The 135,415-nt window shown below is 40.8% G+C and overlaps 6 protein-coding genes across 15 annotated transcripts in view; 4 read left to right on the forward strand and 2 right to left on the reverse strand.

The window, feature by feature from the left end:
• Positions 1-298: 298 nt before the first annotated feature.
• myo3a (myosin IIIA) lies at positions 299-53,152 on the forward strand. 3 transcript variants are annotated; one of them, XM_017406827.3, is made up of 37 exons: positions 299-419; positions 1,245-1,428; positions 4,047-4,181; positions 12,973-13,077; positions 13,214-13,313; positions 17,657-17,733; positions 19,958-20,103; positions 23,553-23,618; positions 23,743-23,898; positions 24,206-24,247; positions 25,728-25,824; positions 26,617-26,733; positions 26,952-27,056; positions 28,088-28,171; positions 28,815-29,017; positions 30,140-30,238; positions 31,479-31,593; positions 32,237-32,363; positions 32,761-32,971; positions 34,286-34,433; positions 36,883-37,036; positions 37,116-37,204; positions 37,308-37,437; positions 38,657-38,739; positions 38,942-38,983; positions 41,630-41,710; positions 42,125-42,330; positions 42,460-42,571; positions 42,848-43,010; positions 43,095-43,181; positions 43,268-43,391; positions 43,482-44,736; positions 45,722-45,863; positions 49,159-49,250; positions 49,804-49,844; positions 51,392-51,640; positions 52,701-53,152. In XM_017406827.3, coding segments are annotated over exons 1-37 (5,484 nt in total). In that variant the 5' UTR covers positions 299-417; the 3' UTR covers positions 52,816-53,152. The 3 variants fall into 3 exon arrangements, with proteins under 3 accessions (XP_017262316.1, XP_037828977.1, XP_037828976.1); XM_037973049.1 differs by lacking the exon at positions 38,942-38,983; XM_037973048.1 differs by lacking the exon at positions 24,206-24,247.
• A 2,071-nt stretch (positions 53,153-55,223) lies between these two features.
• gad2 (glutamate decarboxylase 2) lies at positions 55,224-74,997 on the forward strand. Its single transcript, XM_017406557.2, has 16 exons — positions 55,224-55,912; positions 56,082-56,144; positions 56,340-56,483; positions 57,092-57,325; positions 58,205-58,295; positions 58,903-59,015; positions 59,325-59,440; positions 60,773-60,852; positions 62,216-62,270; positions 62,465-62,581; positions 64,426-64,490; positions 64,583-64,661; positions 64,750-64,899; positions 65,517-65,624; positions 67,074-67,163; positions 68,733-74,997. The coding sequence occupies exons 1-16, from the start codon at positions 55,834-55,836 to the stop codon at positions 68,904-68,906; spliced, it is 1,758 nt and encodes a 585-aa protein (XP_017262046.1). The 5' UTR covers positions 55,224-55,833; the 3' UTR covers positions 68,907-74,997.
• A 6,667-nt stretch (positions 74,998-81,664) lies between these two features.
• Positions 81,665-87,025, reverse strand: si:ch211-37e10.2. Its single transcript, XM_017406397.3, has 4 exons — positions 86,649-87,025; positions 84,510-85,069; positions 84,322-84,388; positions 81,665-84,176 (listed from the first exon to the last, which is right to left on the reverse strand). The coding sequence occupies exons 2-4, from the start codon at positions 84,882-84,884 to the stop codon at positions 82,645-82,647; spliced, it is 1,974 nt and encodes a 657-aa protein (XP_017261886.1). The 5' UTR covers positions 84,885-85,069; positions 86,649-87,025; the 3' UTR covers positions 81,665-82,644.
• Positions 87,026-92,428: 5,403 nt separating this feature from the next.
• On the forward strand, positions 92,429-116,163 carry LOC108230518 (amyloid beta (A4) precursor protein-binding, family B, member 1 interacting protein). Its single transcript, XM_017406820.3, has 14 exons — positions 92,429-92,793; positions 97,668-97,727; positions 98,503-98,590; positions 99,553-99,839; positions 101,823-101,900; positions 104,643-104,802; positions 107,524-107,645; positions 108,352-108,426; positions 108,527-108,670; positions 108,888-108,998; positions 111,414-111,512; positions 111,619-111,742; positions 111,869-111,930; positions 113,529-116,163. The coding sequence occupies exons 2-14, from the start codon at positions 97,668-97,670 to the stop codon at positions 114,138-114,140; spliced, it is 2,022 nt and encodes a 673-aa protein (XP_017262309.1). The 5' UTR covers positions 92,429-92,793; the 3' UTR covers positions 114,141-116,163.
• Positions 116,164-117,597: 1,434 nt separating this feature from the next.
• On the forward strand, positions 117,598-122,513 carry pdss1 (prenyl (decaprenyl) diphosphate synthase, subunit 1). The gene is made up of 11 exons (XM_017406568.3): positions 117,598-117,792; positions 118,451-118,515; positions 118,603-118,711; positions 118,813-118,943; positions 119,081-119,222; positions 119,798-119,909; positions 120,007-120,116; positions 120,226-120,306; positions 120,429-120,542; positions 120,628-120,708; positions 121,821-122,513. Exons 1-11 carry the CDS (start codon positions 117,637-117,639, stop codon positions 121,959-121,961), a joined length of 1,242 nt encoding a protein of 413 aa, XP_017262057.1. The 5' UTR covers positions 117,598-117,636; the 3' UTR covers positions 121,962-122,513.
• abi1a (abl-interactor 1a) overlaps positions 122,512-135,415 on the reverse strand; it is a 42,372-nt gene continuing 29,468 nt past the window's right edge. For 2 of the 8 annotated variants that reach the window (XM_017406559.3, XM_017406560.3), the window contains 8 exons: positions 134,868-134,971; positions 134,539-134,691; positions 129,940-130,040; positions 129,260-129,400; positions 127,477-127,719; positions 126,415-126,507; positions 125,191-125,379; positions 122,512-125,091 (listed from right to left, as the gene is read on the reverse strand). In XM_017406559.3, coding sequence (XP_017262048.1) covers positions 124,916-125,091; positions 125,191-125,379; positions 126,415-126,507; positions 127,477-127,719; positions 129,260-129,400; positions 129,940-130,040; positions 134,539-134,691; positions 134,868-134,971 — 1,200 coding nt within the window. In that variant the 3' untranslated portion in view covers positions 122,512-124,915. The remainder of the gene's footprint in view (positions 125,092-125,190; positions 125,380-126,414; positions 126,508-127,476; positions 127,720-129,259; positions 129,401-129,939; positions 130,041-134,538; positions 134,692-134,867; positions 134,972-135,415) is intronic. The other 6 variants (XM_017406562.3, XM_017406563.3, XM_017406564.3 and 3 more) reach the window with 4 other exon arrangements.

Genomic DNA, 135,415 nt, shown 5'->3' on the forward strand with positions numbered 1-135,415 from the left:
ACAAATTATTTAAATCATCATGACGATAATTAGTTTTGATACAACAATAGCCAGAGAGTAGGTCTGCGCAGAACGCTGATGATAAAAGGAGGAAAAGTCTTTTGCACCAGTGCTTGCTCAGAGCGAGTAAACAGCTTTTCTTTTCATATGAATGGGCATCTATATGGGGAAAGGCTCACGCAGCAACACAAGCTAATTCCTATTAATCCCAATGCGGCTTCTACGACTTAGGGATGGTTTCCAATGGCAGCCCTCGAGCGGGGGAATTTCTATTGAGATTAGCTTGTGTTAGCTCCTCCTCTGTGGTTCCCACTCACGGCCAGGCTAGGCCTGCCTGCCTCTGCTTCGATACTGAACTTTCCCTCAGAGATGGATTAACTGGTTTTTGAAAATGTCCTGTGGTAAATTGGTAAAATAATGTAAGTTTTGTTCACCTTTTACTTTTTGGCTTGAATAGTATTTTATTAGCTAAGTATTTGAGTGCAAAACAAAAACCAAAATGAGAATATCCTTGAAGGATATGTAAAATGTGTATTTGTTTAAAAGTTTTAGCTTTATTTCATGCTTTGATTTTGTTTTGGTGTGCTCTTCTGAGCTCATTTATGTGTACATATTTTGTATTTTTGCAACCATTCTGCTCTGTATATGACATTTAACAAAAGCTTGTTTAAACTGTTGACTTGTCATTTTAGATTTTTTAATAAATGTTAAACCTCTGACATGCAAATTTAGAAACTGAGAGTCTGTCATCAATGAAGAGACAGATACCCTTTATGTGCCATAGAAATCCTTGAAATTTGCTACCTTTGCATTGTTTGTTAGTTCAGTTTTACTGTTAAAACACCCACCATAGCAGAAAAACAGTTAGCGTGTTGTGCAAAAGTTCATTTTGCCTTAAGGAAGGATTTTCTTGTAAACTTTAGAAGTGGTCTTAATTGTTTTCAGTGGACCTTTCATCCACTTTACCTCCCATACAAACCACCAAAATCACTAAGCTCTAGACAAAGCAGTTTTACACTCAAAAATGAAAATTTGATTTTAAAGCAAGACTTGTGTGTTAACCATGGTTCAATATCCACTTATACTTTGGGAACAAAGTCTTCAAATGAGATTGTCCCTGATATTTGTACTAAATTACAGATTAAGACCAGTATTGGCTCAGCAATCTGTAACTTGTACCAGTTCTTCCTGCCCATAAACTTCCCTCTTTTCTATTTGCAACCCATTTTTCTGCCTTTGTGCAGGAGATCTCTCCTGAAGATGTTTCCACAATCAGGAAAATCGATCGTCTTTGACAACTTTCCGGATCCTACCGACACCTGGGAAATTATTGAGACAATTGGCAAAGGGACCTACGGGAAAGTCTACAAAGTTCTACACAAACCAGATGGAAGTAAGGCAGCAGTGAAGATACTGGATCCCATCCATGTGAGTTGTGTTAGAAAATCTACCATGGGTCAACTGCAGGTCAAAGCTGAAAACAGTGATAGAAAGTCTGCTGGGAGCTTTCCCTGTCCAATTCATAGGTTATAGTCAGTTCTCGTTCTGTTTATACTTTTGGTAAGGGAATAAAAAGTAATGCTACTGTATTTTCTGCACTATAGGGTGCACTGTCAATGAATGGTCCATTTTCAAACTTTTGTCATATATAAAGTGCACTGGACTGTAAGGCGCATCGTTGCCTCCCAATTTTTGTAACTTCGCGCACACCGTGTGCACTGCCCTCCTTTCCATTTATGATTTTGCTGCTCTAGTGGAGCTGGTTATCCTGTATCAGCATTTATATGATCCTTCTTTGAGAGATCACAAATAATCAAACAGCTCCAAACTCACAGAAGAATACTGCACTGATGTAAGCGTCAGGTATAAATGCCTCCACCACTCACTCAGGTCTGCATGCCGTGCGCGAAGCCCTAAGCGACTATAACAGAGCCTTAAAGCTGCAAGCAGTGCGGCTTTGTAGTTTACCAAAGTCGTACTAAAACATTATGATTTACTACATATATAAGGCTCTCCGGATTATAAGGCGCACTGTTGTTTTTTTTTTAAAAATTGAAGGCTTTTAAATGAGCCTTATAGTCTGGAAAATACAGTACTTAACTTCTGGTTCTAAACATAACATCTCTTTAATTAAAACCAGGTATTTACCCTTTTTTAATATATTCAAAAAACAGATAATATCGTAGAAATCAAACAGTCGTCGACATAAATGAGCACCAAAATCACTAAAATCAGTTGACAAATCACCACTCAAATATCCGAAACTTTATATAAAACAAATCAAGTCTGTCGTCTAACATTTGACAACTGAAACAACTGAAAAATCAGCTATATTACCTTCTGTTGTTTCTTCCTAAATGCTAAGAAAACAACCAGAATCCAACAACACTCACACCAAGCTTTGTGTATTTTGCTTCTGCAACACTGAAACAACAGACTTTGAGCACAAGAAGAGTTTTAAATTATTTCTCTAATTTAATAATGTTCCAGTGCTTCATGAAAATAAATAATCTTAATCACATTTCCTATGAAATTATTGTACAAAGTCTTACTTAGTCGATCAAAGTTGATCATTCAGACAACAAAAGAAATAGAAGCAAAAGTAAACAGTGTTGTTACAGACTGTTTACACACTCCCTGCCTTCGTCATATTTATTTACATGAAAATCAGTTAGTGGCCTCGACTGTATGAAAATAATTTAGAGTTGCTTTGAATGTTGTGGCTGCAGAAAATAGGGTGACAGAATTATCCTGCTTTGTTTCATAAAAGATCGCCTAGCGTTACTGCGCTGAGAAAAAAGCTAAGAATAGAAGCTTTTATCTTAAAAAAAAAGTAAAAATATCAAATTCTGCTCAATTAACACTCAGAAAGCTCATACAGAAGCAAATATGTATCATTTTTGCTTATGTTTGTTATTTTTAACTTTAAAATGTATTATATTTACTATCTGTTCAGCTGCTCAGTCCGTGACTATAAAACCAAATATATCTCAGTTTTTATAAACATGTTGTCTCTTTTATTCACAATTTTCTTTATTTTACATCATGTTACAGGTTTATAGATAATTTTCTTAAGTTTTCAAAAAAAAAACAATGAGGTGTAAAATGATTGAGTATTAAAGAGTAAATGACTAACTCGCTTAAAGGTGATCAGTACAGGAGTTAAAACTGCTCTGAAAAAAGTGAATTTATGAACCCATTTTTATATTAATCATAAAGAAAAATCAGCCGTTGCAAAAGTAAACATGATTATTTTCTGTTTTATGTTTTTCCCATGAAAGGCATCAAATCTTTTTCCACTTGCATTCATCAATGAATCATCTCTGCAAATCACTTTTGATGATATTATTCAGCTGTCTAATTATTTTGAGCTTCTTTGTTCATGTTGAGTTTCAGCATTGAGCCAAAACACATTTAGTTCTGAATCAGAGGTGTGTGAAGCAAAACATGGCCTAAAACAAACTAAATACATTCCTACATGGTAGAGGAATACAAAATTTTTGAAATCTTTCACATTTTTTAGCTGTATTCCACTATAAAGCGTCCTCTCAGTAGTTTTTGATAAGTTGTTTTTGCTTTCTATCAGAAATGGACAAAATGTTGTTCTGTTTACACAAATTTCCTTTCTATTGTCTGTACACTGAGTAGCTTTTTAGTGAATAAACAAAGATTTCAAGTCTCATTACTCTTTTTAATTTTTCCTATTATCTAGAAGTAATTATCCACAGACTATTAGCTTTTGAAGGCCGTAAATGCCATCAATTTAATCACAGAATTGACAATTTCTTATATGGAGTCATTACATTTAAAAGTCCCCACTGGAGACGTTTTTATTTCAGGTTATGACTTTGTGGGAATTTTATCAGCAGATTGTTGAGGAATCTGGCCTGTAAATGTGTTTTCAGGCAACAACTTCTATGTAAACAGAAAGAACAACACAAGAAAGATTAAACAAAGTGGTCAAGACATAACGAACGTGACCCTGGGTGTAACAGAACAACTCTGTTTTGTGTATTTCTAACTCGTGTGCGCTTTCTGCTCGGCAGGACATTGATGAGGAGATTGAAGCAGAATACAACATCCTCAAAGCCCTTTCTGACCACTCCAATGTTGTCAAGTTTTATGGGATGTACTACAAGAAGGATCTGAAGTGCGGGGATCAGCTGTGGCTTGTGCTGGAGGTAAAGTCACGAGCTTAGTGTGTTAGTGTGATGTGGTTGTTTTGTGCAGACAGAGTGTGTAGGGGCAGTCAGATCTTCAGTAGTGGAAAAGTTAGAAACAATTATTATCTTACCTTAGCGTTAGTTTTATGTTGAATGTCCTGACAGGTATTTGCAGCATTGCCTCTTTCTGACCGGGGATTATGTAAGAGTTTTAGCCACCGCAGGCATCCCAGGTGTTTATTTACTGGCTACCTGGGGGATTTGGTTGAATGCCAGTTGTCATCACGGGGGGTGGGGGTTAGACTGTGTAGGCGCCTTGCTGTGAGTGGCAGAACAGGGATCTCTATTCACCGAAGCTGTTTCAGCAGATTACTTTATACGATTAAAAGCCTAAAATGCCGCAGTCGCTGTTGATTTCTGATGTTTAGGCCCGTCGTGCATTAAACACTTGATTTTCATACACCTGCTGAGGTATGGGTAAATTCCACCGGACTGGATTTTCATTAAACTTCAAGGAGCCCTCTGATGCTGCTGCTGCTTTCTGCACATGTGGAGGAAAAAAAAAAAATTCCTTGCCTCCTGTGCCCTGTTTCTCCAGCTTTCATCAGTCATTGCTTGTTGTAGCTCTTTTGAAATGTCAAACTCCAGACAAACATGTAATAGAGGTCAACCTGTGGTGAGAGACACGGTTTGTGAGGTTCAGCACAATGTCAAATAGCAGCTTTTGCTCCCGTTCTGATGGCCTGACCATGTGATTTTTGTTTGTGCTTTGATAGAAAGCAAGACAAACCTGAACATATTTGATAAACTACATGAGAACAGACTCTAATAGCTTTCACCCATAAGGTCTTTGATTAAGTGGTTTTACTTTATCCCGCTACTAAATTTAATAGAGGGTTTCACCTGTATTTGGATGGCACAGTGGAAAGGAAACAGTGGAGGCTGGATGTTAAATTTTAATTTTGATCATCTGAATATAAACATATAATTCTAGGCATGTACAGCTGAGTGGCGTCTGCATGGAAACAGTACATCAATCTCTTTAAACCCCAACTTCTTCATGAAGCAAAATACAGAACTATACGGAAGTGCTGTATCCTCAATGCACTCAAAGATGTGTGCACCTAATAAAACTCACACTAAAAACTAGTTTCAGGTCAATGAGACAAGAAAAGAGCTGTATAAATGCTATTCATTGGTGTTGTTATGAAAGAATCCTTGCAGAAATGTTAATTGTAGGGAGGAATCATGTTTGATCACTTGCAGACAGTATTGTGGACAGTCTGCCTTGAAGATCTAATTTGAGAAACAAATTTAAATCACAGGACAGCCTATCTTCTCCTAAAGCTCACAGTTTGTGCCGTAGAAACTATTTCAGCATTTGCATTCTCGCCCAATTTGACCTTGAAATAACGTGAAATTGAATTCCATTACTTTTTTTTTTTTTTTTTTGCAGTTTAAATGGATTTTTAGTTCTCGTTATGGCTTTTGGCTGCAACATATTATCCATTTCCTAATGACATCTTGAAAGCAACATGTGCACTGTTCATCTTTCCGCTGCAGGAGCAGAGCTTCTATATTTATGTAATCCAAGCACAGCAGTAATGCTATGCAAAGCCAGAAGATAGTTTTCACCTCTCCATCTTGTGTTTCTTTCCTTTCATCTCTGTCCTTCCTCGTGACCTTTGCAGAGGTCCTTGCAGTTACTTCACTTCGATGTCAAGATGTTAAATGAATACTAAGGGAAAAGAGAGTTTAGCAAATGGAGGTGTATTTGCTTTATAGCTTTAGCGTCCATTATTGTGGTTGACTTTAGCTGAAAGGGATCATTTTCTTTGGTTATAGATGCAAATGGGGTATGTGCTGTGTACTCTGTGGCTGCAAATTTCCCTTGCAAAAATCTGCAACCAGCAGTCTAAATCTGGTGGCTAATCCTGAGGCTGAGATGTCTGCCTGACAGTTTACTAAGTGGCTGCATTGTGTGTACGTGCGCGCGCCCTCCGAACCAAGTGCACGCGGAGTAGTTGGGAGGTAAAGGAGGAGAAAACATGAAGAGAGGTGGTCATTCACCATGGTTACTGTCCCTCCTTTTGAAACTGTAATTTTCCGTCCTTTTGCCGCGCTGAGAGGAGCCTTTCCACTGACAGCAGACTGCTCATTATGAGCAGAATTCATACAAATTGCATCCCCTTCTTTGTTCGCCTTTTATTGAGGTCCAGGAGCTTTTGGCTTCGCCTCTGCGGCGCGTTCCTTTATGATTGCAGATGTGGGCAGAAATGAGCAATCTTTCATGCATGAGGACTTGCTGAGAGAGGTTAAAAATACTTCCAAGGCATCAATGACGGAGCAACTTTTGTTCTCTAATTGGAAAAAGGAAACTGATTTGGGTGTGCATTTCATCTGTGAGAGCCACGTTTCATCAAAGGAAACTTTAAGTGAAGGTCAAAGAAGCAGCGTTTTAAACCTCTTCTTTAAAAAACAACATCTTTTTCATTCTGAACTGCATCACCTGACATATAAAGCTCAGCATTTAGTGTATAGTTTGTATAAATTTAAACAGAAATACACAGAACTGTTTTTTGCTTCATGTGGACAACAGTGATTTGACACAATGTTCATTCTGATATCTTTAACAATATAGATAACAGTCTGATTGTTGATTTTTGTCACAAATCCAGTTATAATATTGCTAGAAAATTCTTTGTAGAAAATAATTTATCTGAGTCACCATTTGGGACCTTTAGCATTTTCCTTCTGTGCAGAAGGAACTGATCTAAAGTTTCTGACTAAATGTTTAAGTTATAAGCCGGTGTTGTTAATTAGTCATCTGACTTTAAAACAAGAAATCTGAGCTTGAGACCGTTCTTAAATACCCATTGTTAATATATTTTATAACTGTTATACTTAAGTTTTCTGTTGCTGTTCATTTGGGCAAAAACCCTTATAGGTTAGGTTTGGGAGGACATACTGAATTAAGGATTTAAAGGGACAGTTTGGTAATTTTTAAGTGATGTTTTCAAATAGTTGTTCATACCTTATCAGCCAGAGAACAGAGCTTGGACAAAGAGGAAGAAGTTCTTCTACAAAAGTCAGATAGTGCCTTTTCTATTGCATCATTTTAGGCATAAAAAACAGTTCAAAAATATCATACTGGTGTGGAGGAGGACTATGAATTCAACCTCAACATTTTTGCATGAGGCAGCTTGATTTCTCAACCTAACACGAGAAAAAACAACTGAGAAACTTGAAGATGCTGCTATTCTCAGTGCTCCCTTGGTTACATGATATAGGAAAGACTTTCGCTTTATCAATAATACATGAGCAGGACAAAAAGGAATTCAGTGTTATGAGTTTTGATTGGGTTGATATGCAAGTAAGCCTTTAGTTCAGATAATCCTTTTTGTTAAATTATAAAATGAATCCAACATTTGCTTCTTTTCTGCTTGTCTCCTACTGACTCAGCTGTAAACTTTTTGTTCCTCCTGCTTCTGTGGACATCAATTATCAATGAGGCATAAAATTTTAATCCCTGCTTGGACTTTTAATAAACGGTGCCAGAGAGTAGATACCTCAGCCAGTGTAAATGATAAAGCCTCAGTAACAATGGAAGTGTTTATCTCTGGACATGATCCAACATGTCAAACATGAACACACTTTCTTACTCCATTCGTTCACAAACACGGCATTTATATATATACATATATACTGGAAAAAAATGACTAAAGCACCTGCATGTTCTGTTTGTTTCATCTTTATGACTGTTTTATCTACTTCGTTTGCTCGTCTTTGATGGACTGCGTTCATTTACATGACTAAACAAGCACCTGACCTCATTTAAAATGGAGACTATGCCACTTAATATTCAGTGTATTCATCTTCGTCTTTGAAACAAACAGCTTTGTGACAACTGTCATTAAAGGAGGTTGAAAAATGTGGATCTTACAGAACATCTGAAATCATTTTTCTTATTTCAAAATCTATAAACATTCATAACTAGGAGAGATACGACTGTTTGGTGTTGGTATTATTAGAGTTTATTGTTTAAACAATGATTTACTGCACCATAAATGCATAATATGATATGGAAATTAAATGTCAGAATTATTTGTTTTAATTTATCATGGTTATCATAATCACAGCAATTTAAAATTGGTGAAGTGTGCAACAATTTGTACAGATTGCCCAGCTTTCATGGTGGCAGGTTATCAATAGTAGAATCATAGGTAGTTATAGTAATCATAGTAGTATTTTTCAGTGTTCACAGATTCACTTCCTCGCCAACACACAGTCAGGCATTAGAAGAACAACAGAACAACTTCTTGACTAACAGAATTTACATAAAACACAATTTTGGCTTAAAAAGGCAGTGACAGTGAACGCAACAAAACAAACATTAGTTAAAAGATGAGTTGATCTTTGAGAAGGAGTTTGTTGTAAATTAACAAGTATGTGACGGGCTAATTATAGCCTGCTGCTGTAAAACCATTTTTTTTTTTAATAAGTTGAGATGATATGGATAGTCCCAACATGACAAGTTGATAACAAGTTAAACAAAGCAGCTCATTGCGTTAACCTCATTTACTTTGTCTGTGAAGTAGTGGGTGGCAGGTGGCTATGTTAGATTTGTGCTTACCCCTTTTTTCCCCGCACACCTTTATGAAATCCATAATACAACCACAGTTTAGACTTTGTCTTCTTAAGAGGCTTAAAACTCTCTGGTGAACTTTGGCTGGTTTCTGCTTGCGATCCGTTGAACTTCAAACACAAGTTTTTCAAAAACCAATGATGAAACAGAAACTTCTCTAGAGAGTCTTATCATAAAATCGATTTAAGAAAACAGGAGGATTTGATACTTTTAGTGTGCAACCTTTAAAAACTAGTTTAGACCTGATTTACACTACTCCAGATGTTTGTGAAAACGGATATTTTTATCGAAATCTTATTCTAACAAAAACCCTGAAGGTCCCATGCTGTCAAGCAAAGTGTAATGGTGACAGCCTTGTGATACAATGAAACAGGCGTAAACAAAAAAACTTTGAAACTCAGTTATTGTTTTGGTGTCTATGGCACAAAGTTTTAGTGGGCATTTGCAAAATCGAGTTCTGTTTCTGAACAATTCTGCATTTCAGTTTTTTTTCTATATTTCTAAACTTTCACTTTGGAAGATGTGTTAAAAATTATTTCTTTTTCTCACCAAGAATCCTCGGAGGTGCAAACACAGCAAAAGATGTTTTAGATGTTTGCCTAAAACTGCACAAACTAATTTACCTGATATCTAATCTTATGCCCAGATTGATCAGATTGTGAATATTTACAAATTGAACGTCTCAATCATGCACAAAAACAAGATCTATTCGAATGAGAATGATTGATTTTTTCAAGCGCTTGTCATGACTATTGGGTTTTTACAGATCTCTACGAACTGGTGATTACGTCCAGCACTGCTTTGTGAGATCATTAACGTTTAGCTCCACTGAATTCAGGACACCAGAACTCTAATTAATATGGGTTTGAGTGTCTGTCCTGTTTAATTTAATGATGACAGGTGATATGGCAGCAGTGATTTGGACTGACGTCGGGCTCTGCTCATTGTTAGAGCACTGCCTCTGAAAACCCTCTGCGGTATTCTATGCTTGACTGCAGTTTGTCTGCATGTCTGATGGAGGAAAGTAGAAGTGATTAAGCTCCCCATGTGGCAGCTGAGATACATACCATCCATCCTGCAAAGCCCCTCTGGCCTGCTGATAGACAGCTGGATTGATAGACGGATAGAAAATAGACATTAAGCACAGCATAAAGAACTTCTGCCAGCAGTCAGTCAAGGCCAAAAGCAGTGTTGAAGTTTTACTGAACAGGTCGTCTGGATTGTTTCAGGGGTCGCAGTTTCTGTTTGAACTCGCTGTGAACGTTTCTGCAAGGAAATTTAAATAATTATGATGTCAGAAGTGACAAAAGATCAAATGGGAAAAAAAAAGTTTTGTCTTTTATGAGAAGACATAAGAGGAAAGAGACAAAACCGTTTCAAAGTGAGACACTTTTACAACCATGGATGCAAATTAAATCAAATTCAAGACCACAAACTGTTTTGTTCTATTTGGCTTTTTCGTTATTTTGTTCGGGGGTAAGCACGGTCAAATCATAATTAAAGGGTGTTTCTCTAAGAACTGTTAAATCTTTTTAGTATTGCCTTCTCATTAAAACATTAATATGTTGATTTGTTGCTTTTTATTTAATCTGTTGATCTTGTGTATTTTTATCAGTTGTTTTATGGCAAATGAAGCATGTTAAGTTGATCCAAAAAAAACTTTGTTTTAGGTACATTTTAAAATTTTTGTAACTTTTATTAGCAGTCACAGTCTTAAAATATAAATGTGTTTACTATAGGTTTTACTGGTAGAAGCTTGACTTTCTTTCGAAGCACTGTGGGTTGAATTGTACTGGTGTGGTAAAATGACTTCCTGTTCAGAAATGTTGTCATAAATCTGCAAATGTTGTGATTATGTGACGGTAACCTACGTTTCATCACGTTTAATGAGACTGTAAAGAAGCTATTTTTAGAGTAAATATAGAAGACATCTGAATCACTTCTCATATTGAAGATAAACATGTCCTTTCCTAACCATCACGCAGATAAATATTGAATTGTAAGCCCCATGATTTGCCTTTGTGTGCAATTTCAGTCATTTTGAATGTGCATTGAAATATGTTGGCGTTGTATTGGCTCTGTGCTATATGGAAGTTATTCATTAATGACATTTTCTGGTAAGTGCTGCACAGTCTTTGTACAGTTGCCGCAGGGAACTAATTTATATCCTGAGCAACCACACACCCTGTATAATTATAGACTAATTAGCCTTTCATTTTACCGAGGAAGAAATTAGTGTTCCTATGGTGAGTTCCAGCAGCCGAAGTTCAGACTTTCAAGGGCTCAACCTTAGACTACTATTCAGTCTACTATGCATAATACCCTTATGGTGTCTCCTTCAGGGACCACATGCAGTTCATATGGCCTGTAGCTGGCTGGACCGGTAAAAGGTCTGACATTCAGGCACTTGCAACGAGCACCTCACCTGGCTTCAGGATGAAGGCCAAAGATACCAAATCTGCAGAAATTATCCAGGCTTTCTGATTTGTCCATGATGAGTCACTGACTTTCTGGCTTCGTACCCTGGAACAATTGACCTTGGGAGACCCTACAAGGGACAAACTATCAACGGCAAAATACTCATCTCTTGAGATGCCGCTGTCTCTCAAACCCCACTCCAATATCTTGATGTTTTTATGTTTTACTCAGCTAAGAATGTGAGACAACAATTTTGCATGAAATATAGCAAGTGTAATCAAATACAAAATGTACTACCCAAAATTAGTTCTGTGCTATAATGCAAAACTTGCCCAAATTCACACAAAAAAAGAGGAAGCAGGGATTAAATTAGGTTGGTAAAATAAAATAAAATAAACTCTTTCAAATGACAAATTTTATACACAAATTTTATACACAAAGTACAGATGTTACCCAAGGCCCATTTGATGATAAAAATGCGGTTTCATATTCTGCTCAGTTGCCATCTCTGCAGAACAAAGTATGAAACCAAAGACTGGTACAAAGGGTGACCAAGGAATCCTATTATGAATTCTTGTTTTTCAGTTCCTTTCTTCGGGCCACTACCAGTAGCTCGCAGTCATAGATAAGGGTTGAACATGGATTAGTAAATCAACAAATTCACCTTCCTGAGGTAGTACATAGGAAGTTGAGCCATCAGCCTGTTGTACCAAAGACTGGAGGAGATCAGTCATCTCAGAGTTTCCTATTTTACATGAGAAGTTGACAATTGATTTAGGATCTGATCTGGGTACCTTCAAGAGGTTTTTTCAAGGGTAATTTTTGAATTTCTCCGGCTGCTGCTCTTACAACCTGATAAAGTGTATGTATGTATGCATGTATGTATGTATGTATGTATGTATGTATGTATGTATGTATGGATGGATGGATGGATGGATGGATGGTGCCATTCCATAAGTTGTCCCAGTGGAAACACAATGGACACAAATGATTTTTTGTGTGCACTTAGAAGTAAAAAAAATACATTAAACCTGAAACGTTTTCTTTACAAATAGGATCTGTTTTAAAGGTTTGTGTGTACAAATAGCATTTAAACATAAAACCAACAGTTTTCGTTCACATTTTAGAGGTTTCCATTTTTCTAATACCCCTGGCATCTCCTGAAGACAGGCCCAAATTAGGGGTTATTATTGTTGCCAAGGCAACCTACAGGGTAATTTTCTGTAATTTTCCCAGAGAGATATATATTGACAGTGGAGTCTATATTGTGACGCCGTAGACCGCAAGAAAACAGCTACAAAACACAGAAAAACAAGATGTTTCTCACTCTGAAAAGTAGAAGGTGTTGCAGCCTGTTTGGTACATTCTGTTGCAGTAAAAATATGCTGCAAATAGTTTGTAATTTCTACTATAAATTCTGCTATTGTCCAAAAACCTTAGATTTTACACTCTGTGTTTGAGGACAACTTGTGTGTTAGTCATGAAGGCTTAGTTTAAACCTTGCAAAGAAAAATGCACATTCTTTCCCACTAAGCTGGCTAAGAAAGATAAACCTTTAATGACTGACAGAATTATTTTCAGCTTCCTTTTTCTGACTGTGAAATCTTCTGATTTCATCCTCTGCTGGTTCTCTGTATGAACAGTCTGCATATATATTATACCCTGAATTGGATACATTTTATAAACTGAGCTCGTGCTAAATTTTTGCCAGCTGCTTTATCGTCTTTGTGAATTTTTCTGTTGCAGCTCTGCAACGGTGGCTCTGTGACAGATCTGGCCAAAGGCATGCTGAAGAGAGGAGACAGAATGGATGAAGCCATTATCGCCTATATTTTGCATGAAGCTCTCATGGTAAGCCTGGTGGTTTCAGCCTGCATGAGGGAGACGGTGGTGGGGAATGAACTGGGTCAATGAAAACAGCTTAAATAGTGTAATTATACAGGCAGGTGCTTGACAAAAAATGTCTGTTAACCTCTTCTTTTCACAGGGCCTGCAGCACCTGCACATCAACAAGACCATCCACCGGGATGTTAAAGGCAATAACATCCTATTGACGACACAAGGAGGGATCAAACTCGTGGACTTTGGTATGTGACGTGCCCCTTTTTGGAAAGAGCTTCTATGACGCCACTACTTTTCTTGGCGCCATTCCTCTCTAATCAACAAAAACCATGTTATGGCTCCATTTAACACAAGAGGGTCAAATCCATTACCTTGAGCTGCCTGCCAAGCGAATTCTGCCCCCAATTAGTTTCATTCAGAGGCTGAAACAAAATGACACAACTCAAAAACGTAGCAGATAATTATTCTTTTCATTACACCCCATCTTGCCTGAGACAGCAAAGGGTCGTGGCTGCTATTCTTCCCCTGCTTCCACTCATTTGCTTTTTTAGTTTTCTTAACCAAATGAGGCGCTCTGAGCAGCACACTACCGCTCCTGGACCGAGGGCTCATGATAGGCAAAGTGATTCTGACTATTTACAGGAGATGACTCACCCCTGTTTTCTTCAGGCACTGAAAAAAACAGCTGCCTGTTTTCATTACAAATAAAATCCCCACTCAGCCTATGTGTAGGTTTGCATTTTGCCTGCTAATTGTGGGCTTCTCTTAAAAGCCTTTTCTTAACCACGAAGCACAGAGTGCAGCTCTTATATGAAGAGGAGGAGATGGGGGGGGGGGCTTAATGGAATCACTAACATGCAGCATGTCCACCTTTCACTTTCAGTGCCACTTTTTCCTCCTTTCAGTTTTATAATACATTGTCACCATTTATTGTACAAAGTTTGAAGAATTTGAGATGTTTATGAGCAAAATAGGATTTAATTGTTGATCCCAAATTCATTGGTAGAGAATGAAAGATCCAACAAACAGAAAAACTCTGTTATAATCTGTTATAAATCTATTCTAGACTAGTGTCACTTCCGACCAACCATATACGTACTGAACCTGAGAGCATGAAACCTGAAAGCATGTCCAGTATGACTTCGTATGTATGTTTGATTCACCAGTTACATTCATATTTTCAAAAATGCGCTACAGGCAGAATAACCTTTGGTTTAAAAGCCAAACGGCGGCGGCGTCCAATCAGTGATGTCTTATGTTTCCTACTGGTACCTACCTCTTCCAGTAGGTTAATGTAATTGTGTTTTTTAATTTGTTATTATGTTTAGTGATTTGTTGATGTGGGTTTGCCCTTCTGAACCATCGTAGATTTGCTTTAAAAACTGTTTATTGTCTATGAGAGTAAACTACTGTCCCATTTTAACTACTATTCTGCCTAGAATTCAACCTGCAGACCTTTGTGCCCTCAGACGACATTAGTTGTAAATTATTCTTGTAGTAATGAACCGAACCAAACTGCATTAAATTTGGTTGCCCTGTTACTCTTCATCTACAGTCAAATTATTCCATGAACATTATCATCAGCTGTGGCCTTCGTGATGAAGGGCAAACTTGAGTTTTGTGCACAATAAGGCTTCACAGTACATTAAAGAAATGATCGTCATTGCAATGTTGTCAGTTGAGATGATGACAGAAAAATGGAGTTTATAGAAACTGATATCACAGTATTTATTAGACATGTTTTGTTTTGGAACATGAGTTTTATATTAATTATAATTTGTAAAAAAACCCCAAACAAACAAAAATAAAAAACATTGATAACCAAATATCTTCATGTCAATAAGCATGTAATACAAAAGTGACAGCTCTGACAAGCCATTAGCTTGGCTTCCCCAAGCCAATTTCTGCCTGATAGTCCAAAACGATTATGCTTTGAGTGACTTCTGCTGCAGGTACGACAAATAATTGCTAATAATTATCCCATATAATGTCACTTTAACCCTCGGGTGGCCTTTTGGATAAATTGACCCAAAGTTACAAGGGCTAATCTTCCTCTCTTCAGTTATGAGGACTTCAGGAGGGTAAAAATACAAAATTTCCTTGAAATTAGAACAACTGAACTATGTGTCCACTCTGTATTTGGGCTGCATGTAACTTTAAAAAAATGCATGTGTGTAATGAACATTTAAATGCAATAATCTGATTTTCTCCCCTTTCCATGACTCTGAGTAAATGCCTCCTCTTTCAATTGAAACAAAGCATGCACACTGAATGAATGTTACAATCTGCCACTGAAGACATTTTAACAAGAAACCCACAGCGGTCTGAATGTTTCCTACAAAAGCCGCGTCTATTGTTACTGCTGGTTTGCTGACAGCTACAGTTCGTATCAGGTCTTTGACGTCACACGATAAAGAAAAGGAGGAGCACTGTGGAAAATAAGCCTGATGTGTAGCAACTTGCAAAATGATGAAAACTGCGATCAGAAGCAACCGACTCGAGCATCCTCCGCGCTACTTGCGTCGTGCTGGGATTAATGGTTTTTCATGGGGGGNGGGGGGGCATGCTACACTAAGCAGCCGAAGAGATAAAGCCCCTGCTGTGACTCATTGCCAATGGAGACACACACAAAAACAGCAAAGAGATGGACCAAAAAGAGCAGAGGAGGAGTGAGGAGAGCCGTTCATTCGATCTCTCATGAATATTCTAATTGACAACGTTATCTCGGTGATGATTATTAAGTGTGCCCCACCAGGCTTCACTCCTGGCTAATGTTGTGAGAAAATACAGGGCTGCAGGAGCTTTAATAAAGACTCTTTGTGGTTTTATATTTTCACCCACAGATACTGTACACCTCACATATGTATCACAATAATCGCATGTTTCATTTTCAGATTATTAACAAAATTTTGTGTTTTGTTTGCATATACTCCTGTAAAAGGAAAGGTTTGTCCCCACTAATGTTGGATGAGGTTTGTCTAGTAGTGTTTTGATTTGATGACAAAATAAGACTGTCCTTGTACATGTCAAGCTTACTCATATATCCCCTCCTGCACATGATATAATCCTCTTTGATATTTGCCACAGAGCCATTTTTCTCTGGTATTTTATTCCACCCTAGACACAAACAGCGCTGAGGTTTATCACTATTCTGCTCCTATAGTAATTCAAAAGGTGCGCAGAATGGGTTTTTAGATTATGTAGATGCCGAAGCGGCTGGAAACATATTTATGATTTTATTTTGTCCTTGTTTCAGGATTAGGATTGCACACATTTCTGCACATGATTCATGGTTTAATCTCATTTATACATTTCATCATCTGGGAAAATGTATTAGAACATCTTCTCAGACATCACGTTTTTTTCCTTGTAGTTGTTTTATCTGACAACCAACAAACTGTCAAAGGGGCGTGTGTGACGTTGGTAAAATATAATAAGAAGGAAAATACCAGCTACATTTTTGTATAGTATGAAAATAAAAGTACTTCTTGCACAGAATATTATATCGTCTGTGCTATTTCCTTCTTTGTAAAGTAACTTTGTGTGTTATTCTTTCAATCATGATCCACACCTCATGAGCATAGGTGAGGTCTGGAACGTGGACAGACCAGGAAATTGAGAGCTTTACTTTGCTTAGCTTTCAGCTCATCTTCTTTTTGACCATGACAGCCCGGACCAACGCCCTCATTACTGTAGACGAAGCCCAAATCTATATACAACAAGACTCCCAGATTCATGAATTCCTCTTCACCCCCAACCTAAAGGGAGCATTCAACCTTTTTCTGGTTAAAATCTATGGTCTCAGACTTAGAGGAGCTAAATCTGGCAGCCATGAGTATCTGTTTTTGCCATCAGAGGAAATTTCCAAATGCTTCCTTATCTTTAGTTTGTCAGTGTCTGCTTTTGTCTGGAAGCTTTTGCTCTGGGTGCAGCTCCCCTACTGGCTGGCTGCCTCAGCAGGAGCCAGCTCTGGGAGTGTGTGATGCTAACACTGATTTGTCTGGATTGGACCAAAGTCACAATTGTGGGTCAGCATGTTCTATATGTCAGGCTTTTCACTACACACATGTCAGCTTTATCTCTCTCCAGAATTTATTTCACTCCAATGCAACCCCGGTTTATAGCCTGAACTTATAAATCTCTGAAAGACGGGGAAGTGTCTCCAGCTGCTAAAGCCTGTTTACATTTGAATTATATTCAAATGTTGTTCTTGAAATGTCCAACAAAGTTACTTGCAGTCACAAAATAATTTGTAATTCAAAGTAATCTATCCTTTTGAGAGGGAAAAACCAGCAGATTGATGTTTCTGTCTGCATGTACAGTATATATTTATTCTTGTCAGTACAATGACAAGTCTATCAGTGGGCTACAAGGAAGTTCTGAAATCCATTTGGGCTTGTATCAGCGTCCTGCTGTTTTTCCTCTTCACTGTTTCACTTTTCACAGATCATCACCCTTACCTGCAACTCTGATCCTTGTATAAAAATAAAAACACATCAGCGATGTTGTTGAGATGCAGTGAATTGACTCCGCTGAGCCTTAAGAGTGAGGCTCCAAAAGACTGAAGTGTGTATTCTCCTCCCTGCAGGTGTTTCGGCCCAGCTGACAAATACCCGTCTGAGGAGGAACACCTCTGTGGGAACTCCCTTCTGGATGGCTCCAGAGGTACACCAAAATAACGGCTCATAAATGAGCTCTCATCCCCCTCTTTTTCCACTACATTAGCCAGGAGCAGATCCCAGTGGGCAGTTCAGTCCATAATCATCAAAGAGGTAACACCGTCAAACACGTAGGGAGGCAGGGAGGAATGGGACGGGCAGCCTCCATCATTCATCTCCTGTCTGATCACAGCTCAGTGCACCTACACTATATAAATATATATAGATATACCCTTTAAATCGAAATGGATACATTACGAAATGACCATTTTATGGGATTTCATTGTCATGAAAATTTGTTCTGTTTTATAGTAAGTCCTTTGAGGACATTTCATGCTTTGACTCATCCCATTTTGTTTTCTCAATATTGATTATGTTAGTACTATTTGCTTTAGATGTACAAAAAAGGAAGTATTTTAATTTTTTCAGGGTTCATATTTTCTGTTTAAAAGCATTTTCATATATAAGAAATGTAATTTGTTTTTACCTTTTAACCTAACATAAATTCAAGTTTAGGGATTTCTATACAATGCTTTTGAATTTTTTGTGCTAACATTTTACAGACAATGCGACCTTTTTTAAGTTTCACATTAAAGTTATATTTTTTTGAGGTTTGACTTGTTTTAGGCTCTGTTCACAATAACCTGGACATTTGGCAAAACAAACATTTTCAGATTGGTATTTAAGCATTTTTGTGAGAATTCCCACTGTTGTATGGACTTTTTAAACAGAAAAATAAAACCTTATTTATAACAAACGGGGACTTAAATGGCTGAAATCCACTTTAGGACTGGCTCCCAGTCAGACTAGCTGTTAGCTTGATGCTTTAATGAGAATTTGCCCCATATTCTTCAAACTGAGATCACTCTGACTGCTGTCTACTCCAGGAAACATACTGACCAATGATAACTATTCCACCTAACCCCACATCAAAATATATGAACCATTCCTCCGTTTAAAGCCTCTGTTGAGTAAAAATATATTTTCATGTATAGCAGCTACACTCTGTAATCACTGCACTCAAACCTTCCCTCCATTTCTCTCATCCACTTTCTTTACCCACTTTTCTGTGCAGGATCACAGGGAACACTTATCTTTTTCTACAGTTATTGTACAATAGTCACAGTATAACCTGGACGCGCCATCACAGTCTTCTGAAAATCACAAAACAAAACAAATATTTTTTTTTACATCTGGTTTGCATGCTTTGCAAATTTAGCATTAATCTCATTTGCATAGTTAAGTAACAAAGGTCTGGGAAAGAGAGTTGCTTCAGGCTTTAGCTGAAAGGTCTGTCAGTATCAGGAGAGCAATTTATAAACAGGGATCAGCGCTCGAATCAGGAAAAGAAAACTTCTGATTTGTTTGTTTTGGGGTTTATATTTTTTCCTTCCTGGAATTTGTGGATATTAAACAGTACTTTACTGACACAGACAATGTGACTTAGTTCAGAGAAGATTTGGTTGGGGAATCTTTAGTTTTCAGGTGAGTTGCATATTTCTTATTAGCTTTATCGATGAAATGTGTGCATTAAGTTGCAGTCAGCCTATTTTAAATAAGCTTGTCTTTCCATTTAGGGTAAACCTTTCGATATATATATATATATATATATATATATTAAATAAGTTTGTTTTTATCCAAATCAGTCTCCCTGAAACTGGATTCAGTGCCGACTTTGTTGTTGTTTTTACAGTTCTTAGAACGAAACGTGAGCGTACATGTTTCTGCTGAAATGCATCCGTTCTTGTGCATTTTGTCTGTGATTTCTCTGCTCATCTTTCCTGTGTGTTCAAATAATTGCCCCTTGAGAACAGCGAACACAAACTGTATTGATGTCCGACATTTTACAATAATGGCAAGCTGGTGTGTGTGTGTGTATGTGTGTTAGCGTACGTTTGGTTGTGTGAACACATGCCTCACACTCAGATGATTCATATTTTAGATTGGGTACCATGTTGCCCTCAGGATAACTATGATAGACTGACTCTGAGCGTGTGGGGTGTATTGCTCACACGCTATGATATTAAGTATTTGGTTTTGGCTGAGCTGCTAGCGTCAATTTTCTGTTCTAATGATATTGTTCTTTTAAAAAAGAAGACATGTTTGAGGTTTAACAACATTTAAAGAACTCACTTGATGATAAAGTAGTCAGATTATGCTCTGAATGTTCAGAGCTATGTGTTATTCGAATGTAGAGCTTCTGTTTCCATTTAGCGAACTCCTCTTTGCAGGTCATTGCATGTGAGCAGCAGCTGGACTCGACCTACGACGCCCGCTGTGATGTCTGGTCCCTGGGCATCACTGCCATCGAGCTAGGAGATGGAGACCCACCTCTTTCTGACCTCCATCCAATGAGAGCCCTTTTTAAAATACCCAGGTAAAATTCTATCATCCCCCCTTTGCAAGAATTACTCATAAATATCATCTGTTTTTGATGTTGATCGCCCACTCGAGAGATGACTCTGCTAACCAATTAGCCTCAAGCTTATAGTCAATTTAAATAAACTTTATAGGCTTGAAAATAGAAAATCAACTAGAAAAAGATAAATATTGTGTGCACTCTGGAAGGTTATTACTAGACTCCTTAAAAAGGACTTTGTGAAGGTTTTTCCCTATCTTTCTACTTTTCAGTGAACTGATTTCTATGTAAAAGATTCAAGATAGGTTTTTCAGAAAAATACAAAGGATTTTCACGTCTATTCTTTCTCCTGTGTGCGTTTCCTCTTTATCTCTCCTATGGCCTCATGCAGCAACAGCAACGTGCAAACTGAGTCTGCTATTGTCCAGATTGTTCTACTTTTTTTATTCCAGCAGAAGACAAAGAAATCAAAATGACTTTCTTGGCTAACTCATGCACATCAGCTTTTAGCTTGTTTTAATATTGATTCGAAGAGTGCTAAAAAAATAAAAATACACAATCAATACAGTATAACACGACTGAAATATCGTTCTGTTCAGTTAGGAAGCTGAGCAACTGTGAATTGGTTTAATCTGTTTTGGTAAAAATGGACTTGATAAAAGTCTGACAGCTAAAACAATCCCTGTTAAGATAATTGTTTTGCAGGTTGCTGGTTATTCTTCTTGTTCAGATCTTGTCCAGAACCCAGATTTTGCACTGGGTTTGCATTCAGCCATTGGTGTTGTAGGTCAGCTGTGTGGTTTAGTTAGAACTGGGTCTGATGACGGCTGAAAGGTCCAAGTAATCCTGGCAACCCTGCGGGTGTAAAAGCAGGTACAGAAAATAAATAGATATTGGATATGTCACTTTGGGTACCATGAGGCAGTACCTGCAGCCCATACGTGTTGCAAAGTTGGGCAGTCTTGCTCCTCCAAGATGGCACACGTGTATGATCTTTTTTTTAAGTAGGTTTAACCTGCCTCTTAGCATAGTCTCAAGAGCTTTAAGGGAGAACTATGAAATGACAGGGTCATGAAGAGGCAGCAATGTGGCAGCAGGACGAGGACCCCTTTGCTTCTTTCTTCAAAGAGGTAGAAGAGGGAAAACTGCCTCTACCATAAACTCATGTACATGTTTCAGAAACTGCCTGGGAACAGACTAAAGAAATCCAAGAAACAAAAGTTACTAAACCAAAATGATCTTAACAGAATCAGACACAGAACCACTAAATAGAAAGTCATGGAAAGAAGTTCAACAAGCTAACCGAACATCTAAAACCAAGATACAACAAAATAAAATCCATTAACACGAACACTGACGTCCTTTCCCAATCAACCACCTGACGTACTCAGCAATCAAATAATATTTATAGCTGGTTCTTACTTGAACATAAGAAGTTGATAATTTGCAGAAAAAAATATACAATTTCACAGCTAAATTGGTGCAGGTTCACTGACTGTTACTTGTAATTAATTCAATAATTAATATAGAGCTGTTAAACCAAAGACTCTATTGACATTTAGTGTTAAATCAATTAAGTTCTTGTTGACATTTGTTTCACAGAAGACACACATTTTAATGTTGGGGCCATCATATAGTGAAGCAAACAAGCAAGATCTTCCTTTTCACTTTCAGTGCTCTGATACAGCCCATCACACACACAAGTGTGTTTTTATTAGGTGACTGACAGAGTGGACTATAAAGACACGGTGATGTGTAGTGTTTGGCCTATAATCCAGGAAAGTCCATCTCCGTATTTCTGTACAATGTCACCGGACGACATATAGTGTTCTCATTTTAAATAGCTTGTTTTTCCTGTGTGCAGGAGCTTATCCATCTCCCGAAGCCTCCCAGGCACTGATCACATCCTCCTGGTGGGGGGTGGGGGGGAGACTGAGTGCACAGCCACACCTTTTCTCATCTGTTTTTTCTTATTATTATTATCATTATTGTTGACTGAAGGTGATAACTAATTGTTTTTTTTGTCTCTTGATTGCAGTCCCACTCATAGTCACTGTCATCCTAACAGCACAGCACTTTGTCCTGATGTGCACACACACACACACACACACACACTGCTGCTGCTGTGTCAGAGCTGTCCTGAGTGTTTGCCGTGGGGGTCGTGCTCCACCGGAGCCATCACACAGATCTCTCTGAATCTGTGTGACTGCTGCAGCCAGAGCTCCAGGCTCTCTGTTCGCACTCCTTACTTCCCTCGTCTCTCACAACAAGAGGGTTCATTCTGCTGGCAGTCTGAGAAAAAGAAATGCTGAGGGCATTGATGCCACCCCTCCCTGTCTGGTTTTATTTAGATAGAAACACTGAGGAGAGACGGCAAGATGGTAGAGGCCTCAATTCCAGCTACATTACAACAAATGAGACTTCTGTTGCTTTACAAGAAAGACAAAAGGTAGTTTAAAAAGCTAGTTTGGTCATCACGAGTTAGCTAAAGGTAGCCTTTAATAGTTTGTTTAGATTTGATGTCATCATTTAGGATTGATTCAGTTAAAACTAACAAAATGATATGACATTTATCTGCTGTATGTTTGTATCAAAGTCAAATTCCTAACGAAAAATTCTTGAGCCTGCAGGCAAAAGATTAAATGTGCTAATTATGCTTGCGTTGTATTCTTTTAAGCAACAAAACATTCACTTTCCATATACTGCACAGTTAACTTTGGCAAGATTAAAATGACCATTTCTCATCAGCGAAGGCTTTTGTACAACATATCCTAATTTAACCGCACCCGCCGTACTTGTATCCTCTTTAAGGCGTTAAAAACACAAACAAGCCGTATAATTAAGTAGCACGACTCTTTCTCTCACAGTCATCTTTTCAGAGTCCTGCTTGTCTTGCGGATAGAAAAAAAAGCACTTTAATAGTCACAACATCAGCTAAACAGGCTCCAAATAAACGCCTGATGCATTTGCTGTCTATATTTGCTGTGTTGTGTGATAAACAGGAGATGTATGTCCTCTCATTAGAGTAATTTATTGCTGTCAGAGCTGTTGTGTGAAAGGCCGGATGCATTAGCAGGCAGCAGTGACTTCTCCCCCGTGTGCCAGAAACCGTCTTGTAAAAAGGTACTTAAAGCAGAGCGAGGAATTATAGTGAGTCATTTGACTGCCTTTTTAAGCTAAACACTCGATATGTCTATTTAAGAAGGACTTTTTTTTAGCTTTTATAGAAATCTGTTGAACAAAACTTCACTGTTTTCGCATAAAAAAAAAAAAATCCACAGTGACAATCCCACCCAGCCGTTTGTTATTGCCTTTTTCCACCTGAAAAACGCCCCTGGATGTCCTCAGTGACAAATTGTTCCAGCGGTGAAAATTCACTCCATCATTCCTCTGTGTGCCTTTGTTCTCCGCCCGCATAAATCCCATCTTATCTTTCTATTAATCTTTTCCATTTCTTCCTTTAACAGAAACCCTCCGCCTACTCTCCACCAGCCGGAGCTTTGGTCAGATGACTTTAATGACTTTATCTCTAAGTGAGTGTGTCTGCAAGTGTCACTTTGCCTGTGAAAAATAAACACTGGCGCCGGTGGTTTGAATGTAAATATGATAAATTCATTGTACCTCTGCTTCTACTCTCCCCGCCACCCTACCTTGCAGATGTCTGATTAAGGACTTTGAGCTGAGACCGAATGTATTAGACCTGCTCCAGCATGTGTTCATCAAACAGACCGTTGGCAGAGAGAAAATCCTGCAGAAACAATTGATTGAGCTCATTGATCTCAACCAGCAAATGGGAGTGATTGAAAAAACAAGGTATCGCGTTAAAGTCCACACACCTCCACCTTAAAGTGTGTAATAGATTAGCTCCAAGAAAAAGGATCTAACCTCTCCTCGTGTCAGTTAGTTGTTGTTTTTTCATGCTGCTCTGCAGCTCAGTCTTTGCTGGCAGTATAATCCAAATCACCCTCTTTCCTGGATGTTTTATAAGCCCTGTTAGGCTCCCGTACACAACACCTCAATCCTGTATGAACGCTATAGAAGTCGTAGGCTGTACTGTGGTCCGGAGGATGTGTTTTACCTGTACGATCATACAGTGTTAATCCTGTTTCTGTCATTCAAGCCATCATGGAAAGACAGACAGAAGTACAGAGAGTAATGACAGGTAATGAGTATATTTATGGCCTCTAAGGCCACAGTAGGAGCTTTTTAATACAGTCACCAGTTCTTTTGGTTGTGATAGCACAGTTGTGATTTTTTTACCATCACCTATATGGGCTGATATATGATGCTTCCTTTTGTTGTTGAATTAGTCTATATTATTATATTATTGTTTGAACGTTTCTGGCGTTAATATTATATATTGCTATGATGAGCAATGATTACGGTCTGTTAGCAAAATACCTCATGAAGTACAGGACAGATTTTTATTCAACCTTACTGACAAAAAAATGCTTATCACTTAGTCATATAACTTATAACATTTTACAAATACTGAGCTACACTTTGGCATGGTAGTAGCTATCCCCCACACCTACTCTGATTACAAGCAGATCATGAAACATCTTTGTTTACAACTCACCGTGCAAGGAAGCAAATAATGTTCATTTCTAAACTATATGTTTATATAAAGTCTTAGGATTTTATTCTGTTGTTGGAGATACCTGGTAGCATCAATAACAAAAGGAGAATAGCTTTAAAATCCAACCAAAGGTACTCATTATTCCTCAGATAAATGGTGTTTTCACAGAAATCAGTTTTAATCATGATGGGAAATTAACCATCAGCTAATCAGATGTGATGTGCGGAAATCAAATGCAGAAAATTGTAATTCACAGACTCAATTAACAGGGTTTTACCAGTAAAGCTTGAAGCCTCGTGTACTAAAACATAAACAGCTCATAATTACAATGGCACTGGCTTTTGTTATACATTTTCAAATTTATTAATCCAAGCAATTAAAATGATCTGTTGTCACTATCAGAGAGAAAATAGAGGTATGTTTGAGTGACGATAAGTTTTAGATGAAATCACAATGTTTGAATTGAGTTCTAAATAATACAATAAATAAATATTTTCTCAAGAACAGCATGATCCAAAACAACAGAAATAAGGAGATTTACTGGAGGTAATATGTTTTAGTTTATTTTAGTTAACTTTATGCTCTCCTAAGAAACTGTCACTGACAAGAAAGAACTGGAACTGAGGGGTTAGCATACTGTTCTTACTGTAAATTAAATTTACACGGACATGTTTATTCAGCTTAAAATTTGATTATGTTTGCATTGTTTAAAGATTGAACATGCCTGTTTTAAAATACTACATCTGACAGCATTGCTCAGTTCTTTAGCTGTGCTCAAAATAGACTGAATTTGCATTTAGATTGTTTATTGTTCATATGCAAGTGTGTTTGGCATACATTAAAAAATGTGCACAAAAATGGTTAAACACAAAATGCAATGATGTCCAAGTAATTTAAATACAAATATTTAATAGACAATAATATGATATATAATATATTATTGTACATGTTGTCTTTCTGCTATTTTCAGTTTATTACAGGTTTTAAACAGACTCCGATTAATGCATTCTGATTTTCAATTACATTTTATACAATATTTGATAATTTATTCTGTTATTTCCAGGCATGAACGTATCCACACAAAAAAAGGAAGCCACATGAAGTCCCAAAACGACTCAGATGAGGTTGACGACCTCGCCATCCTTGAAATCCTAGATGAGGTAAATAAAAGTGAAAGAATACAGCACAATTTTCATGAATGAGATTATATCAAAATGTTCCTCATTAACTGACTTGTTTGTCCTCTGACCAACATTATAAGAAAATATTTCAGATCCTTTTAATTTGTTTTTGTATTTTAACTCAAAAGTATTGGAAGATTTTATCGTTGATACAACTGTTTGACATCTTGTTATGTTTATTTAAATGAGCTATAACCCTTATATATATATATATCTTTGTTTGAGAAAAACACTAAAATTCTAAAATCTTAGCCACTTTGGTTACAAAAGTCATTCTGTTTCACCAAACATGAATAAAAAGTCAAAAAACCTTTGCTAGATCACTCCTGAACACAGTTTAGGTGTTAAACTAACTCACTGGTTTATTAATAAGCATAAGTTAACAATTCCAAACCTTCTCTGGGGCAAATCTATTCCTTTTGGATGGATCAATGCACCATTGTTAATATTATTTCATTTTACTTTCCCTGAAACAATTTATCAAATCTGAGCGCTGCATTGATGTATTGAATGATACATTCAGCCTCAGCTGCCAGCGGATATTTCTCTCCATTTGTCAAACTGTTGTTGATGAAGCTGGCAGTGAGCAGACAGCAGAATTGATCCCCACTCTTTGAAACTAATATCTTGACAAAGCAGAAGTCACAAGCTTTGACTGGAGACAGGACATAAGACGAAGCGGCGGGTTTTTCATGAGGGATCTTTTTTCATAATGCTGCTCTGATGGTCATCTAGAGAAAAATTTGTTTTGTTTTTTGTTTTTGTTGCCAGAACACGGTCACAGACCAGCTTCAGAGTCGATACGGTACAGGTCAAATTTACACATATGTTGGAGACATCCTGATCGCAGTCAATCCTTTCCATCAAATGGAGATTTACACTCCTGAGGTCAGTGGAGATACTGCAGACCTTCATACATAATTTTGCAGAATATATAAGCCTCTTGTATATCTTTTTTATTCCTTTAATATGTTTTTTTGTACTTATCCTCACAACTGAAATATAAAGTATAAAGAACTACAATAAAAATGAACCTGTCACAGCCATTATTTACATTTTTTATCCAATTTATGCTTTTGTCTTTTGTTAATCTCATCTTTTTATAGTACACTAAGATATACATCGGAGCTAAGCGTACAGCAAACCCGCCACACATCTTTGCAGTGGCTGACATTGCTTACCAGTCTATGGTTTCATACAACACAGATCAGGTAACAGACTTGTTATGACACAACAGCCACATGTTCACACTGTTTTATTGTCTCAAGGGGCCAAATAATTAGCACTAACTTGTTTTATTGCCATTCCACATTGTCAGTACAGGCATAGTGAAAATACAGAAGCAATGCAGCGCAGTTTGTGGCGCACTTCTCCCTTTTCAAGTGCTTTGAGATTTAGAAGGATGTGCAAAATCCTAATTTGTGTCCGCAAAAGATGTGCAACCCCTTGCTGAACTGTGTAAAGGTTTCTGAGTTTTCAGTTTACCACTTGGGTTCTTGATGAATACTGAAAGTCATTGTGTTACACTGAAACAGGCCCTTAAAACATTCATGTTTGATGTGTTTTATGTCCTTATTAAATAAGGGACTTGAAGACTGACATCTTGGAGATTTATTTAAACAATCAAGATAGTTTTAAATAGTTTAAACAGATTTGTAATCTGGATCTTTCTTTCTCTGAGAGTAGCAATGATGATATTTATATTTCATAGTTCACTTTAAGGCAGCTGAAACAAAATATATAGATTGTTATTCTGACTCCAAGCAGGGTAATCTGGGGCACTGTGGCATTGACTAACTACAACATTAATAATCATGGCACTTCAGTTTCATTTGCAATTTTCACCCTTTATTATCCTGCTCCTTCTGTTCGTCATCAACTCCAACGGTTGCATAAGTCACCATGGCAACGAGCTAATCGCATTCATGTTTATGACGTTTTAGTTTAGTTTAGTTTTTGCATGTTTCAGTATTTGTTTGCATTTTCCTTTTGTTCTAAATACTCTACTATCAAATCAAATTTTAAGTTACAGAACGATGAGCTTTCTAGGCCACCATACATTTTGGCAACAATGTTATTAGTTGCACTATAAGTATGAGCTACATTATATTTCGTTAGTTACTCCTACTATAACATCTCTTATCTGTTTTTTTATTTGTGTTTATGACTTTTTAGACTCCTGCCTTTTCGACTCGTGACCTTTTTAGATTTAATTTGTATCCGTGTGACTTCCTGTGTGCAGTGTGTTGTGATCAGCGGAGAAAGTGGAGCAGGGAAAACAGAGAGCGCTCATCTGCTGGTGCAGCAGCTGACAGTACTCGGGAAGGTGAGTCAGTCGACACAACATCAATGTGTCATTTCCTTTCTTCCTCATTATTCTCAGTGTCCTCCAAAGGGTCTTTTATTGATTAAAGACCAGTTATATATCACTTATAATATCATTTAAGCAGCATTAATATCAGAAAATAAGTAATTATCCTATAGGACATTAAAAACATTCATTGGATTAAAAAGGAATTTAGGAGTGTATGAAGTTATTTTCTTCTTATATTACTCATGTTTTATTATCTCCTATTATTTATTTGTTCCCTATGGTGTGTTGTATTTTTCTTTGTCTATGCTGTTTTATCTAAATTCTACACTACCAACCATCTTTTTGTATTATAAATAAACTTACCATTTGCATTTATATGGAAACATTTCAGGCTAACAGAACTACAAAATGGCTCCTGCTGAATTAAAATATTTAGTGGATTCAGAATTTAAAAATGCTCAGTTCAGGCAATTTGATTATCCTGTGATGAGTCGGTCGATGCTGCACCTGGTGCCACTTTTGATTTGCAACTTAACTGAAAGGGAAAATTTTACCTCTATCCGCTTTAATTCAGTGCCAACAGACGGCGGGAGTGTGCAGAAATGACTGTGTCGTGATTTCCGCTGCACTGATTCAGAATCGTGTTTTCATTCAGGCCAACAACCGAACACTCCAGGAGAAAATCCTGCTGGTCAACAGCCTGGTGGAGGCATTCGGAAACGCCGGCACCGCCATCAACGACAACTCCAGCCGCTTTGGCAAATACCTGGAGATGAAGTTCACCCATGGAGGAACGGTGGTCGGAGCACAGATATCTGAGTATCTGCTGGAGAAATCCAGAGTCATCCACCAGGCGATGTAAATATCACTTCCTTTGTTTTTGGTTTTCACCTTTAAAACCTTCATCTGCTCTGACATTCATAGAAATTTAAAGCATCTCTGCTCTGTGAGCGAACAAGGACACAGAGGTTACATTTCCTCCCACCGGCTGAGATCGGCGTGTAATGGACTGTCTCTTTCTTTCACCTTTACTTATCCATTTGAAACTGGTGACATTTGGCTTCAGTCTGCACTTCAGTCACTCCGTCTTTTCCTCTTATCAGGTGTCTGGGGATCAGACCGGGTCAAGTGCAGGGGAAGGCCTATTTCTTGTTTGATCAAAGATTGTTTTCCAGCAAGTGGAACTTCAAAGACAGACTCAAGTATTTCATTAGGAGAGAGACCCACAGGTCAGACAGGGTTTGAATCGGCAGGAAACATTGTCTGCAGCCACTTCTCTCTGGCTTGTTATTGGACTCGGCTTATTAGAGGCATAGTGAACAAGGTGAATCCACATCTTGTGTTGGGTTACATGTTGAATACTTCATGACTTCTGTGAAGTAGGCACTTTGGATTGTTTGTCCGTGTGAATTATTTCTGTTAATCCAATATCTAAAAAGCTTGTTAAGACATCTCAGTGTCATTTGGTGAAACTATAAGCCAGGTTTCTTATATTCAGTTAGTTAAACAAGATAAGAACAAGATTTTTTTTAATCCAAATTATTAGAAAATGGTATAAAGCTTTAAAATTCAACTAAATGCATACCTCAGTGGTCTTGTTGGTTTGGTTTGGCAAAAACAAAATTATATAGAAAACCCTGTGTTTACCTCATGGTTTAAAGCCCTGCAAAAAATCAATGTCAAGGTAGAAAATATATTTGTTGGTCAACTTTAAATTACACTTGTTTTTTTTAAATACACCACAAAGAATTCAACTTTTATTCTGTCCTATTCGAGGTGAAAAAATACCCAATTGTCTTACTATTTGTTTTGTTGTTGTTTGTTTGTTTTTTGTTTTTTTACATCCAGGTAATCAGAGATAAGGAACCTTTTAAGGAGACAGGATCTAAAATGACTTCTGTTAAACAAAGAGCTACAGTGCACCACATGTCTGATTTGTAAGGCTTTGAATTTCTGAACTATATTTGTGTGTTTCCACAGAGGAGAGAAGAACTTCCACATCTTCTATTACATTTATGCTGGTCTCGCTGACAGGAAGAAACTTGCCCACTACAAGCTCTCTGACAGCAAAACACCAAAGTAGGTAGAAGGTACTAGATACTTTAGTGGTAGTACCTTCACTACCCTTTTGTGGTCTATCTTTTGTGTTTGTATGTTTTGTATTTGTACCTTAATGAGGTGCAAACACAAAACCTTAGGCCCGCTTCACACCGGATGATGACCATACTACAATCGCCACAACCTACATGACTTACTGAAAAATAGCTGATTAATATAAATTTAGAAAACCTCCTTCAGAGTGAAAGCTATCATGACATTAATACTCTGTTACTACTCACCAAGTAGGTTTTTCTCTGCTACTTTCCACACTCCCAAGATAAACTCCTGTGCATTTACCATGATCTATATTTCGTGCCACGTTCCTATGATGATCCAACCATGTATGCCCATGATCCTGGCATGACTCCTTCATACCGCATCAAGATGCTGCTATGTGCTAGAAGATCATGCTACTCTAGCATGTTACTACCTCCACGAGTCCTACGTCTGCCCTAGGTTGCTTCCATGACCTTGTCCTATATCTATTGAAGGTTCTGAACCTCCACTATCAGTTTCAGCCTTGCTGTGAAGGAGGATTTTGATTACATCTACCCTTCTTCCCTCCTCATCCATCAGGTCGGACTATGATGCAAACAAAGCGTCTTGCTTTCCCTCCAAAAGGCAAACGAAGGACGGCTGAGTGTTGCGCAGTAATCATTGGTTCGTGGAGAATGTGGATTGGTCATGGCAGCCACGTGGTGAGAGCATCATGAGACCGTCTATTATTTGAAGAGAAAGCGGCAGTGGCATGCAGTGAATGCAGCAGAATCAAGCGTGTTGCAATAACCTGTAAGGAGAGCATGGTGTTGGCATGATTTGATCAGGTTTAGGCATGAGGACAGCATGGGCAGTCTTGCTTTAAATTCTTATTGAGCAAACCACATCGGTAAGCGGAAAACACCCATTTTGGATGTTTTGGTGTGTCTGTCACCATGATGATAAAGTCCCTCAACCTTGATACAGAAGTTCTGGGTTTGCTCAACACTTTTCACAACCTATTGTGCAATGGAGATCCCACTGAGTTCTTAATACTTACCTGAAGACCTCAGCAAGTCCCTGCAAAATCCCATCCAGGTTCTGGCTGATTGTAGCAAAGTTCATCCAGTGTGAAGGGGGGCCTAGTATTTCTGTTAAGCCCTGCTTTTTACTACATCCACAGCCCAGTCTCTACGTCTTGAGAGCCAAGTCCTGAACTTTATGTTTCCTTTTTGTTCTGCAGGTATTTGTATAACGAGTCCATTAAATTAGGCCCTGACATTGTGAGCAACGCCTCCTACAAAGAGCAGTTCGATGCAGTGGAGCAGTGTTTCAAAGTTATTGGATTCACCCTGGAGGTAAAAAGTGCTGCACTGAATACAGAGCAAAAAGCTAAAGGATGCCTGCCCACAGGACTGAACAGCATTTATGCAGACTCCCACCCACTCGTTGTATTGTACGTCGTGTATAGAAATCAGTGTAGCTTAAAATAATCAGAGAATATCGTGTGGCACATAACATAATCATCAAATGTAGCACACATGCAGTTTCTGGGGCTATCTTTGTAGCTTGTGGCATAAAGCTGCAGAGATGTGTAGGCAGCAAGCTGTTGACATTGTAAGGGCTAATGAGCCTCAAAGTACTGACTTCTCTTGGGATCTGCACATCAATATCACTTATTCTGTAATCACTCGGCAGAGCTGGGGAAGACACGCCTTATCCTGCAGTAGGTTTTGTCTCATATCTGAGAGTGCAATACAATCCGTATGACAGGCAACCTAAAGGCAGACAAGTTGTATTTTAATTTAAAGGGTGTCAACCATCAAATTGCGACAGAAGATTCATTTAGAGGGTGCAAATTTATCCTTCATGTTGCAAAATTAATTTAATGTGCACAGACTTTGGAAAATATAACAAAATTCTTATCCAGACTGGCCATTTCTAAACATCTGAGAACATAGTTGATGCTATTTTTGAAAACATCATCTGTCATTTTTGCAGGAGCTAGGCGCTGTTTACAGTATTCTGGCTGCCATCCTCAACTCTGGTGACATTGAGTTTTCTGCAGTTGCCTCAGAGCACCAAACAGACAAGAGCAACATCACCAACATTTCTGTCCTGGAGAACGGTGAGACAAGAGGCGGAGGTGCACGATGACATAAAGCCCAGCAAAACTGCGAATTTCCTCATTTGCTACCCTCCCATGCCACCACTTTCTTCTTTTTGTGTTCAGCATCAGCTCTGCAGCTAGCTCCATTTGGAGCAGAGATAAAAATAGCACATAATTGCAAAGTAAATTATACACAGAGACACAGAAAATCATTAGCAAACATACATTTTCAGATAATTAGACTGCACACAACATGGTTTACAAAATCCTTTCCATGTAATCACATGTTTCGGTTGGTAATTCGATGCGATGTTGTCTAGCTGCACATTTGCACACATTACATGTATTACTTCTTACCATTTTATTATGGAATGATTAATATTAACTCTGGTCCCTTGTGTGTTCTTCCCATCAGTGGCGTCTCTGTTACGTATCCGCTCAGACGAGCTCCAGGAAGCCCTGACGTCTCACTGTGTTGTGGCCCGGGGAGAAACAATCGTCAGGCCCAACACGGTGGAAAAAGCGGTGGAGGTGAGGGACGCCATGGGCAAGGCTCTCTACGCTCGCCTCTTCAGTTGGATCGTGAACCGGATCAACACGCTGCTGCGGCCTGACAGTCAACTAGGGTGAGATGGTTTGTGCTTGGCTGTCATAAATAAAGCCAAAGATCCTGCTCCTTTGTTATTATGGACATATTACAGTGTTAATAAGTGATGTTGTTAGAGAAGCAACAGTCTAACATAGTTCCTGCAGCAGATCTGAAGGGTAAACTTTAAATACTCAGTTAGTTTGCAGCAATGTTGTTATATAAAGTGCAGGGTAAGTCATGCAGAGGACGTTTAAGATGGAATTCATACCTTCCAGTCCACTCAACCACAAGGTCTGTGTGATGTACATTTCATGATCCGGACTTGTCTGCTAGGGTCCAGCAGGCCCTTCTGCAGACAAGTAACTCAGGTTTTTGTAACTGTGCTGGCTGTGCTTTCCAACAGCTACGATAAAACTCGACAGACAAAGAAGACCGTAAATTAAATGTCAAGCTGGGGACACAACCTATGAAAGGACAAAATTCCTGATGAGAAATCGCGTATTTCCTTTTTTCTTTCCTTTTCAGTAAACGGTTGATAAACCCGTGTATCATCGCCGCCTACGAGTCCGGAGAGTAAATTTGTAAATCCATGAGTCAAACGGTGTGGTGCAGCCGATTCACAAATAATGTGAACCCGAGCAAGTCAGCAAGTTTCCAACAGTTTGTTTCTGCAGATATAAGGCAGTATGTTGAGCACTTTAACAGGCACTGCAATAGGCCTAAAGTTACTTATTTCTCATTTCACCAATTTAAACATTTCACTGATTTCACATGATCAGCAGCTAGAGTAGGTCATGACTGTAATGCCACATTGTTACAAATGAAACATCACAATTTTGTAAAAACCTAGTGGATCTTTAGAGTATTTGATGTCAAATAAAATAAAATTAAAAGGACCAAGCATTAAAGAGGCATAGGAACAAGAATAAAAAGTACTGGATTAAATCAAATGCTAAAAAAGCCACTAAAGCAGATTTTATGAATTAGAAATACTCATCAGTGAAAAACAGTCAGTGTTCTGAGCAAATAAATTACAAAGCAAAAAAAAAAAAAAAGAAAAGAAGCACAAAATGGCTGCTGTAAACTGTAAACCACAAATTAGCTGGATTCTGGTTCAAATATAAAATAAAGTAAAATAACCTTAGAAACACAGGATATTCTAATATGAACTGTATTTGAAAAACATAATTTTTACTACTGGAAAAAAAAAATCTAATCAAAAATTTATCATAATCTCATAGTGACATTGTCACTCCAATAAAATTTGAGTATTTCTCCCATGTGGAGCAGCGCTGCTAACAAGGCTCAGTTTGCATCGATAAAAAAAAGACTTCCTTTTTTTGTTTTCCAGAGAGGAGGACAAGGGCCTGAACATCGGCATCCTGGACATTTTTGGCTTTGAGAACTTCAAGAAGAACTCCTTCGAGCAGCTTTGCATCAACATCGCCAACGAGCAGATGCAGTTTTACTTCAACCAGCACATATTTGCTTGGGAACAGGTAGAGTCCAGCAGCTCCCTTATCACTGAAATCAAAGATTGCCTTCTGAGTACTTTATTCCCCCCTGAAAAGCACCGCGTGTGCAGTTTTCACCTTGGTACCTCTTCATTTCCATCTAAATTGTGATAACACGCCGTTTGTCATTATAAGAGAGATGGCGAGGGTAAAATATGCTGCTGTCTTTATTTATGGCAGAATGAGGTTCACAATTCTCCCGCTGTGGAGTCTCGTGGGAGGGTTTTTGCCTTGGGGGGGTTCAGAGAGTGGTTTGCTAATGTTAAACGATTTGGACTCACCCATGAAGAGGGGCTATAAATCATCCCAAATGAGGGTCAATTAGGACTTGGAGACACATAATGTTGGACTTAAATTCACTCTTGGGAATTGTTGGAACGGGGCCCAGAAATACATTGTCCTATACTAGCAGCACATACACTCAGAGCATATGGGAAATGTCCGGTGCTTCGACATGAATAAGGTGGGAACTTGCTTTTGATAAGCTTTCTCCACTTCAAAACATCCAAAATATTGCTTCAAGGTTTTATCAGGAATTGACATTTACTCCTTAACTCATATGTTTCTTTTCCAGTTTACAGATGCAGTTTCATGTCCAAATCGATCAGCATTGCTGCTCACTTTTTGATGTGCTTAATTTATTTAGCAGCATTACTTCATGCTAAAATAAGCACACTGGCTTGATGTTATTAGTTTTCATATTTGTCCTTTACTGAAGTTCCATCTAATATTTTGCTGAGTCATAGCAGCTCTGAGTCAGCCTGATGTGATCAGTGTAGCTGAATCTAAGCTCGCTTTACCATCTGCACCATATTTTATTTAGATAGGAAATATTAGGACATATCACAGATTCTCAACTTATTTCCTTTATTTGCTGAACTTTTTGAATGGTTGTTAACGTGCTACTTAAGATACTTAATTTAAACTTTTATTGCACTGAAAGAAAGGTCTTGAAGTCAAAACAAAGTCAGAAGAATCATCATAATTTGTCAAATTGTAGCCTACAAAAATAACCCACAGGGCAGTCAGAAGGATGATTAATACCATTTATCATTTTCCCAGCCCTCAGTAACGTTTGTTAAGATAATTTAGCATTATGCTGGTAAACTTTCTGTTCATTAATCAGTTTTGCTTTATGAGTGGAAGCATATCTTTCACTACCAACAAGAGGACTGAGAATGAGTGATTTGGGAAATTCGAAAAGGTGTCAAATTCTGTCATATGAATGGAATACTGGGACGTATGACTCAACGGCTTTTTTGTGATTAGTAAATCTGAGGCATAAAATATGAAAATAAGACAAGTAAAACTCCAAATCTTTTATTCCATTTTAGGGGTTCTGTACATGGGAGCAAACACTGACTTATTCAAACAAGAAATGGAAGAAAAGAACCACGAAATGCCGGATTAAACACCAAATAAACTGTTTAATAATCATATGTTGCTTAAAGCCATAGTAGCTGTCAAAATATGCAAATTTTCAATGTTTATGATTTGAATTTTTTGCATATGTGTATCAACTATGATAAAAATAACCACTAAATACACATACTTCATTACTAAAAGTCTACCGCTTAGTTTGTAATAAATGAAATCAGTCAAGTTATGTTGCCAACAATTACCAGTCGTTTGTTTACATTGGAAGATTGATGAGTTCACTCCGGATGGATATCGAGTTGGTAAAATAATCCCCAAATGTAAATGGAGTCAGAGGGAGAACAGTGGATGGGAGAACAGTGGATCAGAGATCAGCGACTCCGGGTGGAAAGTGAAAAGTTCTCCTTTTTCTTCTGAAAAGAAACACGGCAACTAAAAGCTGTGAGGACGAGAGGCGACAGAAGTGGCGTCATTTTGGGGGAGGAAATCAAGCGGTGAAGAGCGTTAAAGCTAAAGTTGGAGCTAAGATTTAACGCAAATGAGCTGTGCCGAGGTATTCTGAACTCGAATGGGAACTGATAGCTGGATTTAGCTGTAAACAAAGGTGAGGGACGTTTGATGTTTGCAAAAGCAATTTTTACGAAAACCCTGAGGCGTTTTAGATACAATAACCCGAAAATAGTCATTTAATGTAGGTAAAAATAATGAAAATTTAAATTAAAAACGTTGAAAAATCACATATTCTGACTGCTATTAAACCTTTAAGAAAAGGTAAGAAAGACAAAATCTTAACTGTAATGAATTATTAATAATCTGACATGCAAAAGGAAACCAGGAGGTACACATATTAGACTAAAATAAGGCATAAAGAGTTTTTTATAAAGCAAAAGAACTGAGTACACTAAACTGAGATAAACAGGAGCAAAACATTTGTAAATAAAACCAGACAGTATTAAGATCCACTGAAAAACCTGAAAGGATTTATTTACATCAAGAACATTTCTTTGCAAACTCAGCAGAGTTCAAGTGTCTAATAAAATGATTCGATATCTCTCAGGATGAGTACCTGAATGAAGAGGTCGACGCTCGGATGATCGAGTACGAGGACAACCGGCCCCTTCTGGACCTGTTCCTGCAGAAACCCATGGGCTTGCTGTCACTGCTGGATGAAGAGAGCCGCTTCCCGCAGGCCACTGATCAGACACTCGTAGGTGAGTCCAGCATCACAAAATCCCAAAAAGAGCAGGGAAGTGTCAAAATCATTCTAACTGATGCGTTTTGGCATTTTAGCTAAATTTGAAGATAACCTCAAGACAAAAACGTTCTGGAGGCCAAAGAGGGTGGACCTTGGCTTTGGGATTCACCACTATGCTGGGAAGGTAATTTAATTAGATTATTCTATTTTTTTAACATTTTCAAATGGCCCCTAATGTTCTCGTCACAGTCTCTTATTCACACTTATGTTTCCTCGTGAACTCCAAGGTGATTTACAACGCTGCAGGCTTTCTGGCCAAGAACAGAGAGACGCTGCCTGCAGACATCATCCTGCTGCTGAGGTCATCGGAGAACGAGCTCATCCGCAAACTCGTCACTCACCCTCTCACCAAAACAGGTCCAACTAACCCCAGCTCTGCAGAAATAACACGCTAAGTTGAAGTAAACAACCACGTGGTGAAACAAGTTTAAAACCAGCATGTACAGTCTTACACAGTCCCAACAGGCTAATATTATTAGCCGTTCTAACAAGGCTTTCCTCTGTTGTTTGCAAAATATTTGTTGTAATAAATAAGCCAGCTTTGGCAGAGTGATTTGTCTTTGTTGACAGGGTAGGCTGCCTGCTCTGTCAAAATGAAATCATAAAGCCAATAATCTCCTAATTGCCTCGTAAAAGCAGCCTTACAGCTTTGTTGTTTCACAACACTGTGAGCAAATCAGCTCACAAGAGCTTCAGGTTTTGACCCGCCAAGTTTTAAAAATGCAAAAAACTTTGCTTTTTCCCATTGTTATACACAACATACTACTTTTTTTTTCTTCTTGATCTGAGTCGGATGTATTCAATCTGTGTTTTTGTTTACACTGTTCAAAGTGTATATGGAAATAAATCATTTCCAACTTTTAATCGCCATATTTTAAATTTAATTGTGCGATGATGTCACACTTTTGAGCTGTCTAAACTTTTCAGAATTTTCTCACAGTGTCTTTATTGTTCTTATACAGTTTATACATCATAGTAGGCATTCACACAGTGTGTCTCTCACTGCTGTAGGACTTAGTTTTCTCTCAAAACTCCCCACATCCAAACTCTCATATGCATTACCTCCATTGTGTCTGAGCTCTTTAAAACTGGAAATGAAGCGTCTTTTTGACTTGGCATATCGTCTACATAAAACACTGTAGACAAATAAGAACTTACATGTGAAACAACCAGACACTTCTGCCAGGTGCTGTTTGGAAACTTTTTCAATCCAACTTGTAGTTGTTGCACAAATGGTTCACGTGAGGCCGAATTTCCTGTCTTATTAAGAGCGCTGTCAGGAAGTAAAAGACAGATGTGGCGTTACCATCGTGACGTAATGAGCCTCTGGCTGCAGCTTTGTGATTTAATTTAAACCATTAATAAACTGCATTAATACATTGATTATAGGACTGTTTAATTCAACTAATTTATATTATTTATCTAACAACCTACCATGCAAAAACTCTTGGAGCAAACTGGTGCTATAGAAACAAACTTTCCCTGACTGTAGGCAGATTCTGCCTGTTATAAACTCACGTCCTGTTTGATCTGTGTCTGAACTGATGTATTTTCTAACCTTCTGTTTATTTCACAGGTAACCTTGCCCACACTAAGGGTAAAGGAGCAAACACAATGCGAACCCCGCGGACTCCGACTCGGACTATGACTTTGGCCAAGGTACAAGACAAACCCACTGTCTGCATCATGATTGTAATACTTTTTACTTCAAAAGTATCCCCTCTAAAGAAGTTCAGCCACTTGCGTCTCTGCAGTGCCTTCTATTTTTACTCGCTGTTTCAGCTATAATTACAGCTTTCTTGGTCACTCTGTTCTCATCTTCTCCTATCTTTTCTTTTTTCCACGTTTTCCTTGATGAAAGATGGGAGTGCTAACCTTATACAGTTCTTTTTCTTTTAGTGAGGTAATCAGCACATTCAACACATGTATTGTGCTTTTATTCCAGAAACTTGTTCTACCTCTAGATACCCCACAAATGAATGGATAAATCCAGATTTAACACGTAGATCAGCTAAATCTTGTGTAGATCTTTCATATTTGTAGCTATTGTTCCTCCATGCAGTCTGAGTGCCTGTTGCTGATATGTTATTAGAGATATTACAGTCCCTATGTTGTTATTAATTGTTGTTTACTTCTCTGTTTTTGGTAGATTTGAGTTTATAGCACAATGCTTTATTTTTGCAAAATACTTTGATTAAATAGCTTCTATCAAAGTAATAAATACCTTTAAATATATCAGAATTTTGCAATCCAAAGCTTAAGTAACCAACCTGGCTCTCTATCCTTTTGGTAACATTCAAATAAAACTCCTCCTGGCAACTTAATTATGGTATTTACTTGTGTGATTTACTTTAGATTGCAGCAGAACACGACTGAAGTGTTTGCTAAATGTAAGCCTCAAGGCGATTCGCTAACCTCAAAGCAATTGACAGAAGCTATCTACATAAACTGTTTGATGAGTTCTTGAATTTATTTCCATTCATTTGCATATCTTAGAACAAGAAAAGCACATCAAAAGCTTTGCCCTTAAATGGTTTAAATCGTACAAACTGTTTTAGGCTGACGTTGTGCTAAAATAATAGTTTCCCATTGCTGTTACTGTGAAGCAATGGATGTTTTGTTGTAGTTTTTAATTTATTATGAGGCACAGTAAAGATTTGTTGTGTTATTGAGATGAACTTAGTCATTTTCGAAGTACAGTTTGTTGCAGAAGTACTCAAACCGTCTTAGTAATGCTTCCATTTTGTTGCCTTGAAACCTAGACTTTGATTGGATCTTTCATTTGATTATAATATTAATTCTACAAAAAGTATTGTGTGCATATGTGCTCAGCACTCATAACCTCTGTAAAGATCCAATAATCTTTGGAAATTTTGCAGTGCTTACAGCAGCAGGTTTCTTCAGGTACCTCTCCTTAAACTTGGCACATCTAGTCACTGAAACTTTTGTCCATTCTTCATGGTAAAATTGTTCCAACTCCTTCAGGTTGGATGGGTGCTGCTTGTGTACAGCAGTTTCTAAACCATACCAGAGATTCTCAGTTGGGTTGACGTCTGGACTTTGACTTGGCCCTTCCAGGACATTTAACAGGTTGAGTCAGGTCCTCTAGACGATTACTTCTCATCTAAGAAGTAATCGTCCAGAGGACCTGATTCAACCTTGTTAGATTTTTCTACCTGGATTATTGAGCATCAGGACACTGGAGAGTTGCTTCATCATTGTGTTTAGGGTCATTGTCCTGCTGAAACAAAAACCCCTGTCTCAGTCTCAAATCTCTGAAAGGCTCAATAGGTTTCCCTTGAGAAGTTCTAAAAAACATGTTGCTCCATCCATCTTTCTTTTAGCTGGTAATGAAAAACATCTCACAGCATGATGCTTCCACCACCATGCTTCACCGTAGCAATGGCATTCTCGGTATGATGAGAGGAGTTAGATTTGTACATGACATGGTGTTGTCCTAGATGCCCAACAATCTCTTTAATAGATTCATCTGCACCCAGCACATCCTTCTATATGTTTGAGGAAGAAATTCCAAACAATCTGCTTTATTATTATTACTTAAGCAATTACTTTTTCCAGGCCTGTCTTTCATAAAGCCCAGCTCCGTGCAAAGTGCACTTTAGTGGTTCAATGTATAGATCCTCCCATATTTACATAAGAGCTGCCCAACTCCAGTCGAGATTATCTTTAACCTCATGTTTCTCTGATTAATGCCCTCCTTGTTCAATTCAATACATGAGTTTTGATGAACAAACAAATTACCTTTTGAGAAATTTACTGTGGTGGCATCATCTTTCAGTGTTGAAGTATATATACATATATATATATGTATATATATATATATATATATATACATATATATATATATACATACATACATATGTATGTATATTAATACAACCTAGATTTGTACTTCTTCACAACTTTCAATCTGACCTGTGTGGAGAGTTCCTTGGTCTTCATGCTGTTTCTTGCTTGGTGGTAGCCCGTACCTCTACTGGGGGCTGTTACAAAAGGTGTACATTATTTGACAGCTTCAGATAATTTGAGACTTAGATTGCTCACAGATGGATCTTATTTACTGCAAATGTTGCTTCTGGGGGTAATGGTTGGACATTCAAAGCACAGGGCTGAATACATGTGCACACACCACTTTTAAGTTTTATATATTTTATAATTATTTAAAGTTTTTCCGATATTTAACTTCATTAATTTGAAGTGTTTTTTTTTTTTCCTGTAGAATAAAAACTTGTAAAAAAAACTCTCAAGGAGGAGGGTGAATGCTTCTGTAACCTCCTGTGATACATGTAGACAAGTTGTTCTTAATTAAATGCTGCTCTTGATTTGGCACTTGTCCATTTATCTGTTTTGCAGTCCACTTGTAATTAAAGCAAGCTGCAGAACCAACTATGCTTGCTTAAAGTGCTTCCTTATTTAGGATGTGGAACAGCTACATTACCTTGTATAAAAGCATAAGTGTAGTGTACCAGAGTGTAGTTCAGAGGATACGTTATGGGGTACAGAGGTAATTAATCATTTTGTTTTTCAGCCAGTAGAATCTGGAGACACTCCTTACCATCCCAGGGAAACGACCAACATGAAAACCCAGACGGTGGCCTCCTACTTTAGAGTAAGACTTTAGTTCTCAGTAAATTAGTTGGGCTCTTAATCAAGGCATTTTTGACCTTCAGGTCCAATAGAACATCATGCCTTTTAACAAAAAACACACACAGTTTACAATCCAGTGAATTCTATCTTGGTTTGACATCTTCTTTGGGTTTTGTGCAAGAAAATAAGTAAACAGACAACATTAAGAACTGTGTTTCTGTAGATAAGAACACCATCACGCACTTCAACTTTAAACAAACCATAAAGTATAACTTTAGTGTGAGTTTCTGTGGTGTTTTCTCGTTAGGATTTTCTTTTTTGGCTTCACCTATTCCCATTGGTAAAATATATTTTAATCGTTTTACATACTGCAGTGACAGCTTTCTTCATTCTTTCCTCCTGATTGTTGCTTTAAACTCGTTTATGTTTTTTCTAGTACTCACTGATGGACCTGCTGTCCAAAATGGTGGCAGGGCAGCCTCACTTTGTGCGCTGCATCAAACCCAGCAACGATCGCCAAGCCAACAAGTTCGACCGAGAGAAGGTTCTGGTTCAGCTGCGATACACCGGTGTTCTGGAAACGGCCAAGATCAGGCGGCAGGGTTACTCCCATCGCGTTCTCTTTGCTAATTTTATAAAGAGGTCAGAGGTTCCTTTGGACTTGCCACATTTTATCCAGAGAAGAGCTTATTTAGTTGAAAGTTAAAAAGTTGTGTACTGGTTGTGCTTACTTTTGTAATAATGCCCACATAAATACAATGGTTCTTGCAGGTACTATATCTTGGCTTTCAGTGCTCACGAGGAGCCAGCTGTGACGCCAGAAACATGTGCTGCCATATTGGAGAAGGCCAACCTGGAGAACTGGGCAATGGGGAAGACTAAGGTGAGTAAATATTTGAAGCAAACTGATTAAACATTGTGTCACTGACGTAAATTCTCACTTTAAAATGATCAAATCAGATTTTCAGCTTGCACTGTCCAGTATATTGACCCTTTTAGAATCTGAATCTTCAGAAAAAAAGGATCAAATTGATATCAGCTCTAGTAGATAATGACTGAACCCAATGATCCTCCTCTGAATTTACAGCTTAAGCTCTCACCACTGGAAGAAGGGAAGGTCATTTGTCATATTTAGTTTCTACTGTGTTGTGATCCTCAGGTTTTCCTAAAGTACTACCATGTTGAGCATCTGAATCTGATGGTGCAGCAGGCCACACATCGAATCGTCCTGCTTCAGGCTTGTGTCCGAGGCTGGCTGGGAGCCAAACGGTACCAGCGGATGTTAAAAGAGCGAGAACAGAGTGCTCTGGTGCTACAGTCAGGTTGGTAAATTGTATTCTTTGGTTGTGAGCCCAAGGGTGATCAAATGTTGCACAAATTGGACTAATTTATGTTTTAACCTTTAGCTTATAGAGGCCATAAAGTTCGGAAGAAGGTGGCTGATGACAAAAGCAAAGCAAAGTTTGATGCCTTCATGGTTCAGTTTCAGGCTGGTAAGAACAAGTTATAAAAAACAATCTAGGTTTTGTGTTTTTAAAACTGGTCGGTTGCTTTAGCTTTCCCCTTCTATGTGCTTCAGTTTGCAGGGGATATCTTGCAAGAAAGAAATACAAGGAGATGGTCGATGAGAAGAATAAAGCAGCAGCGAAGATCCAAGCTCGCTACAGAGGGCACAAGGAGAGGAAAAGCTTCCAAAGAAAACGGTAGAAGATAAATAAAATGTAAATGATTTAGCCAAGACAAAATATTCTCTCACTTGTTTTCTGACATGTGTGAAAATGTCTTGTACCCAGGGAAGCCAAACAGAAAGAGAAAGAAGAGAAGGCTCTTCAGGACAAGGAGGAAGCGGCGTCAGAACCGACAAAAAGCGCTTCTGATGAAAGTGCCTCTAAGGAAGAAAACAATGAGGAGGAGGAAACAAAAGCTGCTGTGGTTCTTCAGAGCAACTATCGGGGTTACAAGGAGAGAAAAAAGTTTAAGGAAAGGAAAACGACAATGGCTGGTGCTGAGACGGAGTTATCAAATGAACGAATTAAAGAGAAAGAGGAAGAAGAGCCAAACAACACAGGAGAGGACTTGAGGAAGGCTGCTAATGAACAAGGTGATGAAGAGGATGAAAGTACCTATGAGGCTGAGGAGAATGATGATAGCGATCATACTCAGGTACCAGAAGATGATGAGCACACCGAAGTGGGAGAGGAACCTGTGATACGAGATGCAGATGCAGGAAAGGAAGGTCAGAACGCGGAGGAGAGCGGACAGGAAAAGACTCCAGGGAATGAAGCTGTCAACGTAGCAGAGGAAGCCAAGGCAGCCACAGTTATCCAGAGTAATTTCAGAGGCCATAAAGAGAGGAAGAGGTTGCAGGAGGAAGGCAAGATCCCAGCTAAGAAGCAGAAAGGAAGCAGCCCTGCAGGTGACAAGGAAGAAATCTGCAACGAAGAGACAGAATCATCAGGAGCTCAAGCTGCTGCAGATGTCTCTTCGAATGACGTCAAGTTGGATGACCCAGATGAGACCAAAGCAGCTGTGGTGATTCAAAGCAACTTCCGTGGCCACAAGGAGCGCAAGCGACTCGAAGAGGAAGGGAAGATTCCCAAGAAAAAGACGAAGGAACGTACCCAAGAAGAAAACGTGGTGCAGACAGAAGAACCAGTGCCAGATTCACAGGAGGACATTTCATCTGATAACCCAGATGGACTGGATGAGGAAAAAGCAGCTACTGTCCTACAGAGTAATTTCAGAGGCCATCGGGACCGAAAGAAGCTAAAAGCTGAGAAAGAGGCCCAACAAAAAGCCAAGGAGGAAAATGTGGCTGTCAGCGAGTCAGAGCAAGAACTTGAAGATGAGGACAAAGTGTTGGATGTTACTGATGTGGTGATTGAGCGGAAAAAGGAAACCGATGTTGAGAAAGAAAGGCAGGAGGAAGAAGAGGCCGCAGTGAAGCTCCAGAGTAACTTCAGGGGATACAAGGACAGGAAGAACCTGAAGGCCAACAAGGAAGCAGCCAAAAATGAAGCTGAGCAGCTGGAAAACTTCTCAGAAGAGGTAAACACTAAAAATGCACCAGTTTTAGTTTTCTAGACCCCTTCCAGTTTCTGATCTTTTTACAGCTCTGACTTGTTAATACCAATTCTGATTTTTCTGTAAAAACTTTACCTAACTGAAAAGAAATAACCTTTTTTTATTTTCTGGCTGATTTGAAAATGTGACTGTTTGTTTAAAATAAAAATGTTCACATTAAAGATCTTTTACGTTTTCTTCAAATGATGTCACATTAACCATGTTCCAGTAGCAACTCAGAAAACCAAGAGACTTTACTAATGTTGTGTTCAGGAACCAAGATAACTATTATTAGCGATACAAGCCGAAAAAGATGTTTCCATGCGTTCACATCTATAGCAACATGTTTCCGATTAGAGGAAGCACAGCACTGTGTGTGTGTGACTGATTTAATGATACAAACTGGCAGAAGGGACAATAAAAAGTTTATTGCTGCAGCTATGACTACTTTTTATGAGCGAGGCAGCCATATTGGATGTTGAGGTTTAGGTCCGGTCAAGGATCTCCAGTTTTTCGAACCAGGATTCCAAATTTTGGGGGCATTCCAGTTGATTTTAACTACTTAGATCTCAAATTTAATCTCAAAATCAATTGGTCTAAAACCCAGAGGCAGTTGGTTCGTCATTGGAAGCCCTTAGCCTATATGAACAGCAGGCTTCCCTGTAAAAAAGCTAGTTTCCTTCATTCCTTTGACACACATGTTTGCTCTGACCTTATTTGAACACATAACATAAATAACTAACTCTGAATCTTCTTGACTTGGTAAAAACTTCCACACCAAAGACACCGTTGCTACCAATAATTAGCGCCTTGACTATGGTGCATTCACTTACTGACAGGGAAAAAAATCGACCGATCACCAGTCAGGCTAAAAGCAGTCGATTGTGAACCCCCAATAGCTTTAAACAAAAACAGTCACCCTGTTTCCTAGACATTATTCCAATCATATGTTCTGTAATGTCTTCAACAGATTGCAAAAACTTCTCAGGACTTTGCGGCCCTGCAGCAGAAGCTGAATGAGATTATCCAGGCCCATCAATCAAATCCCGAAAACAATGGCATGTTTGTGAGAGGAAAAGCAATCAATGGCTATGCCCCACAGATTCAGTCAGGTAAGATAAGTGAGATTGGATCGGTGAAAAACAGATTATGAAGCATTGAAAATAATTTATAATGCTGGCACACATTGACCTGAGGTTAATGTGAACTTTTCGCCCTGTTTTTGAAAGCATGAAGCCTCATATAATTAAGATTGTCAGTCAAGGAGGAGATATTTCAGTTTTTACTGTCCTTTTGGGGTATCCTGCTCTAAATATATCAGACACTGGAAAATGATGGGTTCAGACACCAAAAACTGAAAGTAATTTATTCCTTTTAACAGAAAGAAAATTACTTGAAATTGAGGCAGAAATTGATGCTCATTCAGTCAGATTTTATTTTATTTTATTTTTTTTTATTTTCATTTTATTGCCACCTCTCTTAAGCAGACAACAGTGTTATTGAGGAACAGCATTCTTGTTTCCCTGTCAAGCAATTTCATCAGATGAGGAAAACCAAGAAAAGCCAAGTGCCAAAACAGGAAGCGCCTCACCTCTCAGTCTGTCATTAAAAATTAAATCTAGTTTGCATGGCTGATAGCTGTAATTGGTTTCAGGGTGGTAAAAGGGGGAAGCGGCAAATGGAAAGTTTGGAGTCGTCACAAAAAAAAAAAACTAGCTGGCAGCTGAAATGTGACAGTCATAATAGGTTCAGGTGTCTCATAGAAATAATGGAATAATTTTGTTCATGAGATCAGATTCTGAATTGGATTTGCCATTGTAATTATTCTGCCGTTAATTAGCTCTTTGGGTGAAAAATTTTGCTTCATTGGGGTTTACATTAGCCTGTGAATGGTATATATACATATCTAACTCTTAAAAAGATAATTACAAGAATTACAGGCAATCATAATCTTTTCCTATACTTCCAGCTGCTGAAATATGAGCTCATAACAATATAACTTTAGTTTGCTGCCAGAACACAAGGATAAATCCTCTTTAACTCCTTCTAATTTCCCTCAAGTTTACAACTTCTTACTGTATGTCTGTAATAATTTTAAGAGAGAGAAGAGCCATTAAGTCAGTAGATTATGGGCTACAGTCAGTATTGTGCAGATGTTGCAAAGAATCGGAGTTTGAAATGTTGGGAAACACTTTATTCTTTGACCAAATATTTGATCTTGATTGTATTTATAGTTTTTGTACATAAACTACACTACTATACAAACTTGGATCCAGGTTAATAGGACAGAACAGAATCTCCTCCTGACTACCAGGGAAAAAAAATGTATTGTCCAATCACAGTTTTTTTAAACTTCCCCAATCTTTGTAAGGTAATTGGCCCCATCGCTTCACATGTGGTATCAATGAAAAGCCCTAAATGTCCTCTGCAGATAGAAAAAGGAGTTCATTCAGAAGTATGTAGTGGGTGGGAGATATTCAGGTTTACAAATGTCCTCCAGAAAAGACATATTTGAACTATTGGTAGTCAGGAGGACATGAAGAAGGAGCCCTGTGTTTGTATTTCTAACATCCTGCACTGTAAAAATGTGGTGCATTTGTTGGCAAATTTTCTTCAAATTCCTCTTATATAATAAGTCATATTGTTTACCTGTCTTTTTTGCACATAATGTCTTGAAATTACATTTAAAAAGTTTGTTTTAGTAAATCTTGTGGATTTTAGGTATTGCAGATATTGATGATTATTAAAAAGTAGTAATATTCTACTTAGAACGGGCAACAAAACAAAATCTGAAAAGAAATGCACTCTGTTAACACTACACAAGACAAAAAGATAGTAAGATTATAACTGCAACTTTTGCTCTGTATTTGACTTTTTTAAAAGAATACCAAAAGTGTTAGGGGTAAGGTTGGTTTTGGAGTTAACCAAGTTATCGGTTTTGTTTATCAAGCTATTTTGATGCCGAGTTCTTTTAAAAAAAAAACAAAAAAAAAACAACTGTGTATTACTTTTTTAAAAAATTGATCAAATTTAACTTTAACATAAAAATAAATAAACTGAATAAGTTGGGAAACATTTAAATAAAAAAGAAATGTACCCATCTAGCAAATGATTAGCTTGTAGGTTTTGTAACATCATACAAAGTTAGTTTTACTATTTCTGTTTTTATTATTTATGCTAGGCTAAGTTAGCTTCCAGCTACATAAAATAAAGACACTGAAGTGGAAGTCTTTCTTCAATACAGGCCCGCTTGCCCTTTAAAGGCATTTTCCCAGCACAGCAAATTGCCTGAGGTTGAATAAATTGAATTATCTGTGTTATTGCACAAATGCTGGAAAATAACACTCTTCATCAACTCCAAGTAATTTCTCCACAGACAGAGCTAATCTGTCCTCATAAATTTTACTGACACAATAAGCTGAACCCGAATCATGCTTGCCCCACGCGATGAAAGCAGAAGAACGCCAGTCATGTTGTTCCTCACAGCAAAGGTCGTCAAATGTTAATCATGTTTTGTGAGCCAACAATTACGGCAGGAATTAATACGATGGCGAGCACAATTAGCTTTACTTGTTGGTGCGAAAGAGAATGACCTTTTGGATGGAGTTGCTCAATAACGTTTGACACTTTTCATCTTCTTTACCTGAGAGCTTCTGCACATGATGGATTGTTTTCCCCCCAACGTGAACATTAATAACGAGCAACAGGCAAAGGTCGCTCGAATGTATTTATAACTGCAATAACATAGATGGGGGATATTGTCCGATCGCTCGAAAAAACTATGACTGATTGCGATGCAGCGCGAGAGATGTTGAGCAGCTTGACACAAACTCACGGACCTACAGAAAATATGCACGGCTGCTCAGTTATCGGACGCTTTGAGTCAAAAGTTGTTTCTCAGCGGAAGAGTCAAACTGGGTAAAAGCCTTGCAGTAAGAAAAAGTACCAGCAGGTTTCATTCAATCACTCCAGTGATTCAGTCAATTGTATTTAAAAGATCCCACTGACTTTTAAATTATAAATCTTCACCATCATTGCCATGGTACTTCCCTGGTTTACTGATGATTTCAGATCGTTTTCAGCTGTCATGAGAAAAGCGTGATATGTCACAGATTGGTATTATTTCCAGTCAACTTGTATTTGACTTTCTGCATAAAATTAAATTTATTAGTCAGATAATTTTAATTACAGGGGGAAACAGCTTGGTTTACAAATCTGTAATCACTAATCTACAAGTTTAAACCCTAACTTAAGCACGTATGTCGACACAATCCTGTCATCGAGGGTCACAATATCTTTTCTAAGGAGGAAGGCGATGCATTTTGTTTTCCTCTTTTGTTAAGGAACAAAAGCACGAGTTTTAGATGAAACCAACTCGTTGTTTTTCACCGTCTGCTTCTTTTTCAGCCGAGAAGAGACTCTCAAGGGCCCCCCGCAGAACGCAGCAGCCAAAAACTCTAAATTCACCGGAGGACTCCACTTATTACACACTTATCCATGTAAGTCGTAAAAAAAGATGGGGATTGATTTAGGGGTACTTTTCCACAACAAAGCTCTGAAACAGAAACAGCTTTTTACAGCTTTCGGCTTTGACAATAAACCTTTGATTGCCTTTTTTTTGTTGTTGTCGTTGTTGTTACCACAAAATGTCCCTGAGTTGTCCTAAGGAATAAACTTTTTTTTGTCTATTTCCTGAAGTAGTTTATCTTTTGCACTAAAAGCACCTAATTTTATTTGTTGTTTTCTTTACGTAAGTGATTTCAGTGTTCAATAGCTCAACGTAGAGACATCCGTTCAGCAGAGAATCGATTATTTTTAACGCTGTCAGTCTGCAGCTTCAAAACCTCATCCAGTTTGTTTTGGTGCCCAAACCTGTAGTCAAATACAGTATATCACGTGTGTCCTCATTTTAAAGCTGTTGTTCAACTCATTTAAAAAGAACTCAACGGAAACTTATTTTAAGCAATAACAGCCACAAATGATGGGATAATTAGTCATTTAAAGATTTAGCTGTTGGTTGAAAAGGTAATGAATTGTTCTTTTTCCTCTCAGAGATCTCTCCAGGATGATAAACGCAAGCCGAGGAAGGAGGAGTAAGTGCCCAGTTACTATTACAACTTCATTTTAACAAATTATCACTTCTTTTTTTCAAGGGTTTGGCTTGTTGCCTTTCTTGCTTTCAACACTTGGTTTGGAGTAATGGCTTATGTCGATATAAGAACATTGTCCAGATCTAAAATTGGTCTGCAGAGACACACACACATCTTTTTTTTTTTTTTTAAACTGCTTATCCTTTTTTTGGAGGGTTTTTTTGTCCTGTAAATTTAGAAATCCTATATATTCTGTAGGCACAGAGGAGAAAGAAGTTACTAGAAGGTCTGTGTTCATGTGTGCATTCATGCATATGTATGTTTTGCACAAGACACAAGGTGAGTGTACCGCCCAGAGTGAGGAGGTGAAGATAGACAGATAGGGATGGCTGAACAAGCAAGAGGCCAGAGTGCTTTATCACAGCAGTTTGAAAGAGACACACACACACACACACAGAGCCACCTTGATGCGTGCACACACACACACACCGTTCAACACAGCACTAAACATCAAGGGTAATAATTTGTAAGCAGATAAATAAAGCCAGCGATGGACAGGAGCAGTTTACATGCATCATTAAGGATGAGAAGGTCAGGAGAAGCGATGGCGTTGCTGGATGGAGCTGACAGCGAAAGGAGGCTGGGAGATGGGGAAACATGGGCGATAAGGAGCGAAATGTGCGAAGGTGGTGATAGTAAACGCGATGGAAGTCACAAAGAAGGGAAAATAGGGGAAGACTGTGTGCCACTGGGGTACGTTATGGTCACAGCTATGTTGCATTCTGTCTCTGTGAGATGCAACATGAACTCATGAAAACGTCTCTTAACCCTAAAGCCCCTGAGTCTGTACTCCAGTGGGAACAAACTGCACTGCAAATGCGGGTTAAAGCAGTTTTTTAGATCTTCTTCAGTGGGATTCCATGAAAGGTTTATAAGCAATATCATACCTGTTGTAGATGGCTTTTAGAACAACCTCAGTTTGGAGAAACAGAGTTTGTTGCAGTTCACACAAACGATTTTTAGAAAGGTTGCTGTCAGTTTTGGATGGATGGATGGATGGATGGATGGATGGATGTTTTCCTTACTGGAAATTCATGTTCTTCCTCAACAGAAACTATCTATGGAGTCAAAAAAGCATCAATATATATATATATATATATATATATATATATATATATACTTTTTCATTTCATAAACCTTTTGTCAACAGTAAGAAATGTTTGAGACTGTGTAAGCATTTGTTATTGTTTTGTAACATATTTTAAATTGCAATTTCAATTGCTTTTAGAGCATTTTGCTGCCACGCTTGATATATTGAATGTTCATCAATAAATGCAGGATTATGTTGAATTACAAACTGCAGATTGTGTGTCGAAATGTTCAATTTACTTAGTTTTTTTTTACTACATTTACTCCCTTGAGGTGACACAATCTACAGGGAATCCCTGTAGAATCTTATTAAGAAACCTAATGTGTTCTTTTTAGCTTTGAACAGAGAAACCATGTCTCAAAGCCGGCACTCAGTCCATCCTCCTTTCTTTGCGCTCCAGTCCAGGGAAGCAGCTGGATGTGGACGACCAGTACTACCCCACCCTGTCCACCAGTAGGTCCGAACCGTCTATCGCCACGGAGGACGCGTCGCAGGACACGTCACAGGACGCGTTGCAGGACGCGCCTGACAGGGGTCGGTCCGTGGACAGGGGGGAGTCCACGGAGCAGACACCAGCGGGGTCCGGTCGACCGCAGAGAGAGAGGGCCGTGTCTGAACCAGAACTTCCCAAACCAGCCAAAGACAACAGGTACGAACTTCATGTGCAAAATACATTAAAGAGAGGGGGTCAGTGGGAAGATGTAGATATAACTCTTTGAACAGCTTCAGTGTGGAGAAATAAAGCTCTGAACAAACTGATGAGCTAATGGCTAGTCTGACAAAAGCAAATTTCTACCACCTTAAAACAACTCTGGTCTTTAAACCTTTATAGCGCCTCATGTGAACGCTGTTATGTAATCATTCTTGGGTGGTATATGCATTCCCTGAAGGAGTATGTTTTGGGGATGACTCTCAGCTACTCCCACACCGAACTGTCAATTAGCTGTGTCGACCATCTTGATGTGAGTTGACTCCAAATAGTAATCAGTTGTAGAAGTACCTCAGACGATTAGGTGCTGAAAGTTTCAATAAAATCCGCTCAGTGGTTCATGAGCTATTTTGCTAACAGACAGCCAACCAACACACACATAATCAACTACCTTTCATGACGACAGTCATACCTGCAGAAATATTAGATGATTCCTGCAGGAAGAACGCCAGGCTGCACCGAACGTGCTCCAGCTAGCAGCGGGTGCTATTTGTTAGCACAAACATAATTCTATATAACTAACAATCTAATTTAAAACTGGTTTGTAAGATAGATTTTGGGCAAACCGCTATAAAATGTTTAAAGTTGGAGTTATTTTAGGATTTGGGTCTTGGCCCCGCTCCGAACAGCTGTTAACTAGACTCACCTGAGCGAAATACTACAAGCTGATAATACTCTACTGCAGGTAAGATACTGAGTACTGATAGCTACTTTAAGCTATCCCTATAAATTAGAAGTTGGGAGATCTATCTGTAGTTCTGAGTTCACATTTGATTCTAAAATTGACAGACCACCGCTGCGAAAAGGGCAAATTTATGTCAAAGATTCTACCTCAGACAGCTCCGTACAAATGTTTAATAACTGAACCCATCCTGAAAACAAAATGCTTGCTCCTTCATTTTATCATTTTGCCTGCTTGTCATCTTTCCAATAATCCTTATAGCTTTTCTGTGTCCCGTTTTTCTGCATTTCGCCCCATGTTTTCTCTTGTGCTCGACAGACGCTCCGTCCCCAGGATGTCCTCCACGGAGAGCCGAGCCACGGACAATCCGTACGACTACAGGCATCTGCTGAGGAAGACCTCGCAGAGACGAAAGCTCATCAAACAGTACTGAGGGACACGGGCCCGTTCCCGAGGACGTCTTTGGAGACTCGGCGTGTTGGACAGATGAATGTAAATAACAACACGACAAAGGATTAAACCTGCTGTAAATTACGATTTATCTGTGCAATCTGTAATGTAGACGTTTGAAAAATCTGCACTTTGTTTTTTTTTTCATCATATAGACATCCTGATGCTCTTATACTTGAATTCTGTGCATTCTGAATCTTTCTTTTTTTTCCTTCTTGTTTTTTGGAAAGCGAAAATGTCCCCAGTGTTGTCAGAAATCTTCATGCTTGTCGTAATGTCTGATTTAAACTTGAATAAATTCTTTGTTTTATTTCCTTCAATGGCTCGCATCTTTCGTATCTGTACTCCTGTTTTTTTTGTTTTTTGTTTTTTTTGAAAAAGCTTACATTCAATCCATATTATTTTGCTTCTTTTCTTATATTTTTAAAAGACTTCACTTCCTTTTGCTTCTTCAGTACTTATATTCCCAACAGAGTAGATTTCTTAGATCCATTTTGTGGGGGAAAAAAACAAAAAAACAAAAACACAAATGTCAATATCAAGCCAGCCCCAGTGATTTCTCTCTTTTACACTTTCTGCTTTTCATTCAGACTCAACCTCTGACCTTTTGCGTGACATTTTAAAGGAGGAACGGCCCCGCGGGGAGTGTCAGCGCAGCCCAAGCAGCTACTGTACGCGCTCATCGCACAAGCTGGCACTAACGTCCAGGGCAAAAAAAAAACCCGACACAGACAACGAATATGTGCTCCAGGTCCTCCTAGAACGAAATGCAAAAACTGCAGAGGGGGAAAAAAATAAATAAATACAGGAAAGAAAAGCTCACTGTTCCAATTTGCCAGAAGGTTTAATCAGTTTTTGCTTTAGATTGTGCTCAGTGATTGCATTAATAAATTAAAGGCCTAGCATTCTTTTCAGGCCGGAGTTTTAACCTAAAACATTTTATGTTGAAATTGACATAATGTGCAAGCTCATTGAATTTTGACAGACATTACACTCAAAGTATGTGTTGTGAACGACTCAGCTACTACCACACCAAATTTTAGCTCAATATCTGTAAAATTGACTTAGGGATAGTCGTTTTTTGTGCTGGCTAATGTCAGTTAGCTGTGGCATCCATCTTGAATTGGATTGACTCTGAAAGTTAATTACTTGTAAATATACATGCAATGACTACTTTTTGAAAGTGCCATTACAATCCACTCTGTGGTTGAGGAAATACGTTGCTAACAGACAAATGGGATTGACTCCAACAGTGATTGCTATAGTTTTAAGCAAAGATCTTGCATAATGTGTAGCACATGGAGTATGTGTTGCAGCTCACTTTCAGCTAAAAGCATACCAAATATTAGCACAAGACCTGTCAAATTGACTGAATTGTGACCATTTTTGTGTTTTCTAATGTGAGTTGGCTGTGGTAGCCATCTTGAATTGGGTTTGCTCCAAATGTTAATCAGTTGTAGATGTACAGGAAATGATTATTTGATGAAAGTTTCATTAAAATCTGTTCAGTAGTTCAGGAGATAAGTTGATAACAGACAGACCAAGTTGGCTCCAAATAATTAACGACAATATTTCAGACAAATATCTTGCTCAATCTCTTAGCACTCAAAGTATGTATACAGTATCAGTCTCAACAACTACTACACCAAATTGTAGATCATTATTTGTAAAATTGACTGAGTTAAACACATCTTTTTATTTTTTAATATCAGTTTGCTGTGACGTCTATCACAAATCGGCTTCACTCCAAAAGGTAATCAGTTGTAGATGTCCATCAAATGATTATTTTCTGTGAATTTCATTAGAATCCGTCCAGAGGTTCATGTGATATTTTGCTAACAGACGGACACACAAACGCACTCAAGAGACAGAAAAAGATGTCTTTGTTTTGACAGCCGCGGGAGGCTTTTCTACATGGACAAGTCTAAAAATAAATCACAAATACGATGATAGGCACCAAGTTGTGTTTTATTCGGATATTTTAAAATCATGGTATTTAGATTTATTTTTTAAAAAGCACGAAAATGTCACGAGAAACGAGCCAGAGGAGGCGTTTTATCCCTCCCTAAAATGAGACAGCAGAGGCCTGCTGAGGAGCTTGACTTTCATTTTGAACGAAAACAAAACAAAAAAAATCTGCTGAATACTGATTTAATTTTCGGCCTTATAGGTCATGCAAATAATCATATATATATATATATATATATATATATATATATATNTGTCGGGCGGCTCAATGTCACCTCTCTCTTACAAGTTGAAAAGTCGTTACAGCATCCTTTTTTTTTTTTTTTTTTTTTTTTTTTTTTGCGCCGACCCTCCCCCCTCTCCCCCTTCTGTGGAGGCGGCCAATTAGAGCAAACCCAGAAAAAGCTCCGCAATCGCGGCGCGGATGAATTAGTTGGCATTCAGTGCGCGGAGGGTAAAGTGGAGCTGCACGCAGGGGTCAAAAAAAAAAAAAAAATGTTGGGGGTGTTTTTTTGGAGTCACGACGCAGCGCGATTCGTCATGACCCTGAAGTGAATCACGATGGGATTTCTTCTGCTGACGTGATTTCTTTTCTTTTTTTTTAAAGCATGACTCATGTGCTGCCTATTTAGCTGCTTTAATTTTATTTTTCACTTCCAATGTAGCACATCTTGAACTTGCATCTTCTTTCATCCTTTTTTTTTCCTCCCCCTCAGCCGAGTGAATAAAGTGGCCGCGCTCGGCTGGAGACGCGCTGAGTGGCTTTTTGAGGCTTTTTTTTTTTTCTCCCCTTCTCTCTCTCTCTGTTGCGCACACGCAGCTTCATGCCCCGCCGCGCACCTGTGGACGCTTCCTCGTCGCTTTTCGGTTTATTTTTAGCGGCTGCTGCGTGTGCGCGGCCGGTTCCGCGGCGGCAGCCAGCAGACGGCTCCGGTCCGGCTCCTCGGCAGCAGCGCGCCGGCTCTGAACTGCTCCGGGGCGGCTCGGCGCGCGCGTGGATGGGCTCCGCCGGTCCGCGGCTCTCCTAACAACCATGGCATCGCACGGCTTCTGGTCTCTCGGCGGGGATAATAACGCGGGGGCCAACACCGGGAGCCAGAGCCCCAGCACGCGTGAGTGCACGGCTTTTTTTATTATTAATTAATTGTTCCTTCACGGCATCGACTGAAAACACGCGGCTCCACGCAGGCCCGCTGCTTTTGTTTCGTCTTTTTTCGAAGATTTCTCATTTCTAACATAAAGTTGGACCCTGAGCTGATTTCTCCCCTCTCTGCCCTGCAGCCAGAGCTTGGTGCCAAGCGGCGGCCCAGAAATTATCCGGAGGATTCGGATCGAAATTATGTGGTGTGTTGCAGCTGTGGGAGTGACGGAGAGAGAGAGGGAAAGGGGGGGGATGTCTGCTTGTTTACGCATATTTTACGCACGCATGTTTCCATCCCGACTGTCCTCTTTGAGAACAAAACATCCCCGCGCTGCTTGTTTTTTTATTGTTTTGGATTTATTTTTATTTTTCTTTTTTGTTTTTGGTGCTTCCCAAAGCGCTGCTGAATGTGGGGGAAGTGGAGAAAGCCTCCGAGCCGGCCGCCAAGCAGCCGCCGCAGACCGCTGCAGGGAGCTGCGGCTGCAACAAACCCTGCAGCTGCTCCAAACCCGACGTGGTCTTCTCCGACCTCTATTCAACAGGTACACAAAGCTGGATCTCTTACTTGTTCTCCTTACTATTAATATTATTTTTAAGGCCATCTGAATATCGTCCTCTCGTTGAACAGTTTTCCAGCAAGGCCCTCTTCAGGCGCTCCAGTCTTGGGAAATATTCGCAAATAAACACAGAATATTTGAATTATCTCCACCTGATGGGGAGAACTTTCCCACAGCCCTCCCCGAACGAGCATTTAAACGACACATAAAGAGTTTTATTTTAAGAGCTAAAATAAAAAAAGAAGCAGAAAACATTATGTATATGTTCATAATTGCGTTTTTAAAAATCGGGTTGCGCGTTTTTTTCCGCTTCTTCTTCTAGAGGTGACCTTCAGCTAAATCTCATGGAATGTGCTAAAAAAATTGCAAAAGAAAAAAAACAAAGCGTTTTGAAAAAAATCAAATGTTTTATATTTGTAATATAAAAAATGAAATGCTATTAATTTATAAAGATATTTTAGTAGGACTTGAGTTCCTATTTTAGAGGCGCGCAAATGCATTTTAACCAAACGGCGTAATTACGCAAACACACTCCTCCAAATCTGTTTAAACCATCATTATTATTTTCTTTTTTTCCCCCATCCCTTCCATAGACCTGTTACCTGCCTCGGACGGAGACACCAAAACGATGACCTTCCTGCAGGAGGTGGTGGACATTTTACTGGCCTACATAGTTGAGTCTTTCGACCGGGAAACGAAAGTCATCGATTTCCATTATCCCAACGAGCTGCTGCAGATGAACAACTGGGAGCTGCAGGAGGAGCCGGCCACCCTGGATGATGTCTTGATCAGCTGCCGCGCCACTCTCAAATACGCCATCAAAACCGGTAGGTGCACAGTGAGGGAAATAAATGCACATCCGAGACAGAGTGCGCAAATCGGCCCCGTTTTCTGCAGGCCATGCTGCATGTCCGCATGGGTAAAAAGCCAATAAACACCATGAAACCATTTTTTTTTAAATTTAGCAAAATCCTGCAAAAAAAAAGAACCCAAAAGGAGAATTAAACAGTGATGGTCGTCTGTGTTGGGATAAGAAAACGGGATGATAAAAGAGCGTCAACATGCAAGCTGTCCTCCTCCTCCTCCTGCATGGCCACCAGACCGATAAAGGCAGCGGTGCAGTAAATCAGCTTCAGCAGGCGGCAGATAATAGGCTAATAATCAGGCTTCATGGACCAAGTCCATTATTCTCTGCAGAGTGACACACATGCAGGGGACAATTTACAGCACCGAGCACGTGAAACAATTCAGGGCCTCCTGAGCTAAATGTTCAAAAATAAAAAAATAGCTTGATCCCTTTTTTTTACAGCTTTATGACACATTTTTGGATGCAGTTGTGTTACAATTTAAGCATGTTATGGGTCATATTTTATGCTGTAATGTATGTGATGTCTACTGCAAATTGGGTTTAAAAGAAAACATCCAAGGTGATAAAAGGAGAGGCAAATCCTGGGTGTTTACCCTGTAATAAAATCCGAACACCACCCACTGCACCACCGAGTGTTTTCATAGTTTCCTTGGATTATTTAGAGCGTCGCTGCATCGACATTTCTGCACTGTAATTAAAGTGTTTTGAAAATGACAGTTTTTGGGGGTATTTTTTTTTTCTGTTCAGTTTTTTTTGCCAAAGCCTTAAAATAAATCTCAGCTTCCTTCTCTCCTCCCCTCCCCTCTCTCTCTCTCTCTCTCTCTCTCTCTCCCTCCAGCCCACCCCAGGTACTTCAATCAGCTCTCCACAGGATTAGACATGGTCGGACTGGCAGCCGATTGGCTGACATCCACCGCCAACACCAACATGTGAGTCTCGACGCATGGCCCCACTTTTAGGCGCTGACGGCGGCGAGGGCGATGACAATGGAATTCCATTTCCGGTTGCATCCCTCCGCCACTTTCCACCCTGCGTCTGCTCGGCCTGATAGCGGCGCCTTTTATTTACTCAAACGTGACAAATGGAGAGGGGGAAATGAAAAGCCTCCCTCCCGTCCTCATGCCTTTCATCCCTCCCACTCACCTCTGATCCCCACGGGGATTCAAAGGGAAGAAAATTAGCCCTGAAATTAAATTCAAACTAATCAGAAGCCAATTTTAGATGTGTGTTTTCAGGGTGATAAGTTCTTTGGCTCCGAGGCTGCTTTTGTGACTAATATACCACTTTTTTTGGTGAAAAATGAACGTCCAAATGTGCTTGGTGTGCATTTTTTTTCAGCATGGGAAAATTGTGTTTCCCCTTAGAAAGGACATTTACTCATGCTATGTGATTAAAAATAAATAAATAACACATTTTAACATTCAAACTGCTGGTTAGAAAAGGGGGAGGGAGAAGTGAAGTTAGTGGTTAGTCTTTTTTGGTGATGAGTCATGACTGCGCCCCATTCGTCTAACCAGCAGCAATGGCGTCTTGCAGGTTCACCTACGAGGTGGCCCCTGTTTTTGTGCTGCTGGAATACGTCACCCTGAAGAAGATGAGGGAGATCATTGGCTGGCCCAGCGGGCGAGGAGACGGCATTTTCTCACCTGGTACGTGCGCGCCAACACGGCACCCCCCCCCTCTTTAAATGGAGATGGAACTGGCTGCGTTGCAATGTGTCAATTTGCATTTTGATGTCACAAAATGGAAACGGCTTCAAGGACAATTAGCATAAAATAATTTTCCTTTTTTTTAATTGCCAAAGCCCTATCCTAATCAGCCCGGGATTTTTTTAATTGTCTCAGAACTTATTTGGGGTTTTTATTTCAAAGATGTGAGGACATTGTGAATGCTTTGTTTTGTCTGGAAGCCCTGCACCTCACCCTCCTGAGACTGTAACATCTCTGTCTGCCCTCCAGGGGGGTCTATTTCCAACATGTACGCCATGCTGCTGGCTCGCTTCAAGATGTTCCCCGAAGTGAAAGAGAAAGGCATGTCGTCTGTCCCCAGACTGGTGGCCTTCACATCCGAACATGTAAAGTGTTCTTTCTTATGGAAAGAAAGTATAGTTCACCCTCTTCCAGTTCTAGGGCTTTATGTATCAGGACACAATAAAATGATCTGGTTTCTAAACTGAACCTGAAATGAAGAAACACACACAACAGATTCCACCATGTCATCCTTTCATAAATAAAAACAAAGCTGATATAGAAAAGCTGTGAGTGGAAAAACTATGCTCACCAGTAAAGCAGGAGGTTAGCAGTTTGCTGGTCTGGACCATTCAGGTGCAGAGTAACACAAATCCAAGGCTGAAAGACGTCAGCTACTGTTGGCACCCATCAATCTGGGTAGGGTTAAAGGTCATAGTTAGGTCATTAGTTGGAAGGATTGCAGGGGAAAGCTTATTCTCTCCAAAATAAACAAAAAACAGCACAAGTTTGGCCAACATATTAGAAAAAAATACCCAAAACCAACTTGTACGAACTGTCAAGCACGGTGGCGGAGGTGTGGTGATCTGGGCTCCTCTGAAAATCATTCTAGGCCGTCTGTCCGAAGCTCGGACCCAACTGGGTCATGAAACAGGACAATGATCCCAAACACAGCAGCTAATCTACAACAGAATGGCTTAAAAAGAAGAAGAAGAAGAGGAAGAAAATAAAAACCCATCAGTGTCTTGCAACAGTCCGGTCAAAGTCCAGACAGGAATCCAATCGAAACGTTGTGGTGGGACCTTAAAGGAGCTGAGCAGAAACGGATGACTGCAAACCTCAATGAAGTCAAGCAATGCTGGAAAGAAGAGTGGGCCGGAAATCCTCCACAACCATGTAAGAGACTGATAAAGTCCCACACAAAACGACTTCTAGTTGTTGTTGTTTCTACACTTGAGGTTGATTTGAATAATTTCCAAACCTGCAGATTTTATTTTTTTTTAATTTTATTTTGTCTTGATACATGAAACCCTAGGAATAAGAGATGTTTTGTGTTCTTTTCCCCATGACTGTAAATCTCCACATCACTGTTTCCTTAAATGTCACATTCCCCCAGCCATCATCTCCACCTTAGGAGAAATAATCTCTCCCATTAGCTGCAGCTTTGCTTGATTTATTCTCCACGAAGTGTCGCAAGCTAACGTTGTGTTTGTCAAACACTAAAGGCCACGAGGTGACGAATGTGTCTGTCACTGTATATGTCACCTCCTTCATCTTTAAAGGGCGTTTGAAAGATGCAAGCAAAGAAGAAGAAGAAGAAGAAGAAAAAAAGCTATTAAATGACACAGAAATAGATCATCAGAAGTATGTTTTCACAGATTTATTTCCCATCCTCTGATCTGGTCACTCATACACTCGTGTTTCTGTCGTTCTCTCAGAGTCACTTTTCAATCAAGAAAGGCGCAGCGGCTCTCGGCATCGGGACTGAAAGCGTGATCTGCATCAAAGTAGACGAAAGGTAAAATGCCTTTGACGCAATTTTGACGCTTAGTTCTGATACGTTTTAGTTTGTAAATTCATCCTTCCTCGCTGATAAATGATTTGCTTCTGAGTTTTTTGCACAGATTGTGTCATAACTAACTACTTGAGACAAAAAAATAGCTAAAATTCATTATTATTTGCTCTTCTTTTGTTCATTTATCTAAGTTCATATGATGTTTAGGAGGCATTTACAGTAGTTCAACATCACAGTGTCGCTTAATCTTTAAAATAATGTTACATTTTCTGAGATAAAGATTTTCAGGGTTTTTCTTGAACTGTGAAATGTTTTCTATCTAACATTTGTTCCTTACATTAGTCAAGCTCCTTTGTGTGTTTATATAAAAAGTTCCACTTCTGAACTTAGCGTTGAGGACACAAAAAGGCTTTCTTCTAATCAGGATTTAACCACATTTCCACATCGTGGCTGCATCACATCAGAGTTTGTGAAATTTTATGGAAGTATTTTTGCTGTCCATCAAAGGCTGTTTGTGCCTTTTAAGCCATTTACCAAGGAGTTCTTTTGGAAAGTTTTCTTGACCTTCCAGGTTTCCGCTTTTCTGGTTTTTATCCTTTATTTCTTCATAAACTGAGGATACGGCTTCTTGAAAGCATTTTGCTGTTTGTTGAAGATCAGGTATTTTATTTTTAGTGTTTGGTTGCAGCTCAGCGTATGGCTTCTGATTGTGTGCATTGTTTTGGGGACTTATAAAACACAAATCTTGAGTCATTCCTTATTTCTTTATATTTCCCTTCCAAGGAGACAAGTCTATATGTTATTTATTTTCTGTAGATATTTCTTTTTATGCTGTTGTCCTCCATTTTGTCATTTTTCCTCATTATTTCTAATGGCTTGCTGCACAAAATGGTGGCATGGTTAGACAAGAACCAGACAGAAAATGAGTATAAAATGGAGCCAAAGGCCAAAGAAAAGCTCGGAAAGCCTGAAGAACAACTGATCAAGACCAATTTGAAAGATTGCAAGAAAGTCTGACTCTCTGGAAGCAAAACCTAAATAAATGATGGGTGGTTTGCTCCTGATAATTATTGTCAACAAGCCACTGCATCACTAAGTGGACGATGTTTTAAAAATCTGAAACATCAGTAGATCTCTTCTTCAGGAGCTCAACTTTCCTATTCTGATTTATTCTTCATTTAAAAATCAGTTCATCTTCTGCATATTTAACTTCTCTCAGTAACAAACAATAATACTGTTATCCATACAGTTTTTTTTTATTCAAAGATAAATTATGTTGTTCTTAAATTGAATTTTACTTATGTGAAACATCTATTTTGGTCACTGAACGTTCAACTGCAAAAAAACTTTTTTTTTTTTTTTGCAGCGGTAAGATGATCCCAGCTGACCTTGAGAGGAGAATACTGGAGGCGAAACAGAAGGTAACGTGACACGCATTTACAACCTTGTTATAAATAGACAGAAATGACTTCACAGAGCGTTGGTTTTATGGTGTTGTTGAACTGAAACAGTCCTGATGATGATGATGATGATGATAATGATGATAGGCATTTGTACATATATTGCTGCAACAAGGTGCTGCTCTGTGAGCTGTACGCTCTTTGTCCCTGTGCAGGGGTTCGTCCCGTTCTTTGTGAGTGCGACAGCCGGGACGACGGTGTACGGAGCCTTTGACCCGCTCGTCGGCATCTCCGACGTCTGCAAGAAGTACAACGTCTGGATGCACGTGGACGTGAGTCAAACGGATAAGAGCGGACGCTTTAAAACCTCAACAGATGGAGCAAAAATCGTAGTAACTCTTCTTACCGCATGCACGCGTGACTCACAATGTCTGCTCTCAGGGGGCGAGTTTTAGTGAAGGAATACACAGCACCACACAGCACACGACAGAGTTGGATAAATCTATTATGTCTGTCTCGTCTCTGCTCGCGGTTGACCCAGATAGGGAGCCAGCCATTTCCTATCTAACACTGGAGATTAGAAAAACTAGAGCAGAGGCTGTAAATCATCTCCTCCCCTGACTTCGCCATCACAGGCCTTCTCACCGAAGGAACTCTATCTATTAAGGGAGGTGATGTCGTCCTGACAGGGGACACCTCTATTAGGAGGCACAAATGATCTTGTCTATCAGTCTTCAGCTTAAAAAAAAAAAATCTTGAGAATTATGGTACCATGTGTTGTAGTATGTTCAGCTTCTCATGGCTTTTTTGTCAAGCATGGTGGTGGTAGCATAGTGCAGTACTGGTGCATTGCATAAAATAGATGGGATAATACAGAAAAAGGATGTTTACCTAAAAATCCTGTAACTTCCTCTCTGATCTGCATTTAGACCGTTGAGTCTTACAACAGGACAATGATCCCAAAGATCAAAACTGTTTTTTGTGCATTTCATTTTGTATAAATCAGGCTAATATTAATTTTCTGGAATAACCTTCCCGAAGCTTAGACCTCAACTATATTGAAAATTTGTGAACTATGCCTAAAAGCTGCTCTTGTCCCAGGAAACCAACCAGTTTTAATGAATTTTATCAATTCTGCCAAGAAAAGTGGTTAAATTACAACCAGAATTGCATATGATTATATATGCCAAAAGCCTATAGATGACTGCAAAAAGTCTTTGGTGAAGGTAAAACTCACTACAAGACATTTAACCAAATATTAGTGTAGATATTTGAGCCTGTGTGTATCCTTTCAGCCCATGGTAAATTAATGATCAACAATTTTCAAACTTGTGCACCCAATTCTTGTTTTGAAAAAAAAATATAGAAGTTATAAGTTGTATAATCATTGCACGTGGGAATAAAAAAACAGTTCAAATAAATTATTAAAAGACCAAAATTAATATGACATTTATGCCATGATGAGTGGATGTAAACCTCTGACGTAAACTGTAAGACCAATTACCAATTAGTTTGAGTCCATCCACCTGTCGCTGCATAAATAAATAACTCTGCCTGTAAAATATGCTTGACAATTAAAAACAACACAATAAAATGTTGTAGGATCAAGACTAGAAGGAGCTGAAGCTTCAAAGAAATCAGGAGATGTGCACTTTTTATTCTAGAGCCAAATTATTGCTTAGACATCCAACAACAGCAGTTAGTCATATAAACTTGGAGATTAGGACAGCCACATTCTACATTTCTTGTATAAAAAGCAAAGCCAGAAAGTGTCAGTGTGAACATTGATTTACCATGTGTCAGTATGTTTTGAAGGTAGTTTTTCTTGATAAATTGACTAAATTCTCGCAAAATTGTTTATTGTAGGGTTACTTACCTACGGAAGGATATTAAAGATGCTTTTTTGCGTTTATTGGTGCAGTTATAACACGCACACGACTCAGACATGCTGCTACAACAAGATGACTGTTTTGATAATGGCAGATTGTCCATGGAGTAACACGATCACGTGACGAATCCTCCCTCTATATTTTTTAACTCTGTGATATGTGTAATAATAAAGAAGGGATACTGGATTGATTTCAGAAAACGTCACCATCTTGATTCGGGACTAAATGATCCATGGAAGTGTTGGGTTGTTTTATTAGCAGATATTTGTGTTTTTTTTCCCTGTCAGGGAGCGTGGGGAGGAAGTCTGCTCATGTCCAGGAGACACAGGTGGAAGCTGAACGGAGTTGAAAGGTGAGTGACCGTTTCTTTTTCTTTCCTGCACAAAGAGGCTCGCAAGTAAATCAGATTTAACGATGAATAATGAGGGTTTTAAAAAACCACAGGGCCAACTCTGTGACGTGGAACCCGCACAAGATGATGTCCGTCCCTCTGCAGTGCTCTGCCCTGCTGGTCAGAGAGGAGGTAACCTTCGCTTTCATCAGGCCATCCTTTGCTTTCCGGCTGTGGTTACTCGAGCTAATGCTGCAATCGTCTGAACGTGACTCCGCAGGGTTTGATGCAGAGCTGCAACCAGATGCACGCCTGCTACCTCTTCCAGCAAGACAAACACTATGACCTGTCCTACGACACCGGGGACAAAGCGCTGCAGTGTGGACGCCATGTGGACATCTTCAAGCTGTGGCTGATGTGGCGAGCTAAGGTAGGGGCTCCGCTCTGCCTGCAGGAGGCAGCACAGTGCATCCAAGATGGCTTTTATTCACATAATAACAACAGACTGTGGATCAAAACAGACTTACATCACTAGTTTTTATGTATTTAAGATATATACACAATATACTGAAAGGTATTATATATACTCCAAGTATTTGGCCAATCAGATGGACTCTCACTGCTCTCTGTGCACTCAGCTGGTTTGAATAGCAGTGGCCAAGATCCAGGAGTACATGAAAGCATCATGATGACAAAAGTAAAAGAGAGGAGGGAGGAAAATGGGGTTAATTGTAACTGATATTGTCATTCAACAATAATATCACAATCACATGCTTTTCTACTGTCATGTAGCCCTAAAATTACACATAAATGTCAGTATTTTTCACAAAAAGGTGAAAAAGCAAAAATATTTTGCTTCCTAGCGCTAACATTTTGAAGGATGTTGTTGTGGATCCAGCATTTTTTGAGACCATATTGTTCTGTTTGTCATTTTTTTCTGGGTGATATTACATACGTAGGATTCCAGGTGCCAGGAGCAAATACGTCTAGTCCAACCTAAAGCCAAATCCAAGTGTTTTTCACAGAACAAACTCTCCTCTCCAACAGGGCACCGTAGGCTTCGAGGCTCAGATTGACAAGTGTTTGGAGCTGTCGGAGTACCTCTACAACAAGATCAAGGACAGAGAAGGATACGAGATGGTCTTTGACGGGAAAGTACGTTCGCATTTTATCCTCCACTCTCCTCTGCAGCCGCACAGCCGGAGAAAATGAGCCGGCCTCGGAGCACGTCGCTCCTCTTACCTCTGTGTCATTATGGGTGACTTGATTGGCACACAGAGTGCTCCGGCTTTGTGTTGGACGGATGCCATTGTTACTTCTAGCCTCTGGTATTATGTGCAGCTATTATGTTTAATGAATAGGATAAGAGCCTGTAATTGCTAATATGCATGTGAATAGCACGCCGTCTGAAATATCCTCAGTGAAGCTAAACTATGACATAAACATATGTGGGTATGGCCGGGTTTTGTTTCAGCCAGTGGATATTTTGTGTCATTTATATTAACTGTAATGTTTCAAGGCTTATTGTTTTTTTCTGCTGAGCCTCCTAAAAGGAGCATTAGAGTGTGTTGAGAGCAAGGGTCAGTGCTTTAGGCACCGACCTGTGCCCCCCTAGTGAGCTATTAGATCAATCTGGGATTGAATGTAGAACAAGCGAAGCAGCCCAGCTGTGTAAATGAAGCTGGTGTGCATGGTTAGTCAGCTGCCGGTAATGAATGCTTTTCCACTCGCAGGCAGTTTGTCAGAGAGTCAGTCGGTTCAGCGGCCAAAAAAATCCCAGCGGTTGGGAGCTTTTAGACAAAATGTGGAGCGGCTCTACCTGTCTGAGGCTGGGCTGCCACGCGGACCTTTTTGCTTTGTGATGCAAAATGCCATTTACAAGCAAAATCACGTTTTCCTATAAGGTTCAGTCACTTTCAGTGTTTTATTCTGAGGATTCAGGAGCATTCCGGAAATTTTGTTTCTAGAAGTAATGCTTGTGTTTTTTTTGTAAATACTTTGATTTAGAAACCTTTAGTTGCTCTGATAACTAGAAATAAATTCCAAATTAAGAGCGACAATGATACTGAATGAGAAAAAATACATTTAACAAAGGAACCACTCCTTTTTGCTCCATTTTTATATCATTATTTGGAAAAAAGAAATTGTGGTTTTCTTTAATTGAAACAAGCTTTGGTTCATTTTATTTTTTTTAGATAAAGAACTAAAACTAGTTAATCTTTTGCCAATGCTAATCCTGTTTTTCTCTCTGTATTTTAAATCTGGAGTAATGTGGACAGGGCCTAAGTCATTATGGACTTTTGTAGAAAGAAAAATGTTGCTCACCTCTGGCACAGATCAAACTGTAACTAGAAGAGGAGCCGAATCATTGATCAGATTTCAAAATAATGTGGAATAATTTAAATGTGGAGATTTGTTACTTCTCATATTGAAAAAAAATAGTAATTTGAATGTTTTGAATGCATTTGCATTCCTGGCATTATTACGCACCAGTACGGTCTGTGGAGATGTTTTTTTCTCTCTCTCTCTCTCTGTCTTCATCGTGGCAGTTTTTTTGTTTTTTTTTTAACGCCTCGTGTCGTTTGTTTCCTGTGTTCCCCTCAGCCTCAGCACACCAACGTCTGCTTCTGGTACCTCCCCCCTGGGATCCGCTACATGGAGGACAAAGAGGAGAAAAAGAAGCGCTTGCACAAGGTGGGTGAGCTGAGATAAGGGGCCGGACTGCAGCATGTGCCCATAAACACCCTCCACGTGCCAGACAAGCCTGCCGCTCAGATCCCGGGCAGCCACCGCCTGTCCTGCGAAACAAAACCAGTTTGTGGTGCACATGAGAAATGGTAAACAGAGGAAGAGTTAAATGGCAGTGTGACGGTTTGCTTCTCTAATGTGGGGGTCATTTCAAGGATCCAGTGGCTCTGGGGCCCGACTAATTGACATTTAAGACAAAGAGATGGTGTATTTGTCTCCCGTACAAAGATCAGTCTGCTCGTTCTTCACCTCTGATGCATCCAGCCAAAAAAATCATTGCCGTCTTTGTCATAATTCTGCAGATGCAGGGGGTTTTCTTTCATCTTCAAAGTTGAAACTGAACCCCGAACATGCGTCACTGACTGGACGGACTGTTCTGCCAGCTTTCCCTCAGACTTTGTAGACGAGAGATGATGTAACGTTGAATGGAGGAAGCCTGAACCGGGGGAGCTTTTCTTCATCTCTGCTTGCCTTAATGACTTCTTCTGATGAAAAGCAATGGAAAATTGTCAAGAGACTGATTTGAAGGAAATCAGAAGCAAGCTGATTTTCTGTCCGCCTTTGCCAGCTGTGATAGAACACCTGCAGACGGTTTAGATGTGCTTATGATGACTCTAACAGAATTAACTCCACATGGCGTGAGGTGAACTTTAAAAGTTCTTCTTTTCAAAAAAATCCTCACATTTTTCTTTAATTCTTGGTAGGTTATGTCAAAGATTGAGGTTATATGAGTCACAATTTACTCCAGTCCTTAATCTGACGCTACACCAGTGAGTCTATCCAGGTAGTCCATATATAATCACTCATACTCATTTCCTTTTCAACAAATACTGACATGCTCACAAAAATGGTGTGATTCGACTTTAAGTAAAATTCCAGAGTCGCCCATGCTGAAGTTTGCTGAAACGTGAACAGCACTAAACAAACTCCACAGAGAAATAAATGACCGGAGATCAACTTTTCTCTGTGCGCCCTGCTGGTGTCAGATTTACATGTTAGACTGATGGGACGTAATGAACTACATAAACCACAATAAAAGTAGTCTGAGGAGAAATGGGACTTTTGTAGCCAAGCATAGGAAAATAGAGAAAGACGTTCTGATTACATACTAGTCTAAAAGCAGGGGCACCACCAAGGGGGGAGCCAGAGGGGAGCAATGGCCACCTCTGTCTGTACGACTATCTGTCTGAACAAATATACAAGCTGGAGTTTGTATGTTTGTATTGTTATTGGACTTTTAAAGCTTGTTCTGTTTGTGAGCGGCCGATTTTTTAGAGGTATCTAAAAATTAGTCTCACTAAATGACATAGGATTAGACCTTTGCTTTGTTTGTTATATTGCATTGAGCATTCTTGTGTTGTGCTCAAAACACATATATAACACATATATTTTGGTAGATTGTTGATTTGGGTTCATCTCTATTAATTACTAATTGCTTTTAATGTGTGGTTTATTTGCTCTTATTTCTCCTTCCGGGACACTCTAATCCAAGCCAAACTTTCTGCTCATTGTCAGGTGGCTCCAGTGATAAAAGCCAGGATGATGGAGTACGGGACAACCATGGTCAGCTACCAGCCGCAAGGGGACAAGGTCAACTTCTTCCGCATGGTGATCTCCAATCCAGCTGCTACCTTCGAGGACATCGACTTCCTTATCGAGGAAATTGAGCGACTCGGCCATGATCTATAAGACTCCTCTCACCAAATCCTCCTCCAGCTTTCTCCCCTCGATGGATGAAATGTTTGTCATGAATGTACTGGTAACCACTTTCGTTTCTCTCTTTTTTCCCGTAAAGTCTCATATTTAGGAGTATGTTTGAGAAATAGATAACAGATATATCCATAGATTATGTACTGCAGCATTTTCGTGGACTAACTTGGTTCGAAGCTCTGTAAAAGTGCTTTTGTCTGCCTTTCTTATTGTGTAGTAGCTGCAAGATTAGTGTAATTGGTGTACCTTTATATGTACTTTTTGTGATATGAAATGCTTGTGCAATAAGTCGATGAGGAAGACTTGTTTTTAGTTTTTCGATCATTACTCATTTGCTGAGTATGTTGTTAAGTGCCAAATGTTGTTGTGTTCAATTGTAAATTTAACATTTGAAACTTCCGATTTAAAAGAGAAATAGCACTTCACCTTTACCTCAGCTTAATCAACTGCCTGTACACTTGGAGATAGTACTTTAAGTAGTGATTTTGGACAAAATTTATCTTATTTAGTGTATAGCAGTACCAGCAAATGTATAAGATGTTTGCCAGCCACAGCAAATAGGGTTATATACATAGAAATATATGTAAGAAAGGTGAGGAGAATATTTCCTCCATGACAGCAAAGTGCAAAAGTAAACTTAAAATATTATTTATTATGTCAAATACTTTTCACTCTTTGTTCTTGTTTAAAAGTGTGTTTAAAACTGTAAAAATGGCTATTGCCCATACCAGATTCCTAGCTGTATATTTAGCTGATCAGAATGTTTTATGTATAGCGTAACAGATTAACTATAATCCTTAGTCTTAACCGAGTCCAACTGCCATGTTTCCACAGACGTCATTCATCGTACGAGTACTCTGTCGGTGCTGCTTTGTGTCGCAGCTCTCTTGATTGTTATGTTGCATCTAAACTCATTTCTGTAGTTGCGATTCTGTTAAAGGTGCAACTTTAAATGTCTGCTGCCCCCAGTGGTCAGCACCTGCACTGCATGCATCTTGAGAACATTTGCCACAATCTTTTGCGACTGCTTCTAGCCAGAGTTGTTCAGAGGGTGTTTACACCAAAGGCGTCTCCCAGAATTCCTGACTTTTAGGCACTTTGCACACATCTTAAATCGCTTCTAAAGCTGAACTAACGTTTCCGCTGTCCCAGATAGTTCCAAAAAATAACTCGAAGAACCAGCTAAGAGAGATTGTTGTGCTCCAAAGTTGGGCCGTTTGTTGCATTGCTTTTGTGATAACTGTGTGTTGGAGGTATTGCAAATTTACTTGCGTGGTGAGGGGGACGAGTGCCAAGGTGAACCAAACCTTTTCCTTGGATTTGGATTTACTTTGGGATCTGCTTGGCCTGCAAGGCAACTAGATTGTCCAGTCACAAATCATTATTTTTACAGGGTTTTTTAAATTTCTTTTTCATATTTATCTATTTATTTTATCAATCAGCACCCTGTAATGGCTGCTTATTGCAGGTGTTAAAGGTCATCAGTGGCAATTGTTAAATAACTGTTTCTTTCTCTGTGGCAACAATCCTGGGAGTGACAACGGTTCCTTTGAAATGCATTGCAGAGCATTAAAGGTTACCCCCACCTCCCCTTAGCATGGCATCAGATAGGTCCAAAATAAACATTTTTAATTAAAGGAAGAGCAAACAACAACAGTGAAGCATTTGTCTGCTGAAATTATTCCCAAAAAAGAAGTTTTTATCTTCCCTTTTACGTCTGGTGTTTGGCAACAGTTTCAATCACCACCCTGCTCACTGACAGTCATCCTCTGATCTGACTGATTAAAGCTGAGTTGTGACAGACGATGCGTAAGCCTGCACAATAAATCCAAATTTTATTGTTATTGCAGTACCATTGTGCGCGGTATCAGTATCACAAAGGACTGCTGTAAAATGTAGACTATTATTTTCCAAGTGCCATGCATTTACACTCTGTCTGCCAATAAAATATTTGGCCAATAAGATGGACGCCTTCACCAGGTTTAAACGGCCAAGATGCCAAAACACAGAGTGCTTTGTGAGTGTGGTGAAGACAGGAGGAAAGACAGTTTGTCACAGCTGATATCGCAATATATCACCCTGGCGAGTTTTCCTTTTACTGCGCGACCCTGGTGATGTTCAGATGTTTTATTAAATTAACTGCCAAATACCGTTGGTTTTTAAAGTGCCTGCCATTTCCCAGTAATCTAATACTGCCCCTGTAGATTTTACAATGTGAGAAAACTATCTGACGTGTGCAGGATGGGATTCTGCACAAAGCAGAATCATTGGGTGCTGCTGAAATTAGTCCTTCAGTTCCAAATTGTGATCAATTTTCAGAAAATGTGAAAAATTAAATTTGTGTACATATGCCACTGTAGTTATGTGAATATGAACTGTTGGTCTATTAAAAGAAATCATTTGTGCTGCTAACTCTCTGGGTAAGGCTTTAGAAGAAGAGGGTACAGAGTGATTAGGGTGATGGAAAGTCTGGTGACAGAGAGCTTAGGAAAGGAAACAAGGGAAATATGACCTTCTAACCTATTTGAATCTTGTGATTTATTTACTTCTCGATCCTTTTGTTGAACCTGTGTGCAGATGGAGCCTAACTGCACTGCAGCTACCAGAGAAGTAGAGAACTTCTCCTGGACATAAAACGTGGGTTGGAAGCTGGAACCAGTGATACGTTTGCATTGTTCAGCTGTTTATGTGCAAACTAAAAAAAATGTGCCTAAAAGCAGCAGTATTGTTGAGATGCTTTCTGGGCAGCGGGCCCAACATGATCCTGCTGTTATCTGTGGCCACAATAATTCCAGCAACACTTGTTTATTTTCATTATCTATTACCCCCCAGATACAGCACACAATGCCAAATCAGACATTTTTGGAAATCTTCAGGAATATTATTTCCGGATAACTTTTTAAAGCTTGAGCCCTTTTAGAGAATCACATAAAATAAACTGGTGGTGGGGCAATAATTATATTTTTCTTTGGATTTTGGTACTTTAACAGACATAGATCTGCTGTGTGCCAGACATCCTTTGCACTAAATTCTTGTGGGGAGGAGCAGCAACTCGAGGGGCTTTGCAACCAAGGTTCCTTCGGAAGTCATTCACAAGCAATATTTAGGGAAAGGGTCCAATCTACATATCCTGCAAAATTGCAACAGAAACAATAAGTATCCGTTTTTACAAAATAAACAAAGGGAAGCACATAGTAGTTTGCAAAAAAACAAACAAAGTACTTAAACAACCTTCTTGTAAGCAGGGTGAATCGTTGGAATGTGAACTCTGAATAAAAAAGCAGAGGTTCTGTAGCATTTTCATTAGAGTACGGTAGAAAAGCACAATTCGCTCAACATGGTCGGTCAGTGTACAATCACTTTAGATCATAAATTGTAAATACTAATTCCAGATGTCCTAAGTACATATCTTTGTGTATACATACGTGTATATAAGACATATAACCAGAGACTATTTGTGAGGTAAACTTGTTCATATTTTCTCTATCTCTGATATAGATGCCCTGTATTTTCATCTTGTTAGCCTAAAAGGCTTTTTATTTTCCCGTGGGCTCGTTTGTTTGTATGTATGTATGTACGTATGTGTGTCGGATACTTTGTGACTCTTCTAGCTATCTCAAAGAAAACTCGTGTCAGGGACTGGCTTGAAAAGAATTCGGACAGATTTCACCTTGAACTACTGATGAGTCTCAGGCAGAGAGGCGAGACTCCGGTCGGTTGGGTTTTTAATGAATATGCAAAGCCATTTTTGACTCTGAAGCTCTGTGTTTTTTGTGCACAAGTGATACTTGACAGTACGTGCCAACGTGTACCTTAGTGTGTTTGTAACTGTGCTGCCTTAGTAGAAACTTTTCAGTATTGTCTAGTTTTCCTCCAGATCAGGAGGTCATGCACTTAAGAGTATAATATGACCTTATTATGTGCAATGTCCAATGAGTTATTGTTGGAAAAATATTCTGCTAAAAAACACTTTAAAAGTATTTCAAAGCAATAGTGCAGATATTTTTGAAGTGGGTTTCTGTGAAAAGGTTATGAACAATTAATATGTTCTCTGCTACACATCTCTTTGAGCAAATCCTTGCTGTTTTTAAACAACTTTAATGTCAAAAAACAATCAGTCAATTATTTATTTTATTTATACAGCCCCTTACACGACCAGTTATGGTGACCAAAGTGATTTACAATTAAAAACAGGATAAAAGACATGGCATAAAACCACTGGAGCAGACAAAAAGATAAGCAACAACCAAAAGATTAAACGTCAGGAATAGAAGGATGCAGTGATAGTTACTATTAAAAGCTAACCTGAATGAATGATCTTTAAAATGTCATAGCGATTTATAAAAACACTGCTTTAAATCCCTGTCAAGCCTGTACCTCACTGGGCTGTGATTGTTGGCAACAAACTGCAGACAAAAAAAAAAAAAATACATTTGAAATCCATTGGTATGTAGGATACATTTGTGTTTCATGCGAATTCTCCGCGAATGACTTGCAGATTTATTTTTTGGCAATTCAATCACCAAATGTCCTAATTATGTCCCAATTTGATTGCATTTTATTCTCTTTTATGTCTCCAATCAGTCACAGTTTGGTGTCATAGGTTGCCAAGCTTGGTTCACACTTGTTGCCCTGTGAGGTACAAGCTCACATTTTGCGCCACATGGCTCTTTCCGCAGAATTCTGTGGTCCTTTGCAAACTCAGAGAATAACAGCTGCAACTAGCTGTAGCACATTTGGTGCAGCCAAACATCACATCTCTGCAAGAATAACTTAAATGCAAGTTTACTGCAACCTACTGACTTTTTTAAAAAGCGTTGGAGTTGTTTTAAAATGGCTGCGGGTCATTTAGGTCTAGATCCTGCTCCAACCAGCCATTAGCTCACCATCCAGCTCGAGTTAAACACTATTAAGTCAACAGTTATGTCTAACAAGTAAGATATTACCAGTTCATAACCTTTTCACCAAACCCCTCTTTAAAAAGATCTGAGCTATCGCTTTCAGCTCTTTTGGTCTGAATGTGTCAGGAATCAAGGGTCTGTTACAAACCTTTTTCTTTTTTCTCAGTTTGCTGTAAAGCTCTCGGAGCGACCTAAAATTCGACACATTTTCTGAACTATATCTGTGTTGATCCCTCAGTTAGGCTCGACGGGCATTCTGTGACGCACGCAGCATCAGGCAGCTCACTGCGGTCGCCTTGGAAAAGCCAGACACGTTTTTTTCTTCTTGCTGCTGCTGCTAGACCTGCTTCCCTTGCATGTGCATGCGACTCCACGCCTATCCAGCTTGTTCGATGTACAGTCTCCTATATATCCACATGCATATATGTACACAGTAAGTGTAGCTCCTGTAATTAGCTTAAGTGTCCTATATAGCTTAGCTTGTAGAGTAGTGCACTGTCGCTCTAGCCTTTACATGTAATCTTTGTGTCTCGAGCTTCCTGTAAAGTTTCTCTGTGCTGCAAGCATGCCGACCTCGCTTCGCTTTGTACTCCTCTTCGTGCTTGATCTGACTTTCTCTATCTTCCGTCTTTCTGCTTGAAGACTGTCGCTGCTTTGAGTGTTCTGAATATATATACCGTATATATAAATGTAGTCCTTCAGCATGTCTTTCTGAAAGCTTTACTCTGCTCTGTGCCTGTATGACCTTTTCTATCTCTCTTTCTCTTCTGCTTCACCCTCTGGTAGCAGTATCCTCGCACTTCTCCTCCAATGTGTCTCGGCTGCCTGATGCTGTTCCGTCCGTGCCTGAAACGGTGCGCCGAGTACGCCGATGGTGTTGCAGGGTCACTAGTTCTCGCTTTGTTTCACCGAAACTCCTTGACTTAAAGATATGAAATGCAGCTGCGAGAGAAACAGACCCTTGTTTCTTGCTTAAATTCTATTTTCTTTGTTCACAAGAACAGCTAAAACGCTGACTGTGGTACTCAGAGTGGAGTTAAACTCAATAACTATGGTGCAGTTTCAAATCATTTACTCTGCGAACTGATGTACTTGCTTTTCAAACACTCATTTGTCCTGAACTACATGTGAATTCTAGGAAAGAAGAAATAAATATCGCCTAAACAAACTTGCTATTGTCTCTGCCTTTTTTTTTTTTTTTTTTTAACGATGCCTCGCAGTTTTTGTTCATCTTCAGAGCAGCTTTCCGCCACAGAAATAGGACAAAGCACAATGTTATGTGAGCAGAGGCAGCGCAGGTCGTTACATAAGCTGTCCTCGAACAGAACAGCGAAATGAGAAAAGTGACACATCCCTTTAACCTGGTAAACACGTAGATGGATTATGAAACAACGTACGCCTGGGTAAACTGTTGGAAAGGCCCCTTCTATTTTAAATTGTAAATTGTTCCTAAAGAAAACTTGTGTATCAAACAATAATTACACGTAAAACGATATGTGTTGTATGGATCTTGGAGGAAGATTTATTTCATTTCACTTTGTGGCCTTTTGAGATTTATATAAAAGTATTTAAATCTCATTTAATGATTTTGTACTTTTTGTCTTATTTCTGCTTTATTTGTCACGTTATATTTCTTGTTCTGGTTCCTTTTTGTCCCAGGATTGTGCACAAGGTGTTTGCCTGGTCTTTTAGTTTTTTTGTCTAATTCCAGTTTTATAGGGGGAAAAAAAGGGAAATTATATCTGTGATGGACTGGCGACATGTTCACTCAATGACCACCGAAGAAAGGACCCAGCTCCCTGTAGCCCTGCACAAAAAAGCAGGTAAGGAAAATGGATGCATGGATGAAAAACAAGCAGTTTGTGCTGAGTCATACGACCAAGATAAAACAAGCCTATTTGGTTTTGCAGCGTCATCACTTAGAGGAACCATCTTCTCTCTAGATGGCACTGCTTCCTCATGGTTTCACTGAGTGGGGTTTGTGTTCCTCCTTCAAACTATCCACACACAGCAAATGTGGGAAATACAGCATGACTTATTTTCCACTTGTGTCTCAAGGAAGTGTTATTTTTACATTTTCCTCTCAGTCGTATCTGATTACGGCATCATTTCTCTGTCCCATTTTGCGTTTTTGAGTTATCTTTCTGTACTTGATTTCATGTTGTTGTGTTTCTGTGTTCTTGTCACTCTTGTTCTCATGTGTTTTCCCGTACCTGCCCTCAGCTCTGTAGTTTTACAGTCAGCCTGCCACGCCCATCTTCACCTGTCCCTAGTTGGTAATCAGTCACCTGTGTCCACTTAATCATCACCCTCAGTCCATAAAACCTGTCTTTTGTCCCTCATTTCCTGCTGGCTCGTTTCGGTTTGTTTCTGCCTTGTCTCTGCTCAGCGTTAATCCCTGTCCTGTTGTTTTGTTCATGCCATGATCAAGCCTCCTTGTGTTTCTTTGGTGAGTTTTGATTTCATCTGCTGCCTTGTCGACTTTTTGTTTTCCTTTTTGCAAATAAGTTAGTTTTGTTAATTTAAGAGGAGTCTGCATTCTGGGTTCGCTTCAGTCAATCGTTACATTTCTCAGTCTGTTGGGAGGAGGAATGGCATGAAAAACCCAAACTAGACATCGAAAATCTTCTCAAAACATTTCCCCTCGTCCTCCCCCGTCAGGCACAGAAACAAATAAGACATTGCAAGTGTCTAATTGTCACCGCTGTCTGATTATAAACCCAACGTCACAGAGGATGACCCTGTTTGTTGATTTAAGTGACAAAGGCCTATATGAAGGAGACATGTGCGGAGCAGCTGTTCACTGGCTCTGAATGAAGAAGCTCAGAGGAAACGGGTTGAATTCGTCATGACAAACGTGACATGTAATCATTCATTTGCTTAACTGGTTCCACACTGCTGCTTGAGTTTGTTGGAAAATGATGATCTTTGCAGCTTGGTCAGTGACACGATATGCTCCAAAGGAATGCAACAAAGAAAAAAAAAAAAAGAATCTCTCTGCAACTTTTCAGTTTCAAACTCTAACTCTGCCTCACCTTTTAACCCTCTCAGCAGGTAATCTGGTTGAGAATTGTTGATGATTGAGGTTGTGTGTCCCATGCTTCATGTTGTCTTGGAACTAAAGGGTGTTATTGTCTCTCCTCCCAGGCTAATTGAAAAACCTTCAAACACAAGATTCTACAAGGAAACGAAACCCAGCAACTTCAAAATCCCACCGAGTTTAGAACAAAAGAGATAAGAGTGGCTAAAATAGAGGGCAGGAGAATGATAAAACGGCCAGGTCTGGCATCTGTCACCCAGCCTGCTTCCTTCCTCTCTGGGAGCCGAGGTGCTCCCATATGTGCAGTGTATCACCTACGTCCTGCGGATGGTCTGCTAAGTGTTCACAGCAGGTGGGGGTGTGGGGGGTTACAGAGCCCGTAAAGCCTCGAACACAATAATCCTGTGGGCACGTGAGGAAGAACAGAGCTGCTTGTTTCTAACACAGAGGCTGCAGATAAGAGAAACGTTGCAAACGTGTCGTGAAGTTTAAGATGGTGAACTGAGGGATTGAACTCAAAAATCAGGGGTGTGTGTGTGTGTGTGTGTGTGTGTGTGTGTGTGTAACTAAGTCGAGCCATATGTTGGTACATGTCGGTGGTGTTCGCCTCCCTGTCATGCCTGAACTTTGTCTCTGCCCTGGAGTCAGCTCAGAAGCTGGAAGGTCGTCTGTTAGTGTTTAGCTTTGCCCAGCTGACACGTGGAAGCCTTAAAAAGAGGCCGCATGCTCCCAGAAGAACCCAACAATTCGTGAACACGTTCTTCAGCGTGTAACTTATTGTCTGACCTTCTGAAGGTTTTATCTGGTTTTCACTCCACCAACAGCTTGCACTTTTTCTGCTTTTGGCCAGAAGGATTCAAAGTAGCTGAGATTTACCCTGAACACAACTTTAAAAACTGATTTGGGTTTTGAAAACAAGTACCTAAAACCGCCTGAATGTTTCAGTCTTGCTGTAAGCACAGTCTATTTATGAACACCAAATAAATCTCATTACTTTAGCTGACAAAAGGAGAGCATTTTTCTCTAAATGATCCCCGACCCCAGTTAGTCAACATTTACAAGCACAAAAATGGTTATAACTCAGTCGGTTTTACAGATATTGCTCTGGTGTGGTAATTATGTTCCTTCAAAGGATGCTTTCTGTTTTTTGAGGGGCTGGCAAAAATGTAAACTAAGTTACACCTTGGCACACAATTTGGTCTTTGTTTAGGCGAAAAACACAAGTAATTATAATAATGTAAAGAACTGCACAGTTATTTACATGGATTTATAAACTAACTGTGGCACTTTCTGCAGGAATATCATATTTACTGCTGGAGTAATGTGTTATGTGACCTTAACAAGGATTTAAAGGTCTATAAAATAGTGTCTGCTTGAAACACTATCATGTTTTTTTTCCGATTGGGTTGTTTTAAGATAACAGAAATTTATATAAAACTCCTCCAAACTGAGGTCATTTAAAGATCTATCCACAGCAGGTGAGATATTAACCTTTCCATAGCACCACACTATCTATAAATATACTATCTTTTTAACACACAGAGGTCATTTCTTTCACATCGAGTTGGAATTGTTTAAGTTGCATTCAATGTAAGTCCAGTCTGGACCTCTAAAATATGGAAATAGGTCTGTATTTTAAAAGTGTCTTTCTTCTAAAGACAATGATAATCCTGTTTGTTTCTCTGCCTGAATGGCGAGCCCTTCTCGAGTCGAAGTCAGCCACACTCATTAGCTTCTCTCACCTCACCGTGAGCGTCCCCCTCCCCGTGTTCTGCCTCAAAACACCAGGCACATGCAGAGCTCTGCTGAAGTTGGAGTTATTTGCTGAGTCATTTGTATGGATGCATTCTGAGAGATAGTTAATCTCCAGGCGCCTGTCAGGGAAAGCAATTAACCTCACGGACCACGGAGGAGTTGATATGAATGAGAGAGCATCTCACCAACACTTAAATATACACCAGAGAGGCTCACAACCAACCTAATATTCATCGTCGGCACTTTTAATGGCCTCTTGAGCGAGACAGAAAGACAGGCTTCGCTCTCTCATGCATGTGTGTATATTGTATTTATTTCTACACCCTGGCTGTCTGCGCCCCTGTTACAGAATGCCCTTGGCGCAGAAATGATTAAGGTCAGCTAAAAGAACAAGAAAATTAAATGCTGCGTTCAGAGCGATCGGGGAATTTGTAAGACACTGGAGAGAAGCATGGAAGAAAAAAAAAAAAATCCAATTTGTTTACTTTCAGTGTAGGTTTTCCCTGAACAAAATACCTAATAAAAAAATGACATGAGATCATATGAGTGTTTTTTTTTGTCGGGGGACAATAGTTTTTTGGTGAAGTAATGCATTAAAAAATAAAAGAGACTGGTGGAGAATCTTTACACAGCCTGTTCAATATGAATGCTACTTGTGTTTCCTGGCCTGCCAGCTTGTTTCCTCCTGCATCAGCAACTCCTCTAATGAAAAGAGAAGCAGATGGAGGAAACAGGTGAGGAGTAGCAACAGAAGAGTGGATGTGCTAAGAGGAGGGTGATGAAGAAGTCTTGATGAAATGACTACGAGGCAACCAACAGTACATTTAAGGCTGTGTTATCAAAGGCAGCAAAAGCTGAGATGATAGAAGTTGATTAAATCTTCAGCTGTCAGGAACAGTGTCACAATGATCTTGTTAGCAGCTTAGCTCTTAGATACCGTAACGAATTACAAGCAGCCTAATAAAAGCCTTATAAGTCACTGCAAGAGCAGGAAATCTAGAAACATGAACTCAAAGTGGAAAGTTGAGCATTGAAAGAAGAAAAAAACAAACGATCCAGACACAAAATCAGCATTTTTTTTCTTTCTTTTCCCCTTTTTTGTGCTCATTAGCTTTTTGTTTTAAAGTCTAGGTTGTCTCTTTTGGGATGAACATATTTTTATCCTTTGCCAGAGTAAATAATAATTTATTTAACAACAATCATACAAGAGAAGGGTATGTTTTTTGCCTGGGTGTAGGGGCTCATGAGCAACATTTATAGCTTTAAGTCAGGTTTCCCTTTCACTTATTGGTTTAATTTGTAATGACAGGCTCTTCCAGTTAGGTGGCAGTTACAACATTTATTTTATTTTTTTTAATTTATTCAGAACAGCAAATCAGAAAGATGAAAGCCTTCATAAAAAATTTGGTCAAATCCACAAAAAATGGCTCTTACAGCGCAGCATATTTGACGTGGTCGATTTTTACAAGAAACCACCAATCAGGAATATAAAACCTTCATTCTTGTTGTCTTCACACCTCGTGAATCTACCAGCAGCTCTGTAACCCAGAGAGGAGGTTTACAGCGTCCATACTTGCCACATGTGCTAAACATTTTCCCGTAGACACCAGATCTGGGCTCTTACAGTGACATCAGCTTCTGATTAGAACGAGTCTCCTGCTTTTTTAAGTCATTATCGGAGCACACTGGGGCCAGGACTGGGACAGGAGGGTGTTCGCTTTGAGCACAAATCACTGAAGGTGATGCGTTTAATAAGATAAGACCATGTTGAATGTTCTCAGCAAACGCAGAACAGTCGATGCTGGTACATGTTAGAGAGCTGTACTGGTTAGGGTAAGCCGCTGAAACACAGCCGCTTTTAGAAACATCTGAGCTTCTCGCTGTGTTCAACGTTCATGCCTTTGACTGTTTAAGGAAAGTCCAAATTACCAAAAAAAAAACAAAAAAAAATCTCGGAAAGCAAACAAATTCACAACAGATGCAGATGTGATGAAGAGTCGCTCTCTGCTTCGCCACAAATATTCTGGCAAGAAGGTCAGCTGTTCCAAGCCATTAAAATCAACGGCTTGTTTTATTAAATTGAAACATTTTTACGTGGCTTTTTGCTTTGATTTGGCTGCTTAATCAAAGATGAGTAATTTATCTTTTTTCCCCCCTCAAGCTTTTCATCACCTTACTCCTGGTTGTTGGAGACAGGCACCATCGATTTGGACTTATTGGAGCTATTTTCCTGCCTGAAGTGAAAACTAAATTAGAGAGACTAAAAATAAGCCTCTGAAATAATAACTGAGCTTTATGACCAGCCTTCAACATGAAATCTAACCGACGATGTTAAAGGATTTAGATGGCATCTTTAAGAATATTAACCAGAGAAGCCTTTAATTTAACGTTTTGTCTGCAGAAACACACGTTCCTCTTCCTTGTCTCTTTCCTGTTCTCTTTCTCTGTCCCTCTTTGTCTCTGATGTCTCTGAAACATGTGCCGACGGAGGAGTCATTTGATCTGCAGCATCTGACATCTGGAGCAACGCTCCACTAAAACACCTGGTTTCAATTCAGACGGTCGACAGAAACGTTTGATTGTTTCTCGCAACCAGAACCCCCTTCTTCTTCCTTTGCTCTCTCCCATCCATTACCTCACAGGCTATTTTGTTATGTTTAAGCTATTAAAATCCCAGTGGATGGAAGAATGGTCTGAACTTGATTAGCAACTATTTTAAACAAATTACTGTATATAGATTTTCAAGGTGATGTGCCCAAGTTTGGCAGGTCTGCTGAATAGAGCTGCTTTCAAATAGATTGAGCATGTCTGAGGTCAAATTTTCAAGGTTTAGCTCTTTAATTTAACAGAAAATAATGCTTTTCATGTTAATTATTGTGATGTTTATCGTGTATTTGATGTAACAGTAATCTCAACATTATACAATTAGGGTCACGCCAAAATCAGGCTCCTTCACATCTGTTTTAAATTAACTGTAAACCTGTTTTGTCCATTTTTCCTCCATTTTAGAATAAAGCCAACAAGGAATCTTTACAAGGCTCTAGCAAAATATGTGCATATTTTATTTGGCATTGAATGAGTACACATAAACTTGTGCTCCACAAGAAAACAGCACCAAAAAAAAAAAAAAATCACGATGCACAATGAAGTGATCTTAAGAATCCAAGATGCTGCCAGCTCTCTGTAACACTTCATTATGCCTAATTATTCAGAGGACAGAACACACACAGAAGCAATTAGGAACAAAATGCATTGGCAGCTTTTTACAGTTGTTTCAGGTGAGAGAACAAGGAAAGATCTTTGCATTTTTTAGAGTGGCATAAACCGTATGTGCATGTAGACCTATTATAGAGGCTCCATAACATTTCTGTAGGCCTCAAGTCTGTTTCCTTCTGCATTTAACTACAATACTTCTAAAATATAGATTACCATTAACCTAACCGAGTGTCAAACTCATCCTGTGTTGACACAGATGGAGGACTGAAGGGGCTGCAGCCTTAGAAGAGCTGTTTTAAGTTGCTTACTTTATGAACTACTACAGTATCATTCTTCTATATGTATTTTCTGAAATGCTGAACCAGTTTTTTTTTAAATTCCTGATCATATAGTACAGTAGTTAGTATAGTAGTTATCACATGCAAACTTGGCTACCTATGTGGGTTAAATATTCTGGGATGAATAAATATAACATTATATGACCCATATGCAAAGCAAGAAATGCCATTGTGTGTGTACGTATTGACATTTACATTTAAGCACCTTATGCTGTCCACACACTTGGGCACACGAGCACACACTTTCAGACATCAGATGTGAAATTGGTCACTGCTCAACCAGCTGAAGTACGTCGAGAAAAAGCTGTACTTAAATCGTACGCGCAAAAAAAAAAAATCACGATAAAAGTCTGGACAGTTGAGGAAAAATACGTTAAAAAATACTGATCCAATAGCTCAGTTTTGTGCAAAAACCATCTTTGCCATTACGCAAAATGCACTGAAAACCAAAGTTCTGTCCTCCTGGATCACAGTGCAACCCAGAGAATTGAAATGTTCGTCCCACCCTCGTGTGTTATTTGGTTAACTCGTCCTCGGATGCAGTCCAGAGTTACATAAACAGATGTACCGTTCTGGACCTGAAATGAGGCTCTCAGTCCAATACTAGCCCACTCACTGCCCTCAGGCATTGATCCAGACACCTGCTGAGCCAAAGGACCTGCCTGTTCTCCCTGCCCCCCAGCCCTCTGCAAGGTGAGCTTGACTATATTACATGAATGGATCAGCTTGAGGTTCAGGGCGACGTTTGAAGTCCCTTTCTTGTGGAAGATAAAGTTCTTCCAGCTGTTTGCCTCCCCGGTGCGGGCCAGGTGAACCTGCGAGGTGTCCGGGCTGATCTGCTGAAACAGCAGCGGTTTATTCCTGACAGCTCCGAAGGGCAGACCGGTCCGAGACACTGTCGCTGTCAAGGCCGACGACACAGCAGAAGGGATCCAGATGAGACTCAGCACACTGATCCCAGTGCTGTCCCCAAAGTAGCGGATGTTGCACTGAGGTGGAGATTGGATCTCAAAAGTGAGGGTTTCTTTGCTGTCCACCGTCACTGCGCCGGAGAGGGTGATAGAGGTGTCCCTGTAGTTTACGCCTGTCTTAAAAGCCTGCAATGCCTCCAGGCCGGTCCCGTTTCGGGTCGTGTAAGCAATCAGAGAGAAACCTTCTCGAACGCAGGCGTGACCCATGGAGTAAAGCGCCTGCTGGAGGACAAACTTCACCACTCCGCTCTCTGTGAAGCGTACCCCACGGCTGTCATGAGTAAGGCCGATCATGTAGGGGTCGGACACCGATGTGATGCGGAAGGTTGGGCGGTAGCTGGTCTGGTAGTGTGCCAGCAGGGACATCTGAGCCGTCATGGCAACAGCACCAGTATCGTGAGACAACCAGAGCAGACTCAAAGCAGGAGCCATGACATCGAAGACATGAAGATCCTTGCTCCTGTTGCAGTGTTGGTTTGGACTCTTCAGCAGCAGGGTAAAGATGTGGTTGGGCTCCACCTCCACCCCGGTGCTGACGCTCACCCCCTGGAAGTACTTCCCCTCCGGCTGTTCGATTCGAACACCACTGAGGTCCTGACTGTCCTCGTCCTGGCTTCCGTTGAGCCTCATCCCCACCTGGAGGAAGTTCCTGCAGCAGTGCTTTATTGCAAAGTTATGATCCAGCCACACCAGACCATGCTGCAGAAAGGCGACCTTCCCCGCCTCGTTGATCAGAAGGCCGCCGCTCTCCTTCTCGCGTATGTTTAGCTGCAGGCCCGGAAAGACGTGGTTTCCAGGTGCCCTGGCGGGAGGAAAAGCCACATTTGCTGCCCAGGACTGCGAGAGTCGGTTCTCTGAGAGCGAGCCGCAAACAGTGTCGCTGACCGCTGTGCAGGGAACGACGACAGGCTGCCCGTCACAGTCCGAACAGGCCTGACACTCCTGCAGCTCCTGGTTGTAGAAGTACTCGTGACCACACAGGCCTGTCGCTGCTTCTCTCTCAGAAACTCCAAGACACCGAAAACCCCCTGCACAATAACAAACCACAACAGGCTCCTAAAGCTGTGCACACATCTCAGTTAGTACAAATAATCCTTTGCCAGGGCTAAAGTTAAACGAAAAGTAGTATGAAATGTAAAAGAGTTTGAAAAATAAGACAAGTTAGGAGCCCACCTGGAGTATTGAGGCACTTCACTCGTTCTCCACAAATGTTTGGTAGTTCGAGGCATTCGTCTCTGTCCTGTAATTCATGCAGCCATATATATGAGAAATTTTGAGCTATAATTTGAAAAACATTTTACTTTCTGTAAATAACATATCAGTTGGCTGAGTTTTCTTGCAGCCTGCTTGAAGTTTCATACCTGGCACATTCGGTCTGCTGTCGAGGAGCACTGTGAAATCAGGAAGAAGCCCGGGGGACACATGGTGCACTTCTCACACTGGGGTGGATCCTTCTGAAAGTCACAGAACTCCTCTGACCCACAGGGCGATGGACAGCCCGGCAGAGGTTGGGGGAAATGAGCCTCCCCGACCACGTCCACCACCTTGGAGTCGATGTCCATTTTGTGCACGGCGTAGGACTTCTGCAGGTGGCTGCGGGCCTGGCTCTGCAGGCCCGCCAGGTGGCTCTCGAAGTAGCTCCGCAGCTCGCCCTGCAGGCCCTGGAAGGAGATCTGCTTGAAGGCGTCCGACAGGAGGCCAAACTGGGCCTTCACGGTGTCCATCTGCTCATACATGCGCCGCTGCTGCTCCAGGATGTCCTGCTGCTGGGAAAGCAGAGCCTCCTGCTGGTCGACGAGCGTCTGCTGCAGGTCGCGAATGACCTCCTGCTGGGCTCGCAGGGCCTCCACCAGCTTCTCCTGCCCCTTGGCCAGCTGGAGGTGCAGGATGAGGGCGTCCTCTGAAGGAACCTCATTCTCCCCTGAGATAAAAATTAAAAAAATATACAATGAATGACTAACTTTTCTTTGTTTTAACCATCTCCTGTGACCAAACACATTTTCCAAGTAACTGATTTTAAGCTGTTTCCTCCAGCTACACTGTAAAATCTAACATGTTGTCTTAAATTCAAAACAAAAGTGAAAGGGCTGACCTATAGTAGAGGTTAATTTGGTTATTCTTTATAAATTCAGTCATGATTTTTGTTGTTTTCATTTGGATATTTTCTTGTTTTCACTACGTTAACTTGTTCCTCCCCTGTGTCACTGACCACTGTGACCTTCAGTCAGTCACATCTGCTCATCTTCATGTGCTCTCTTGATTTTTGGTATCATTTTTGCTGCCTTGTCACCTTTTTTCCACTAAAAGTTTCAGTTTTTCTCACCTAATATTCTTCCTTTAAGTCCGTATACGCTACACCAGGGGTGTCCAATCCTGGTCCTCAAGGGCCGCCATCCCACATGTTTTACTTGTTTCTCAGCTCCAACACACCTGATTTGAATCAATTGGTGATTAACAGGCTTCTGCAGACATGAAGAGATGATTTAACCACTGAATCAGGTGTGTTGGAGCTGAGAAACAAGCAAAACGTGCAGGATAGTAGCTCTCGAGGACCAGGATTGGAGACCCCTGCTCAACACCTTCCTGACACAGAAATGGTTGAACTCCTTTGGGTAATTGTTTGAATTAACAAATTTATTTCAGTTTAATAAATTAATAAATTGCCTAAACTTTGTTGCCGAGACATTAATCTGGATTAGCAGATGAAACCCCTTAGTGCAATTAGTTTAATTTGCATTTCTAGTTCAGCCTGTTTAATAGTATGAAAACTAATAATTGGTTGAAGTAAAACTCATTTTTTAAATCAGAAATAATCTGGTTTAAAATAACTTTGGAGCAGTATGAGTTTAAGCCGTTTGTGTTGTTATTATGACCTTGTTTGTTTTCTTAGCAATGTTTGCGTTGGTCAACCAACGGTATTTAGGGTTGCACATTTTTGCAGTTGTGATTTTGGGTGTTAGAAGCTACAGGGTTTGGAAACCACTGTTCAAGTTGCTCCGAAGTTTCGCTAATTGTTGTTTGAACAAAAAGAATCCCTAACTCCATGGGAATGATGTAACAGCTGTCTCAAATACAGCCCAAAGTGACAGAAAACATGGCCTTAATGTGGAGGAGAAGGGGTAGTTTTAAAACTGAGATGATACAAACATTTGGGCCTGACTGACTGAGTCACAAAACTCATTTAGGCCAGAAATTCCAATTTAACCTGTTGGTAGTTAAGACTTTAACTTGTAATTTCATTAAATCTGAACAAAATCCCTGATTTTTCCAAAATAACACTTCGTAATAAACTGAAACAACCCAAAAGCAAAAACCCATTTTACAGTGTAGTTCTGCAGGTATCCTAACACCCCTCATCAGTGATCTTGATGAGCAATGATGAGGGGGAAAATCCATGAAAGTTATCAATAGTTCATTATAGACTCGCTGTTGGACAGAGGCTGTCACTGATTCATGAAGAATGACACCTGGAAGGACATCCTAACCAACAGAGAACACACCTGGCTTTATGTCACAGGTGAGCTGGACTCCTAAAGGCGTTCCTCCAAGCTCAGAAGACGCGTGTCCAAACTCTGGGACATCTCCCAGGAACTGCGCGGCTCTGTCGGACAGATAGACGGGGGACAGCTGGGCAGCAGCGGAGGGGACAGTTGGACATCCCTCTCCAGCACAAGACCTGCCCCGAGTTTGGGGCCGGATCCTGGGCGGCAGCCTGCACTCGATCCCTCTGCAGTCTCGGGTGCCGTTGTCGGGCTGAAAGTGTTCCCAGGCGGCGGCGCAGTCCGCGTCCACGCACCCGCCGCGCGCCCTCAGCCGCGCGCCTCCATCACCGCCGCCGTGCGCTCGGAGCAGCCGGGCGGACGCGCCGGTTTCCGGGGCCCTCCACTGGGCTGACGGGTGGAAGTGCCGCGGGGCTCCGGAGGTTCTGCTGCTCCCCGGATCGCCCGCGTCCCCGCCGGCGCACGGACTCCCCCGGCACATCTCCGCCAAAGCCTGCGCCGCGTTGTGCAGGGACGCCCAGGAGAGCAACACCGACAGCACTGATGTCAGCAAAACCATTTTTGCATTTGTGTGCCTAAAAAAAAATGAACACAGCGTGAGTTAAAGGTAAAGCAAAAGGAGACATCTTTTGTGATCAAAAGCTCGCCAAAACCGCCTCCTTTTAGATGAAATCCTCTCCCCCCATCACCTAAAGCAAACCTTTCCTCCTTGAGACATTACCTCTCTTGGTTAAACTGGCTCTCCAAGCTGTCAGTGAGGAAGAAAACCATTAGAAACAGGCATTAGCTGTCTCTCTCCATGTCTGACCCACTCTGAGAGCTCCTGCGCTACAGTGTCAGACTGTGGCATTCCTGAGACTTAATTAGCATCAGGTTTCCTTGGCCACACATTAACCCTTCACTCCCCCTGCCATCTTAAAGCTACTCATTGCACACTATGAAAATATACATGAAAAGAAGTTGTCCTGAACTATATCGAAGGGTGCCGGTTGAAAGCGTTCACTCCAGTAGTTTTCCAGATCTGTCCATATGATCATTCTGAAATGTGGGTCCACATTTAATGTAAACAAAGCTGAAAACCACATGGAAGCTTGAGTCACCTGACTGACCTGCATTAGGCTGGGCGCAGCCTATGCAAATGAAGAAATATGGCAGTAAATACTCAGAGAAAGAGAAAGATTGAGTAAGACAGCTGTCACGAATAAATCCCGGGGATCAGTCAGGGCCGTAAAGACGGAGCTCGGCGTTCAAACAAACGTGGCTTTTGCAAAACCTTTTCTAGACTGCTGAGTTTACTCCTACCCTATAGTTTCATCTGCACACTTTACCCAGCAAATATGAGTGTAAATACATACGAACACATCCAGATTGTTAGTCTTCGGCTCTTCCATGGATGGACCTGCTTTCAGCCACTTTGGCTGTTTCCATAAGTAAACAAACATGTAGTAGTTGTCAGCCATTCTCAAATTTTGCCCACAAGTATTTCATTTATGGACACGTCAATATGAGATAAATATTGCGTGGATTTGGTTTTCTTACTTTATGATTTTCTTTTTCATGTTTTGACCTTCATGACGTTGTGACGAGTACCTTTTAAAATCCCCTCTTCCTTCCTTTAAGTGAGGTATTCTAACGGTCAAATAAACAAAAGACTGCAGGGACGTTCAAGTTGTTATTCGGTGCTTTATGACTGCCGCTTTTCATTTTCACCACTGTTGACTTCTTTTTGACCTTCTGACCGTGCGAGCCACAGAAAGTACACTCTGAATGTTGAGACAGCTGCTGGTGCTCAGCCAAAACGTCCTTCCAGTCATCCTGGCCTTGTCAACATCAAGCACTTACCCCCCACACCTTTTTTTTAACAGATAAGGCCAGGAGAGGTCAAACTGGAGTTAAGGAGACCTGTACAGCAGAATGTCAGGAATGTGGAACCCACCCGGCTGGGTTCTGCCTCTTCTCTTCTCTAAACTTTACCCGTTTGTGCTTCTGCACCCACCGGGAGGTTGTCTGTGTCTGGCGTGTGGGGGGGTTTGCAAACAAAAGTGGCTGATTACGTCAAGGTCAAAGAGGGAAAAGGAAGTGAAGCAAATTAGAAATGATGTAAAAGATCTTTGAAGAAGTGAACTTTTCGTGCTACCTCTCATGGTCTGAGTTTTAAACTGAGTTCATCTGATGTTGAGCAATGACAGAGCTGTAGCTGTTTTGGTCAAGCATTAACCCTCTCAAGGCAGACGTTGCAGATTTGCAACAGCGAATTGCATATACCTAATTACTCCACATTCATATTTTATGAGCCTTATTTTACTCAGATGATAATTTCCCCAAATATCTGATTTTTCCTGTTACTAAAACTTAATTTGAGCCTGAGAGGGTTAAAGACAACAGGATGCGAGATCTCATGCACTCCGGTAGCACTTAGACTACGTGCTGAGGGTGACTCTCAGCTACTATCCCGCCAAATTCTACCTCAGTACCATATTTTCTGGACTATAAGGCACTCTTAAAAGCCTTCAATTTTCTCCAAAAAACAGCAGTGCGCCTTATAATCCAGAGCGCCTTATATATGTAAGAAGTCGTAATGTTTTAGTAAGACTTTGGTAAACTGCAAAGCTGCACCGCTCGCAGCATTAAGGCTCAGTTATAGTCGCTCAGGGCTCTGCACACGGTGCGCGGACCTGAGCGAGCGGTGGAGGCATTTATACTTGACGTTTACGTTGGTGCAGCATCCTTTCGTGAGTTTTGAACTGTTTGATTATCTTTGTGGTCTCTAATAGAGAATGCTGATACAGGCGAACCAGCTCCGTTAGAGCACCGAAATCGTCCATTTTGAACGGAGCGTGACGCGCGCCGTCTGCGTGAAATTACAAAAACCGTGAGGTGCACGATGATGCGCCTTATAGTCCGGTGCACCTTGTATATGACAAAAGTTAAAAAATGGACCATTCATTGACAGTGCATCTTATAATCCAGTGCACCCTATAGAGCGGAAACTACAATATTTGTAAAATTGACTGAGTTATGGAGATTTTGGTGTTTTCTAAGTTCAGTTTGTGGCAGCCATCTTGAATTGGGTTGACTCCAAAAGCTATTGAGTGGTAGACGTACTTCTAAGTGATTACTTTTTATTACTTTTTTTTACTAACAGACACATAAACACGGACACGGGCAAAAAAAAAAAATTATTCCCCAGCTTTTTGCCTTTTGGCAGCAAGGAATAATTAGTGTTGGAAATAAATCGCCAAGCGCGTGTAGAGTGACTGTGGAGACGCAGAAACTGTTTGTAAAAATACAAAAACATCCATTTCATGGGTGTAAATTTACAGTGTAAATTATTGCACTGCTAGGAAAAAAACCCCGACTAATTAGGCAGCATTTAAACACCACCCAGTGAGTACAAACAGAGGGCACTGCAACACTTTAATATGACTTTTCTTTTCATCTCAGCGACAGCTTGTCATGTTCGACAAATGCTTTCTTTTTTCTTTTTTTCTTTACAAGGTTCTTTCATTCTTGTTCATGAAATGCCTGTATTGGTGTCTCTATACATGCACAATAAAAGTGCCTCACACCTCACACCATCTGGGGTCCTGATGGGCCCCCCTCGGGTGCTTTCTAAAGGCTCGACATTGCAGCTTTATTTGACAAACTCACAGTTTGATTAAATGTCTAAAACACAACCGTTCAAATCAATTCCTCTACTTCAAGCCGGGATGTGAGTGCTGCGCCGTAACCTCCATCAGGACCAACACTTTTGGACCACCCTCAGTGTCAGAGTCGAGACACAACAAAGCAGACGAATCGCCTCGCTCCCTGCTGCCGAGCTCCACGACCGTTAATCGGTGGTATTTATGTGAGAAATTCTCCACCACCGTGCTTTATGTTCGAGAGTCTGCCTTTGGTGTCCATCTGTTTGTCAACCTCAGAGCGGGGAGAGGAAATGAGGGTGGCTGAGACACATGCCCGCACCCAGTGTGTTTCTTTAATTCATCACATGTCACGAAAGCCTCTCGAGGCATTTGAGGTTATTTATTTTCGTCCCGTGGTGCTCCGTTTTACCTTGAGATGACAGAGTTTTGCCACTGAGAGGGTGGTCTGTGCCTCTCATCCAATCTGAGGCAGGTCTGAAGGGAAAATGCAGCTCAGGCGAGGTCACGGCAGAAAATTACTTTGAGTGGAAACTAACAATTTCCTGGAAAATTGGAGAAGAAGAGAAAATTTGTTCTTTTAGGCATAATTTATATAAATTTCTACACGGGGGAATCTTTCAACGTTGTAAAAAAAGAAGGGAAATCTTGTTTGCTGACCTCCCAAGGAGAAATGCAGATAAACAGAGCTGTTCTGTGTCTGCAGGATCAGATAGGAGCCAGAGGGTATTCATGGCTTTTAGGTTCCCCTGAAGATAATCAATACTGCTGCACAACACCAGTGTTTTAGGATATTTCATCCTGATTTTAAAGAATAAAATATCTTATTTCAAATGGAGAATTGACTCTTTAATGTTGTGGAGGGGTTTTAGTTCCCCCATGATCTTGGAGGCTATGTGGTCTGGGGCATTAGCCCCTGGTAGGGTCTCCTATGGCAAGTTGTCTTCAGGGGAGGGGTCAAACTATGAGTGATTTGAAAACCTTGATAGTTAGAGATCGTTTCAAATCAGGACACTTTGTCCGGAAAAGAGACACCGTGGACACTTCACTGGAGCTAGGCCTCGAGAAGGACAGCCACCTCCACGTGGGCCCACCACCTGTGGGGAGGACCGCTGAGGTCGGGTGCATTGTAAGTCGGGCTTCAAGCGAGGGAGGGTCCCTGGGCGTGCTAAATATCGCTGGGAAGAGACCCCAGGGCAGACCCGGAACTTGCCGGAGGGATTATGTCCTCTCTGGCCTGGGAACACATTGGGACCCCCCAGGAGGAGCTGGAGAGTGAAGATGGATGGATGGATTTTAAAGGGATAGTTTTTAGAGCTTTGAAGTGGGGTTCTGTGAAAAGGTTATGAATAATCAGCATCCTACCTGTTGTAGATGGTAGTCCATGTTTCACACACTGGCCTTTTTGAGAAACATTGAAAGAGACTGAATGATATGCAACATGGCTCCCAGGTTATTCCACTGTAAATTCTGAAGTGTGTTCAGGAACGTTACCCTGTTGTAAATGTTGCCCTCTCTTCCTCTGATGAGATGTTTGATTTTAGAATTTGCTCATTCTATGAACTGTTCTTCAGTGTAACATAAGTCCTGACAATGATATATATTCACCCCTTTGCTTACTGGTTAGGAACTACTTAGTCTGATAGACTGCTGAGAGTCACTGCATAAGTTGTGCAGATCTTGAACAGAAAAGTTAAAGACAAAGGGTAAACTCTCCATCTCAAGGTTAAAGCGATAGTTCATATTTTTTGAAGTGGGATTATGAACAAATAATATCTTCCCTTCTGTAGACAGCTCATTGAACCACCTCAGTTTGGAGAAATAGAGTTTAAAATAGTTATAAATTCATTCATGTCTAGAAAGATGTCCTTTAGATCTTTGTCAACCAAACTGTTTAAAATATGTAAGAGGTTTTTGTTGCGTCAGGAGGTCCAGTGCTGCTCAGACTTGCCGCTCCTGACTCAAGATTTGCAGTGAATTATTTCCAGAGAAGTGAATAATTAACTGAGACCCGTCCTCGTGCTGATTCACCTGCCAGCTGTGCTGTTCTCCAAACGCCTCATGATCTGCTCAAGTGTTTCCCAGTCATCGGCCCCGGCTGGCAGCCCACACACACACACACACACACTCTGTGTTTTCTGTTTTCCGGGCACGTCTGAAGCTAGTTTGGCAACGACTGCTGCAGATAAGGGGCACCGCCGAAACGGAAGGGTCCGGGGGAGAGGGCGGCCCAGCGTTGCCCTGACAAGAGCGTTGTGAAGGTTTCAGCTCTCAGCAGGAATGCAGCGGCAGGTCTAGACCTGAACTTCCGCATTGAGCAGGAAGAAGTCGACAGGCAGTGAGTCGAATCTACATCAACACACCCAGATCTGCCTGCATGTGGAGATCATCTCATCTGGGTTCAGCTGTGTTCCAAAGGACTATTTTAAGGTGAAACTAATGTCCACGAGGCTTTTATTGTGAAACTTTCTGGTGAAACGAGGACTAAAACACCTGAAAAGGTAAGTCAAGTCTCCTTTAAATTGGATCTTGTACCTTCAGTTAACGGTAAACACCTCGAGCTGCTCTTCTCTGAACACAAGGTTTGAAAAAGGGTTTATTCTCTCTGTAAGACTGCATTTAATCTTCATTTCACACATCCAGCTACAGCAAACTGCTTTTTTTTTACCAATGATGTTAGAGACAAGGTAAATGATAGAGACAGAACATCCTAAACATCCTGGGCGGCCACTAAAAGAGACACACAACCTGTCAAAAATGCCAGAAGCTGATTAAATTCAGTTAGAAAACAGCCAGACGTTGAAAGCTCATATAATAATAAAAGGATATAAGTTCAGATGTGTTATTTCTAACTGGGTGGAACCTGCTTTAACTTGAGACTGCCGAGTTACACAATAACCACACAAATATGATAGAGTTGTTTTAGCCTTTTCAGCTTCAGATCCTCACAAAGGGAGGAGTTTACATTTAGGCGATAAGGTTAAATAAAAGAGGATTGGAATTGGATATAAAACATTTAAAACATCCTTTGGGAAAGATGACTTAAAGGCTGTTTCACTGTGAACCATTTTAGTCATCACAGACACTGTCCGTGACTCACGTTCAAGGGGGATTTTGAATTTTAAACTATTACTGAGGATCTTGTATCACTACTGTTTGGATTCAAAGCGCACTCAGGCGAGTATGTTATTGTTTTGTGACGCGTCAGTTATGATTTGCGGTTTCAGTGCCTCTCAGCACAAGGTGTCTGCCATTTTTTTTTTTTTTTTGCTCTGACACATCTGCTGAAGCCAACCAGCATAGATATCTGAGAGGGAGTTTTCAGACGCCTGCTCTGCTTCTGAGTCCTCTGGCTACGTTTGAGCGCAAACGACTCGAACGTGCTGTGACTCTGAGGACTGGGGGAGGTTACGTGAAGAGTTTGTAGCTGATAGATGTTTGACCTTCGCAAAGTGGATCCGAGGCTCAGGAATGGGAAAACTTTCTCTCAACCCTACCCCTAACCCTACTTTTATATATTACAATATAACCACAGTGTCAGTTCCTCATTTGACACCTTTTCTGTGTGTGTGTTGGCTCTTATTTTTTTCCAGCTGCATTGCAAAAGCCACAAATAGCACAAAGTGGAAAACACTATTTCTTTTTTTTTGTTGTTGCCACTTGTTTGAATATGTGACTCATTTTGCCGTCATCTGAGGAGGAAGTGTCTGAAGGATCAGGCCAACTTTTGCATCTATCAGCAAATGTTTTCATAATCCGTTCACTCGCAATTGGCCTCTCTGCTCTTTTGGTTTTTGTTGTTGTGAGCTCGGAGCAGTCTATTTAATGGGTTGGGCCTCCGGTTCAGACCTTTTACTTGTGTCACTTTTTAAAAAAAAGCATGATTAATCTGACACGGTTGTTCTGTTTTATAGTTGAAGGGATTTGATTCCTTTTGCCGTAACACGAATAAAAAGACTAAACGAGCCACAAAACGAGTAATGTTCTACAAGAAGCTGCATTTGTTCACTCATTGTGCAGAACGTCACTTCGGGCGCAAGCTGCACCCATCCAGAGTGAAGCAAGCACTAACAATTTGCAGGTGGCTGCTGACACCGTTTCCGACACAATTTCGACACTGCGAGTGGCAGGAAGCTTACTCCTCACCACTTCCTCCAACCACGTGAGCCCACTCCCCTGTTTAACGGGGCAGGGGAGTGGGCTCACGCGGTCCGGCACATGGAAAGGCCCATCACATCACCTGGAAGTTAACACTCAAATAAGTTTTGTCAAAAATGGAAAAGCCATAATAACCACAGAGGCTTAAGCAAACCTTCTTGGCCAGTTTAACGTATGAAATCAGATTTAAACTACACCATCTGCTGGATACTGAAATAGGGTTTGTTCTGCTTGAGCTACTGCTGGAAATAATCAGTCACACTTGTTCAACTGGGGGTTTCACAGACTATCTTTTATTTAAACTCCTACTAAACCTTCTCGACTCTAAAACTGCACGAGCACATTTGAAACTGGGATGATTTTTCCAAAGATTTGGATTTGATAATCATGTGTTCTCAGCAGCAGAAAAGAAAAAAAAAATGACAACATGCAGAAATTGTTTCATAACCATGTAAGGAGGGCAGAGTTTAACCACAGGCTAAGAACTGGGTGGAGCTCAAAGCAATAAGTCAAGGCTGGTGGCAGCATATCAGCTACTCTAAAGCTTTACAAGATCATTGACAGTCATAAAAAAAATAAAAATAAATAAGTACATTTTTACAGGTTACTTTAACTGCTGCGTCTTTAGGAACCCCTACTCTCTTCTGCTTGGTTCCAAAAACACACTTTAAAACAGTTTGTTTGTGATGGAAAATGACATTTTCTCCAGTTCATTCATGGTCACTTTTGAGGGATGATTGCAAACATTTTCAGCAACAAAAATTAAAAATAGAATGGGTTAAATTGTATAAATGAGAGAGGTGGGAACTAACAACATCCTTAAAACCTTTGCAAATTGTAGTTTTTTACATCACATAGGTTGCTTTTTTGTTTCACATTTTGTGTCAGTACCAGAAAGGGTAACAATATACATGACAAAAATATCACGTCTTTTTTTTTTTTTTACTCAAATAGGTTACATTAATCTTGATCGAGATCATCCTTAACAGTGAGCTAACGTTTAGCATGCTAACCTTTAGTTAGCGAAGACCATTAAAACAGTTATAATTAATGTTCGATATGGTTTTTGAAACCAAACGACCAACTATTATGACCAGTTTATCCTAATGAAAATTTATAAATACCTTTAAATTCTAATTCTAATTTTGGAACAGCACCTGTATGATTTAGATCAAGGTAATCCCAGGTGCTTTAGCATGCTAACAATTAGCTCCACACCTAATGACAGCGTAATGTTCGAAGAGGGTCACAGCTTCATATTTAAACAAACATACAAACAAAAAAATATATATCAAAGTACTAAAGATCATGACCACTTCACCCTGATGGGAAACCTATAGTTTTTGTGCTTAATTATGACGGGAAAAAGTTTATCAGGATAATTCCTGGTGCTAGCATGCTAACATTTAGCTTAACACCTAAAAAACAGCGTAATATGACAAGCGTATCATTACAGCTAAGTTTTTAAAGATTACAAAGAAACTAATTTATCTACTAAATACTTATTTGTTTAACCTTTGTGACATATTGTTCAAAAAATAAAGAAATTTGATTAAATCCATTTTTGACAACCAAAAGTACAATAAGAACAATGAAAAGAAAAAAAAATGGACAACCACATTCAAAAGCTACTTTTTGTTGTATTTCTGATTGTGACTGAATGTTTAATGTGAATTTGGAGCAACAGTACCATGGAAGCAGAGAAAACATTCCTTACTGCTTTCTCTCAGTTTACGGTGTAAGTAATAAAAAACAATCACCCTGTTTTGGCTGCATTTTCTAGACTAACATAACATTTGAGAAAATGGGCTCCAAATAATACAGCCACATAGACAGGTGACTGTCTGTAATTAAAGAGTTGTTTTCCCAGAAAATCAGTCACTATTTTGAGTTCCTTAGGCTATTTAACGATGTTAAACTAATATAATTAATCTTAATTATGTTGATGGTTTACTCTCTGTCTCAGACTGGTGGGTCAGTTTTAAGACTCAGCAACTTGTTGCTCAGTTTATAAGCTTGTATTCTTCATACAGTAACTAGTTTTAGTTTGATTTTTAGGATTCAGGGTGTTTCAAAGGAGCATTTTTGATTTTTATTCTTTTCAAAACCCGCGGCTCCTTTTAGAAACAATGACTGGAATGCTGCAGTTGTGCTTTTTGAGTGTACGATATGAGGGCTTGACGTGCCTTAAAATGAACTGGTGTTAGATTTTGGTGTCGGCGGTGCTTGTGTAGACGGTGGTTTGGTTTCAGTGCGTGCAGATACTCTGAGAGGCACGGGCCCCGTTCGCTTACCAAAGCAAACTTTGGCTCGTTTTGAAGCCGCCAGAAAACGCTGGAATGCGTTCAACATGTGCAACAAGATGTGACAGGTTCTGACAAATTATGAACACTTGGAGTTATGCAAACTCGCTTTCTTCCTTTAGTCTGGGCTGGAGATGTTTTTGCGAGATAGCTTAGCCTCAAGACAGATACTTCAGCACGCATTTCAAAGTGAAGCAGTACAGCTGCATTTTGCTGGCTGTGTGTGTTTAACCATTGTTTTTGTTTTTGTTTTTCGAAGCAAATGAATTTATTTCATCATTCATCACATTCTTTCACTGTCATTGTCTTTATATTTAGATGCTACTCAGTTCAAAACATGGTCCAGACCATACTGAAAACTATGACTTCATACTAAACTGCATAGTTTCTGTTAGACTTCTTCTTCTTCTACTGAGCCTAGTTATCCTCTACCATTTTTTTATCATTAACAGCAGGTAACATGTGGTTTAAGTTTCTGGATGTCTCTATTTCTATTCCTGAAACGTCCCCACATCTGCTACTTGCTAATCTCTTTTGTTCATCGATGCTCAAACGCCCATCCAAGGTTAATTCTGCAGCCATCTTCATATTTGAAGTCATTACTTGTGTTGATTCTTTGAAAATACCCTGATTGCCCCCAACTTATGAAATGACTGAGCAGCTTTCTCCCATCTTCCATGACAAACTTCAACTCTCGTAGCATTTCAGACTTTCAGACAAGCTGCGCACTGAGACTCAGTATCCTCTTCAACTCGTCTTTTCTCATCTTTTGTTTTTTTGCTTTTTAAATACATTGTGAGACTCAGTGTTTTGTTTTTATTGACTGTTTTGGGGCATTTTGGTCTGTTTAAGGGCACCTGAAGCACAATAATAATCCCATTGATGAAAAGTTCTCGCTTTTGTTGTTTTTTCAGATGGAAGACATCGACGCCATGTTCAGCGACCTGCTGGGGGAGATGGACCTCCTCACTCAGGTCAGTTCAGGCTGTTGCCACGGCAACCACAAGGCCGTTTTATTTCATTTAGACACTTTCAGACTTCCTATTTCTTTCTTCTTTCTTTTTCTTTCCTTTTCATCTTTACTTTTAGTTCAAAATGAATACAAAAAAAAACAAAACCCACATAATTGTCATTATTTTGTTTTGTTATGATTGGCAGGGTCAGGCCTCTCTGTTTGGTGTAGCAGCTTAAAACATTGTGCAATGTGCCCGGATTCATTAATAAGCCCACTCTCCTAAATTTTGCTCCAATTTTTACAATCAGTGGGTGTCATTACTATAAAAAAAAACTTATTTGAGGGCTAATTATTGAGTGTTACTAACACATTTACAGTCATCAGGAACACTAGACGGTCTATTCAGAGGAATTTCTCAGCAGTAATGAGATTACAGATCAGATCGTAGTTGTTTAGTTGACTTCAGACTTTGCCCTGCAGTTACTTTGGCCATGCAACAAGCTCGCAGCAGCATGGACAATAACTAGTAAATTTAGAAAAACCCTGCTAATCGTTTTGATGAGGTTGTCCAGCCCCTCATTTTAAAACCCTTCAGTTTGCTGAGATGGCCTCATGTTGCACAGAGGGAAAGTTGATTTCTAGAAACACACACGTGTTCTGTGTTTAAGGAGCGTTTAAGCTTCAATATGTGGTGGATCTGCTGAGCTCACAGAGCCTCCGGGGGTCCAGTGGCTGTGTGCACAAGCTGTTACACATTTTTATAAACGCGCTGCCTTTATCTTTCTTCCTCACAGAGTCTCGAACAGGGAACGGTGCCTTCTGAGCCTCTCCCCACCATCAAAAAAGAACTCAACTTCTCCATCGGCTTCACTGACCTGAACGGTGACTTTATGCCTTTTTTGTCATTGCATTGTTTGCACACAGGGAACACTAGTTCACATCTCAGTTGTGTAAAAGCGTGTAACAATTACACGTTTCATCAGTTAGAAATTTATCACAATTGGGGAACTGGATCTGAGGCAGATAGATTAAAAAATAAACAAAATGAACATCATTCTGTTACAGTGTGGTTACCTCTCAGTATTTGAATGATTAAGTCCTGATTAATGTTTGAGGGTTGTGTTATGTTGAGGCTTTGAGACAAAAAGCATTTCTTTTCTTTAAAGTTATAGTTGTTTCCATCTTCCTCTTTTATTTGTCCATGAAGTCCTGCTTCTGATACCAAATGTTTGTCTCAGAGCGCTTTTTAAAAGGCACCCTTAACATATTTTAACTTAGAAATCACAAAATACTGACCTCTAAAGAGATCACGTTCAAGTCTGTGAGGATGTACTGTACCTTGGAGCCTGTGGAACCATAATGGTACCAAAGGAAACCAAAATAAGGCAGCATATGAATACATTTTCTGCCAGTAACCACATCCTTGATTTTTTTATTAAAAAAGGAACATGAAAGAGAAAATAAACTAAAGAAAAGTCCCAATTTTCTTTGTTATTGCATTGACAAAACTACACTAATAGGAACTTGATAAAGTCATATGTCTGTGTCATGGGGTGGAGTTCAGGATCCAAAACACAGAAAAGTAAACAGTTTTCATTTACAGCTGAACAGAATATGGTCACGGACAGGTATTCAAAGTGAAATCAACAACAATAATACGCACACAGACAACAATCTGAAAGGGACTGAGTTAGATTATTTCCTGAGGAGTTGACATCAGACGAAGAACAAATGAGGGGTCTAAGAACTAAATCCAAACCACGACTAAGCTCCAAAGTCATGGCGTTCAGCTTTCAAAACACGTAAACGACTTATTGGCTAACTAAGTGATTCTTTTTCGCCAGAGTCTCTACACGAGCTGGAGGACAATGATTTGGACGCGCTCATGGCCGACCTGGTGGCTGACCTCAACGCCACAGAAGAGAAACTCGCAGCAGAGATACAAGGTCTGGACAAGCCATCGCTGCCCCCGCCGGACCTGCCAGCTAAAGGCCCTGGCGCCCTGCCGGCCCCCTCCGGTTCCTCGCCATCTCCCAGAAACAGCACCGGCAGCAGCACTGTTACCCCTCCACCGGCCTCTGCCACCTCGCCGTTGCCACCTCCGCCTCCTCAGACAACAAAGCCGACGAAGGTAAATCAGCTCCTTCTGGACAGGAGTAAAAACGACCTTTTCACCTCTAGACTTGTAGGAACTGCTCCTAAATTTAAGAAACAAGCATTTTACTGACTTGGCAGGTTTTTTTTAAATGAAACCCTTTCCCATCATAAGGACTTTGAGGTGACTTATTTAGGTCTTTGCAACACTGAGTGGTAGTGCTCTTATAGCAGTTAGACGGTGAGATCATGGCAGGATGAAGGGGTCGGTTACAGCCAGAGACGTGTGAGGTGGAACAGCCGAGGCTCTGTCTGGAACAGATCAAGCGCCTTCGGCCACGAGAAAACTGGAACAGGATCGGCGAAGCTGGAGGTAAAGACGTGACGGTGTTGGGGAGGGACAGACAGATGGGATCTTATTGCTTTAGCAGAAAGCCTGACCTCATCCTTCAGAGGTAAAAGCACCAGCTGGGCTGAGGGGGAGAGGGTGTCATTGTTGGACAGAGGTGTACGAATTCAGTTAGGATGTGGAGAAAAACCACGACCCACACCTGTTTATTGAAAATTAAGAATCAACATGGCACAGGGTAGCTTTCTACCCACATAAAATCAAGTAAATGTACACCACATGTTCCTCTTTTTAAACAATGTTGCCCTATGTTATTACCAGTGGTGTGATTCTGTACCTCTCTGTTGCTGAATTATCACGATAGTTGATGAAGATTTGGTCAAAAAAGTAAGTATGTAAGATGAGGAAGAAGCCAGAACAGTCATGTGTCTGCAAGGAATTAGGAAATTAACATCGCTTTCTATTTGTCACTGGAGTACTTAACATCCATCCATCCATCCATCCATCCATCCATCCATCCATCCATCCATCCATCCATCCATCCATCCATCCATCCATCCATCCATCCATCCATCCATCCATCCATCCATCCATCCATCCATTCATCCATTCATCCATCCATCCATCCATCCATCCATCTTCTGCACCTAGTTATTCCTGTTCCTCACCGGGGAGAAGCTGGTGCCTACTGGTGTGTTGCATTTGGATTCAGAAGTCAGAGTTTCTTAGTTCCAATCCCAAAATAAATCAATCATAGTTTCTCAAAGTTAGATTTCAGACTCAGAAAGTCAGAGGTTCCTTACCAACCTTGACCTCAAAGGCCAATATGGTCGCCACAAAAATCTGTGATGGCCACGGTAATAAAGTGTGTGTATCATTAAATCAGTACCTTACTACCTCTGCTACAAAACATGTTACTGCAGTGTGCGGATGCAGAATCAATCCACTGGTATCAGCTTGTACTGAGAGTCATAGCTACCTCAATTACTGATGTCAACCTTTAGTAAGTCCCACTAGGTTATGGACTTGCTAAACGGAGCACAAAACACATCATCCACACACTGGCACCATTCTGTAGCTGAACTCAATGCCCTGTTGTTTTGCTCTATATTTTTGTTCAGGAGTTTTGCATGAGGAGCTTTATATCTCCTATAGTTGATTGTTATTCTTGTTAATCTACCGCTCGAACTGTCAGCTACTTCTGCCTCACAGGCTGCTGTCTGTCTGACTGAACTGTGAGGTTAATGTTTATACAGTAGCTGGACAATGGTTTTGAGATGTGGCCATGTTGTAAAAACCACCACTGCATGTCTACAGGAGACAGAAAATAATCTGCCACAGTAGCTTTAAAAAAAAGAGTCAGAGCTCAAGTGTTCAGAGTAGTCTGAAGTAAATTTATTGGTGTTTATAATATCTGACAATGTTCAAGTCCATACAGCAAAAGACAAAGAATAAGAACCACTGTAGAAGCTATTTTTAAAATAAAAAGGACATTCTATGAGTTGGCCACTGTTGCAGCTGTGTATTTAGTGTACAACACTACACAATATCTCCTCAAATCAAATTATTGTGCAGGTTTATTCACTGAAACGGGAACCTTTAGCACCCAGGGCAGATAAAGTAGAGGAATCTCTACTGACACGACTAATTTTTTTTCTTTGCCCCTTTCAGGAGGAAATGGAGGCGCAGGCAAAGGCAGACAAAATCAAACTTGCGCTTGAGAAGCTTAAAGAAGCCAAAGTGAAAAAGGTAAGACGAGCAAACGCCGACTCCGTGATCTGACTGAGCAGAAAAAAGAACTGCAGCAACTTAGACGTCACTTTAAAATACTTTGTTCCAAGATAGTTTGACCCCTGATTTCTTCACTCCTTTGCTTTTCCTTTAAGAGGAGTCATCAGTCGTAGTCTTAGACTTTTATTTAGCCAACATCCTGCAGACGGTAAGGTTTTGTCTGGACATTTTCATGTCTTTAAATTGAATTAAGGCAAAAACTTGAGCTTTTTGTGTGCAAAGCTTCATGTCAAGATCTGATGTTTTAAACAACAACAACAACAAAAATAAAAAACTTGTTTTTGTTTGTATGCTGATGGCATCATATGTCATACTTTTACCATGACAGAGCAAAGGAGGACATGCAAAAGTCTTTAGCCACTCTGATGCTTCTCTAGGCGTTCCTAAAACCTTTTCATCAGGTTTATTCATGTTTAGTCAAGTCGTTGTACCTGACCTTTGAAACGTTCAAGCACAAAAACGCACCCAACTCAACAGAATAATTGCAGTACTTGCACACACAACATAGTTTACTGGGCGTACATCGGTAAGGTGAGCCAAAACGACTTGACTCGACATAGAAGATCGGCTGAAGGATGATGCATCTCTCAGGTCCTGTTTTGATACAGACATGACTTTCATCTGCTGTAAATCACTGTTATTTTTTCTTTTTTTTTTGCCCTTTTTTTGTACTTCTTGAAGAAATTTGCCAAAATAGCTAAGTTCAAATCACCTTGGTAATGCTAATATATATATATATATATATTGTGTCATTCCGTTCTATCTTTGTTATTTTGGAGGAAATGGGCTGTGGTGTGACAGCCTGATGGTGACAGCGTGCATGAAGATACATTAACACTTGACGATTTCTTGCTCAAAACCACATCTGGCTAAATATAATGAACTGAGGGGTGGACCGATGCTTTACTGGGAAGCATCTTCCATAGCTCTAATCATAATCTCGTCAGGTACTTTCATGTTAAGACAGCTTTTAGAAATTTATTAGGATTTATTGGGAACAATAGCAAAAAACGTTTTCAATAAAGTTTACAGGCTCATCTTTTCTGGGTTGTTACGTTTCCTTTTTGATGGTTTCTTTCTGTGTTCAGAGGCCATCATCTTAGTTTCAGATTTATCATCTGGTTTCTGAGGATGTTTTACGGCACAAACAAAAATTTGCACATTTTCAAACCAGTGGCATTTCACTGAACCCCAAGCCTGAGAGGAAGCTGGCCGAACTCTCCGGCTCCTGCTGTGACAGTTCGCAAACCTGCGTGTCTGACGGCAAAAGTCGAAAAACCGCTTCGCACCAGAGCCGACTGAATCTCGAGCAGACCTCTGGCTGCAGAACTAAAAATACATACAGACAACTGAGAAAAATGAACCCTGATTATTTGAAAGCAGAAACAATCATTTAGAGCGGAGAACCTGTTATTAAGCTGGCAAACAAACAGGCTTGCATGTGGTGTGTCACTCAGGACTCTTACTGCTGTCCACAACATGTTGGACACCTGTAGTCCACTTCAGTATGCACCCAGAGCTGCATTATTATCTGTAATGTTTATTGATTCAACCCCCATAAACATCTTTATCTAATGGTTTCAATCACTGTAAATCGTTTGTTTCATCCCTCTAAAAAGTTTCCTTTTTCATGATTATGACACAGTTCTCCCAGACAGTAAACCCTGAACAGATTTTTAAGCTTTGCAAAAATGTAGAAGCTGCACATAAAACAAACACACCACTTCCTCGTGTGTGTTTCCCTCTTCACGGGGTTACCGCACGACTTTTATCCAAATCGACCAAGAGGAGTACACAGAAAGCTTAACGAGTTTGTTTGTTCAGAAAGATATCAAATTAAAGCTAAATTTTGGGAGAGATTTTAACAATTAGCTGAGACTGGTTTGTAAACACACCTGCAGTTATTGAAAATACTTTTTGTTTTTATTTGTGCACCAAAATGTGCGCCTGAATTAGATGTTCATAAACCGAACTTTAAAGTTAATTTATGACACAGTATGAAATTTGACATTTTGTATTTTTCAGATCTGGATTAGGGGAAAAAAATAAATAAATGAGGAAAGACATTACAATGAATAAAAAAAGAAAAATGAATACAGAGAAGTTACTCAAACAAGCAGGGTGTTTAAAAGAAAAACATAAGATGACGTCTACTTTTGGTTAATATAACAGATAATTCTTTCACCTGAGATACTATTTCTAATGTCATCATGAAAAATGCAATAATGTTACCCAAAGACTATTTAAAGATGGATGCCTCTGTTGTACAAAATTAAAGTCATATTATCCCATTCATGGGAGTGGCCATGTTGTATTTTTGGAACCAGAGTCTGAGCACTAGGGCTCAATAAAACAGCACTAATGTACAAACAGTAAATTTGCATTTGCTTTAACATAAAAACGACTCAAAAACCATCTGAAAAATCTGAAAATTTGAGCCTGAACAAGCCCAAGATGTAGCCTACGGTTGTATGTGCAGTAATAAAACAAAGGTGAACTGAAATTACATGAAATCAAGTCAAATTTAACAACACAGCGGTGCCACTCTGTAACATACTGGGCCATGTAATAAATAAAGCTCTGTTTTCCTCATTGAGCTAAGCTAATTAGCTGCTAGCTTAGCAGCAGCTAAGCTTGTTGGTAAGGGGGGAAAAAAATAAGAAAAGAAAATAAAGCAACTTTTTTTGCTGTTTTTCACAGTTGGTGGTGAAGGTGCTGATGAACGACGGCAGCTCCAAGACGCTGATGGTCGATGAGAGACAGACTGTCCGGGAGGTCCTGGACAACTTGTTTGAGAAGACACACTGCGACTGCAATGTGGACTGGAGTCTGTGCGAAACAAACCACGAGCTTCAACTCGGTGAGTGAATATATACTGTAGCACTTAAACATAACATACTAATCCACACTGATACTGAACTGTGAAAATGAGGGGTGAGAAAACAATGAAACTAGACGTTTATGGCAAGTATTCAAACTCATTACACTAAATAATACTTTGCTTTTTTTAAATTATTATTATTATTGCTTTGACAACATAAGAAGTCAGTGTGATTGTAAAATGTCAACTCAGCACACTGAGATTTCTTTTGTTTGGCAGCCACAGTGCCTCATCCATCTCCCTCTTTTCGTCTTGTCTTCATTCTCCCTCCATCTTTTTGCTCCCAAGCAGTGCAGGCAGGTGGGTTTCATTTGCTGTCAGACACTCTTCATACCCCTGCCTCCTGCCGAAATAAAAACCCTTCTGATCTCAATCCTCCCGTCTGAGCTGCCTGAGCTATATTTACTTTAGCTGATGGACCTCGTCGCCATCCGTTTCCAGAGCGACGTCCTCCTTTTTTTTCTCGTCAGATTGTACATTTTTATCAGCCCAGTCTTGTAACACTTTATTACATCTGTAAACTGGTTTAATTGAATGCAGGCGGTAATAACCTAACAAGCAATAAAACTGAAAGTCAATATTATTGTTATATTCTGGTCCGAGGGCCAAAAGTGGCTCCTGGAAGAGCTCCATCTGGCCCTGTGGATCTTCAAAACAAAACAGCTTCTGATGAATGAAAGACATCCAGCGTATTATCAGTCAGTCCTGAGCCAAGTGAAAACAAAGTATTCTCACATTTAGGGTTAGGGTTATTACCAAGGAGGCTAGGTTTTCAGTCGTCTTTGTTTGCGAGTTTGCTCGAACAGTTATGAGCGGATTTTCATGAAATCTTCAGGAAACGTCAACGCCAAGGAGTGTCCCTATGGCCTCGGTGGAGGTTCTTGAGCTATATTTTTGGTTTTAGCTCATATTAAGGATGTGCAAAATGCAAAGCAACAAATGACATGATTCTTTATTGCCTAAACCTTAACCCAAAGCTCGTGTGTAATCTAGCTGTCTGACTCACAGATTGCTATATCTAGCTTTACCAAAAAACCCCCCTCGTTGTGGGCTGTTTGACTCATCGACGTGTGGGGGTAGATGTGGTTTGGTGTCTTCTCGGCCACTCGAGATGACGCCATCAAAGCTAAATGTGTCAAAGTTACCTTCAGGCATTTCTGCACTACCCTTCATGTGCTGCTTGTGCTCTGAGCGGCTGACCTTTAATCTTGTCGTCAGGAAAGAGTCGCGCCCGGTAAACGCTGGCAGGCCCCTTGCAGCCAGACGCATTCAAACGCAAAGCTCGGCTTTCAACATTTCCCACGCACTGAAATGCCCCGTGTGGCTGACACAGTTCAGAGAGCTTTCCCCTCCAAACAGTTTGTTTCAGCAGGTAATTTAGTGACTCTAATGGCCAAACTTTAGCCTGGAATTCGGCAGCAGTTTCATATGAAGCCTGCTTTTAGTCCACCAGCAGGTAACCTGTAATTGGAAAACACTGCAAAACTGTATTTAAATGATGAGGATCTTAAAAGCTAAGAGGGTGGCCTGAGAGGTGGAGGGGGGGAAGGAAGTTAATTTTATGTGTTTACAAGGTTGGATGTCTTTAAAAGTCCTTTAAGCAAACAGGGAGACTTGTATTTTATCATCTAGAGAAAGAAACTTTGAACTTTAAAGATTTTGTGGCAGACTGAGCAGCTTCATGTATAAAAAGAAATACATGTTTTATGATTCGAACATATTAGGTGGTGTGTTAGAAAGTAAACTGGAGGTATCTGAGTCTTCCAAACAGGCTATGACTGATGACCATCTGCTGAAAAGGAAAGCACACCTGTTCAAAAGTCGCTCAGCTTTTGCACTCGCCCAGCTCAACTCCACCCTGCTCTTATCAGCAGAAACGAAACGAGGGTTTGTTCCTCGGCGAGTTAAATAACCTCACAAGTGTTGGCGTGGCCGCTTGCGGTCTCCGAGCAAAAAGAGAACAGCGTTGGTGTGAGTCGAACACCAGAGGCTGTGCTTCCCTTGTGTGAGCCCTGAGCTGACCCCGACGGCGGGCGGCAACCATTCGTCACGCCGTTTCGCAGCCTAAAACATAAATACGAGTTCTGCCAAACGGCGTGACGAGCCAATGTTGTTTTTTTACATAGATGTCACAAGATATTTATGCAAAAGAGGAGAGAAGTACGAGCGTAAAAGTCCAGTTTTACTTACAGAATTAAAGCTTTAGTTCCTCCTCTCCTCTCTCTGTGGTTCTGTCTTTTGTTTTCTCCTCTAATGCTCAGTTCCTGCTGTTTTCCTCTTTTCATAAAAATAAATCCATGTCTTCCTCGTGTCATTGTTTTTGTTTGGGCTTTATGCTGCCGACTCGAAAAGTTCAGGTTAAAACTGACATTTTACATCCAGAGTCCAATTATTCCCTTTCTAGTTAATAAAAACTAATATGTAAGCATGTGAACGAAAGAGAAGCTGCTTTTTGTTTTAAGTTTTGGTGTTTTAAATGCAAATTTACTTTTAAAACAGGAATCTTCTGAAGCTCTTTGGAGTATACTAATAAATAATTGGTTTTATAAAGAAAAACAACATCAGATTGCTCCCATTTTAACAACAGTTACTTAAACCTGTTGCCGTCTGAGTAATCTGAAAGCTCCTTTTTCATGAAGAAACATAAACAATCTTCTCGTCTTGTCGGTTTAATCTCTAGCTTTGCTTTTGGTTTCGCAGAGCGGACGTTCGAAGACCACGAGAACCTGGTGGAGCCGCTCTTGGCGTGGACGAGGGACAGCGAAAACAAAGTCCTCTTCCAAGAGAGAAAAGCCAAGTTTGAGGTCTTCAAAAACCCACAGGTTGGTCCTCCTCGGAGCGTGGTCCTAAATCTCGGTCTGAGTCCGCGTCAACCCGTCTCCACGTCGTCTCAACTCTTTTCCTCGCTGAGTTACGAGACACCTTCCCTCTGACTGACCTCTTACATTAACGATGCTGCTGCAGTATATCAGACGAAGCAGCTTCAGGCCAGCACCATCTTGGCATGTTTGTTGTTATAATGAAACACGTTACAGTCTCGGAGTATTTAATGGATTCAGGCTGTTGGCAGAGACAAATAGGAGCAGTGAGGTACTCCATCACTTACTCCAACAAAAGACAGAGCGTTTTTGTTTTTTTTACAGTATGTCAGTATATATTTACATCCTTAACTTTTGACAAGAGCTTCCACATAGATTTTCCTTCTGGGTTTTTTCCTTTGATGAAAACAAAGACTGAGCTATAAAATGAAATCACATCCTCCCAGCCACACAGAGGCTAAAGTAAAGACTCTTTGGACTGTTTGGAAAGTGATGCGTTTCTGCTCTGAATGCTAAAAGACAAGGTTTTGGTTTTGTATTTTTACCCCAAATAAGACTGGTGGCTATTTTCTGGTAAACCACGATAGATAATTATCTATTCCAAAATCTGCTTGTGTCTCAGTCTGCACCAGAGAGAGAGGCAACAATCAACAATATTCCACCTGAGGAGCCTAAACACACCGTTAATGCAGGTTTTTTGTTCTTGCAGAACTTTTATCTGTGGAAAAAAGACAAGAAAACTCTCAAAGACATGAAAGACAAAGACAAGGAGATATTAATAAAGGTAAAGAAGCCTTTTTTTTTTCGCTCATCCTATCAGTAAAACACCATCTCTGGCGTCTGTTTTCGTGACTCCCTTCGTTCCTTTTCTCCCACCTGTGCAGGAGAACTTCAGCGGGACCTCCATCATCGTGCCTGACCTGGAGGGAGTGCTGTACCTCAAGGAGGACAGCAAGAAGTCGTGGAAACAGCGGCTCTTCCAGCTCAGAGCATCGGGAATTTACTACGTGCCCAAAGGGAAGACCAAGGTCAGACGGAGGGAAAGGAAAGGGGTCATCAAGTGACTGACGGCTAAACACGCACCCACTGCTTGAATTCTGGAAACACTCAGATATATTTTAAAATGGCAGCTGAAACCTTCTTATGTTTCTCCGTTCTTGGATCCTCTACAGCCTCGATATTCCATGCAGTGAGCTATAGACTCACTCCAGCCCGCGATAAAACCCTCCTGCATTTCTTTTTCAGTCGTCCCGTGACCTCGTCTGCTTCGTCCAGTTCGACAACGTGAACGTGTACTTCGGGAAGGACGTGAGGAACAGATACAAGGCTCCGACTGACTTCTGCTTCGTTCTTAAAGTAAGTAGGGATTTCAGTGCACAACTGAGCCTTGAAAGCCGGCTTCTGGTTGTGAGTCGAGCTCAACAGGTGCCTGCTCTGCTGACAAATCGAGGCGCAATAAATAGTTACATTTGAAGAAGTGAGAGGAGACGTTTTCGTCCAAATTAGCAGAAATTGCAAAGAGAAAAACTGACCAAGACTACTTCTGTAAAGCGCTTCCTGTTATTATTTTAAAACAATTCACCGCGCGCGTGAAATTAAAGGCTGATTAAAGTGAGAAAGGCAGCAGCGCCGAAGTGAAAAACCGAGAAGCGCTGACACGAAGAAAGGAAGGATTAGATGGAAGGGTTATTTTTGGTCAGAGCTGAAGGGGATGTGAAAGTCGTTCTTTTTCCGCAGCCTTATCTGGGAAACAACAGACTCAGCTTAGATCGTTACGCTAGATGTTGAGCAAAACAAGCCGAAAGAAGCAGAGGAACTAAAGACAAAGACCTGATTTGGAGGGAAAACACTTGCGATGGTCAGGTTTACTCACCTTGTGTTAAGCAGCGGCTGCAGATAAAATAAAGTTGAAAGTAGAGAAATTGCATTTTCTGCCAAATGATGCTGATTGATTTGACTGAAGAAGCTTAAATGTGTTGAAATGTTTTAATCACTGAGCTGTCAATGCAAGCTAATTTTGAACTGGTGAAGGTTGTAGCCGAAAATAGTCGACTGATTGATGACGTTTGCTGAAGAGGCTGAGACTGGGCAGGACAAAAGTTTAGAGCAGCAGAGACAAGAGACAAAAAGGACTAAATCTGCAACAGAAAGCTGAAAAGGAGGATAAATACAGTAGGAAAGAGGAGGAAAAGGCTCAAATGAGGAGAAATCAAATCAAAAATAGAAAAGAGCTAAAAAAAAGGTAAGAGAAGAAGCAAAACAGTCCAATAAACCTTAAAAAATCAGAACAAAGCTCGAACTGCCTAAATACCACAGAAACAGCAGAACAGAAATTAAAAGGCCTTTGAAAACAGCCAAACAAAATGCAAATACAGCAGAGCAGAGCTTAAAAACAGCTGAGCGAGCATTAAAACAGCTCATCAAACCTTGAAAACATCCTAAAAAGCTCACAAAAAAGCATAACAGATCCTTAAGACAATAGATAAAACCTTGAAAACGGCCTTAAAAACTCTAGAAAGCTAATCTAAACTGAGACTATAAAAAAACTATGCAAGATATCAAAAAGCTGACTCATTCAGTAATAGCTGAATGTCCTATGTTTTGTTTAAACTCTGAATGGTGTTTCTAGTTAGAAGTGTGCTGATGTAGTCAGCTTTCAAAGAGCGGTAAGAAATTGACAGTTTTTACAGAATTTCAATGCATTTCGATGAGAAACAAACCTGCTGAAAAACTTGAATATTTTCAAAACGTTTGAGGGTTTCAACACCAAAAGTCGTAGCCGTGGTGTCCCGAACGAGCTGAACGATTTAACAAGCGTTCACGCAATGAAGCTGAGCTGTCTTCATCTGGCTGAGTGGTAAATGAAGGTGTGTTTTTGACAGATTGGTGGGGAGGTGTTCAATATGAAGAGCTCCCAGAACTCGAGCAGAACAATTCAGCTTCATCAGAGCTGCTGAATATTCACAGCCACTGCTGGAGGGGGATCTCTAATTACTGATATTGTGTCATTAAATGGGAAATTGAACTTCATCCTGAAGGAAAACAACCAAACTAATGTTGTGTGTGGATGTAATTCCGTGTGCTTTTCTTTCACCTGAAGGCTGCAGAAGCTCTTAACTTTGACTGAATTTCATCCACTCCATGTTTGAGTTCACAAATCCTTCCAGAAGTCCCCACAATGTTCTTAAACCAGCTCACACCGCCCTCATGTGGTCGCTCTGGTGCACCGACTCTGCTTTTATGAAGCGTTACTTTTATAGCTAGTTATTAAATAACCTGAAACAGGCTTCTAGCCGAGGCGGAGGCTTTTAGCTTCCTTTAAGCAATACAAGCGTGACAAACTCTTGCTCAACAAGAAGACCTGAAAAATGGGGAAGCACATCGCAGTTGTGTGTGCCGTTGCTCAATGAAATAACTGAGTGAACATTTACTCTAAGATTAGTGAAAGTCAGGTTTGTTTGGCTCACCTTTTTATGCCTAAATGCAGCAGCTTGTTGGCTGAAATCTACAAAACGAGTTCAGGATTTTAAACAGAAGTAACTGTAAAATGATGAAAAGGCTTGTTTTGTTAATAAAAGATTAAAACAAAAACACAAAGTCCTTCCAAAAGCAGAAAAACCACAAACCGGATGTTTTATGGACGGAATGGGGTGAATTTGAGAAGTGTACGCCATCCGTAAATGACCCAACATATTCTGGTCAAAAAGACACCGAACGAAACACTTTTCTTGTCTCTAACCCAGTGGATATGGTGTGCGTTTGTCTCTGCAGCATCCTCAGATCCAGAAGGAGTCTCAGTACATTAAATATCTGTGCTGCGACGACGCTTGGACGCTGAATCTTTGGATGACCGGGATCCGAATCGCAAAGGTGAATTTGAGCGGCGTTGCTTTGAAGAGCATCTTTTATTGTCCGTTCAACCGGACGGGTTTGAAACCTGACCTGACCTGACTTTGTTTTTTTTTCCCTCTTGCAGTATGGCGCGTTGCTGTATGAAAACTTTAAAACGGCGGAGAAGAAGGCAGCCAGCAGCTCCTCGTGGACGAACCGCAGCACGCCGTCCAGCTCCAGCTCCTCCACACCTTCCCCCACCATCAAAGGTAGCGCAACACCACATCTCCTCTTCAATCAGTGTTTCCCTTTTTTTATATATAATATATAAACCAGATGTGAGGATATTAGTCCAAACCTTTTCCTCGTGCTGAAATTTTTTGTTCTTCTCTCAGCTAAAGCACCGAGTCAGGCCAACGGTCATGCTCCAAAACTACAACCAGGACCTGTTCCTCAGGTAAATCAAACTCTTCCTTCACGCGGCAGATTAAGACATTAACACAAAATCCTGTTACGGCTCATTCGATCCCAAAATGCCCTTTATGCGTTTTGTTCAGAAAGCTCAGCCGCTCATATTAACACACCAATATGGAACTGAAATGTAAAATATTCAAGGTTCTCAAAAGTTCAGTTTTTTTGATAGGAGCTGCAAAATAAGAAAGCAGCTAGGGGGAAAAAAGGAACTATTTCACATTTTTAAAAGCATAATTAGGTCAACTAGACAATCAAATACATTAAAGAAACTCTATAAGAGGCCATTTGAGGCATAATTCAGTTTGGATTTCCCATATTATATGAAGCTCTCACAGAAACAGTCAAATTTAGCTACAGGAACTATCAGTCTCTCACATAGAAAGTCAAAGTTTTATACTCTCATATACTATGTGCTATCAAACTTGCTCTCATCTGAAAAACACTGAAATTAGCATCTTAGTTGTAGACTGTGTGATATGTTTGATAGGATATATTAGAGGCTATGATATTATATGTGGGACAGTTTGAAATGATATGTCAAAGGAATTTAATATCACTATTAGGAAATATGTGAAAGCAAGAATGAATTATGCCCCACATGGCCTCTCATAATACCTGATGACCGCTTACCTAACTCTTTGTGGTTGGTTTGTTTTTAGTTTTCTCATCACTGAAACCATGTAACATTTTTAGATTTCATTTTTAGCATCTTTATGGAAATTACGAGCTTATAAATCAGTCCGCCCATCTGATTCTCATCAGTGAAATAGTTCTGGAAGGACTCCGTCTTCTGGTTTGTTTCATCCACTTTCTGTCCATGTCCAAGTCCCTTCTACTCTAACGCCGCGTCTGGGTGGAGCTAAGACGTGCGGCGTGACGCGGGTTAGGGAAGTGACACGGCGAATTCACAGCACGACAAACTGCAATGAACTGATTCCGATTTCAGTAATCGGATCTCCGTACTTTCGGAAACACCGTCACGGTGTGAGAATGTACGCGCTGACATATGTTTACAGGAGAGCAAAATAGTGATTCTGAGTTTTTATATCCACAAAGAAGAAGCTGAAGACGTGACTGCATTTTGGATAATTCGTCCGATTCTCACCATCTTCTGTGGTGCAATGTAGCAAAATCAGATGATTACACTCATTACTAGGCCTGTAGTGGGGTTCTGGGAAAGGCTTACAAACAAATAATATCTTTTTTGTTGTAAATAGCTCATTGATCAGCCTCATTTTGGAGAAATAGAAATGAATTCAGAGCAGATTGATGAGCTAACAGCTTGTCTGCGGCTGTTTTAATCTACTTCTCTCTTTGCCCAGCCTGAGCTGCCTTTTAGCTCATCGTTACAGTCAGAGATAAACTCTTCTTCTCCAAACTGAGGCCGTTTAAGGAACTATTTACAAAAAGTAAGATATTAACTGTTCACGACCTTTCTACAGAACCGCGCCTCCAAAGATCTGAACTACCCCTTTAATGTGTCAGAGCTCCAGTGTGACTCAGTGACATGGGTTTTACATTTCCCAGAATGCATTTCCTCCTGTTCATCCTGTGTCGTTGTGTTTGCTTTCCTTTTGCCAGGACTTTGGGGACCTCCCACCTCCACCCTTGGACGACTTCCTCCCTCCACCTCCACCTGACCCCGCCCTCCCTCCTCAGCCGCCCTCGCTGCTTTCCAAGCCCGCCGCCCCGCAGCGCCACCCGCCCGACAGCTTCCCTCTGCCCCCGCTCGGGCTGGACAGCCTCCCTCCTCCGCCGCCGCCGCCGCCCCTCAGCGACTCTGAGTCTCCACCGGACTTCCTCCCGCCCCCTCCTCCCAACGCCGGCTTCGGCTCGCTGCCTCCTCCCCCTGCGCCCGTCGACTCCCTGCCACCTCCACCGCCGCCCGCCGCTTTTAAAGGCGTGAGCCAGTCCCTGCCTCCCCCACCACCAGATCCCCACTTCCTACCGCCGCCTCCGCCTGACCCGGTGTTCACGGGCGCCGGGGCTCCCCCTCCACCTCCTCCGCCTCCTCCCCCTGCCCCTGCTGCCGCCACCCCACGGGCAGCCGGGCGGCCCGCCGGCTCTGTGAAGAAGATGCCCCCTGCTCCCCCAAAGAGGACTACACCAACGTTGCAGGGAGGTGGAGGAGGAGGAGGAGGGGACTTCATGTCAGAACTGATGCTCGCTATGAGGAAACGTACCGATCAGTAGCTTCAACAGGAAAACTGTCAAGTTTAAATATGAAACGAACTGCGTTTGTCTTTGTGTTGACGATGAAGCGAGAAGAACCCAGGTCAAACAGGTCCATCAGGTCCATCAGGTCCGTCTCTGCAGATCCGTCCACTGTCCTCATCCTGAGCATCGTTCCACATGTTCCCCTATAGAAGCAAACCCCTATAAATCCCTTACTGCACATGGGAGCTTCAAGTTTGCTTCACGAGAATGAGAATACTGTCCTCCATAATTTACAGCTAACTTCAGAGAGATTTGTACATATATTTGCATTAATGAGCTGTAAATACTGTATAAAACACATTTATTTGTCTTTTTTTTTCAGGGTTTTATGCATTTAAAACAGCTGCTACCCATAAAAATCTCACAAATAAACCTGGAAAGTTTCGGATCGGCAAAGGAAACCTGTTGTAGTTTGCATGTGCTTCAGTGTTGCTTGTGGAAAATCTCCTCCCCGGCTTCAGTTCGACATTAGAATGGCATCTCTTCCCACGAAAGAAATCCGCTAAAAGTGTGAAAACGAAATGAGCCCCGCTTCCGTTTTCTGACGGTGCTGCGACACGCCACAATTACCAAGAATAAAAACACGTGTTTTCATTACTAGAAAACCACGACACGTCTGTTCAAGATGGACTTTCAAGAGGAAACTGGGAGTGATATTAAACTCAAACATTGTTCCCTTTTGTACCTGTAGAAGAAAAAAAAACAGGAAATAAGTGTGAAGTGGACTCATTTATGGCAAAGCCTGAACTGGTGCGGCCAAATATAGCAAATATATTCAACAAGCAAGACAGATGACAGCAAGATAAGCGTCTGTCTGGACAAACAGCTGACCTTTGACCTGTCAGCCCAGAGTGGAGGTCTTGCTGCAAAGCCTGCCTCCTCTTTGTAACCGAAGGGAAGGACAGGATGTGGAGCAGCAGCTTCACCTAGCGAGAGAAAATCGAAACTGCATCGGTTTGTCGCCAAACAAGCAGCTTCTTTAAAGCATTCGGCTGATGTCAGGGGAACAGGTTCAGCTGTTTGCTTGTTTGACTTCGCCTTTTCTTATTACAGACGCTGCTGTTCGGTTCCACAGCACACAGCGAGGGTTCATGTAGTGAAGTCATGTGACAGGTTTATGTTACAACTCATCCTGTGCAGACGATTTATAGTAATAAATACAGAGCAAACAAACATAAGTAATATAGTATAGGTATCGTGCACTCAACACTCTAAATGACTATAAATAAAGAATAAACACATGCAGGATTTTGCGATAAGGAGTATAAATAGGTGACACCTTCGCAGCTAAATGTGAAAAGTACCACACTGGTTCCTGTGGTGAAGAGGAGGAGCGGAAGCTTCACTAAGCTGCCTGAACGTTGTGATAAAGTCCGACGGCATGCCCTCCATCATCTGGGATGACACACAAATGATTTGGAGCACATGAGAACATTTTATCCAGACCCCAAGATAACATTTCCATTTTATTAGATCTGGCCCTCCCGTTTGGGACAAATTGCTTCTCGTTTTGCTTCAAAAAACTGAACCTATTTAGTAAAGTCTTCTTGTGACAGTTACTTTGAAGCTGAGAAGGCCAAGACAATTATGTTTCAATTTCTCAGCAATCTTTGACTTTGGCGTGGAAAGAGAACATCGGTAGGGGCCGGTCAAACTCTTGTTGATGAACTTGCAGCCAAGAAACGATATCGGTGTCTGCTTCAGTGCATGTTGTCTGTTTTAGGCTTTTCTTCTTGTTTCAAAGTCAATGTTAGCTGCTGTATGATTGGATGTTTGCTGATGCCTTTTTAGTTGTTTTAATAGAGAATGTTAATGACGTCTTCTTAAGTTTGATCTATTTTTCTTTGTTCATTAAAGTATTTTTCTCCTAAATGTTATATAATGTCAGACTGGGAAAATGTATTTGATATTTCTATACAAATGATTTGACAAATGACAATTAAAAACAAGGTTAATTTATGTATTTTTTCAATAAATATTGAATGATAGTGGCCCTTCACTCGGATCAAGTTATTAATTTTAGCCCCTTTGTGTCACTGAGTTTGACGCCTCTGTTTTAGAGAGTAAAATTACATTTTTAGGATTAACTGTGAACACACAACACAGACCTGTAAAACACATGCATGTAATAAGAAGGTTGTTATCTTCCTCCTTTTTATTGCTTTTATAATTAGTGAATCCTAAAATGGATAGATTAAAAAGAAAAAAACCCATAATATTTAAATATAATTACGACTAAGATGTTGAATGATGGTGAATATTTGATCAAATAACATGTTTGACACTGAGCTCATCTCTTTTGGTAAATTTAAAAAAAGAAAGTTAATAACCTAGAGCTTACAAGATTGTTTAACTTTCTCACACATGTGGACGAACATTTTATTCATACTGATAAACTCTAGGTTTCCCAAACATGAAAAATAAGAAAATGAATCATTTTCATTTTCCTGTGGTAGTCAGAAGTGTTACAGCAGAACTATGTTGGATTAAATTTATGTGATTGTCAACCAGTTTCGAAAACCGATTTGCCTTCATGTTCAGCCAGTCCTTGTTTAGGTTTTACCTTCTTCAAACCCAAAATCCTGATCATCATCCTCTGACAAGAACACTTTTTGCTACTCTGGTGGCTGAACAGCTGACTGTGATTCATTTTCTAGCCACCTGACAGCAAAGAATAATCTGATTTTAGAGAAAAGAGCTGCAAATTTTCTTTAACAACAAAATTTGAGGCTTCTATGACTTTCCTTTTCCGTTAAATACTCTGGTATTAGATTATATTTACTGGGGCAGACCATCCTGGAGCCATTGATCCATTAAATCTGTCTAAAATAGAAATATCTCAGTGTAGTGGTCATTTTTACCAAACTTTCTGAATGTTTCAGGGAGCTCTCAAGATCTTGGCTTCATGATATCACTTTAAATACCACAGGACAATTGTATGTTTAGGTTTTGTATCATGGCAAGCTCCTGTCTCAGTCCTCAGTCAGACTGAGTTCAGCAGAGGAAGACGGAAAAAATCTGCTTTCATTTCACCTGTTTTGTTGAGAATGCATGCCAAAATTAGAATCATTAAACCTATCTATAGTAGGTTTTTATTTTGAATTTCTAAAATAAAACTTGTGACTAGTAATGTGATGGAGGTGAGGCTATCTGATGAATTATATTTTCCAAAGACATTATGCAAGCTTAACTGAACCAGCAACTAGCCACACCCCAAATAATCCTGCAGACGCACATTTCGTAATCTGAGTTTGAATAAAGAACTTGTTTATTAGGCATAGTAATAATAAAACTTCGAGTTTTAAACGCTTTTCTGCTGCCAATCGATATAAAAACTAAACTAAAACGTAGAAATTATTAAAATGTGTCGCTTCCGCTTGCGGCGAACTTTATTGCGAAAGGCCAGGGCCGGTGATTTCCGCTTCCGGCAACACACATATATGGGCGGTCCTGATGCACGCCGCCTGGAAACATGGCGGGGCCGTGGTGGAGGCTCTGCAGGAGGTGGGCTATCGGTGGTGCGACCACGACTTTGTCCGAGACTCTGCGGTGTTTCAGCGGCGGGCCCGCGTCCTCCTCCGCGTGCCCTTTGGGCCGGGCGTCCTGGAGCTCCGGAGCGGGGGACGAGGTGAGTGGCGCACCGAACCGGAAGTTCTGTCAAACCCCTGGAAGGTCAAACACACCGCCGAACTGACACCCGGCTAGTGGTGGTCCGAACCCCCCGATTACTGCTTCTTTTTGTTGTTTTTTAAATCTGTGTTGTTTGTATCTCGTGGCTTACACATTACATTTTAATTTAATTACGTGTTTTATCAGTTTATATAAGAACATTTTCAATGATTAGTGACTTCTTGCAGGTTAAAACTCCATTCATCAAGGTTAAAACCCACACAGCCTTTACTCTGTCTTAGACTTAAGATGTCCATTTGTTTATTATTAGAGCTCAGTCAACTTTTCATTCATTTATTTGACACAGAAACACACACACCAATTGTCAAATAAAATTAAAATTTTTGGGGGAAAATGACAAAAGGACAGGAATTTAAATCAGGTGTGTTGAACTACAATCTGAAATACTCATTAAAGTCAACTAAACCTCACCTTCTGTAACATTGTCATTGTAGATCGCTTTTTAAATATTTTTGTGGGTAAAGCTCCCATTCCACATGCGAGTTCTATAAAAAAAAAAAAAGTCTCAGTCTGATTTAATGGCTCGCTCAAATATATATAATCGATGGTATTGTTGTCAGTTTGGAACTCAGCTTTGTGTCTTTTTAATCTTTCAGAGGAGGCCGTCGTTCTCGCCACAGACCCACTCCAAAGCCTTCCACCTAAGTTCGTCTGGACTCAGGTGAGCTCGTGCTGTGTCCCAGCTGTCGTTTGGTTGTTGTTGTTGTGAGGTGCAGACCCTGACTCTGTGTGTTTTGCCTCGCCGCAGACGCGCCCCTCGCTGCAGCTGCAGGGCGACGCACAGCGACGCCAGGCCCGAAGACCCCTTCACGTTAGCCCAGAAGGACTTGAGCAGCTTGTATGACGACATCAAAAAGGCGAGTTGCCGAGATGACGGGGGGGGGGGGCTGTTTTGAAGACGACGACTTGCTGTGGCTGCAGTAAAACCGTCCCTTTTTTTTTTCATTTTGTCTCTCAGGAGCTGTTTGTGTCTACGAAAGAACTGAAGCATCTGTGCGACTACTATTTTGACGGCAAAGGCAAGGCCATTCGACCAATTATAGTCATCCTGATGTCCCGGGCCCTTAACATCCACAGCAACAAGGCTGGGTAAAAAAAACAAAATAAGAAGAAAGTTACATTTTAACAGACTTAGCTGTAAAACCGAACACAACACTCAGGCTGCGTACATCAATAAACAGTCATGTGACACAAAAAAAAAAGCTTTCATTTCCTGTCCTCGGCAGAGATTTGCTCCCAGGGCAGAGGACGATAGCCATGATCTCGGAGATGATTCACACGGCCAGCTTGGTGCACGACGACGTGATCGACAGCTCAGACGAGCGAAGGGGGAAGAGATCCATCAACGACGTGTGGGGCCAGAAGAAGGTGCGACTTCCTCTACGCCTCACCTGACCTCTGTAACCTCACCAAACACAACGTGGTTTGCCACCATTAGATGGATCTTTTAAAGACAAATCCAACACAGTTTGAGTTTTTAAAATCGGTCTACTGGTTACCGATTTATTGTCCAAAAAAAGATCATCAGAATGGATCTAAATTAATGCATATCTTAAACTGGCAGCACCTTCTGTTCGCCAGCCTGAAGCTGAGGGATCGCTCTGATTGGCTGCAAGTTTTCAGATTATTCCTTCGCGAGCAAAGCAGCCGGAAGCTCCAGCTCCCGCTCGGAATCAGCTGTAAATCCTCGCAATCTTTTAGGATTTTAATTATTCGTAATTTTTACACATGGATGACCATGTTGGTATCAAAATGGAGCTTATTTCACGCAGATTCTTTTAAATGTAGGTTATAAAATGCTTTTACCGTGCCTTGTTTATTTAACAGATTAAGAACGTATAGAGGATGAATGGGTTGTGAGCGTACAGGTGGTCTTGCTAGCCGTCTCTCTCTCTCACACACACACAAACACACACACACACACAATGTGTCGTGTCTTTCAGGCTATTTTGGCTGGAGACTTCATACTCTCAGCTGCCACGACGGCCTTGGCTCGTGTCGGCGACAGCACCGTGGTGAAAGTGCTCTCCCAGGCGATAGAGGACCTGGTGCGAGGTAAAGAACGAAACACTCCCAACTTCTGCACGCTGGGGGGTTAATAAGCCGACCTCGTCCGAGGAAGGTTCAGTGACTCCAAGGCTCGTCCCTCCAGGTGAATTCATGCAGCTGGGCTCCAAAGAGAACGAGAACGAGCGCTTCAAACACTACCTCGACAAAACCTTCAAGAAGACGGCGAGCCTCATGGCGCACAGCTGTAAAGCAGTATGTACGTTCCGCTTCCGCACCAACGGGCTCGGCCGAGGGGCGGAGCCTCGCTCCCCGCGCACGTCGCCTTTTTTTGTTGACTGCCGCGTCTCCCTCTGCTTGAAAGGTGTCCATTCTGGTCAGCTCGGACCCGGACGTGCACGAAATAGCCTACCAGTACGGGAGAAACGTGGGCATCGCCTTCCAGGTAGCTCCCGATGTCGTTTCTACAACGGCTGATTGTGGTGGCGTCAGTTGCAACATTATTACGTTTTCATCTTCCTGTTGTGTCGTCACGATGCTCACAATCATTTTTCTCTTATTTTGTAGCTGGTGGATGATGTTTTGGACTTCACATCGGGAGCTGATCAGCTGGGGAAACCTACAGCTGCTGATCTGAAGCTGGGTTTGGCCACTGGACCGGTTCTGTTCGCTTGTCAGCAGGTGCAAAGACCCCCTTCCATCAACATTAAACCCATCCAGAACAAACAATGTGTTTTACTGTGTTTCTCCCCCCCTCCCCCTCCAGTTTCCTGAGCTTCATGCAATGATTATGAGACGTTTCAGCTCCAGAGGAGATGTCGACCGAGCCTGGCAGTACGTCCTTCAGGTACGACGAAAACTACAAGTTTTAACTTCTGAAATCCTATATCTACCTAATGTAAGATCTAAATAGGTAGCAAAAGTCTTTTATGATACAAAAACGATTATTTTAAAGTTTTATTTAACCAGGAAAGGGTCCCGTTGAGATTAAAAACCTCTTTTTTTTTTTTTTAAGGGAGACCTGGACATCAGTTGGTTCAACAAGATTAAAAACAAACCTAACTAATTAAGAATAACCAGGACATGATAAGGAGTTTTTACCTTTGATTTAAAAGCGTTCAATGAAATAAGAAGTCACAAAGTCTGCTCCGTCTTTACGACTGTTATATCGAAGGAGCAGAACGGACATAAGCTTTTTTTTTTACTCTGTTCAGTCCGGGCAAAGAACCAACACCTCTGTCCCATTAGAGCATAAATATAAATAAAGCCTTGTATATAAATGTATAGGAATGACTGAGCCTCCTGGTAGTCAGAGCAGGCCATTCTACCCTCTGGTATAACTCAGTGCTGCCTTAAGAACCTATAAAAGTGCATGAGAAACTCCGTCAGAGTTTATTTATTGAAATGTTTTGGACAGTGGAGCAATTCGATCAACAGTAACTGAAATGACAATCAGCAACTTTCAGTGTTTTTTTTTTTTTTTCCTCCTAAAAGCAGTTTTGATCCAATCATATGTTGGTTTGTTTTTAAACAACTGATCTTAACAAGAAAAAGTAAATTTATTTAGTGAAATTACTTTTAACCCCGTCCTTTTAAAGAAAGATGTGTGGCGTAGTTTGTCCCGTTGACTTTTTGTGTCACAGAAAGGAATTTAGTTTTTTCCTCTTATCAGTGTGAAAATGTAATTTTTTTAATTATTTTTTTTTTATTAGGGTCGATATGATCCTGATACGCTGTTAGTGACCTGAACCAAAAATAATAGATAAGCATAGAAAATCAGCAAAGCAGAACATGGACGTTTCAGTCTTTGCAGCCATATTGGAGAATTGTTTTTGTTTCCCTCCGAAGCAGCCTGGTCTTAAAGTAGAGATGCGTTTCCATCAGTCAGCATGCAGACTTTTTGTTTTCAGGGCAAACCCCCCCCCCCAAAAAACCAAGGCGCTGTGGTTTGTGTTTCAGAGCGATGGCGTGCAGCAGACCACGTTCTTGGCCCGGCGCTACTGTGAAGAAGCCATCAGGCAGATCAGCCTGCTGCGGCCGTCCCACGAGAGGGACGCCCTCATCAGGCTCACGCAGATCGTCCTCAGCAGGAACAAATGAAAGCTCCACGGCCCGCCTTGTCTTCAGGCAGCTACCTGCCCTGCTGCGCGCGAACACACCACGGCGCTCCCCTGGTGCTGGAACTCGTGCCACAGAGTTGATTTGCTGGGCGTGTCTGAACTTTATCGTGTTTTTTGTTTTTTTTATTGTGCAGATTACAAGTTTCCAGTTGGTAACATTGAATCGAGGTCACGCTTCGGTGTAAAATACCATCTTAAAGAAAGAAACGGCGCCGTAAACATCAACCGTAAACCCCTCACGCCATGCAGTACTGTAACCGTCACACTCTCTTATCGGATCGGCCCCGCCGCCAGGAAAAGCACTTTGTTACAAGTTACTTCCGAGCTGCGGTGCCGTCGCGAAAAAAACCCTGTAATTCCACACTTGAGTTCGTCCGGATTGGTCCTCAGAGATCCGTCCACTCGTCAAAAGGCCAAACAGTCGTGTCTTTTTATTTTTATTTTGAGGTTTACCTCTGTCGTGTCTTGTAACAACCAAGGCCTTAACATCGTCAGTGACTGTGCGCTCAATAAAGATCTGCCGAACACCGTTTTTTTTTTTTTTTTTTTTTACTCAACTCATGTCTTTCCAGCTTTATTTCCTAAATAATGACACATGTAAGTAGATTTGTTTATTATAAAAGACTGTACATTAATTTTCTCAATCAACACATTGTATATACAAATAACGAGCAGAGACAGGTGGGGTTCTGTACGAGTGCTCGTGAAATTGAGCAGATTTGAGAAATAACTGGGGGGGAATGAAAAATAAAAACAAATCAAGGCATCAGCTGTAGGTAATCCAGATGTTCGGGACGTGTCCAAAAGCCACGTTACGTCCTGAGCCGCCCCACTGACGCGATCGTTGTTGCTCCGAGCCCGAGGAGGTATTAGTTGTTCGTTGGTGTTACGTCTGAACTGTCACACGGCGAGGACTGTGTGAGTTAGGTGAAAAGTAACAGCTGATGTCTAATAGTCAGCCTCCATTTTTCTTTTTCTTTTAATAAAATGACATGAACAGATTTAAAATACTGGTCAAATACAAAAAAGGACAAGAAAGCGGCTTTTTAAAAAAGAAATTCACACGTACAGGACTGTGCAGAAACCCCTCATTTCGTCTACGTTCCGCTTCCAAGGAGCTGAACTTTCTTGTAACCTTCAGGCTCTCTGAACCTCCTGTCCACTTCCTGTTTCTGAACTGAGGAAAACGGGACAAGTGGAGGAAGAGTAGGGCCTATCCACTGCGTGTCAAAGTCCGGACTTTAAAGAAACAAGATCCAGTCTTCGGGGGCCACCATCCTTTATGTTTTTTTTTTGTTTCTCTGCTCCAACACACCTGATTCAGAGGTTGAATCACCTCTTCATGTTCTGCAGAAGCCTGTTAATCACCCATTGATTCAAATCAGGTGTGTTGGAGCAGAGAAACAAGTAAAACATGCAGGACGGTGGCACTCGAGGATCACGGTTGGACAGCTTTGGGATCATTTCCTCCTCGGTGCTAAAACACTGTTTTATGTCTCAAACGTTCTTGAATATTCAGCTAATATTATAAGGTAGAAAGTCTTAGTATCTAATTTAAAATGTTTTTTTGTTAAGTTGTCTGTTCTGTGTCGACAATACTGACTTATCCTATGAGTTTAGGAGGCTTTTTTTGTATAAATGATTTGAAATGGCTTAACAGAAAACAATATATGCATAAAATCCTCTGAACATGGTCAGGTGGAGTTTAACAGAACTATTAATCCACACCTCAGACAGATTCAAGACTTTTGCACAGCACTGTATGTGGTTTAAAGTTTAGACAGAAGAATCTGCTAAAATGCAAGTCAAGCTGCCGTGCCGACATCTCGACCAATCAGCTGTTCGATCGGGCCGTTTTCCCCGTCGTTCACTTCCTGAGGCTGCGCCGTTTTGTGGGCGGGGCTTCCCGAAACCAGCCACTTGTTTCGCTCTCGTTCGGAGGCCGCGGGAAGTGGGGGCGCCGGGGGTGCCACAGCACCACCCCGTGGACGATAAAGAAATTACATAAAAAGGGGATAAAAATGTCATGGACAACCGAGTAAACGAAAAAACGCAATCCACTAGTGTTGTGTGAGCTTATAATCCAGACTAATTTTCAGACGGAAACACACTCCCACAGCCATCGCTTTAAAAGAACAATAAAAAAATTATAATAATAATAAAGCGGAACATTTTTTTGTTTTAAATTCATGAAAAAAAGGAACACAAACTCATTTCTGATTTTATCATTTTAAATTCTAATTTAAAAATTGACAGCATGAAAAAAAAAAAGCTTGTTTGACTTAAAAAAGTTCAGTGATTTCGACAGATTTAAAAACAAAATAAGTGAATACATTTACAACATAATGGAAGCATAAAGGCAAGAAAAAAAAACTTTTAAGATTACATTATATCTGCATGCTTTTATGCCAAGACTGAATTTCAGGAGGATTTGTTTACAGTATTTCAAAACAAAACGAGCCGTCTGTGTGTGTGTGTGTATGTGTGTGTGTGGAGCGGTCACCGTTCCTGTCACGGAGCTCTGAGAGGCTGCGGCCCGCATCTTATGTACAAATACTTCCAACCGAAGGTGCTTTTTAGTGGCGTTTCGAATGGTTCCATCAGAGCGAAAGATTTTAAATTCTCAAATCGGCGTTCGGGCGAGAAGGCGCCGCGCATCCCTCGGCTGCTTTCAGCCCGTGTGAACGCGCGCAGATTATTCTATATATATGTTTACATGTCACCCACGCATCCCTAGTCACACCAAAATAAACTCAATAGATGTCATTTTCATTTTATTCGCAATCAGAGAGAGAGAAAGAGGGAAAGAGAGAATGTCGTCTTTAAAAAACAAAGAAAAAAAAAAAGGGGGATCTACGCGTCTAAGGAGTTGTATTGCTGTCAGTATTTCGCCGGATATGACTGAATAAATAGTACTTTTACTGCGAAGTGGCTTCACTCGGCGTAGTGCATGATGCTCTCCACGTAGTTGCCGGGGAACAGGCCCGTGACGCCGTTGCACATGCCCTCGAACCAGCCGTCGTCGTTCTTCTTCACCACGTAGATGATGGCGCCCTCCATGAACGACAGCTCGTCCTCCTTGTCCTTGGCGTAGTCGTAGATGGCCACCACTGCGAGAGGACGGAGGCGTTTGGTCAGGAAAAAAAAAACGAACGGACGGGGGCGGGCTTTCGCGCCGACAACTTTTTTTTTTTTTTTCGGACGCCGACCTTTCTCCATGTAGCTCTTGGGGGCCCACTGCGGGTCGTTGTCGGCGTACGGGTCGTTGTAGTGTACGACCGCCGTCGCGTCCTCCTCCTCCTCGTAGTCCACCGGGGGCGGCGGCGGCGGCGGGGAGTCGTCAAACATGGGCACGTCGTCTGGAGGCGGAGGGGGAGGCGGGGTTGGAGTGTCTGCAACTGCTCAACAACAAAACAACTGGAGTTAGAAAAAAATAGAAAAAGCTTAATTTAATGAATTTTGGGAGGGCGGCGGCAGAATCATGCAGGAATATTATTAAAAAACAAACATGCAGAGGAAGGTGGGTTTACGCTCACTCTTTACGCCCTCTCTGTTTTTATTTGCTACTGCAGCTGTCATTTTAATCCCTCCTTACCATAAATCAGATATTGTAGAGCTTTAGTTTCCTCTGTAGACTCTTTTCTGGTTTGGATTCTGGCTAGAAAATAATTCTCATTGTTCACTTTGTGTCAAAATTCAGCAACATTTTCCTCACTGGAAGGTCGAACGTGGCTCAAATCTTTGATATTATTATCAGCTCCCATCACCTGAGTCGGCAGCAAAGGTCCGTCTGACGGGCGAAAATAAAATTCCTGACACGCACTCACTGATAACGCGACAGGAATGCCTTTTTTCAATACATCGTGCGGTGCTGAAAATTTCAACGCGCTGATGTTCGTTTCACTGCCGAGCTTGGAAAATGTCCTCCCACAAACTGCTGGGTGTTTCAGTCTAGAGTCTAACTCTTTCTCGAGACAGTTAAGTACACAAGAAAACCCGTCGTTGGGTCGTTTGTGAACAATCCAACAAGACAATCGGGGGGAAAATCGACAGTTAGCTTCTGATCTGAGCTATCGAATTGGTTTTTTAAACTACTTTTTAAGATAAAAAATAAGAAAATATGGATAACATCTTGTTTGTGAGATGCTTAGATTTACAACTACATTGTAAAGATCTAGGTTTTAAAAAATAACTGCAAACATTTCAGGGTTTGTACCAGCAGAGGGCAGCAGAGAGTCTTGTCTTCAGAAAACCAGGAACTACAGGTGTAAAACAAAACAAACCGTCCAAAAGCAGACACATTTATTTAAAAGCTACTTCAATTCTGGAGCTGGTGTTTGAGCGTGAGGGTGCAAAGCACAAAGCATGCTGGATGCTCTCGGCACGGACGGGGGGAGGAGGAGGAATTAACGGTGTGTGGCCTCTTCACTTACTGCTCTCCTGCATCCTGGCCACAAAGCCAGTCAGAGGTATCTGTGGAGTCAGCTGGGGCATGGGGGGAGGAGGAGGAGGAGGCGCGACAGACACTGAAAGCCCGGAAAGAGGAGACAGCGAGGCAGGGAGTGTGAACGAGAGAAACAAAAAAAGAGAGAGAGAAAAAAAAGAGACAGAGCCCATCAGTCAATCGGAATGTACAGAAAAAAGGGACGAAAGGCGACGCTGGAGCTGGAAATGCTGCGTCCACCCCGTGGGTCACGTAAGCCCGGGTGGAGGAGTTCAGCGAGGTCTGCCGCTGTGATGAGATTTCATCTGCGGGTCACTGGGGTCAGCAGATAAACAGTGGATTATCTTTATTCTCAATCTGACTCTTCAAAAAAAAAAAAAAAAAGTATGCATATCGCCACAAGAGGGCACTGTTTCCGGGAAAGCATACGGGTCGTGGGTGTCGAGGAGCTCATTTAAGGCTGGAGTGGGATCCCCTGCATCTGGACGCAAGCAGTGGGAGCTGAAATCCAGCCAGCAACTTAAAAAAAAAAGTCTTTTAACTCAAACATCCCTGAAGGGGAATGTTCAGGCTCTTTTAAGTAGGTTTAAATTACCGATAACAACTCGACAGAACAGCACTTCAAAAAAATAAAATTACATCTGAAACGCTCCTTGAAGCTGTGAATGTCTGTCCACAGGTCAAATGCTGGAAGGGAGACTTAAAATGTGACACCCTTACTTTGTAATCTGCGTATAGAGGTCGCTGTAATGCCTCGATGTTGGGTCAGAGCCTAATAAAAATGCAATTAAAACCCAAAACTGTGAATATTGCTCATGATAGTGACAGACGCCAGCTTGAATTAAACCTTTTCCATGATAATGTGCAACAAAAACAGTAAAAAGCCTTAAACTGATTGTGGCAAGAAAGCAAACCAGGTTTTCAGCAAGTGGCACACATGTAAATATAACATCATTTGTGGTTACAGAAGTTACTTTCCTTTAGCTACACGTGAGTTTTTTTGTGCTTCGGGAGCTTTAAAGCAGGTTCAAAGGAAACACAAGGGCCTTACTTGAGTTCTGGCCATAACCAGGAGTGCCTCCGTTAACGTGAGGCTGTAGCTGCTGTAGCTGCTGTAGCTGCTGCTGCTGCTGTAAGGAGAACTGCGAAGTGACCGACGGCGCCCGGCGGTAGGTGCCCGTAGCCGAAACCATAGAGACGGAGGAGTTGGAGGGGTTGTGCCGCGAAATCTGCCGCGACATGGTTCCAAACTGGGACACGGGGGCGGGGCCCAGTCCGGGCCCAGCGGCCACCGCTAGAAACACCCAAAGACAGGACGGGAAGGACGGGGAGGACAGGGAGAGGGAGGGACGGGGAGGAGGTGAGACAGACGAGAAGGAGAAAGGGGGAAATAAATAAATAAATACCAAACATGAATCATCAACACTATAAAAGGTCCTGAGAGCTTTTTAAACACTGATCAGAGCCCCAAACCTCGTGCATAAAGAAAAATCAGAGGAAATAAAGGGGGTTATCACTGACTGTTAAACAGGAACAGATGCTAATTTTATGTGGCGTCTGGTTAAATATCACTGAGAAGAGAAGAAGATGGATGGAGGGGGGAAAAAAACAGAGCAGCAACACAACAAACTGAGGAAAACAGGCGAATAAGTTTCACTCGAGTCTTCCAGCATTTGCTCCTCACATCCCTAGATGAGGAAGAAACTCACAGGAGACAGAGCTCTCTGACTGGGGGAGAAAAAAAAAAGTGTGGGACCGGAGGAAGTTCAGCTTTGAAAAGAACGTCCGGACCGTTGGCGGCGGAGGTAAATATGGCCGATATTCAGAGGTCCAAACCTGCATGTTTAAAGTGACCTTCTTACCCCGCAAACCAAAGCTTACAGGCGTGGAACGCACACAGAAACTAAACAAACCCCCAAATCACTCAGCAAATTAACAATCAACACCCCAAAATGATTAAAGCTGCATCAGGCAGCACCTGAGTCTGACTCTAATAAGCAGAAAATTTTTGTGTGTTATTATCTGTGGGCCTAATAGAGTCCTGGATCGGTCGCCACTTCTTTTTAACAAGTTATAACCAACTTAAGACTCATCTTATGTAGCTGGAATGTTAAAAAAGTCATTTAAATTGCCCACAACTCATTATTTTCTTTTATTTCTTCTCATCGTTCGTATAAATTCAGGTGTATTTACTAATGATTAAAGCTAAAATGAAGTAAAAGCATGCATGCGCGTGTCATTTTGAGTTGTCTGATGCAGCTTTAACCAGAATCTCACCTTGTCAGAAAGGAAATTAGGTGAAACACACATACTGTACCTGTGCGAGAGAAGCCTCAAAGTCACATTTCTGTACGGGATGATTAGCTTTCGGCTCGGGTATTTTGGATATTTCGTCCCATTGGTGACACTGAGCTTCTTTATTAGAGCAAAAATCAACTGAGAGACAAAACCACCATCACCACAACCAAGATTAAAAAAAAAAAAAGGACATAAAAAGCAAACTGTCACCTGAAAAGCCCAAGAACTTTCACACTGCAAGCAACTTCAATAAATGAAAGGAACCAGGAATCCTTGGTTCAGGTGTTTTTTTATTATCTGAGGCCAATTAATGTTTAACTTCGCTTCACTTCCTCTTTACTGTTATTAATACACAGAATATCAGACACAGGTCAGCTGATTTTTCTGTTTTGTTTCTTAAAAATGATCAAATCCTCGTTGCTTGCAGTGTGTACGGACAGACACCCACGCCCTTATTCTGAAAATCTCTTCCTGGAGAAGCAAAGCGACGATCCACCACCAGCAAGGAGCCGCATCCTGGAGGCCAGGAGTCTCACCTATGGTTGGAGGTGGTGGTGGAGGCGGCGGTGGCGATAGTGGGGGCGGCCCCGCCGCGGAGGGAGCAGGTGGAGGCATCGGAGGAGGAGGTGGTGGAGGAGGAGGAGGAGGAGGCGGCGGCGGCGCGAACATGGGTGGGACTGAAACGAGCGGCAGGGTTAATCGGAGCCGGAGCGTCGCCGCCTCCGGCGTCTCGGCTCTGTTACATAAGAAGCCCTCGCTCTGACTTTTCTCCAAACGGAGCACGCTGCTCGGCGACGTGTTTCCACGGCAACCGGCGAACGCTGCCGACCTGATCCCGGTAGTGACGTTAGAACGTGCTGCCGAAATCCAGAACACTTTCTCTGTAAGCTGAGATAACTTGACAAAGTGGCGGTGTGATGCGGTGTGATGTGGGCCTCACGCAGCTTGGCCTATTTCCACGGCTGAATAGAGAATCAGCTGTGCCTCGAACACAAAGGGCCTCAATAATCCCCGTCTGGTAAACATTGGCTTTTTGTAGTACAGTCCCACTATCAGCAGACATCTTTCATTCACGCCGTGTCAAATAATGCCTCTCTAGGCCTAAACATGTATGTTATAGTTTGAAAAATAAGTATGGTGCGACTTTTTTGTTGCTTAACGGCAATAAACGGCAAGAGGAGAGAGCTGCTTGGACTTTGGTCGGTGTGAAGCTCACCTGGTCCAGAGTTGGGGATGGAGGGTGTAGGCACAGCGATGGGAATGCCAATTCCACTGCTGCCGCTGTTCTCCCTGCTGCTGCTGCCCCCGCTGCTACCACTACAGGGGAGAGAAGAGGAGGAAAGGACTCTTCATTCAGGGCGACCTGCTCACTCAGTCAACACTGGCGCTACTTCTCTGCGTTTCTGAATAACACGCCCACTTCTCTCACTTTTACTATGGAATGACTCAACACGTGCGTCGTACTTAAAGCCACGCGCGTTTACTCGTACTTATCCGTTCGCTCAGTTTGTTCGGTGTGTGATCTGCAGCGTGGACACACCCAGCCCGGGAAGACGAGGAAGTTTAATATTCCAGGACGGAATTATCAGGATTATTAGGCTTTCTGCATACAAATGACTTTAAATATGAGACTTAGGCCACTTTGGCCAAACCCCATTTTCTTGTGCGACCCCATCTGTGGTCCTTTTTTGTAACCATACATATCAATATAGGAGAGAGGGGGGGGGTTATAATCTATTTACTGAACCACTGTGACGCAGACATGAACCATTCTGAACTGATTAAAAGTGTCAAAAACTTGTTATTGTTTGGTAAAAACTTCACATAAACGCAGCCGTTCACACTCCATGGAGCAGATTAAAGCCTACCAGTCGTGTTTCCTTGTGCTTGTTAAGAAAGGATGACAATATAACTAAAAGGTAACACATTAAAACACTCCGCCTGACATTGAAATGTCTGCTGCCTAAAGATGTAGCTATTTCACATCATCAGAATAGATCAAACTAAACGTTGCCAATATTTTGCTGTCAGTCTAAATATTACCACCATTTATAAGGAATTCTATGGTAATTTGCAAGAGCAAAAAGCAGCATCTGACGTCACTCAAAGAGCTAAAGATATATATAATCTACAGGACATTATTTGTTCAAAACCTTTCCACAGAACCCCGCATCACAAGATATGAGCCATCCGTTAAACAAGCAGAAAAACTGCAAAAACAGAGTCATGGTTCTCTATGACGACCCTTTACTGTTGCAGCTACTGCATTGTTTAGAGTGGTGTGTTCCAGTATGTCCTGTGACTTGTAAAAGCTTACAGGACACCTAGGGGTAGCACTAAGAAATGAGATGGAGCCTTACGTACAAACAGATGAATTAGCTGACATAGTTTTTCTAGTTCACAGCCTCGTCTCAGACTTAAGTGAAGGGTTGGATTTATTGGAGCATTTGATGTTAGAATATGGGACATGTGAGGGGAGTATGTGTGTCGGCGCTGCAGTGGCTCGGTTTTCATCCTGGGTTTGACCTCGGGGCTTGGAAATCAGGGGTCTGGCCAACTAAACCCCCCTCTCCCTGCTATCTCGCTCTCTCTTCTCAAACTGGACCCGGCCCTTGGTCCCCTCCCCTCTGCGGGACGATTGACCCTCCCCCCGACTCTTAGCGACCCCGTCTCCCGACCCGTTTCGCTCACGCCTTCGGCCTCAAGGGAGATTCCTCGTTCGTCTCCAAGACTCCCCCCCCCCGCTGAACCCACACTCGCTCCCGCTTCCCCCCAGATCTCTATGACCCCCCCTCCCTCTCCTGTCTGAGCCCCCAGGCTCTTCAGGCACAAACAACAGGGTTACCCCTCTCTGAAGGACGATGACGATGGCAGCCGGAGCAAAGCGCCTGCAGGGGATGAAGGCCAAACAATATCGTGCCCTCCCTCACTTCAGCCCCTCCTGTCCACACGTATTTGGATTTATCCATCTCTTTCGCTCTTTAACCTAATTACCTCTTCCGCAGCTTTCGTCATTTCAAAATGCAGCAAAAACAGTCATTCCAAGCCCTTCGTTTCTGCTGCTTTTTTCCGATAAACTTAAAATATTATAGGACTAGTATATGTTAGCTGATAAAATAATAATTTACAGTTAAGAACCAAGGAGCCAGATGCTCCTGTAGGTGCACATTATTAATGTAGTTATCATTTGAAGGAGACAAAAGGTCAGAAGTTTGTGAAATCTTAAATAACTTGAAGGATAAAACAGAAGAATAAGAAATAAGTTCATTATGCAAGAGCTGGTTCTCATTTAGAATCAAGATTAGCTGCGGTTGTTCGCTTTTAGCACAGAGCATAAAAAGGCAATGATTTTAAAACAATTCCTCCCTGCTTTATCATTTAATCAGCTGAAAGAAGAAGCTTCTTTGGAAACAGAAACTGCCCCAAAATGTCTTCTTTAAATGGACTTTTGATTTAAGATTTTAATAACTTTGAATAAAAAAATAAATAACAAACTTGTGTTTTGGTTTATAAAATTTAACTATTAAGCAAATATATCACAACAGCATTATAGTAGACCTTTTGAAAACTTTTAAAGGAAGAGCCAAACTTATTTGTTATATTTATTAACTTTCTGTTTATTTGTAGTCAAAGTTATTCTAGTTCCAATTACATTTATTAATTTATAAAACCCTTTTAGAAGCTACTTAATTTGTGTTTATCTTGATGAACTAAGAAATCTGAATCTACTTGTCTGATTACGTGTTTTCTAAGTGCTTATAGGGTGTTCTGATATCTATACTTTTATTTCTTTCTTCTGTCAAAATTTTGTTTTCCTTCCTTTCTTTTAAAAAAAGTCATGCAAATAAATGATGGCAACCATGTTGAAAATGAATCAAACTCTTATTAAAAAGAACATTACAGAGAATAAACACATTTTAAACTTTAAAACCTTTAGATTTAAGATATTTTAAGCCTTAGCTTATAAGTTTTAAGTTCAGAGCTTGGCCACTTATAGAGGCACACACAGAGCATAAACATCTTCAAACTTCTAATTATTCATACTAATACATCCTAACTTGCTCACTAATATGATGTATAATTAAAACCATGAAAAAAGGAGGTTTTATTGTTCAACTCAGTCCTTGTGTAAACCTGTGGGAGTGAATTAAACTCATTTATTTCAGCACAAGCCTGCAGACATCGTCCTGGATCGTTTGCACAAGAACTAAAGATTTCGGAGGGTGTTTCGTAGGGGTTTTGTTTGCAACAGCAGCTGTGCTTGAATTTTTCGTTTAAAAAAAATCATTTAGGAACGTCGGGGTGGCGTATGAGGGAGGTCGAGGTTCGCTGGAGCAGATGGATCAATGGCTTGTTTTATATCGGGCTGCATCCGAACGCCCTCACAACACCGCTCTGTTCCGATTTCTTGTAGCCGAAGCAGAAATTTACTCCTAAACCTTTTGCAACGAGCAGCGTTTCTACAAATAAGGACGCCTGCTGGTTCCCCAAGCACTCCTTCCTAGATTAGATAATACCCTACAGACGGAGCCTGGGTTGAATTCAGACCTCAGCTCAGGTTGACAGAGACCGACGAGCTGAATAAACCCAGCCGACTTCACGCCACGCTAATCAAATAGTAATATCAGCAGAAGTGTGTGTGTGTGTGTGTGTGTGGGTTTGACTGGAGTGGGCTTTTAAATGGACTTAGATGGAGTTTGGTCCCAACTGTGCTGCAAAGTTCTGCTCATTTGTTTCGAGCAAGAGAGAAGAAGCTGGTCCTGGTTAGGAGGAGGAACGATGAAAAAGAAAGTGTGATATTTATTAGCGTCGCTGTCAGCAAAACGGGCTTTTTAGCTAATGAGGCGACGTCGGTCGCTCAGAAGTCTAATTTGATAAAAGTGCCTCCGGTTTTTCTGCTGCAACGTTTCTGTGGACCAGTCCCTGAAAGCAGCGTTCAAGAGGTTTCCACGCTGCTTTTTTTTTTTAAAAAAAAATTTATTTTCCAAAGAGCACTTTATATCAGAGGCTTTCACAGATATTAATATCAGAGTGGTTCTGGTCGGGGTTAGAGTCCCTCCGAGCCTCGTCAGACAAATGCAGGGTTTAGTGCGGCGGCGGAGGAATAAAAAGAGGTGTGAAAGTGCTCTAAGCTGCCGGACGGAATGAAGAGATTAAAATCAGATGTAGAGGCGGGGCAGAGTTCCGCACGCCGCTGAAACGCTGACGACATGTTTAGCCTTCAGCTGCAAGGCGGAGCTTTGAGTCCACTTCTATAAGAAACGTTTTTTTTTTTAATTGAAGAATTGTCTAAACTACTGCACGTGTAGGATGTAGCCAATAAACATATTTATGAGGCTTTTTGTCCGATCGTTGGATCACAACAGAAAATGGCGACAGCAGCTCCGAAAAATGGCACAGAAGGCAGCTTTTATGTGCAAGCAAAGGTGTTGAAAAGCAAAAATATATCCATCCTAACACCTGAATGAACCTGACAGGTTTCTGAAAAGAACAGAGCTGACTGTGTTTACTGAAACATTGATTTCTCTGATTGATTTCATTTAAATTCATCTCAGCTGTACATTATTTACTATATTAAGCCATAATATTCACAAGAAAGTACCAGTTTTATGGCTGATTTTCGTTTAGGAAAACATAAATATTAAAATGTGCTGTTACTGTATGAGTAAAGCCAATCAGATGGTCCATTTAGGTACACATAATGTGAAAGAAAACAAACAAATGACCAAAAATAAAATCATGAGGCTGCCGTTTTTTGGCCTCACTTTCACTGGTTTTAAAACAAAGCCTTTCCCTTTTCTCGCTCCTGGTGTACCTGTGCGTGCGTTGCCTCTGGTTGAGCGACGCCGTACGGCCCGGGCTGTTCTGCTGGCCATGCTGGCTGCCCAGCCGGGCGGGGCTGGTCATGTAGTCGTTGGGCACCGTGGGGGGCTTCACCGGCTCCAGGGTCTTATAGGGCGTGTTGCGTCTGCAGCAGCCACAAAACAGGAAAAACAACCAAAAAAAAAAAAAAAGGAATTAACAAACAAAGACGAAAGATTGTTTCATTTCAGTGGAAATTCAACCACCCGAACTTCGAGGTAACGATCAGTGAGACGCTTTGAACCTTTTCAATTCACCCGAGACCAAAAACGGAGCTCTTACCCGAGCGTGCCACGCCCTGACATCGGCGGGCTGGGCGGCTTCTGCGTCGGCGGATTGGTCCTCGATAGTGTTCCTACTCTGACTGCCTGATTGTTTCCATGTTGCTGTGGTTAGAAAAAGGAAAAAAAAATAAATTAGAAAAACAACACAGTAGCTTATTTTACAAACAAATTCCTACAGCCAAAGTGGATGATGACTATTTATGTGACTGAAATGAAATGTTACAGGCTGCTCAGATGACAGCTCGTCAGAGGAATATTTCAGGGTTATATAATCCCAGCCAGGCTTGGGTTTACCTCAGTAACACTGGGTTTGCAGAGCAGTTTGGTCCTCTCAAGTGTGTAATAAACTCATTTAAACTTACAGAGGAAAATGGATTTTATTTTATTTTTTTAAGCGTCGTCTGAGAAGCCTGTAAGCTTTACCTCAACTACAGAATATTTAGGGGGAACTGGATTACATGAGGCTGAAATTATAACACGGACAGGCGGGGTCTTCTCTACAGGAAGGACTACAGGTCGGTTAAGATGGGGGGGCGGGGGGGGGGG

Source organism: Kryptolebias marmoratus, linkage group LG21, assembly GCF_001649575.2.
Source record: "Kryptolebias marmoratus isolate JLee-2015 linkage group LG21, ASM164957v2, whole genome shotgun sequence".
NCBI classification, from domain to species: Eukaryota; Metazoa; Chordata; class Actinopteri; order Cyprinodontiformes; family Rivulidae; genus Kryptolebias; species Kryptolebias marmoratus.

Excerpts from the sequence above, each read along its gene's own strand:
- myo3a (XM_017406827.3), top strand. Across the intron at positions 31,594-32,236 it reads TTATTGGATTCACCCTGGAG|GAGCTAGGCGCTGTTTACAG; the intron begins GTAAAAAGTGCT and ends TCATTTTTGCAG. Across the intron at positions 32,972-34,285 it reads CGGCCTGACAGTCAACTAGG|AGAGGAGGACAAGGGCCTGA; the intron begins GTGAGATGGTTT and ends TTTGTTTTCCAG.
- gad2 (XM_017406557.2), top strand. The coding sequence starts at position 55,834 with ATGGCATCGCACGGCTTCTGGTCTCTCGGCGGGGATAATAACGCGGGG. Across the intron at positions 56,484-57,091 it reads CTCCGACCTCTATTCAACAG|ACCTGTTACCTGCCTCGGAC; the intron begins GTACACAAAGCT and ends TCCCTTCCATAG. Across the intron at positions 67,164-68,732 it reads AAAAGAAGCGCTTGCACAAG|GTGGCTCCAGTGATAAAAGC; the intron begins GTGGGTGAGCTG and ends GCTCATTGTCAG.
- si:ch211-37e10.2 (XM_017406397.3), bottom strand. The coding sequence starts at position 84,884 with ATGTATGAGCAGATGGACACCGTGAAGGCCCAGTTTGGCCTCCTGTCG. Across the intron at positions 84,389-84,509 it reads CAGCAGACCGAATGTGCCAG|GACAGAGACGAATGCCTCGA; the intron begins GTATGAAACTTC and ends CATGAATTACAG. Across the intron at positions 84,177-84,321 it reads GAAGTGCCTCAATACTCCAG|GGGGTTTTCGGTGTCTTGGA; the intron begins GTGGGCTCCTAA and ends GTTATTGTGCAG.
- LOC108230518 (XM_017406820.3), top strand. The coding sequence starts at position 97,668 with ATGGAAGACATCGACGCCATGTTCAGCGACCTGCTGGGGGAGATGGAC. Across the intron at positions 111,743-111,868 it reads ACCTTCCCCCACCATCAAAG|CTAAAGCACCGAGTCAGGCC; the intron begins GTAGCGCAACAC and ends TTCTTCTCTCAG. Across the intron at positions 111,931-113,528 it reads AACCAGGACCTGTTCCTCAG|GACTTTGGGGACCTCCCACC; the intron begins GTAAATCAAACT and ends TCCTTTTGCCAG.
- pdss1 (XM_017406568.3), top strand. The coding sequence starts at position 117,637 with ATGGCGGGGCCGTGGTGGAGGCTCTGCAGGAGGTGGGCTATCGGTGGT. Across the intron at positions 120,117-120,225 it reads TGGCGCACAGCTGTAAAGCA|GTGTCCATTCTGGTCAGCTC; the intron begins GTATGTACGTTC and ends TCTGCTTGAAAG. Across the intron at positions 120,709-121,820 it reads CCTGGCAGTACGTCCTTCAG|AGCGATGGCGTGCAGCAGAC; the intron begins GTACGACGAAAA and ends TTTGTGTTTCAG.